The sequence below is a fragment of the Oncorhynchus tshawytscha genome, linkage group LG13, assembly GCF_018296145.1.
Source record: "Oncorhynchus tshawytscha isolate Ot180627B linkage group LG13, Otsh_v2.0, whole genome shotgun sequence".
NCBI classification, from domain to species: Eukaryota; Metazoa; Chordata; class Actinopteri; order Salmoniformes; family Salmonidae; genus Oncorhynchus; species Oncorhynchus tshawytscha.
In genome coordinates, this window is record NC_056441.1 from 41375239 (window position 1) to 41503621 (window position 128383).

Consider the following 128383-nt stretch of genomic DNA (forward strand, 5'->3'; position numbering starts at 1 on the left):
AACACCCTGGTTTTCAAGTGGTTTTAAATGAAATAAATATATTCACCTTTAGTACTGTAGGAGACCAACAAGAGCATCTGGGAATTCTCCGGTGTATGAGTTTCAATTCTGTCAATTCAGAAATCTATGTAACACTAATAATGAATGCTATCCTAAGACTTTAAAAACAAATGACTTTATGAATTGACCGAATTTAAACAGAACTGACATGTGTGTGAAAAGAAAGGTACAATGAGAGAGGTCAAAACAACAACTAGGACAACTCCTCTCCTCTTCCTGTGAGCTGGTCGGCTAAATTCACTCCATCTCCGGAGGGGAAGAGAAAAACAACACATACAAGCTTAACATTACATAAATCTCACCTTTTATGGTGTTATGTTAACTAAATACTGCTTGTATAGTGTAGTTATAGGCATAAATATTGGAACAGTGCGGCAAAGTTGGTAATACTCGCTGTTTACTCGTGGAATTTGTATTTCAGATCAAAAGATGAATATGACAGGCAAATATTTAGACAGCAAACTGTTGTTTTGGGATATTTTCTAACCTAGAAACAACAGCTATACATTTGCCTCATAATAATACTTTGATCTGAAATACCAATTAGCCTACATGAGTAGCCTAGTAGCCTACTTTGCTTCACTGTCGCAACACTTATGACACTACCTGTGATGTAGAGAGAACATTTTTTTTACCATTGAACTCTGCTTGGAAAAGCTGCTGATACATTTTAACCTTGACTACCGCTTTTCTTTGCTGAGGCAGCCTCTTCAGTGTTGGCACCAGGCTCATGGCAAAGAGGGTCTCTTCATCCTCCTTCCTGTGAGCATCAGGTTGGGCTGCATCCCTCTCGACGGCTTGGAGGAGCCTCTGCTGAAATGAGTTGAGTGGATCTGGGGGCTGGTACCTCCGTTGACGCCTGGTGTGACGTTGTTCCTCTTCATTTCTCTCTGTTTCTCTCCTTGTTTGTCTCCACGGCCACATCCTGTTCAACGAGGTCCTCAGTGGTCCCTTCCGTGAGGTTCATAATAATCTCAGGTGGTCATAGATCCAGAGGTGCTTCCTCCATTTCATCATCTTCCATGGCTGCACCGGTAGTGGTCATACTCGTGGATGATGTAGACGTTGTAGAGGGTCTCGCTCCTCCGGTGGAGGCGATGGTCGCACTTGTAGGTGACGTTGAGGGTCTTGATGCACCGGTGGCGACAACACTTGTGGATGACGTAGTAGAGGGTCTGGCTGTAAAATTGCGACTCGTTGCCCTAGGCACAATAAATGGATCCAGAAAAGAAAGACTGTGGCAGAAGTGCCAAGGCTGCTGGCCTGAAGCTGCTGACCCAGACCTCTTCTTCTCTTTCTCTGCCCTTCTCTCTCTCTCTGATACTTGTCCCTGAGTCCTCTCCACTTCTTCCTACAGTCTTCTTCTACATAGACATGAACATGATAAGCCAAACCATTACCTAGCATAACTATAGTTATTAGATAGCTATCATGGACATGTCACCTACTGTACACACACACACGGTTATCTGACCAAATTATCAGGGGTACAGTAGTATCTACCATTTCTATTACTATTTATCTGACATTCACATTCTTTCAAACATGATTATTTGGGAAAGTTATCAGGGGTAGTAACTAGCATCATTTATATGACTATTTCTTCACACGCACACACACCTCATTGGCTAGGTTAGCAAGCCAGGTTGGCCACATCTAGCACAAGCTCAACACTAAACTGACCTGGCAATCTCCAAGCAGCATTTTTTGTGATTATGTCCCTGTAGCTGTCAGCAGTTGTGTCAAAAAGACATGGTTTTGAGGATACTGCGAAAATGATTCTCTCCTCCATGTGTCCAACCGCATGCGACCAGAGCAAAAGGTACCTGCATCAGTATAGCTGCCCAGCTGTGCAAAAGGTACCTGCATCAGTATAGCTGCCCATCTGTGCAAAAGGTACCTGCATCAGTATAGCTGCCCATCTGTGCAAAAGGTACCTGCATCAGTATAGCTGCCCAGCTGTGCAAAAGGTACCTGCATCAACATTGCTGCCCAGCTGTGCAAAAGGTACCTTCATCAGTATAGCTGCCCATCTGTGCAAAAGGTACCTGCATCAGTATAGCTGCCCAGCTGTGCAAAAGGTACCTGCATCAGTATAGCTGCCCATCTGTGCAAAAGGTACCTGCATCAGTATAGCTGCCCATCTGTGCAAAAGGTACCTGCATCAGTACAGCTGCCCAGCTGTGCAAAAGGTACCTGCATCAACATTGCTGCCCAGCTGTGCAAAAGGTACCTTCATCAGTATAGCTGCCCATCTGTGCAAAAGGTACCTTCATCAGTATAGCTGCCCAGCTGTGCAAAAGGTACCTGCATCAGTATAGCTGCCCAGCTGTGCAAAAGGTACCTGCATCAACATTGCTGCCCAGCTGTGCAAAAGGTACCTTCATCAGTATAGCTGCCCAGCTGTGCAAAAGGTACCTGCATCAGTATAGCTGCCCAGCTGTGCAAAAGGTACCTGCATCAGTATAGCTGCCCAGCTGTGCAAAGGGTACCATCATCAGTATAGCTGCCCAGCTGTGCAAAGGGTACCATCATCAGTATAGCTGCCCAGCTGTGCAAAATGTTACGCAGCAGAGATGCAATGACGCAGGCAGTGTGTTCAAAAGCGTAAGGTTTGCGACAGGTGTAAATAAAACATTATAAAAATGTTTTTATTTCGCTGGATTTGAACTTGCAACCTTTGGAATCAGAGGCAGATACTTACTCACTGTTGCCCCTCGTCACCAGTTTCCACGTCATCTCCCGACGTCCTCAGACATGGATGAACGTCGAATACTAACTTGTATCAAGGGTGACCTGGCTGAATTTTTGAATTTCTCATCAATCCAAGGGGATTTAACAGTTTTTGCATTCATTTTCATAATGAGTGTATGCTTATTAGTAACTGGAATAAGACATTTCATAAATGTGTCAAGGGCAGCATCTGGTTGCTCCTCATTACACAAGACAGACCAGCAAATATTCTTTACATCATCAACATAGAAATCACTACAAAACAACTTGTATGACCTCTTATACACTATATTACGCCCAGCCTTTGGATTTTGGGTTTTCCTAGATTATGGCTACTGTATTGTGATCACTACATCCAATGGATTTGGATACTGCTTTAAAGCACATTTCTGCAGCATTGGTAAAGCTGTGATCAATACATGTTGATGATTTCATTCCTGTGCTGTTTGTAACTACCTTGGTAGGTTGACTGATAACCTGAACCAGGTTGCTGGCACTGGTTACAGTTTGAAGGTATTTCCTGAGTGGACAGCTTGATGAAAGCCAGTCAATATTTAAGTAACCCAGAAAATATACCTCTGTTGAAGTCACACATTGTACATTATCAAGCATTTAACACATTTTATCCAGATACTGACTGTTAGCACTTGGTGGTCTATAGCAAGAAAATGTCACTTTAGATGAGGCAGGATAACCTGTTGCCATATTACTTCAAGAATGTCTGCTAAATTACTCAAATGCAATGTACAGTGCCTTCAGAAAGTATTCACACCCATTGACTTTTCCCACATTTTGTTGTGTTGCATCCTGAAGTTAAAGTGGATTAAATTGACATTTTTTGTCACTGGCCTACACACAATACATCGTAATGTCAAATCAAATCAAATCAAATTTATTTATATAGCCCTTCGTACATCAGCTGATATCTCAAAGTGCTGTACAGAAACCCAGCCTAAAACCCCAAACAGCAAGCAATGCAGGTGTAGAAGCACGGTGGCTAGGAAAAACTCCCTAGAAAGGCCAAAACCTAGGAAGAAACCTAGAGAGGAACCAGGCTATGTGGGGTGGCCAGTCCTCTTCTGGCTGTGCCGGGTGGAGATTATAACAGAACATGGCCAAGATGTTCAAATGTTCATAAATGACCAGCATGGTCGAATAATAATAAGGCAGAACAGTTGAAACTGGAGCAGCAGCACAGTCAGGTGGAAGTTGAAACTGGAGCAGCAGCATGGCCAGATGGACTGGGGACAGCAAGGAGTCATCATGTCAGGTAGTCCTGGGGCATGGTCCTAGGGCTCAGGTCAGTTGAAACTGGAACAGCAGCATGGCCAGGTGGACTGGGGACAGCAAGGAGTCATCATGTTGTTAGCTTGTTAGCACAGGCCTGCTAACCGTCTGAATCGCCGCGTCCCAAACACTCACCGGACCCATATTTACTTTCTATCTCTTCTTGATTTTTAATCTGTTTATACCTTTCCGGAAACCTGCCTCACCCAATGTGATACGGAATCGCTATTATTTTTAATTTTTAGAACACACTCAAGAACCTCCAGAAGCTAACCAGCTAACTAGCTACAAGCTATTTAGTCATTGTTAACTTTTTTTTCAACCTGGATAACACTCGCCAGTCCAGCTTCCCTGCCCCATCCACCGCTGCCCCCTGGACACTGATCTCTTGGCTACATAGCTGATGCACTCTGGACTGTCCATTACCCCTGTCTGCGCATTATGCCCTGAATATATTCTACCATGCCCAGAAACCTGCTCCTCTTATTCTCTGTCCCCAACGCTCTAGGCGACCAGTTTTGATAGCCTTTAGCCGCACCCTCATACTACTCCTTCTCTGTTCCGCGGGTGATGTGGAGGTAAACCCAGGCCCTGCATGTCCCCAGGCACCCTCTTTTGTTGACTTCTGTGATCGAAAAAGCCTTGGTTTCATGCATGTCAACATCAGAAGCCTCCTCCCTAAGTTTGTTTTACTCACTGCTCTAGCACACTCTGCTAACCCTGATGTCCTTGCTGTGTCTGAATCCTGGCTCAGGAAGGCCACCAAAAATTCAGAGATTTCCATACCCAACTATAACATCTTCCGTCAAGATAGAACTGCTAAAGGGGGAGGAGTTGCAGTCTACTGCAGAGAGAGCCTGCAAAGTAATGTCATACTTTCCAGGTCCATACCCAAACAGTTCGAACTACTAATTTTGAAAATTACTCTCTCCAGAAATAAGTCTCTCACTGTTGCCGCCTGCTACCGACCCCCCCTCAGCCCCCAGCTGTGCCCTGGACACCATTTGTGAATTGATCGCCCCCCATCTAGCCTCAGAGGTTGTTCTGTTAGGTGACCTAAACTGGGATATGCTTAACACCCCGCCAGTCCTACAATCTAAGCTAGATGCCCTCAATCTCACACAAATCATCAAGGAACCCACCAGGTACAACCCTAACTCTGTAAACAAGGGCACCCTCATAGACGTCATCCTGACCAACTGGCCCTCCAAATACACCTCCGCTGTCTTCAACCAGGATCTCAGCGATCACTGCCGCATTGCCTGTATCCGCTACGGAGCCGCAGTCAAACGACCACCCCTCATCACTGTCAAACGCTCCCTAAAACACTTCTGTGAGCAGGCCTTTCTAATCGACCTGGCCCGGGTATCCTGGAAGGACATTGACCTCATCCCGTCAGTTGAGGATGCCTGGTCATTCTTTAAAAGTAACTTCCTCACCATTTTAGATAAGCATGCTCCGTTCAAAAAATGCAGAACTAAGAACAGATACAGTCCTTGGTTCACCCCAGACCTGACTGCCCTCGACCAGCACAAAAACATCCTGTGGTGGACTGCAATAGCATCGAATAGTCCCCGGGATATGCAACTGTTCAGGGAAGTCCGGAACCAATACACGCAGTCAGTCAGGAAAGCTAAGGCCAGCTTCTTCAGGCAGAAGTTTGCATCCTGTAGCTCCAACTCCAAAAAGTTCTGGGACACTGTGAAGTCCATGGAGAACAAGAGCACCTCCTCCCAGCTGCCCACTGCACTGAGGCTAGGTAACACGGTCACCACCGATAAATCCATGATTATCGAAAACTTCAATAAGCATTTCTCAACGGCTGGCCATGCCTTCCGCCTGGCTACTCCAACCTCGGCCAACAGCTCTGCCCCCGGCAGCTCCTCGCCCAAGCCTCTCCAGGTTCTCCTTTACCCAAATCCAGATAGCAGATGTTCTGAAAGAGCTGCAAAACCTGGACCCGTACAAATCAGCTGGGCTTGACAATCTGGACCCCCTATTTCTGAAACTTTCCGCCGCCATTGTCGCAACCCCTATTACCAGCCTGTTCAACCTCTCTTTCATAACGTCTGAGATCCCCAAGGATTGAAAGCTGCCGCAGTCATCCCCCTCTTCAAAGGGGGAGACACCCTGGACCCAAACTGTTACAGACCTATATCCATCCTGCCCTGCCTATCTAAGGTCTTCGAAAGCCAAGTCAACAAACAGGTCACTGACCATCTCGAATCCCACCGTACCTTCTCCGCTGTGCAATCTGGTTTCCGAGCCGGTCACGGGTGCACCTCAGCAACACTCAAGGTACTAAACGATATCATAACCGCCATCGATAAAAGACAGTACTGTGCAGCCGTCTTCATTGACCTTGCCAAGGCTTTCGACTCTGTCAATCACCATATTCTTATCGGCAGACTCAGTAGCCTCGGTTTTCGGATGACTGCCTTGCCTGGTTCACCAATTACTTTGCAGACAGAGTTCAGTGTGTCAAATCGGAGGGCATGCTGTCCGGTCCTCTGGCAGTCTCTATGGGGGTGCCACAGGGTTCAATTCTCGGGCCGACTCTTTTCTCTGTATATATCAATGATGTTGCTCTTGCTGCGGGCGATTCCCTGATCCACCTCTACGCAGACGACACCATTCTATATACTTTCGGCCCGTCATTGGACACTGTGCTATCTAACCTCCAAACAAGCTTCAATGCCATACAACACTCCTTCCGTGGCCTCCAACTGCTCTTAAACGCTAGTAAAACCAAATGCATGCTTTTCAACCGATCGCTGCCTGCACCCGCATGCCCGACTAGCATCACCACCCTGGATGGTTCCGACCTTGAATATGTGGACATCTATAAGTACCTAGGTGTCTGGCTAGACTGCAAACTCTCCTTCCAGACTCATATCAAACATCTCCAATCGAAAATCAAATCAAGAGTCGGCTTTCTATTCCGCAACAAAGCCTCCTTCACTCACGCCGCCAAGCTTACCCTAGTAAAACTGACTATCCTTCCGATCCTCGACTTCGGCGATGTCATCTACAAAATGGCTTCCAACACTCTACTCAGCAAACTGGATGCAGTCTATCACAGTGCCATCCGTTTTGTCACTAAAGCACCTTATACCACCCACCACTGCGACCTGTATGCTCTAGTCGGCTGGCCCTCATTACATATTCGTCGCCAGACCCACTGGCTCCAGGTCATCTACAAGTCCATGCTAGGTAAAGCTCCGCCTTATCTCAGTTCACTGGTCACGATGGCAACACCCATCCGTAGCACGCGCTCCAGCAGGTGTATCTCACTGATCATCCCTAAAGCCAACACCTCATTTGGCCGCCTTTCGTTCCAGTACTCTGCTGCCTGTGACTGGAATGAATTGCAAAAATCGCTGAAGTTGGAGACTTTTATCTCCCTCACCAACTTCAAACATCAGCTATCTGAGCAGCTAACCGATCGCTGCTGCTGTACATAGTCTATTGGTAAATAGCCCACCCATTTTCACCTACCTCATCCCCATACTGTTTTTATTTATTTACTTGCTCTTTTGCACACCAATATCTCTACCTGTACATGACCATCTGATCATTTATCACTCCAGTGTTAATCTGCAAAATTGTAATTATTCGCCTACCTCCTCATGCCTTTTGCACACATTGTATATAGACTCCCCCCTTTGTTTTCTACTGTGTTATTGACTTGTTAATTGTTTATTCCATGTGTAACTCTGTGTTGTCTGCTCACACTGCTATGCTTTATCTTGGCCAGGTCGCAGTTGCAAATGAGAACTTGTTCTCAACTGGCCTACCTGGTTAAATAAAGGTGAAATAAAAAAAAATGTCAGGTAGTCCTGGGGCATGGTCCTAGGGCTCAGGTCCTCCGAGAGAGAGAAAGAAAGAGAGAAGGAGAGAATTAGAGAACGCACACTTAGATTCACACAGGACACCGAATAGGACAGGAGAAGTACTCCAGATATAAACTGACCCCAGCCCCCCGACACATAAACTACTGCAGCATAAATACTGGAGGCTGAGACAGGAGGGGTCAGGAGACACTGTGGCCCCATCCGAGGACACCCCCGGACAGGGCCAAACAGGAAGGATATAACCCCACCCACTTTGCCAAAGCACAGCCCCCACACCACTAGGGGAAAGTGGAGTGGTGAATTTTTTTTACAAATTCAGTAAAAATAAAAAGCTGAAATATCTTGAGTCAGTAAGTAGTCAAGCCCTTTGTTATGGCAAGCCTAAATAAGTTCAGGAGTAGTCACATAATACATTGCATGGACTCACTCTATGTGCAATAATAGTGTTTAACTTGATTGTTGAGTGACTACCTCAGTCGAGGTGAATCTGTAACACAGATTAAACCACAAAGACCATGGATGTTTTCCAATGCCTCGCAAAGAAGGGCACCTATTGGTAGATGTGTAAAAAATAAGTAAAAAGCAGCCATTGAATATCCCTTTGAGGATGGTGAAGTTATTAATTACACTTTGGATGGTGTATACAATACACCCAGTCACTACAAAGATACAGGTGTCTTTCCTAACTCAGTTGCCGGAGAGGAAGAAACCACTCAGGGATTTCAACATGAGGCCAATGGTGAGTATTAAACAATTACAGAGTTTAATGGCTGTGATAGGAGAAAACTGAGGATGGATCAACAACATTGTAGTTACTCCACAATACTAACCTAATTGACAATGAAAAGAAGGAAGGTCTTGGCTGATTGTCTGAGGTCTTGGCTGATTTATTTTGATTTTCCCATGATGTCAAGCAAAGAGGCACAGAGTTTGAAGGTAGGCCTTGAAATACATCCACAGGTACACCTCCAATTGACTCAAATGATGTCAATTAGCCTATCAGAAGCTTCTAAAGCCATGACATAATTTTCTGGAATTTTCCAAGCTGGTTAAAGGCACAGTCAACGTAGTGTATGTAAAGTTCTGACCCACTGGAATTGTGATACAGTGAATTATAAGTGAAATAATCTGTCTGTGAACAATTGTTGGAATAATTGCTTGTGTCATGTGTAACACTACTCTTCTTGTGTTGTGTACAATCAGTCATCGACACGGAACTCCAACATGTAGCACCAGTCATGTAGCTTTATTCTGATAGGAACGGCACAAAATTGCACGTCATGCAATGCACATCTCACCATCCAACTCTGCACTCACGCACGCTGGTTTGGTGCTTGTTCACTGGGACGATTCTAACTGGAACATCCCCCCTCGTAAGCAAGCTACGCAAACCAGCCAATAAGATGCCATGTTGAGTAGGTGAAGGCAAGACAAACTCAAACCAAAACCCCATTGGCTTAACAATAAAGTGGCAAGGGGAATCACCAATATAACCCTGTTACACTCCCCCCTACTGAATTCCACTTGCCAAGAAAAATAACAAAATACAAAACGGCACTGTGCAAACATACCAGATACAGAGACACTCAACATATGTACAGAATAATCCAGAGAAAAAAAAATATATACTACCTAATAGAGAAAACTAAAAGGTAAAGCTGTGTACATCAAGGATGCAGACCCTGCTTTAAATCAGTCACTAAATATTCCAGTCATTAGACTATTCTCCTTGAGAATTAGAGTGAAAAGCGGTTGATCAATCCCCTTAGCCCTCATAGGTAAACATGCCTGTCACATGTTAAGTACACTCAGTGACTATAAAACATCCAAGTAATAAAATAAACCACCATAAGAGACTTTATCATATGTCACATTACCATCCTGCAACCTCTAATCATGGTCACAATGATGTAAAAGCAAAACAAATAAAAGATGTCAATACCATTGACCCTCTATTCACATATTTAACCTTCAAGAGCTAACTTTCTGCTGATTCATAATCTCAATCAGTCTTGACACTGGTTTAAATAGCCTTCCTGCCCTTGACCTAATATGACCCTGACTACCTTCAACTGCATAAGGGGTAACAGTGTTGTGTACTGTTGCAATAGTGTGTCCTTCAACACAGTCAGTACGTAACTGATCAGGTAAGGAATGGTCCGCGTTTGGTAGGTCAGTACGGATATCGTAAGCAGACTGGTCAATTAGCTCACTCACTACACTGTTACAGTCTCGGTCAGATTCTTGAAGACTCTCTGATCGAGGCAGACCTTCCAGCTGCAGTATATCATCCACGGAATCCAAAGGTGGAATATCCTGAGCATCCAAGGATCGCACATCACCCTCCAGGCTTGTGTCACCTGTTCCTTCAGAAGACAACTCTGACACCCACACTTTTGTTCTGTACTCAGCACCATCATCCACTGCAGTGTCCATGGCAGTTGAGACCACAAGGCTGTCATTCATGTCCTCAGACTCTGTTAATCCAGACATGTCTGTTCCCTCCTCAACAGCAGCATGGGGAAGAGGAACAAAGTTGACTGGCATTATCAGGTTGCGATGTACCGTCTTCTCCCGTCCAGTGGAGCTGTTCTGAATCTTAAAAGTGTGACTGTCAGCATTCAATCCAGTGACAAGGTAGACAGTATCCTCCCAATGGTCAGCGAGCTTCCGTTTCCCCGCTCCCCCTTGTTAGCCAGCAATACTCGATCCCCAATCTCCACTAGTGCTCCTCTGACTCTTCTGTCATAAAGGTCAGCATGCCTCTTCAACTGCTTCGCTGCAGATGCCTGTGCTGCATTCATGGCTTCTTTCAGATCTCTCCTCAAAGACTGAACAAACTGGTCATAGTTGACAACTTCTGGGTTCTCTATGACAGAGCCAAAGACTATGTCAACAGGCAGTCTTGGCGTCCTCCCAAACATTAGCAGGAAAGGGGCAAAGCCTGTGGTCTCGTGGATTGTACAATTGTATGCAAACGTAAGGGAATTCAGCACCTGAGGCCATCTGTGCTTTGCTCTCTTTGCAGGGCCCGGATCATGTTACCCAAAGTCCTATTCATCCTTTCGCAGGACCCGTTCCCCATCGGATGGTACGGCGCGGTGTGAGACTTCTGAACGCCTGCAACACTCAACAGTTCGGCTATTAAAGCGCTCTCAAAGTTGGCTCCCTGGTCTGAGTGTATACGGCGAGGCATCCCGTAGACACAGAAATAGTTGTTCCACAACTGATGAGCTACTGACTTAGCAGACTGGTTCGGACACAAGAAGGCATGAGCCAATTTGGTAAAGTGGTCAGTAACAACGAGCACATCCAAGGATTTGTTTGAAGAATCTTCTGCAGACCAGAAGTCTATGCACACTAGTTCAAGAGGCTCAGTTGTTATTATGCTCTCAAGAGGAGCTCTTGCTTCCGGATCAGGAGTCTTGCTCACCACGCATCTCCTGCAGCACTTCACATAAGCTTTTACCTCCCTCTCCAGGCCATGCCAGAAGAACCTCTGTATTGTCAGGTAGACTGTTCTCTGTTGGCCCTGGTGGCCAGCTTCATCATGGACACCCTTCAACACCATTGCTTTCATGGAGGCTGGAACCACATACAGATACATTTTCCTCTTTGTAACCACATTCTTCGAAACACGATACAGTACACCCATCTTCATGGTCAACTTGTCCCAACTTCTGAGAAGACACAAAACCTCAACACTCTCATGGGCACGCTCTCTCCGGGATGGTCTTCTCCCCCTCTCCACAAAGAAGATGACTTTGCTGATCACGTTGTCATCACGCTGCTTACTCCTCAGTAGGTCGTGTGGCAGAACATCGACATCGGTCTGCTCTGATGGCATAACAGCCTGTGGGAGCTGTGGCAACAGCAGTGCATGTGAGCCCACTTCACCCACCCAGCACCTGTGTGAATGAAGAACAGCTGCAACATCATGTCTTGATAAAGCACCAGATGGGGGGTCAACAGTAGCCTGACAGCTAATGACCACTTCGTTGGAGTCAGATGCTTTGTCAAAGAGGTGGCTGGACCAGCGAAACACATCTTGCACTCTGTCTGTGCGCACAGCGTCGGCTTCAGCTAGTAAGGTCTCGTACGGGACCCTTGTCAGGCGATGGAGTGCACTGGGTCGTACGAAGGTCTCTCTGCTCAAAGCATCTGCAACAACATTTATTTTTCCAGGGATGTACTTAAAATGTCAAACTCGTACGGTGCTAGCTTGGCGACCCATCTCTGTTCACAAGCATCAAGCTTTGCTTTGGTCAGAATGTATGTCAAGGGATTATTATCCGTCCATACCGTGAACTGCTGTCCCCGTAGCCAGTGGTGGAACTTGTCACAGATAGCCCATTTCATGGCAAAGAACTCGAGCCTGTGCGCAGGATACCTCGACTGTGCATAACTGAGGGACTTGCTCACGAAGGCTATAGGTCTCGCTATAGCTCCCGGTTCCTGCACCTGAGATAGCACAGCACCTAAGCCATTGCTGGATGCATCCACCGAGAGTAGAAAGGGTTTTTCGAAGTTGGGGTCGGCCAACAAAACCTGGTCCAGTAAGGCTTGCTTTAGCTGGAATAAGGCCTGTCTGCATTCTGTTGTCCAGTCGGCAGCCCTCAACTTCCTGACAGGTGAGCTTCGCTTCTTTTTCCAGCGTGGAGCCTTGTGTCCAGTAGTCAATCCAAAGAGAGGCTTTGCAATGGTCGAGCAACCTTCAATGAACTGTTGATAATACACCACCATCCCAAGGAATGACCTCAATTTCTTCTGAGATGGAATGTCAGTGCCATCTTTCATCAGATCAGCTTCTGTTACTCCTGTAATGGCCCTCACCTTCTCAGGGTCTGTAGCTACACCATCCGCACTAATGATATGCCCCAGAAACTTCACAGACCTCTGCAGAAAGTTACACTTTTTTGGCGCCAACTTCAGGTTGTGAGCCTTGAGACGCTCAAAAACCATTTCCAGGCGCTGTATAGCCAGATCTTCAGTGGGCGCATAGACCAAGACATCGTCAAGGTAACACAGCAGGCTAAGAAAGTTCTGATCCCCAAAGATGTTTAGCATCATCCTCATAAAGGTTGCCGGACTATTACACAACCCCTGTGGCATTCGATTGTATTTGTACAATCCAAATGGCGACGTAAAAGCTGTGAATCTCCGGTCATCCTCATGCACTTCCACATTGTAGTAGCCAGAGGTAAGGTCCATTGTCGAGAAAAAGGCATTTCCACCTAACGCAGCCAGCGCGTCAGCCTGGTGAGGGAGTGGGTGGGCGTCTTTGATGGTGCGAGCATTGAGCAAACGAAAATCAGTACAGAGTCTCAGGTCTCCAGACTTCTTCCATACAAGGACAAGGGGAGAGGCGAACTCACTACTAGACTTCCTTATGATATCACGTTCTTCCATCTCATTCAATGCTTGTTTGAGCTTCTCATAATTATTTGGTGAAAGGCGTCGGTAGGGCATCCGAAAGGGTTTCTCATCACTCAGTTGAATGCGGTGAAGACATCCAGAAGCTTTTCCACAATCCAACTTGTGCCTGGAAAAAATAGACTGGTACTCAGCTATGAGCTGGATGAGTTTCTTCTTACCAGCAGGAGACGCTTGACAGGAGGAGACATCAATATCAGTCAAACCTAAGTCACGTAAGACCTCAGGATCGCTTGAACTGTCAGGTCCGTCAGTATCGTGAAGTTGGCTGGAACCCTCAGTCAGTGTCAAGTCATCTTGGCAGTCAGTGAGTATATCAGCCGTTCTCTGCACTTGCTGCTGGAAAGCTGCTGATGAATCATCATTCACACATGAACAGTCAAAATCCTCTAGAGCCATGTAAGGAAAGACATCGGCTAGAGTGGCGTTTCGTCTCAATGTCACTGTCTTCTGAGAAGGGTTTATCACTCTAACAGGGAGCCACTCATCCCCCGCAATAGAGCTACTGTCCTCCCTACCAGTATTGACCTTGGTGTTGACCTTGAACTGCTGGGCTCAATGACAACAGCACTGCCAGCTGATAGATTCTGAGTGTTTCGTAGTCTGCCCCAGACTAAGTGCTCCTGCATAGGCTCTAGTCACAGCCCCTTTTAGTCTCACAGTTCCAACTTTGTCAGGTACTTCACTGCCTCTCCATCTCTCCACATTAGCCATCATATCGATTAGCTTGCTCTCCTCACCCCCGTCACACACAGGAGTATAAACCCTCTTCCAGAGATCTCCATCTGTCTTCAGGTGGCGAATCAAGTGCTTTAGGAGATAGATGACCTCATCTTGGGCAGCACTCTGGCCTTCAACCACCAGTGTAGGCACAGCAACTCTACATCCGTACACCTCCATCTCCAGCTCACATACTCCCAAAGGCCTCGTCTTCAACCAAACACAACCAACCAAGACTACCTCTGTAGGACTCAATGATGAACTTTTCAACACTCCTGCATGCAACAGTTCAGGTAAGACCCTAGAGCTCAAGGTACAAGCCATGGATCCACTGTCAAGCATAGCTCTCACTTCTACTTCTCCTCCTATTAACACCTTGGCATAGAATAAATCATCATACGGGGAAAGTCTCTGTGTTCTGCATTATGATACTCTTCTCAGTCTCCATTTCATCACAAACACTTATATACAGACTCCAAATCAACAGCTCTCACTGATGGGGACTCTACAAAAGGCCCAACACTCTCCCCTTCTACATGCAGGCCTACTAGTTTTCCGGGAGCTGAGCAATGATTACTGTAGGGACTCCACCAGCTGTGCTCAGAGCTGCAGCCTTGGGGCACTGAGAGCGTGTGTGGCCAGCTACATGACAAAGAAAGCAGAGGTGATTGGCCCTGCAGTGAAAGTAAGTATCATGTCCAGCATCCCGCACACGTTACATGGCCATTAGACTTCACTTTGCTCCGATTCCCTTTTTGGAACTTATGGTCAGACTCTTGTGGCCTCTGCTCCAGCACACGCTCCAGCATTGCAAGGATACGTTCCATCGGCACAGCTGAGCCCTGAATAGTCTGGGCTGGGTAAGGCAACGTATTGGGTACTTCCATGTGGGTTCTCACAGCAGGCATGGTGATCGGCATGACAGCACAAACTTCCTGCTTCATTGTTGCGATGGCTGGGGTCAACTTAGGTAAGTGAGAGTACCTCTGCTCCCTCCTGTATTCTTCCAGCCTCTCATGAACATCTGCAGCAGTCCACTGCTGTAATGGCTTGCACTTAAAGATAAGCGACAGTTCAGCATTAGGGCAATGTCTGATGAACATGACTGTGAGCTCACGAGATGGGTCTTCAACACTTTTTCCTGTCTCTTTAGACAATCTTCAGCAACCTCCATAGCCCTGTTCAGTCTGAGCCAATATTGAAATGGTTGTTCATCAGTCAGAGGTAATGTGGCATAAAAGTCAGCAAGGGGCATGCTTGAAAAAATAGTGTCACTAAAATGTTGTTTCAGTATGTCAAAGATGGGACACTGGCCTTTAGATAAATCAATGGAGGGATTGCTGCATATGCCAACTTCGCGGGCCCTTCCCATAAGCCTGCCCATAACCTCAACTGCTTGGTCCATCACAGACACGCCCCTCTTACGCATGTAAACCATTACCATATCCTCCCACTCATGCACTGTGCACTTTTCAGAGCCATCCCCCCGAAAGTACACCGGTTCCCTGATATCAGACTCCAATACCAGGTTCAGGCCTGACACATCCATACCCCTCGAGCTGCATACACTCCCCATAACATTGTCCCCAACATGTCCAACAGTTGCCTTTGACTCCAAACAGGAGGCAATGTTCTCCCCAATGGAATGACCAATCTGCTGTACTATGTCTGCTATGAAATCCATGGAGACCTCCCCACTCCCTGTATTTGGCAAACCTCTTTCATACACATCCTTGGGCGTGTCCATGGGTAAACGATCATCAAAACCCTCCAGTTTGGGCATAGGTGTAGAAGTAACTGGAATTTTGGCTGAACCCCTACCAACAGATGGTGACAGATTAAATGACAGGAAACCCCTACCTCTCCCAACACCTTCCATTTTAACAATGGGAAATCAACACCCTAATAAAAATGTAAATAGCAAAACATGTGTGTGTGTGTGTGTGTGTGTATGTATATGTATATGTATATGTATATGTATATATATGTATATATATATATATATTTTTTTTTTTAAACCTCACATCAAAATCTAACCTATATCTAGTACACTGGTAAAACTCACCCTACTTATATCAGATATACATTAGAATTGCAAATAAACAAGTAACACAAAAGTTATCGTTTATCTGTGAAGAGCCTCAGCCAGAGAAATCATCCATTTCGATAATAAAACATTCTAGTGGCGCCCTCTTCCAGAGTAATGGCGTAATGGCGTAATGCGATATCTCCATAAACTGCACCAGCAACATCTTATCTGATTCTTCAACAGCAACCAGGGCGAAGTTCTGAGATGGAAATCCAGCAAAGGATGATCCGTTCCAGAAGAACGGTCACGGCACCACTGTAACAGTACTCTTCTTGCGTTGTGTACAATCAGTCATCGACATGGAACTCCAACATGTAGCACCAGTCATGTAGCTTTATTCTGATAGGAACGGCACAAAATTGCACGTCATGCAATGCACATCTCACCATCCAACTCTGCACTCACGCACGCTGGTTTGGTGCTTGTTCACTGGGACGATTCTAACTGGAACATCCCCCCTCGTAAGCAAGCTACGCAAACCAGCCAATAAGATGCCATGTTGAGTAGGTGAAGGCAAGACAAACTCAAACCAAAACCCCATTGGCTTAACAATAAAGTGGTAAGGGGAATCACCAATATAACCCTGTTACACATGCACAAAGTAGATGTCCTAACCGACTTGTCAAAACTATAGTTTGTTAACAAGAAATTTGTGGAGTGGTTGAAAAACGAGTTTTAATGACTCCAACCTAAGTGCATGTAAACTTCTGACTTCAACTGTACATATCTCCCTACCTTGTAAGCTTACCCAGTATTGAAGGTTTGGTTTGACATTCTCCGAATGTCATTAAACCTTTTGGTGTTTTGTAACAGATGACTCTTTCCATTCATCAATTGGCCGCTGCACAGTTTGGATTGATTGATTGATTTTATTTGTCAGTTAAAACAAATACATATATATACAAAAAAAAGTGACCGGAATTGCATAATAAAGTCAGGGACTATTTTTACGTAAATACATACAGTATACAATTACATAGATACAGACACATTACAGAGTTGAGTGTGAGGGGGCAGTTAAAGTACAATTCTTACAATCTTGTTTGGCTGGTAGCTTATTCTTTAGATGTTTGGAGCTGCTGGTGAACCATGATGTGCAGGCATAATCACAGTGACACTGGACTAGTGCACTAGTTAGGTTTCCATCCAGTTGGTGACAGATTTTCATGCAAATATTCTAAAATCCTCATAATCTTCATATGCATAATCTTCATATGCATTCAGATCCGACCTGGTGTAGCCAGCGCCATCAATAAACGAGGGATATTGGCCAAATGAGCCACATTTACCTTAAAAACAGACTATAACAAATTACAAGAACACTATTCCTTGTGTAGCCAAACTTTATAGCCTATTTTTTCTGTTGGTCTTTAGGCTACTTTCCGAAAACAATAATTGTCCAACTCATGGTTCAGCTGTTAGAGATTTGAGCACTAAATGTATGAGGGCATTGCACGCACAGATAGGCCTATAGGCGAAGGTGTCCACTATATGATATTAACATTTTAATAAATATATATATAGTGTCACGATTGTTGTACGAAACGGACCAAGGCGCAACGTGTGTTTAGTTTAGTTTATTTATTTTATTTTTACAGGGACAGTGCACATTAATCAACGTTTCAGTAAAGTGCCGGTTTTAGCCAGCTGGCTAATTTTCAACTGCAGTCCCTGGGCAGGTTATTAAAAACAATTACAATATAGACAATCATTGAGCAGTGAGCACACGCAGAGCAACATAGAACAAGCAAGACATCAAATCAAATTTGATTTGTCACATACACGTGGTTAGCAGATGTTAATGCGAGCGTAGCGAAATGCTTGTGCTTCTAGTTCCGACAATGCAGTAATAACCAACGAGTAATCTAGCTAACAATTCCAAAACTACTACCTTATACACACAAGTGTAAAGGGATAAAGAATATGTACATAAAGATATATGAATGAGTGATGGTACAGAGCGGCATAGGCAAGATGCAGTAGATGGTATAGTACAGTATATACATATAGCACAGTATATACATATGAGATGAGTATGTAAACAAAGTGGCATAGTTTAAAGTGGCCAGTGATACATGTATTACATAAAGATGCAGTAGATGAGAGTACAGTATATACATATGAGATAAATAATGTAGGGTATGTAAACATTATATTAAGTAGCATTGTTTAAAGTGGCTAGTGATATATTTTACATCAATTCCCATCAATTCCCATTATTAAAGTGGCTGGAGTTGAGTCAGTGTGTTGGCAGCAGCCACTCAATGTTAGTGGTGGCTGTTTAACAGTCTGATGGCCTTGAGATAGAAGCTGTTTTTCAGTCTCTCGGTCCCAGCTTTGATGCACCTGTACTGACCTCACCTTATGGATGATAGCGGGGTGAACAGGCAGTGGCTCGGGTGGTTGTTGTCCTCTGATCTTTATGGCCTTCCTGTGACATCGGGTGGTGTAGGTGTCCTGGAGGGCAGGTAGTTTGCCCCCCGGTGATGCGTTGTGCAGACCTCACTACCCTCTGGAGAGCCTTAAGGTTGTGGGTGGAGCAGTTGCCGTACCAGGCGGTGATACAGTCCGACAGGATACTCTCGATTGTGCATCTGTAGAAGTTTGTGAGTGCTTTTGGTGACAAGCCAAATTTCTTCAGCCTCCTGAGGTTGAAGAGGCGCTGCTGCGCCTTCTTCACGATGCTGTCTGTGTGGGTGGACCAATTCAGTTTGTCTGTGATGTGTACGCCGAGGAACTTAAAACTTTCTACCCTCTCCACTACTGTTCCATCGATGTGGATAGGGGGGTGTTCCCTCTGCTGTTTCCTGAAGTCCACAATCATCTCCTTAGTTTTGTTGACGTTGAGTGTGAGGTTATAGCATACAGATAGAGCAACATAGGACAAGCAAGACGTAGCATACAGACAGAACAAAAAGCAGCAAGACAAAATTCATAAAAGCAACAGTGAAAACAACACACCTCTCAAGCTACAGACAACATGGAAAGCGGCAATACACAGCTAGGGATTATGATCACAAATCTGATTGACCTTTAGCCATGTCTTCATGTTTTTGATGAAAGTGTGATATGTGGTGCAGTTATGTGTGTCTGGTGGCAGTGTATTCCAGACATGGGAAGCTCTCACAGAGAAAACAGATTTACTAAAGTTGCTTTTCCTTATACAGTCACCTCTCTTGGCAGACCTTGTGGATCTGCTGCCATATGTTTGGGTTTTCTGTTTAACGAAAATACTCAGTGGAGGGGGAGCGAGGCCATTTAGGATCTTGAATACAAGACATGCGTCGGTGTATTGCACAAGATTTTCCCAACTCAGGAGCTCATGCTTTCTGAGGATGTAACAGTGATGATGGCTATTGGGCTTCCTGTCAAGCACTTTGTGAGCCTGTTTGTAGACAGACTGAATAGGTTTTAATGTTATACAGCAAGCTTGGGCCCAACTAGTCAAGCAGTATGGTAAGTGGGGAAGTATCATAGATTTGAAGTACAGTTTTGCTACCTCTGTAGTCAAACAATTTTGTATAAATCGGAAATTAGCTAGGTTGAATTTGGTTATCTGAATTACCTTTTTCACATGCTTTTTAAAAGAGAGGTTGGAATCAAGTATGATGCCAAGGTACTTAAAATCAGATACCACCTGGAGCTTCTCCCCTGACACATAGACATCTGGCTCAGTAGCATCTGTTGCCCTCTTTGTGAAGAACATGCTAAACGTTTTTTTCACATTGAGATGCAATGTATGTGGTGCCCAGTCCAGGCACGGCGTCCAACCCAGCTCTATGGCGGGAGCCCTCCTCTGCGCCGATGCCCAGTCTCGGCACGGCGTTCAGCCCGTGCCATGGCCGGATCCGGGGTCTGGGCAGGGAGTTCCACATATTTAATTACAGTGAAACTTCTTCAACAAAACAATAAACCAGAAATAAAACGTGACTATGTAGTGCAACAAGCACAAAACCAAACATCATCCCACAAACACAAGTGGGAGAAATAGCTACCTAAATCTGAGCCCCAATTAGAGGCAACGATTACCAGCTGCCTCTAATTGGGAACCATACAAAACACCAACATAGAAATATTGAACTAGAACACCCCCTAGTCACGCCCTGACCTACTACACCATAGAGAACCAAGGGCTCTCTATGGTCAGGGCGTGACATATAGCCAATATAAAGGAAGAGAAGCTTAGGCCTAACCCCAGCGAGATAGAGATAGATAGAGATAGAAATATGCCGGTGGCATGTTACGACACCGAAATTTCTTTATGTTAGATGGCTACTGCAGCTACTGGCAACTGCAGCATACTGTAGACATACAGAAGGAGGGTACTTTGTTAATTTTCAATCCAAATTTGCTTAAAGATAAGCATTATATTGTTAGATTATAGGAGTAACTCTGATAGGCCTGGGCGCACTGCCTTTATATCATAGACCTGCAGTAGCTAAAGCTTAATAATAGCAACACCATACTAAACGTTCACAAATGTTTCTAAACTGTTTTGGGATAATATCAAAAGTAAGTCAAGCCATTGTTTATAGGGAAATACAAGCAGAAAAGCAAATGTAAACCAGAGAAAAAACACACTACCCTCCCCTGTGCCCCTCCCCAAAAACAACAAAACCTCCCCAGAGCAAAACAAACCTCCTCTTTTTGGACCACCCCTCCCCCCAGTAAATTTCGATCTGTCCCTAAGAGTGGTAAACTTGCCTGGTATTGGATGCAGGTATATGTTGTCCACATGCACAATGGGGAAGATGGTTTGGGAGGCAAAGAAAAATCCAAGGGCCAAAGTTGCATAACCCTAGTTCTATGAGAATATGAGTGGGTCACAAGTATCCAATCACGCAGCGTCTCTTGGAGACAGCCAGGTTGAGTGGTGAATGAGTTGAGCCCCTCTCCTCAATAAAGGGAGTCCCTAGCCTAAGTGAAATTTTGTTGGGCCCTGCTCTTGACAGCAAATTGAAACTAAATTATTTTAGTTTTAAAGCAAGTTTTCTGCAATTCAACACATTTTGACAGAGAGAACATTTTGTAATTTTATAACTAATTTCATGCAATTATACCAGTTTTGCCATGGGGAGGAGAGAAAAATTTGCAGTTTTACATTTAATTTCCTTCAATTCAACACATTTTGACAAAGGGTGGAGGGAAATGTTTGCAGTTTTTAATATGATATCTTAATGAGAGTGACTAACAAAATCAATGGGGGCCCTAGATAGCCGGATAGACTAATTTACCAATCTTAAACAATGTAGCAGATATGAGCTCATTGAGTGACTGACTGACATAACAAGAGAAGAATTGCTGATGAACAAGCAAATTTCAAAATTGCACCTTGTGTATGTATGCACCCCGCTAACTAGCTAGCCATTTCACATCGGTTACATGTATTCTACTATTCTAACTCTCAACACCCCGACTGAGTTTCAAAAGTATTATTATAATAATTTTGTATTTATAATTTTTGGGGGGAAATTGATCCGCGGCTTACAAAAAGGGGGCAGTTGCCCTTCCCTGATCCAAGTAAATGAGCGAATTGCGTACTGGACAAATGGTGGAGATACCCTTCTTCCTTAGAAGTGAAGGGCGGCGGGTGGAAAACCATAAGGTGAAACAAACGTAATTGCCGATGACCTAACACGGAACCCAAACCGGCTGCGCACGTGCATACATGTATTTTGCCCCCCCACACCAAACGCGATCACGACACGCAGGTTGAAATATCAAAATAAACTCTGAACCAATTATATTAATTTTGGGACAGATCGAAAAGCATTAAACATTTATGGGAATTTGGCTAGGTAGCTTGCACTTGCTAGCTAATTTGTCCTATTTGGCTAGCTTGCTGTTTCTAGCTAATTTGTCCTGGGATATAAACATTGAGTTGTTATTTTACCTGAAATGCACAAGGTCCTGTACTCCTCCAATTAATCCACACATAAAATGGTCAACCGAATCGTTTCTAGTTATCTCTCCTCCTCCCAGGATTTTTCTTCTCTTGACTTTATATTGCGATTGGCAACTTTCATAAATTAGGTGCATTACCACCACTGACCTATTTCGTCTTTCAGTCACCCACGTGGGTATAACCAATGAGGAGATGGCACGTTGGTACCTGCTTCTATAAACCAATGAGGAGATGAGAGAGGCAGGACTTGCAGCGCGATCTGCATCAGAAATAGAACTGACTTCTATTTTAGCCCTTGGCAACGCAGATGCTAGTGGGTGCGCGCAAGCAGTGTGGGTGCAATAATTGAATAATATAGATTTTTACATTTGTGATACGTGAAGCGAGCGGTGTAGTCAGCCTGTTAGGCATAAAGGTGAGGGTTAGGTAACCACGCAGCCCAACCTCACATTCAATTCGGCGCACAAAAACGCACTAAATTTGCTGAAATGCATTATGTACTGTGGCAAACCTCTTCAAGGTTAGGAGCGTTTGTCACAAATTAAGTGGTAAACTGTCACCAAATCACCCAAGAATGAGAGTTATTTCGAACAGGACAGTACCTGGGTGTTTGTTTCTCCGTCCTGGTCCACCCAGGCCGTAGGCGAGGTCAAGGATAGCAGAGTTCGGTACACGAATCGGGTTCTCGGTAGGTCCAGGTCCAAACGCCCACAGGTAAGTCCAAAACAATCCAGCTCATACACGGTAAATCCAGCCAATCTCTATTGTCTTTTTCTCTATTGTTCATAGATCCTTCCAGCCCTCTCTCTTCCTGGTTTTTCTTGACCCTTTATCTGTGGGTCGGCTCCACCTTCTGAGGGTTCCCCTTGCTTCTGGGACGTGTAGTTTTGGCGGTCGGCCATTTTGTGATCTGTAGTTCTGACAGGGGTGGCCATTTTAGTGATCGGGCAGAGCCCGTTTATTAGTTCTGCTCTCACATATCTGCCATTTATCACTCAACCCCCTTCTTCGCAACACATCTCTCCCCCTAGATCCGACCCCCTAGGTCGGGCTACCGCAGCAAAATATGTGTGCATGCGGGATAACCCATCCACGTTTCCCATTTCCTTCCCTGCTCTGTGTTTCAAGTCAAAATGAAACGGTTGGAGACTCAAAAACCACCGCATCACCCAAGCGTTATTCTCTTTAGCCCTATGCATCCAGGTGAGTGGGGCATGGTCACTGATGAGGGTGAAGTGGCGCCCCAGCAGGTAGTATTTCAGGCTTCCTAGAGCCCACTTTACTGCCAGCGCCTCTTTCTCAACGACTGAGTAGTTGGTTTCCCGTGGTTCCAGCTTCCTGCTTAAAAACAGGATGGGGTGTTCCACCACTTCTACCTCATGGGATAGCACTGCTCCCGAGCCAACCTCTGAGGCATCCGTCTGAACCACAAACTCTCTCTCAAAGTCTGGTACCACCAAGCACTGGATTACAGCAGAGAGCCTCCTGTAATGTCCTAAATGCTTTGGTGGCCCTTTCATCCCATTTGACCATGTTTGGCCCTCTGGCTCTAGTCATGTCGGTAAGTGGGGCGGCCACTGTGGCATAACTTGGGATGAACTTCCGGTAGTAACCGGTCAGCCCTAGGAAGGCTCGAACCTGCTTCTTATTTACTGGTTTCGGCCATTCTCTAATTGCCTTCACCTTGTTACATTGGGGTTTGATTAACCCTCTTCCCACAGTGTATCCCAGATACTCTGTTTCCTCTAACCCCACATAACACTTGGCAGGGTTTGCCGTGAGCCCTGCCTTTCTAAGGACGTCTAACACTGCCTGTACCCGGGGTAAGTGGGATTCCCAATCTGGGCTGTAGATCCCCACATCATCTAAACAAGCTGCGGCATATGCTTTGTACGGTTTTAGGACTTTGTCCATGAGCCGTTGAAAGGTGGCTGGGGCCCCGTGTAAGCCGAATGGCATGACGGTGTATTGAAACAAACCATCAGGTGTTGCAAAGGCTGTCTTTTCTTTGGCCATGGGAGTCAGAGGAATTTGCCAGTACCCTTTTGTCAGATCAAGGGTCGTAATGTACCGAGCATTACCAATTTTCTCCAGTAGTTCATCTACTCGGGGCATGGGGTAGGCATCAAACTTGGAGATTTCCTTTACTTTCCGAAAGTCGTTACAGAACCGCAAAGACCCATCGGGCTTGGAGACCATCACAATTGGGCTAGACCACTCACTATGTGACTCTTCGATCACTCCAGCTGTCAACATTTTCTCCGTCTCTGCTCTAATCGCGGCCTGTCGAGCGTCGGGTACCCGATATGGCCTCATGCTCACTTTTCTCCCTGGTAGGGAAACGATATCATGAGCCGTAACCTCAGTTCGGCCAGGTACCTCTGAAAACACATCTCTGTTTTTCTGGATCAGGGTCTTTACTTCCTGTACTTGTGCTGGGGACAGAGTGGGTGAAATATTTACTTCGGCTGTCCCGAAATTAGTCAAGGACCCTGCCAGGTCTGCTGGTTCTAGATCGTCGTCCTCTGAATTCAAATCGACCCCAGCCCCACTAGTACCGGCCTGTTCGTTATCAGCGAGGTTTGCCACTTCATCCTCCTCCTCCTCCCCTACTAGCACCTGTGATGTTGTCCCCTGGGAGACCTCTTTTCTTGGCTTTGGTTGAAGGTCCCATGCTTCTTCCTGCTTGGTCAGGGTTGTTGGCTTCTCAAATATGCCATTCTTGTGGCCTAACTTTGCAAAGTTAGGAAAGTCTCTACCCAATATTACATCATATGGCATCTTTGGGACTACGCCGACCTCATAATCCAGCAGACCGTCCTCTGTTTGTATGCTCACTAAGGCCGTGGGGTACAGACGGGTATCCCCATGAATGCATGTAACACTGACATCCTGTCTTGTATCCAGTTTATGATTCGGCACTAGGCTTGCAACGACCAGGGTTAGCATACTGCCGGAATCCAGCAGTGCTTCAACCTCTTTCCCTTCAACCTTCACCCTGCACATATGTTTGTTTCTTGATCTTTCAAGTACAGTGGTTACAACAGGACATGCATACCGTATATCCTCTTCATTTTCACCGAGGTTACATTGCATTGGCTCTTCTTTAATAGGGCAGTAGGCTGCAATATGTCCCGGTTGATTACAATTGTAACAGATAATAGGGGTTCGGGGGGGAGACCCCCTCGACACCCAGTCCCGGTTTCCGTTTTTTCCCTTAGTGTCTCGGCCTGATTCTGATTCTTTCCTTATGGCCCCACGCTGCTCTCTTCCCCCTCCATATGTTGGGACAGCCTTACCCTGTCCGCTGGTTCGCCCAGGCCTGGGGAACGGGAATCTTTCCTCCTGTGCCTGCTCAGCTGTTCCTGCCGTACAATACCGTTCAACCAGGCCCACGAGATGGTCGGTGGAAAGTACCTCGTTCTGGCCAACCCATCGTCTCACTTCTTGGGGTAGACCTCGCTGAAACTGGTTGAGTACGATGGTCTCGACAATCTCGGCGGATGACCGGGTCTCTGGTCGCAACCATTTCCGTGCCAGGTGAATCAAGTCGAACATCTGTGTTCGTGGGGGTTGTCCCGGTCGGTAGGACCACTGGTGGAAGCGGTGTGCCCTCACGGTATCGGTCACTCCCAGTCTAGTCAGGATCTCTCCCTTTAGTTTATCGTAATCCTGTGCATCTTTCAACTCCAGGTCGAAATACGCTTTTTGAGCGTCCCCTGCCAGGTATGGTGCCAGAAGCCCTGCCCATTCTTCTTTCGGCCACTTCTCCCTCTCTGCCGTCCTTTCGAAGGTGTTAAGATATGCTTCCACATCATCCTGTGCTGTCATTTTTTGAAGAAAATGATTGTCCCGCCTCTGGGTATTTGCAGCTGGTAATTGAGCCCCAATTTGGTCCGCTAGCCCCTTTAGGCCTTCTCTTAACTCCCGGGTGTTTCTCTCTTGCTCTTCTCTGAGCAGCTGGTTGGTGCGGTGCTGGACCTGTAACGTGTCCTGATACATTCGCATTGCATCTTGATGAGCTATTTGTTGAGCTCTAGTTGCCTCTTGTTGGGCGGCCGCCGCTTGTAACAGGGCCTGTATGGCTCCCTCCATACTCATTTTCCTGAGAAACTGTCCTAACCAAACAAAGCCACAAAAAAAACCTGACTCCCCTTTGGAGTGCTAACTGAACATTTTTCTTTTTCTTCTACCTAACCAGTGGTATGGTTAGTCTCTGCCCGCATCCTCCACCACGTGTGGCAAACCTCTTCAAGGTTAGGAGCGTTTGTCACAAATTAAGTGGTAAACTGTCACCAAATCACCCAAGAATGAGAGTTATTTCGAACAGGACAGTACCTGGGTGTTTGTTTCTCCGTCCTGGTCCACCCAGGCCGTAGGCGAGGTCAAGGATAGCAGGGTTCGGTACACGAATCGGGTTCTCGGTAGGTCCAGGTCCAAACGCCAACAGGTAAGTCCAAAACAATCCAGCTCATACACAGTAAATCCAGCCAATCTCTATTGTCTCTTTCTCTATTGTTCATAGATCCTTCCAGCCCCTCTCTTCCTCTTCCTGGTTTTTCTTGACCCTTTATCTGTGGGTCGGCTCCACCTTCTGAGGGTTCCCCTTGCTTCTGGGACTTGTAGTTTTGGCGGTCAGACATTTTGTGATCTGTAGTTCTGACAGGGGTGGCCATTTTAGTGATCGGGCAGAGCCCGTTTATTAGTTCTGCTCTCACATATCTGCCATTTATCACTCGACCCCCTTCTTTGCCACAGTACATATATGCACTAATTGAACGTGAGATTGTGTTGAACCATGTTATCTTGACAAACTGTAGGCACGAGTTGTGGGCTGACAGGACGTGCAGATCACTCAGTCGCTTTGCGGATGTAAGGGCAATCAGCAAAGCCATCTTGAAGGAGAGATATTCAACTCCTTCCAGCGGCTCAAAAGGTTGCTGATAATTCACCTCACGCACAATATGTCCCAGATCGGAGCTAGAGGCATGGAGACTGGGTGTAAGCGAAGCTCTCCCTTCATGGTAACGACATAACAGAGAATGTTTCGCTACTGTGATATTGTCGAAGATTACCTATGTGACAAGCAGAGATAGCAGCTGAAAAGACCTTAACAGTGAACGGTTTCTGGTCACACCACTTCTCACAAACGCGCATTCAGATTTACCATCTCTCAGGCCAGGCCCAGGGGGCCATGGATCCTGTGTTAAGGTGGGAAATCTCCCCGTTCACCTGGGTCAAAAGATCCCTGCATAACGGTGGTTGCCAGGGCTCGTTGTAAAGCGGGAGAAAAATCTCCTGTAAAGCAGCAGAAGAATCTCCGCTAACCAAAACTTCTGGTCATCGAGGGGCTACCAAGGTGGGGGTTAACATTTGTTCCCTTACTCTGTTTAGAGTGGTGGGAATCAAGCATAGAGGAAAACGGTAGGTGTAGAGGAAAACAGTTGTCGGTTTGGCTATTTGTTTCAAGTCTATTAGTCTATAAATAAATCTCTTTGCCAACATTTGTCATCTCTCCCATGTCTTATTCGACTAGTAGTTGTTCTGAAATGTTTATATCTTGACTACATTTGACTCCCTCCTCTGTTTAATATAACACACATACATTAACTATTAATTTCGGGTGCCTATCCTGATGTGAAGTTTGTTCTATAGAATGTATATGACTCTGATGTGTGCCACAGAAAGTATTTGACTCTAGCCACAAAATTAAGGAAATTAGAAGAGGGGGGTTCGGCAAAGCCAGTTTCTTGCCTGCCAAAATTCTCCCCTGGAGAATTGGGGGGAGATTTTCTGCACAATACTGGCAAACGATGAACTGTAAACTCGAAAGAGTCATGATTATACAAGCCTCTCTTTCACGTTGTTCACCATTATTGTAGCTGTCATTTGTGACTGAGACTTAGAAAATTGTGATTTAAACACTGTACATTTGTTAAGTGCTAGCATACAAATTAAGATTATTTCTTGATACATGTTGTCGTGGAAATTCAACACAGGGACACTCGAAGTCAATCTTAAATGAATCATTGTTTATTAACAGCAAGCTGGAGAGGTCACAGTCAAACTTAGATGCATAAAGTACCAGTCTGAAGTGAGCTCCACTGGGGCAGTCCCGTTAGTTCTCTTATATACTGATTACAAGACAAGTTATGAGGTCTAGTTTCCCTTACAATAAAACACAGGTCAAATTTGCAGTTTCATGTGAAAAATCACATTTTCACATATGAAATAGCTGTTTTCACATGTTGAACTTAAATTTCACACGTAAAACCATATTTTCACATGTATTACATTTAGAGTTCACATGTTAACACCACCTTTAATACCACCTTTAACATGTTTTCACCTCACATGTAAACTGTAATGTGCAGCTCCACATGTTAAAAACATTTGCCCCAGTCTGAGGACCTGAGCGCACTGGAGTAGGTTTTCATCAAGGATCTCTCTGTAATTTGCTCCGTTCATCTTTCCCTGCATTTCAGATAGGCCTACATTTTTGTAAATGATGTATGTTGGACCAGTACCGTACTGTGTGTAGCCTACTTAAAGAAGAAGGCAAACTTTCACTCAGTTATTATTCATTTACATTACACAATGTGTGATAGGGTACTGTTAAAATGATGACAATACAATCAAAACGACACAGCCTACTTTTTTGCCCCCTCCCTGCTCTCTTGCTATAGTGTGTGTGTTGCTCTCGGAATGGTCCTTTACTCTTATTCGCGGCAGATTCAAATGAGCTAAAGCCTTGTAAAAAAATATAATTTAAAAAATCAGCTATGACTATGCACTTTAGTTTGCTTTTCTGAAACTGTCCCACACAGAAAATATTGTGCACCTGGAAAAGTGGCGGCTTGGTTACGCTCATTGCGTAGTGTCACAAAATCAACAGAAATGTAGCCTATAGTCCTAATTATTGAAGTTTAAGCTATGAAACCAATAAGAATCTTTGATAAGCAAGTGGTGCTGATCCTGTACACTTGATCTGTGCGTGTTGGTAGGCGCACTTTGTGCAGGCTATGATCACTCGGCTACACAGCTGATGCCCCCTGGACTGTTTCAATAACATAGTACCTCATTTTGTTTACCTGTCGGCCCCAGCCTCGAACTCAGGTCCTGTATGTACCTAACTGACCCTCTCTGCCCATTCATCGCCATTTACCCGTTGTTGTCTTAGCTCTCTTGATCAACACCCGTGATTGCTTTATGCCTCTCTCTAATGTCAACATGCCTTATCTACTGCTGTCTTGGCTAGTTGTTATTGTTTTATGTCACTGTAGAGCCCTCAGTCCCGCTCAAAATGCATTAGATAGCTCTTTCGTCCCAACCTACACACATGTGGAGACCTCGCCTAGGTTAACTGATGCCTCCAGAGATGGAACCACTCTCATCGTCACCCAACGCATAGATTTAACTCCAATGTACTCACATTCGACCATACCCTCTACCATACCCTCTACGATAATCGAGAATTTCAATAAGCATCTTTCCACGGCTGGCCATGCTTTCCACCTGGCTACCCCTACCCCGGTCAACAGCTCTGTACAGCAACTTGCCCAAGCCTCCTCCATTTCTCCTTCATCCAAATCCACATAGCTAATGGTCTGAAAGAGCTGCAAAATCTGGACCACTACAAATCAGCCGGGCTAGACAATCTGGACCCTCTCTTTCTAAAATTATCCTCCACAATTGTTGCAACCCCTATTACTAGCCTGTTCAACCTCTCTTTCGTATCGTCTGAGATCCCCCAAAGATTGGAAAGCTGCCGTGGTCATTCCCCTCTTCAAAGGGGGAGACACTATAGACCCAAACTGTTACAGACCTATATCTATCCTACTCTGCCTTTCCAATGCCTTTGAAAGCCAAGTTAACAAACAGATCACCGACCATTTCGAATCCCACCGTACCTTCTCCGCTATGCAATCTGATTTCCGAGCTGGTCACGGGTGCACCTCAGCCATGCTCAAGGTCTTAAACGATATCATGACCGCCATTGTTATAAGACAATACTGTGCAGCCGTCTTCATCGACCTGGCCAAGGCTTTCGACTCTGTCAATCACCGCATTCTTATCAGCAGACTCAACAGCCTTGGTATCTCAAATGACTGCTTCGCCTGGTTCACCAACTACTTCTCAGACAGAGTTCAGTGTGTCAAATTGGAGGGCCTGTTGTCCGGACCTCTGGCAGTCTCTATGGGGGTGCCACAGGGTTCAATTCTTGGGCCGCCTCTTTTATCTGTATACATCAATGATGTCGCTCTTGCTGGTGATTCTCTGATCTACTTCTACGCAGATGACACCATTCTGTGTACTTCTGGCCCTTCTCTGGACACTGTGTTAACAAACCTCCAGACGAGCTTCAATGCCATACAACTCTCCTTCCATGCAAATGCAAGTAAAACTAAATGCATGCTCTTCAACCGATCGCTGCCCGCAGCTGCCCGCCTATCTAGCATCACTACTCTGGACGGTTCTGACTCTGAGAATATGTGGACAACTACAAATACCTAGGTGTCTGGTTAGACTGTAAACTCTCCTTCCAGACTCACATTAAGCATCTTCAATCCTAAATTAAATCTAGAATGAGCTTCCTATTTTGCAACAAAGCCTCCTTCACTCATGCTGCCAAACATACCCTCGTAAAACTGACTATCCTACCAATCCTTGACTTCGGCGGTGTCATTTACAAAATAGCCCCTGACACTCTACTCAGAAAATTGGATGCAGTCTATCACAGTGCCATCCGTTTTGACACCAAAGCCCCATATACTTCCCACCACTGCGACCTGTATGCTCTCGTTGGCTGGCCCTCGCTACATATTCGTCGCCAAACCCACTGGCCCCAGGTCATCTATTAGTCTTTGCTAGGTAAAGCCCCACCTTATCTCAGCTCACTGGTCACCATAGTAGCACCCACCCGTAGCACGCGCTCCAGCATGTATATTTCGCTGGTCACCCCCAAAGCCATCTTGTCCTTTGGCCGCCTTTCCTTCCAGCTCTCTGCTGCCAATGACTGGAGCAAATTGCAAAAATCACTGAAGCTGGAGACTCATATCTCCCTCACTAACTTTAAGCACCAGCTGTCAGAGCAGCTTACAGATCATTGCACCTGTACATAGCCATCTGTAAATAGCCCACCCAACTACCTCATCCCCATATTGTTTTTTTGTTTGTTTTTTTGCTCCTTTGCACGCCAGTATCTCTACTTGCACATTCATCTTCTGCACATCTACCACTCCAGTGTTTAATTGCAAAATTGTAATTATTTTGCCACTATGGCCTATTTATTGCCTTACCTCCCTAATCTTACTTCATTTGCACAAACATTGTATATAGACTTTTCTATTGTGTTATTGACTGTACATTTGTTTATTCCATGTGTAACTCTGTGTTGGTTGTGTCGCACTGCTTAGCTTTATCACGTCGTGTAAATGAGAACTTGTTCTCAACTGGTCAACCTGGTTAAGTATAGGTGAAATAAAAAAAATAGACCAATGGCAGCTATGGCTACAGGCTGCATTTTGGATACACATGTTGTAGTGTTGTGAATATATTTCTGTTATTATATAAAGCCATGGTTGTTGATGTGTACAGCTACATTTCAGATACATTTTTGTAAAGTTTTTATAATGAATAGTGTGTGGAAATTTAGCAAATTGACACACAGTAGTAGGACCAATCTACCTTACGTTATTAAAGCTTTAAAGCAAGACTAGTTGTGCCCCCCCATGGATTTGAAATGCCCCCTCATGCATGTCATCCTGGAGCCGGGTCTGTTGGGCCTGACGTTTTTTTCTTGTTAACGTTACGACTATGGAAATGTTTGTATCACACCCCGGATTAATGGCTGAAATGGGATCAATTGAGTGCATTGTCTTTCCGTTGCATCTATAAGAACGCTAAAACTTTGTCTCGGAGTAAACGCATCGTCTTGACACTTACAGTGTCTTCGGAAAGTATTTAGACCCCTTGACCTTTTAGTTACGTTACAGTTACAGCCTTATTCTAAAATGGATTAAAATAGTTTTTTCGCCTCATCAATCTACACACAATACCCCATAATGACGAAGCAAAAACAGGTTCTTATAAATGTTTGCTAATTTTTACAAATAAAAAACGTAAATATTGCATTTACATAAGTATTCAGACCCTCTGCTCAGTACCTATTTGAAGCACCTTTGGCAGCGATTACAGCATTGAGTCCTCTTGGGTATGATGCTAGAAGCTTGGCACACCTGCATTTGGGGAGTTTCTCCCATTCTTCTTTGCAGATCCTCTCAAGCTCTATCAGGTTGGACGGGGAATGTCGCCGCACAGCTATTTTCGATCGGGTTCAAGTCCAGGCTTTGTCTGGGACACTCAAGGACATTCAGAGCATTGTCACGAAGCCAGGTGAACCTTCGCCCCAGTCTGAGGTCCTGAGCACTCTGGAGCAGGTTTTCTTCAAGGATCTCTCTGTACTTTGCTCCGTTCATATTTGCCTCTGTCCTGACTAGTATCCCAGTCCCTGCCGCTAAAAACATCCCCACAGCATGATGCTGCCACCACAATGCTTCACCATAGGGATGGTGCCAGGTTTCCTTCAGACGTGACGCTTGGAATTCAGGCCAAAAAGTTCAATCTTGGTCTCATCAGACCAGAGAATCTTGTTTCTGAGAGTCTTTAGGTGCCTTTTGGCATACTCCAAGCGGGCTGTCATGTGCCTTGTACTGAGGAGTGGCCACTCTACCGTCTGGCCACTCTACCATAAAGGCCTGATTGGTGGAGTGCTGCAGAGGTAGTTGTCCTGCTGGAAGGTTCTCCCATCTCCACAGAGGAACTCTAGAGCTCTGTCAGAGTGACCATCAGGATCACCTCCCTGACCAAGGCCCTTCTCCCCAGAATGGTCAGTTTGGCCGGGCGGTCAGCTCTAGGAAGAGTCTTGGTGGTTCCAAACTTCTTTAATTTAAGAATGATGGAGGCCACTGTGTACTTGGGGACCTTCAATGCTGCCGATACGTTTTGGTAACCTTCCCCAGATATGTGCATCAACACAATCCTGTCTCAGAGCTCTGCGGACAATTCCTTTGACCTCATGGCTTGGTTTTTGCTCTGACATGCACAGTCAACTGTGGGACCTTATATAGACAGGTGTGTGCCTTTCCAAATCATGTCCAATCAATTGAATTTACCACAGGTGGACTCCAATCAAGTTGTAGAAATATCTCAAGGATGATCAATGGAAACAGGATGCACCTGAGCTCAATTTCGAGTCTCATAACAAAGGGTCTGAATACTTATGTAAATAAGGTATTTCTGTTTTTAATTTTACTAAATATGCAACAATTTCTAAAAACCTGTTTTCGCTTTGTCATTATGGGGAATTGTGTATAGATTGCTGATTTAAAAAAATATTTTATCCATTTTAGAAAAAGGCTGTAATGTAACAAACTGTGGAAAGGGTAAAGGGGTCTGAATACTTTCCGAAGGCACTGTACGTCACAAGAAAGAGAAGAAAGACATAATTTTGATGGGTGTGCATTTTTTGTAGAATTGAAAAAAAGTAATAATTGAATGCAGTTGAAATGTTTACAAATGATGCTCTGAAATGAAAGCAACTTCCGAAATTGAACATTTGGATTATAGGAATACTATGTCTGATCTCGCAAACAATGTAAAGTATGTATAGATAGGTGTTATTTAGAGCCAAGTCTATTGATTTTTAATCTGAAACTATCCTGCTATTGACACACCTGTTGAATTATGCGACAGAACGTGACAACAACAGTAATTAATGAGGCAGACTAGACAGCGCTGGTGAGTGCAGGTAGGCATAGATTAGTGGAGATGGTGGGAGGAGCTATAGGAGGACGGGCTCATTGTAATGGCTGGAATGGAATTATTGGAACGGTGTCAAACATGGTTTCCTTATTTGTTTGATAGCGTTCCATTTATTCCATTCCAGCCATTACAATGAACATGTTTTTGGTGGTTGCAGCCCTGTTCCACCCCTTTATGTATTAATATGTATTAATATATGCAAAATAACCCTGTGTATTTATGCAAATGAGGCACATCTAACTTTATTTTAACACAAAATAAAATACATGATACCGTTAGAAAATGTATGTATGAGTGCATTCTAAGAAATAAAAAAAGTTAAATTTAAAACAAAAATAAAACAATAAACCCAAATCCCTGAACTCCATTATTTTGTCTGTGCCAGATAAATGTTTTATGTGCTATAATTCAGTCAATATCTGATTTAAAAATATATATATACAGTTTGGAGTATCTTCATCCATTGTCCAGCTGTTGGATTCATTAGAATTGTTTTTAAAACCTTTTAGCAATTTTTGATTACCGTTACTAGTGATTGTACATAATAGTGTCATGATGACAGCAATCTTATTTGTTTCTCTCCTTTTGTTCTCCTTCTCACCATCTTTCTCTCCATCCATCTCACAGCAGAGTCTCTGCATCGTAACACATGTTCTGTGAGGATCGCCAGTCTTTGTCTGTTTGGTACAAATACAACATGTAGCACCTCAGAGCCCAACTGCTAGAGCGGACAAGCAGGTACTGACCCTGTGGTTTCATCCGAGTAGAAAGCTACAATAAAAATAAGAAAAGTCATTCTTAGCTTATTTAAGTGTAATTTTTTGATAATTACTGTGTCATTTCTCAGTTAACCTAGCAATTTGTGTACTGTTAAATAAAGTGCTAGCCAAACAAAAAATACCTGTATTTACAATAGCTCCTGCTTTATTCCTTCTTCATTTATTGTTCAAAATCAGTAGCATCCTGAACATCACGTGCAAGGGCTGCATGGCCACAGCTTCCTGTAACACCACATTCACTGCTAGCATCTAGGAGCCGGCTACACCATCTCACAAACCTGCTGCAGCACCAACCCGAGCAACTTGGCAGGCTGCCGGAGCCATCCAACTAACTCTCACCGTGGCCCCTGGTGCCACCCTGGTGGCCATCTGGCCTTCGCCTCGACAAACTATTCACAATAAGGACACCTCCTCCATAGGTTTCCATTGAATGATGTTATTGTCGGTTGTAGTTCTTAGATACACAACGTATTGAAAATGGTTTATTCTGGAAAAGACTACAATGTTTATTCAGGCTAGTTTCGCTCTAAACTTTAGTTCCAAGTACCAATTCAAACTGGTTTTACTTCTAGGGCCTAGAATACTCAACATCCTACTGCAGCATCGGTATGAACAGTTAATCAATGTGTGTACTTTACTGCATTCACATTTGGAACACGTCAGAGTCACTATTGACCATTATCATACGTAGTGAGTTTCCCCATTGAGCATGTTGCTCTTTTATAGAGATAACCTTTCTATGTATTCTATGTGCAATACATAATCATACTGAATACACTTTCGAAAATATTTGCTACTACGAGACACTACATGGTGTATTTTTGCGTGTGTGTGAAAGGCTGGAACAAATAATTAGAATCAAGACGCCAACTTAACTTTTTGACTGAGCATTTCAATGTGATGTAAATGATAAGATACTGTCTGCATTCCAGACCTCTTTTCAGACAAATGTCCTCTCAGCACCCTCATGGAAGACAATAAAACCTGCTATACTTCATTCTAGTCTCCATCTGCATCACACCTTTAGCAGGAAACTGGATGTTTCCCCATTCATTTGATTAGTGTTCTTTCCCGTCTCTATAAAGTGAATAGATTCCGCGATTAGGCCTCCTATTGACAACAACAAACACTACCCTCCTGCAAGAAGATGAAGAGAAATATTTTGATTGTGCTGACTGTCCTGGTGGTCTTCATAGCAGTGGGTAAGTCATATCAGCTTCTTCTGTTCCTATGACAATATTCAAAGACAGATACACTAATAGGTTGTGATTTGATTAGTTCAGGTTTTTTGCAAATTCTGTACGAGGTGCTTTTATTTTCTAAGGCTATAAAATTGTAATATGATATGATGGTAGACATCCATGGGATGCATGTCACATATTCTGTACACAACAAAGGAGTTTGAAGAACCTGAGAGTGCTTTCTATTGTTTTAGTCTGATTACCAGTAATAATGATGCGTATTTTCCATGGGTACCGAGGCCATTCTTAAACTGTATGACAAGTTTAGTCTCCTGTGGTAGCAGTACCTTCAATAATAAGAGGATATTGACTCTATTGTAATGACTGAACCACATTTTACTGGCAAACTTGTAGATAAGAGAAGCCACTAAACACACTTCTAGTTTCAGGGCTGCATTGTGTGTACAACATCAATTTACACAGTATACAATCAACCATTCATTTTCATATATATACAGTGCCTTGTGAAAGTATTCGGCCCCCTTGAACTTTGCGACCTTTTGCCACAATTCAGGCTTCAAACATAAAGATATAAAACTGTATTTTTTTGTGAAGAATAAACAACAAGTGGGACACAATCATGAAGTGGAACGACATTTATTGGATATTTCAAACTTTTTTAACAAATCAAAAACTGAAAAATTGGGCGTGCTCCTATCTACCTACTGTATCATTGTTTGTGTCGTATTGTATTGTGTTGAACTGCACATGATTCATCCACTTCTCTGGCCTCTCCACCATGTTCCACAGCTCAGTGCTTGACCTGTAAGCAGTGCAGTGTGGGGATCTTTGGGACATGTTTCTTTCCCAAAAACATGGTGTGTGACAACTCCACTCTCAACTGCTTCACCGGAGAAGCAAGTAAGGAAACCTGTACACAAAGACTTGTGAATATGCAATGAATTAGCATTCACTGAGTGTACAAAACATTAGGGACACCTTCATAATATTGAGTTGCACCCACTTTTGCACTCAGGACAGCCTCAATTCTTCCGGGCATGGACTCTATAAGGTGTCGAAAGCTTTCCAAAGGGATGCTGGCCCATGTTGACTCTAATGCTTCCCACAATTGTGTCAAGTTGGCTGGATGTCCTTTGGGTGGTAGATCATTCTTGATACACACAGCAAACTGTTGAGCATGAAAAATACAGCAGCATTGCATTTCTTGACACACTCAAACTAGCGTGCCTGGCACCTACTATCATACCCTGTTAAAAGGCACTGAAATCTTTTGTCTTGCCCTCTAAATGGCACACATACGCAATCCATGTCTCAATTGTATCAGTGCAATTGAGTCCTCCCCTTCATCTATACTGATTGAAGTGGATTTAACAAATGACCTGAATAAGGGATCATAGCCTTCATCTGGATTCACCAGGTCAGTCTGTGTCATGGAAAGAGCATGTTTTCCTAATGTTTTGTTCTAAATCTCATTCCATCTAGAATTCAATTCCACTGGGTTTCTGACACTCCACACCCGTGGTTGTCTGGACTCAGACCTGTGTGGCAAGACCATCACTGCAACCATCTTTAGTGCTGGTGTCACGAGCAGCTCCTCATGCTGCCAGACAGACCTGTGTAACGGGGCCAGCTCCGTCCAGGTCTCTGTGACTGTGGCACTCAGCGCCGCCCTGATGGCCTGGGGTGTTTAGACTGGACAAACAATGACTTCTGTTCACAGTATTGTTTAAACCTGTTACACTTCTGTTCACACTGTTTAAACAGGTTTCAGACTACTTTGTCTCCATCCTCTATTAACTAGGTTTGGCACAGTGAGCTCAGAATTTTTCTTAAACTCCTCATCTACTTTAATAACATTTATCAACTGAATAATACTTGCAACTATGATACGCAACAACTTAAAGTGCCTTTACACTACTCTACAGAACACATATACCAATACTGTAATATTATTCTGAATAATAAAGGAATTAAGTTGTGTCACAAAACGGGGGAAAAAAGGTGCTGTTTTTCATTGTTGACACAATAATGTCCTCTACACTTTTATATTCAGACATTTTAATTGAGAATGTACTGTTTGGACAAAATTCTGAAACAATAATGGATGTTTGCATGATAATAAGTTGAACAAATACTGCTTTAGTTAGGAGGCTGCCAATCTGTCAAACATAAGAAACTGTAACTGAGTAAATGGTCAAATAAATTCAAGACAAACTTATACATCTAGGGTTAGGGTTAGGCTATGGCTCAGGTAAGGGTTGAGCCAGTGTGTGGACATCAAGCTAGTGTCAGTGTGCATCATTTGGGTGTCTATTCACATTAGCCTACGTTAGCCTGGTGGGTTTGATTTCAGATTCAGTGTGGTTCTACCACACCAAACACCTACATATGCATATTTCAATATAAGCACGTCAATATATATAAGCACCTCTCATTGATCCCAAAGGCAATATTTAAACACAGCATCTGTTTCCCCTGATGCATGTAATTTTATGTACACATCATGTAATAACAATGGTATTATTTATAGTAGCTTGTGTTTTATACCCTTCTGGCGCAGAGCATATAAACATGAATAAACCCACCTAATTGTCATGATATCACAATATTCCAGGAAATGGAATTAGTCAAATATTAAAATATATAGATAATTGTCTACCTACATAATGACACATTTCAGAAAAATAATACACCAGAACGAACACCTGATTAAGTGTCACACAACACCTTCAAAGGTCTGTTACATAAGCTTATCACTGACGCTTGAGTGCCTGACCCGATGAGCAGACAACCGACGTTTAAATATCTTCATGTACAGTAGGCTGCATTAACAAGATGAAACCACTTAATATCGCGGTCTGCCGGTCTTTGGGCTAGTACAGGTGCAATTCCTTCCACGTTGTGTAGGCTTCTTTTTTTATTTCATAACCCAAATTGCATAGATGACCTACTATAGACTAACGGAATAGTTGGGAACATGTAATTCCACCTTCCCTTCTTCGCCCCTCTCTTTTCCACGTCTCTCTCACGTACACACACAATCGGTGGAGTTGAGTCGGCTAGGTTAACATCACTCGTTGCTAGTTGAGTGTTGGCTTCCACCATCAGGAAATGGAGGAATGAGTGTGTAGCGAGCGACACAGAGGGAGGGGAAACTGACAAGACGTTTACTGCAAGTCCCACACAGAACGTGAGCGAGGTAAGGAAATCATATATTTGTTACAATTTAGACTACATTCTCACTCAACCAAATATCTTGGAAGGTTGCTATTAAGTCATAACGGTTTACAGTAGGACCTTATGTTCTGATGTTTGTTTTGTATTCGTTTATATAAACTATAGAATATGTCTTGTCATAGCAGATGGTGCGGTCAAGCTCTTGGTCGACATCGGGTTTTTGTGTATTATTGAAATGAACCTAATAGGCCTATCAAAAAATGTGTGTAATACTGCACATTGACAGTTGTTTCCCCTCCCAAAACTAAACTGCTCTGTGTCACCTTTAGGTCTCCCAGTTCCAGCGGCAACACTTGAAACAAAAAGATGAGTGACGAAAATAGACTTCAAGTTGAACTTTTTGTGAAGGTAAGCGACATCATCCAATCCATTCTGCTCTGACATGCATAATCATATCTTGGACAAGTTACTTTGTAAACAATGCGCCATTACATTACGCTATCAACATGTCACTATGTGGTAGCCTGCAGTGTCATCTATTTTACTGAAACATCATAATGGCCCAAGCATTTCTAAAAACAAGATTACCTATCGGTGAGTAAAGTCAACTATTGTCACTGGTCCTTCGAGGAATTTGTTCAAAGACTGAATGCCTAGAGAAGGCCTAATGGCTTTCATAGTTGGCAATAGCCTATATTTAATAAGATGGAATTACATTAGGCTATTTATTAACAGAAGCTATGCCTATTGCTGCACTCCATTTGGCACTTCAGTTGAATGGCCAGAAAATGTACTCATCTTATTAAATGTACGTTAAGATCATACATATGCCATATAGGCTCCTTAATCTATATTTAGTCAACTGGCCAGAGCAGCACAGGGGTGTGGTCATTCGGAGGAAATGATCCAATATAAAAAATAGTTCTTCCTGCTCTCATGGTCCTTCATGGCCTATAATGATTTCTCTGTGTGAATATGTAGATGTGTAACTTTTTGTTGTTGTTCATGTATAAAAGATGTTCTTGTGGTAGCAGCTTAAAATACTGACTTGTCCATTTCCCCACCATTCTAATTTCAAGAGACCCACAGTCCCTACTCTTTCACACATTGCATTGTATATTTGAGTAAAACCGTTTAATTCCTTCTATGAAAACATTTGAACTACACACATTATTGTCAATTCCATTCTCACTCACCTTACATGTTACATCTAAGCTATGTACATTTCAAAATGATTTTGCTTATGTAGGCAACTTTATAGTGTTGCCCATATTTATGTTTAGAATTCATCTAAAACCATGTGTTCCCTGTTTGACTTCCCCTATCGATCTTCTGTATTATATGATGAAGAATGACCATAATATAAGGACTTCTACCCCATTCTAGGCAGGCAGTGATGGCCAGAGCATTGGCAACTGTCCATTCTCCCAGCGCCTCTTCATGGTGCTGTGGCTCAAAGGAGTCACTTTCAACGTCACCACCGTGGACATGAAGAGGTCTAATACCTATCAATCTGTATTTATATTACATATACATTTATATTACATTTGCACATGTCTAAGCTACTATCTGTCTTTATACACCGTCTTGTTCCCATGTACCCATTATACACTGAACAAAAGTATAAACGCAACATGTAACATGTTGGTCCCATGTTTCATGAGCTGAAATAAAAAATCGGGGAATGGTCCATACGCACAAAAAGCTCATTTTCTTTAAAATTTGATGCACAAATTTGTTTAAATCCCTATTAATGAGCATTTCTCCTTTGCCGATATAATCCATCCACCTGACTGGTGTGGCATATCAAGAAGCTGATTGAACAACATGATCATTACACAGGTGCACCTTGTGACGGGGGGCTGAGGAGTATTTCTGACTGCAATAAAACCCTTTTGTGGGGAAAAACTCATTCTGATTGGATGGGCCTGGCTCCCCAGGGGGTGGCTGCACCGCTGCCCAGTCATGTGAAATCCATAGATTAGGGCCTAATGAATTTATTTCATTTGACTGATTTCCTTATATGAACTGTAACTCAGTAAAATCTTTGTCATTGTTGCATGTTGTGTTTTATATTTTTGTTCAGCATAGTAAGACTTAAATCTTTTTTTTTTGTCACAAACGTATTCATTTTTCACATTCACATACGCTCATATGTCTCTACCTTCTACCTCTTTCTCACTCCCTGTAATTCTGTCATTGTTGCAAATCAAATTTGATTTGTCACAAACGCCGAATACAACAGGTGTAGTAGACCTTACAGTGAAATGCTTACTTACAAGACCTTAACCGACAATGCAGTTTTAAGAAAAATACAAGAAAATAAGAAACAAAAGTAACAAATAATTAAAGAGCATTCCTGTTTGTTCCTCTGTCATTTTCTGTCTCTTGATAGGAAACCAGAGATCCTTAAGGACCTGGCCCCTGGTGCTCAGCCCCCTTTCCTGCTCTACGGGACGGAGGTGAAAACCGACACCAACAAGATAGAAGAGTTCCTGGAGGAGAACCTGTCCCCTCCAAAGTAATCACTCCTTCCATAATTTTATCCTTCTATCCATCCTCTGATCATACCATCAGTCAGTTATGTTGCTAATTTGTATCAAGCAAAGTTTCATACCCTTCCAGGTCTATGTTACATCTGCCATTGTTGTGTTGAAGAATCATTTGTATCTGTTGTTTGCCTCTGTAGAGTATGTTGATCGTTTATGTACATGCATGAAGGCTTTTGATACTTTCTAATTTTAACATTCGTATTTATGTTCCTCTCGGAAGACAATATGTTTTCCTCATGATACCTCACTGACTGACATGTTTTATGCCTCCCCAACCCCCTCCCACAGATACCCCCGCCTGGCTTCCAGGAACCCTGAGTCTAACACAGCCGGCCTAGACGTGTTCTCCAAGTTCTCAGCCTACATCAAGAATTCAAACCCCCAGCTCAATGACAGTGAGTGACAATGACAAATCAGGATGAACTGAGCCCGACCCTTCATGTACAACAACATTGTTGCATGCTAGCAAGCACTAGGGCCGGGACGATACCAGTACCACGATTGTGGCAAGGAAACAAAACAGATGTAACTTCTTTAGGAACCCTAATATTGTAAACAAACATCATTATGTTGTCACCGAGAGTCACATTGATTTGTTTCCCAAGCTATAGCATACAATATTTTATATACTGTACATCAGGTTTTTAAATGACCAAAGAGTTTGGCCTGCTTTGTGTTTTCATTTTTTCCATGGAAAAAATATTGCCATACTGGTATCATCACAAGCACCTGCAAGAAGCTCCCACAATCTGTCTCTGTTTTCCAAAACAGCAGGGAATGTCTGTGGTAATGGCATTATGCTCTGAGCTTGGCGTCTCTGAGATTGGCGTCTCTTCACAAAGCAGTCGCATGTTGTCTTGTATTTTTAGCAGCTCTTTCACGCTCTACTCAGATAAGCAATTGTCATGTGCAAAGATTCAAAAGGACATTTTAAATGACTCTAGTTCAACAATTTACAACTGTGCCTCAAATCCTTTAAACTATGTATTTTGTTTTGGTTCAAATAATGTTGTAATGATATTAGCATACAGGGCATTTGGACAGTATTCAGACCCCTTGACTTTTTCCACATTTTGTTACGTTACTGCCTTATTCTAAAAGGTATTCAATTGTTTTTTCCCCCTCATCAATCTACACACAATACCCCATAATGACAAAGCAAAAACAGGTTTTTAGGAACGTGAAAAACGTAAGTATTCCATTCACATAAGTATTCAGACTCTTTACTCAGGACTTTGTTGAAGCACCTTTGGCAGCGATATCAGCCTCAAGTCTTCTTGGGTATGACGCTACAAGCTTGGCACACCTGTATTTGGGGAGTTTCTCCCATTCTCTGCATATCCTCTCAAAACTGTGAGGTTGAATGGTAAGCGTTGCTGAACAGCTATTTTCAGGTCTCTCCAGACATGTTCGATTGGGTTCAAGTCCGGGCTCTGGCTGGGTCACTCAAGGACATGCAGAGACTTGTCCCGAAGCCACTCCTCGATTGTCTTGGCTGTAATGCTTAGGGTCATTGTCCTGTTGTAAGGTGAACCTTCGCCCCAGTCTGAGGTCCTGAGCGCTCTGGAGCAGGTTTTCATCAATGCTGCAGAAATTATTTGGTACCCTTCCCCAGATCTGTGCCTCGACATAATCTTGTCTCGGAGCTCTATGGACAATTCCTTCGACTTCATGACTTGGTTTTTGTTCTGACATGCACTGTCAACTGTGGGACCTCATAAAGACAGGTGTGTGCCTTTCCAAATCATGTCCAAAAAATTGAATTTCCCACAGGTGGACGCCAATCAAGTTGTAGAACCATCTCAAGGATGATCATTGAAAACAGGATGCACCTGAGCTCAATTTTGAGTCTCATAGGGTCTGAATACTTACGTAAATAAGGTATTTCTGTTTTTTATTTTTAATACATTTGCAAATATTTATATAAACCTGTTTTTGCTTGGTCATTATGGGGTATTGTTTTTAGATTGATGAGGAATATTTTTAATTTATAAACTGGGTTGTTCACCCATGAATGCTGATTGGCTGACAGCCGTGGTATATCAGGCCGTATACCACGGGTATGTCTGAATACTTTCCGGATGCACCATATATATAGAATAGTAATTATATTTCTATGAGTCATATTGTTTCATGGTGCAGCACATTCAATTCCTTCTTTCAGAGGCTTGTTTCAGTCTAATCACAGGGAGCTCAATGAAGGCTTTGCTTGCTTGATACTACTGAGGAGCTTTACCTTTGTTCGTACTACAGTTTATGTACGCGTTTCAGTCTTAATCCATGTGTTGTACTTTGTGTGTTCTCTGCATGGTCAGACCTAGAGAAAGGCTTGCTCAAGGCCCTGAATAAGCTAGACGAATACCTTGGCTCCCCACTTCCTGACGAGATTGACGAGAATAGCGCTGATGATGTCACTTCCTCCTCCCGTCCCTTCCTGGATGGGCAGGTCCTCACTCTGGCCGACTGCAACTTGCTTCCCAAGCTGAACATTGTCAAGGTAATCCTTTGTTTAAGCCCTGCTTGTGGCCTAGCGTGAGGTCTATAATCAAATCAGTATTAATTGAGGTTGGTGGACCACTTGTTTGCTAAATGTTCCCACATGTACAGTAATAACTTCAGTGAAAACTGCAAAGTAAGATCACAAGGACATATTCACATATTAGCATTAGTGTTCAGGCAGATCCAATGGGCTCTTTTGATCATTATTGTTTGGACTACAAACGCACAATTATATTTATTGGCTATAACGGTTACCTTTCTTGTCTTAGCGTTTTTGTATGTTACTTTTTGTTTGGTTATTCAGTGGCCACGTGTATTCAGAATCACTTTTATTCACCAAATACATTTGCATGTACAAGAATTGACTCAGTGAAATGGTGCTGCCACAATAAACAGAATATACAGACAGACAATAAGCAGAATATACAGACTAAATATATTGACGCAGAATTTACACACTGAAGCTAAAAGCCAGAAAGTACAGATTACACTATGAACACTATAAGCACCATTAGAACTATGCATGTAGAGATGTATGAATAAAAACTATTTTTACAGGATGATGTGCAATGGGGGAAATAACTCTCCCTTTCTTCTTCTCTTTTTCCCTGTCTCTCTGTCCAACCCGAAGGTGGTGTGTCTGAAGTATCGCACTTTCTCCATCCCCAAGTCTCTCTCCAACCTGTGGCGGTACCTGGATGCTGCGTACGCCCACGAGGAATTCTCCTCTACCTGCCCCAACGACACAGAGATACACATCGCCTACTCAGCCGTGGCTAAAGCACTTAAGTAGGAGGACAAGGGGATCCCATCAGTCACACACACCAGCAAATACACACATACACACACACCTGATCAGATATCCTAGACACACCCACCTACCTACGTGTGGCACTGTACATGTGGCAGCATACACCCACACCAATGCACTCACACATACAGGCACTCCCTCAGACACACGCACACCATTCCAACAGTCTTTCTTGAGAACAGGAAATCAATATCACTGTAAGATCAAGTTGAACATTTTTCATTGGCCACTTAAGAGTTTGTGAAACTCTGAGGCGTATAGTTTATGGTTCCCTTTTTGTCACGTGGCACATCCACTATTAATACTGTGTATTCAGGGGCAGTTACACACAGTTAAAGTTGTATACACGGGCAGTAGGTTACATATGGTTGCATCCTACTGAAGGTATAGTGGTCTGTTCAGTCTCTATGATTAATTCTGCACTGCATACATTGCCACATTACCCTCTATTAGTTTCCATCTCTCAGCCAAGCCATAAAAAAACGGTTCCTGTTGTGATTACACACAGACACGCATACCTAGACCAGTTTAACTGCTACCTGCAGCTGAAAGAGAGAGGTTAGTTATAGGCGTGTCTACAATTATACATTATTACCAACATATTATTACAGTGTTGATATATTGTTCAGGGCAAACAGCCGTTAACAGGGTGGATGACATGGTCAGTTTGAACCAGTCATTTTATACATGCTAAATGGTCAGAAGTTAGGCTCAGGGAACGGGAAAGCAGGTCTTGGGCCAATTGTAGTACATTGGGGCACACTATACAGAGGTGTTTCTCAGCACACATTTATCCACACAGAAAACGATTTCAACAGATCTCGGCTTCTCCGTTCTCCGGCTTGTAGCGTTGTGAAGGGTTTATCAAGCTTATGTCCCCATTGTAAGGCTCTTTTGCTAGTGAATCAAATCAAATTGTATTTGTCACATGCGCTGAATACACCAGGTCTGTAGACCTTACAGTGAAATGCTTACTTATACGCCCTTCACCAACAATGCAGTTTTAAGAAAATACCTTTAAAAAAAAGTCAAGAGAATAAAGTAACAAATAATTAAAGAGCGGCAGTAAAACAACAATTGCGAGGCTATATACAGGGGGTAATTCAAAGTGAATTATATTTTTGATACAATAAAAAAAAAAAACTGTGAGAGGCTCATACTGCAGAGCAGTTGAGTTACTCCAGACAAAGTAATATGGCTATTGTCGCTGCTTTATGTTAACTTTAGGTTTTTGAGGAAGTACTTGACTCTGTATGGCCTTGAGGCACCAAGCCAGTTCAGTCATGATTCACTGTAAATCTGAGGGAAAACTACAGGATGTAATGCAGACGTGCACACACCTCCTCGCATGACTAAACCATAAACATCACATTCATACAAATTTGAGATGTTCTTTGCATAGATAATTGAAACTGAAATCTCCAAGGGGAGAATGCTACGGGATTGTGACTTTGTACTCTTTGATATGGTTAATGACAATGGAAGATTCAATTAAACTTGAAAAAAGAAAAGAGTTTGAACCTTTAGTGAGCCAAAGGAAGGGTCCTGTGCTTTGTAGTGCACACTTTGAAATCTTCCATTTTACAGTGACTTGAAATTCAGTCCCCTGGGAAAGAACTGGAAATATTTGTTTGGGTTCTATACAATCCATATCAGCGTATCAAGTTCAGCGTTACAGCGTGATGGACATTTAAAGGCAATGTTCCGGCTTTAAAGGAGATTGTATTCACGCTATGCCGCTCAATCGGAAATGAGCTTTCTATAGTGCAATCTTCAGCGATACAGATTGAATAGAGCGCTCAGACTGACTCATAGATGGTGCAGTCTCATGGTACTGACTTAAGTGGATCAGCTTAGAACAGCCTTGTTTTAAGCTGATCCAATTTGAGTGTACAAAACCTTTGTGTACAAAACATTAGGAACACATGCTCTTTCCATGACATAGACTGACCAGGTGAATCCAGGTGAAAGCCATGATCTCTTATTGATGTCACCTGTTAAATCCACTTCAGATCAGTGTAGATGAAGGGGAGGAGACGGGTTAAAGAAGGATTGGAGACAATTGAGACATGAAGTGCTGTGACATGCACAAAATAATATGATTATTGTGGATAGTCAGGTTAATATAGTAGTTTGCTTAAAACGTTTACATGCTTTGCAAGAATACCAATTTCCCTAATGATCCTGTTTACATGGACACATCTGAAGTCAGGCTACCTGATGGGACTTTTGATAAATGCAGAAAATAGCCAATCAAAATAAACGATCTACCACAGTAACCATGTTATTTTTGAGAAGACTATTATATTCTGAGTTCGGACACATAAAGTTTGTGTGTGAAAGCTATTTATAAGATGCATACTTTCCGTTTTTAACAACTCACTTCACTCGCGTTTAAGATGGAGGCTTGCGCTACCGGTGCTGGCACATGCTCAGATCAAATACACCGCTAATAATTTGAAAGATTGCTCAGAAAACCAGTTGTTTTAATCGCCGTATGCTTACTTTGATTTTGACCTTACACCGATTAGGATAACCAGAGTAAGGGGTTTACATGACTAATGCCATACGTGGCCTTCTGCCATAATCAGTTTAATATCGAATGGTTAGAGGGTGAATGGGCAAGACAAAAGATGTAAGTGCCTTTGAACGGGTATGGTAGTAGGTGCCTGGCGGACCTGTTTGAAGTGTGTCACGGTAAGTTTCCCGTCCACTCAGCCTACTAGCTCCCCACCCACTCAGCCTACTAGTTCCCCGTCCACTCAGTCTACTAGCTCCCCGTCCACTCAGCCTACTAGTTCCCCGTCCACTCAGCCTACTAGTTCCCCGCCCACTCAGCCTACTAGTTCCCCGCCCACTCAGCCTACTAGCTCCCCGCCCACTCAGCCTACTAGCTCCCCGCCCACTCAGCCTACTAGTTCCCCGCCCACTCAACCTACTAGTTCCCCGCCCACTCAGCCTACTAGCTCCCCGCCCACTCAGCCTACTAGTTCCCCGCCCACTCAGCCTACTAGCTCCCCGTCCACTCAGTGTATCTTTTCAGACTTACTGGTAGTTTGACATGAGAGCAAAAGTAATTTTTGTCCGATTTTGAGCATTTTTATCTGGAAAAAATATTTTGGGTGATGTTCTAGTCATTCAAAAGGCTTATTTTACATGGGAATCAAAATGGCTGCTCAGACCTTTAAGCCAAAGTTTCTTTGGAATTTACGGTGTCATTTACTGTTTACGCGTAAAATCACCGAGAGTGCATTGCCATTTGCAGCAATTTACTGTAAATAACTGTATTTTACTGTTAGCTTTATTGTATAATACTGTCAAAACAACAATCAAGTTTTACAGTGTACTTTAGAGGGAAAATGTACAGTACTTACTATGACTGAGATATGTGGTTGTCCCACCTATCTATCTTATTAAGATGAATGCACTAACTGTAAGTCGCTCTGGAGTCTGCTAAATGACAACAACAAAAATGGTTCAATACATGTAAGAACTGCAAAGCTGCTGGGTTTTCATGCTCACCACTTTCCCGTGTGTATCAAGAATGGTCCACCATCCAAAGGACAACCAGCCATCTTGAAACAATTGTGAGAAGCATTAGAGTCAACATGGGCCAGCATCCCTGTGGAAAGCTTTCGACACCTTGTAGAGTCCATGCGCCGACAAATTGAGGCTATTCTGAGGGCAAAAGGGGGTGCAACTCAATATTAAGGTGTTCCTAATGTTTTGTACATTCCGTGTATTTTGTATGTCTTCCAGGGTAAGGTTTTATAAGACTATCACCTAAGTGCCATTCACGTTATTGAATAGTACAGCCATGAGGATGTCATTTGCAACATATTTAGCATCGGAGGTGGCGTTGTTATGTCAGCTATTTTATACTTTCGTTTCTTCAACATGTGGGATGACCCACAGGGCACATTTGGGTAATATTTGGTTAAGACAATGATCAATTCGATTTCAACCTTTATTTACGCACTTAAAAAGAAGTTTGTTGAATTCCCAGTGTGTTATCACTATGCTTTCAACCATCTAAAAGCAACCAATTTCCAACAGAAAGACAATGTCTGATTTTTGGTTTAGTTGTCATCTGAATGTATCACTGTACTTTTAACCATTTAAAAGCACAACAAAATGAAAATGGGAATACAATGTCAGATATTTGGTGTGTATACAACAACTTAATGTGTTATCACTGTGCTTCATCTAATAGCACAACCAAATGACCTGGATTGCAGTTGAGATTACAGTATAAGCACATAGTGCAAGTGATCAATGCTGTTCGAGATTCTGCACTGAATATTATAGCAATTGTGAAGATCTCCACAAACCTGTGACCTTTGCATATATTCCTGATTACATAAGAAGACATTTATAGTTACAGTAACTTCCAAATGTGGCCATGGATTTGTTACTCATTTTGAGGTTGAAGAAATACTGTTACAGTTTGCAATATGGCCTTAAATGTAGGCGATTTACTGTATTACAAAAGTAATAAAGAATTGTGCTTGCTTGACAACACAACCAAATATCAAAATTTAAAGAATAGGACTGAATCAAACATTATTTGAAGTGCATTTAAAGTTTGATTTGATTTAGTCCTATTCTTTTCTTTGGTTTTTGGTTGAGATGGAGACGTGAATCTAACATATCAATGATTAATTTGTAGTTAAACTGGAATTAAAGCCAGACTAGGTCAGTGGCATTGATGGTACTATCAAAGCAGAAGATACATCTTCAAATGCTGATATTTGGTTGACAACCAAAAACAATTCAATATCCAATTTGTCTACAAATTAATAATTGATACAGTGCCTTCAGAAAGTATTCACAAGTATTTATGTTACAAAGTGGGATTCAAATGGATTTAATTGTATTTTTTTGTCAACAAACTACACAAAAACTCTGTTGTAAAAGTGGAAGAATTATTATTTTCAAAATTCTTCAAGCTCTGTCAAATTGATGGTTGATCATAGATAGACAACCATTGAGTGTATTGATACACCATCTAAAGTGTAATTAATAACTTCACCATTCTCAAAGGGATATTCAATGTCAATTTTTTTTTTTTTTACCCATCTACCAATAGTTGCCCTTTGCGAGGCGTTGGAAAACGTCCTGGTCTTTGTGGTTGAATCTGTGTTTGAAAATCACTCCTTCACTGAGGGTCTTTATAGATAATTGTATGTGTGTGGTACAGAGATGAGGTAGTCATTCAAAAATCATTTTAAACACTATTATTGCACACAGAGTGAGTTCATGCAACGTGCCACTTATTAAGCTAATTTTTAATCCTGAATTTATTTAGGCATGCCAATAACAAAGGGGTTGAATGCTTAACCTATTGACTCAAGACATTTCAGCTTTTCATTTTTTTACATTTACATTACACATTATTACATTTGTTTTTAATCAAAAACATACAGTACCAGTCAAAAGTTTGGACACACCTACTCATTCCAGGGGTTCTTTATTTTTTACTATTTTCTACATTGTATAATAATAATGAAGACATCAAAACTATCAAATAACACATGGAATCATGTAGTAACCAAAGTGTTAAACAAAATCGAAATATATTTTATATTTCGGATTCTTCAAAGTAGCCACCCTTTGCCTTGATGACAGTTTTGCACACTCTTGGCATTTGTTTTTAATCCCATCCTTCAGCTACAATCAACCCCTAATATTCATATATATTCATATCCATATTCAATATCTCTCTCTTCATCACTCAATACCTAGGTTTACCTCCACTGTATTCACATACTACCATACCTTTGTCTGTACATTATACCTTGATGCTATTTTAGCGCCCCCAGAAACCTCCTTTTACTCTATGTTCCAGACGTTCTAGACGACCAATTCTCATAGCTTTTAGCCGTACCCTTATTCTACTCCTCCTATGTTCCTCTGGCGATGTAGAGGTGAATCCAGGCCCTGCAGTGCCTAGCTCCACTCCTATTCCCCAGGCGCTCTCTTTTGACGACTTCTGTAACCGTAATAGCCTTGGTTTCATGCATGTTAACATTAGAAGCCTCCTCCCTAAGTCTGTTCTATTCACTGCTTTAGCACACTCTGCCAACCCGGATGTTCTAGCTGTGTCTGAATCCTGGCTTAGGAAGACCACCAAAAATTCAGAAATTTTAATTCCAAACTACAACATTTTCAGACAAGATAGAACTGCCAAAGGGGGCGGTGTTGCAATCTACTGCAAAGATAGCCTGCAGAGTTCTGTCCTACTATCCAGGTCCGTACCCAAACAATTTGAACTTCTACTTTTAAAAATCCACCTCTCTAAAAACAAGTCTCTCACCGTTGCCGCCTGCTATAGACCACCCTCTGCCCCCAGCTGTGCTCTGGACACCATATGTGAACTGATTGCCCCCCATCTATCTTCAGAGTTCGTGCTGCTAGGCGACCTAAACTGGAACATGCTTAACACCCCAGCCATCCTACAATCTAAACGTGATGCCCTCAATCTCACACAAATTATCAATGAACCTAACAGGTACCTCCCCAAAGCCTTAAACACAGGCACCCTCATAGATATCATCCTAACCAACTTCCCCTCTAAATACACCTCTGCTGTCTTCAACCAAGATCTCAGCGATCATTGCCTGCATCTGTAATGGGTCAGCGGTCAAACGACCTCCACTCATCACTGTAAAACGCTCCCTGAAACACTTCTGCGAGCAGGCCTTTCTAATCGACCTGGCCGGGGTATCCTGGAAGGATATTGATCTCATCCCGTCAGTAGAGGATGCCTGGATATTTTTTTTAAATGCCTTCCTAACCATCTTAAATAAACATGCCCCATTCAAGAAATTTAGAACCAGGAACAGATATAGCCCTTGGTTCTCCCCAGACCTGACTGCCCTTAACCAACACAAAAACATCCTATGGCGTTCTGCATTAGCATCGAACAGCCCCCGTTATATGCAGCTGTTCAGGGAAGCTAGAAACCATTATACACAGGCAGTTAGAAAAGCCAAGGCTAGCTTTTTCAAGCAGAAATTTGCTTCCTGCAACACTAACTCAAAAAAGTTCTGGGACACTGTAAAGTCCATGGAGAATAAGAACACCTCCTCCCAGCTGCCCACTGCACTGAAGATAGGAAACACTGTCACCACTGATAAATCCACCATAATTGATAATTTCAATAAGCATTTTTCTACGGCTGGCCATGCTTTCCACCTGGCTACTCCTACCCCGGTCAACAGCACTGCACCCCCAACAGCAACTCGCCCAAGCCTTCCCCATTTCTCCTTCTCCCAAATCCATTCAGCTGATGTTCTGAAAGAGCTGCAAAATCTGGACCCCTACAAATCAGCCGGGCTAGACAATCTGGACCCTTTCTAAAATTATCTGCCGAAATTGTTGCCACCCCTATTACTAGCCTGTTCAACCTCTCTTTCGTGTCGTCTGAGATTCCCAAAGATTGGAAAGCAGCTGCGGTCATCCCCCTCTTCAAAGGGGGGGACACTCTTGACCCAAACTGCTACAGACCTATATCTATCCTACCATGCCTTTCTAAGGTCTTCGAAAGCCAAGTCAACAAACAGATTACCGACCATTTCGAATCTCACCATACCTTCTCTGCTATGCAATCTGGTTTCAGAGCTGGTCATGGGTGCACCTCAGCCACGCTCAAGGTCCTAAACGATATCTTAACCGCCATCGATAAGAAACATTACTGTGCAGCCGTATTCATTGATCTGGCCAAGGCTTTCGACTCTGTCAATCACCACATCCTCATCGGCAGACTCGACAGCCTTGGTTTCTCAAATGATTGCCTCGCCTGGTTCACCAACTACTTCTCTGATAGAGTTCAGTGTGTCAAATCGGAGGGTCTGCTGTCCGGACCTCTGGCAGTCTCTATGGGGGTGCCACAGGATTCAATTCTTGGACCGACTCTCTTCTCTGTATACATCAATGAGGTCGCCCTTGCTGCTGGTGAGTCTCTGATCCACCTCTACGCAGACGACACCATTCTGTATACTTCCGGCCCTTCTTTGGACACTGTGTTAACAACCCTCCAGGCAAGCTTCAATGCCATACAACTCTCCTTCCGTGGGCTCCAATTGCTCTTAAATACAAGTAAAACTAAATGCATGCTCTTCAACCGATCGCTACTTGCACCTAACCGCCTGTCCAACATCACTACTCTGGACGGCTCTGACTTAGAATACGTGGACAACTACAAATACTTAGGTGTCTGGTTAGACTGTAAACTCTCCTTCCAGACCCATATCAAACATCTCCAATCCAAAGTTAAATCTAGAATTGGCTTCCTATTTCGCAACAAAGCATCCTTCACTCATGCTGCCAAACATACCCTTGTAAAACTGACCATCCTACCAATCCTCGACTTTGGCGATGTCATTTACAAAATAGCCTCCAATACCCTACTCAACAAATTGGATGCAGTCTATCACAGTGCAATCCGTTTTGTCACCAAAGCCCCATATACTACCCACCATTGCGACCTGTACGCTCTCGTTGGCTGGCCCTCGCTTCATACTCGTCGCCAAACCCACTGGCTCCATGTCATCTACAAGACCCTGCTAGGTAAAGTCCCCCCTTATCTCAGCTCGCTGGTCACCATAGCATCTCCCACCTGTAGCACACGCTCCAGCAGGTATATCTCTCTAGTCACCCCCAAAACCAATTCTTTCTTTGGCCGCCTCTCCTTCCAGTTCTCTGCTGCCAATGGCTGGAACGAACTACAAAAATCTCTGAAACTGGAAACACTTATCTCCCTCACTAGCTTTAAGCACCAACTGTCAGAGCAGCTCACAGATTACTGCACCTGTACATAGCCCACCTATAATTTAGCCCAAACAACTACCTCTTTCCCAACTGTATTACATTTTTATTTATTTATTTATTTAGCTCCTTTGCACCCCATTATTTTTATTTCTACTTTGTACATTCTTCCACTGCAAAACTACCATTCCAGTGTTTTACTTGCTATATTGTATTTACTTTGCCACCATGGCCTTTTTTGCCTTTACCTCCCTTCTCACCTCATTTGCTCACATTGTATATAGACTTGTTTATACTGTATTATTGACTGTATGTTTGTTTTACTCCATGTGTAACTCTGTGTCGTTGTATCTGTCGAACTGCTTTGCTTTATCTTGGCCAGGTCGCAATTGTAAATGAGAACTTGTTCTCAACTTGCCTACCTGGTTAAATAAAGGTTAAATAAATAAATAAATAAATATGTGTAAAAATACTGAATTGTAATTGGATGCATTTTACCGCCATATCATACTGTGCTATGATTGGTTAAGACCACCCAAACGGTTAGGTCATGGTCAGTTTGATCCTGGTTGGCAATACGTGAACATGCCAGTTATAGCTAGCTAATAAAGAGCTACGTTAAGAAATATCCTGTAGTACTGCATTTTATTATTTTGTACAAAGTGTGCAAAAAAAGACATGTTGTCAGAGTAAAAGGTCTTACAAGATGGATTTTTCTGGAGTTCCTTCACCTCGAATGGACTGGGAGTCAACAAACTTACCCGATGCATGGCGTAAGTACAAACAGCATGTGGAGCTAATGTTCACGGGTCCTCTGAATGACAGACGAGAAGAGGAAAAATGCAGCAACCTGCTCCTCTGGATCGGTGAAACAGGGAGAGATATTTACAACACATGGACACTTACCGAGGCTGAATCAAAGTACTGAATATATACTTTGATCGTTTTGAAGCATATGTTGCGCCCAAGACCAATACGATTTTCGCTAGGTACAAATTCCATGAAAAAGTACAGGGAGATAGCGAGTCATTTGAACAGTTTGTGACAGAGCTGCGTCTGCTTGTGAAAGACTGTGATTATGCAAACAAGGATGAGATGGTGTTAAGGGTTGCGTCAATCTAATCTGGTATCGGGATAAAGTGTAATTCAGAGTCATCAATTTTCTTACAAGTATTTATTTAACTCAAGCAATAAATGGTGAATGCGGATTTCGTATATGCGGGCTCTCTGTCACACCTTGCAGGGCAAACAGAGAACTGGCCAACACCCTAAAGGTATCTTCTTTAGCATGCTGATAGAAATTTGGTCAAACAGAGTTTCCCTGCATTAAAGTCCCAGGATACTATGAGCGCCACCTCTGGGTGAGCGTTTTCTTTTTTGTTTATTGTGGAATACAGCTCATTCAATGCTGTCTTAGTGCCAGCCTCTGACTGTGGTGGTATGTAAACAGCTACAAAGAATACAGATGAAAAACCCTTTGAACTCCAATGCTATCAATGTAAACTCTATTGTCAAAAGATCCTGACGGAGCACTCCTTCACTCTCTTCTACCTGGCTCCAGGTAAGGGTAAAGAGCATGCCTAACTGCACAACTATCGGTCCAATTGGTAGGCAGGTTAGGTCACAGCTTCATACCTCCACACTCTAAGCCTTCTCATCTGCCAGTCAAATCCCTCATTGTCTCGTCGGTTGTAACACTCTCTGTCCTATTGCATGTTCTTACTTCCCCTACGTCCCATCTGTGTGTTATGTAGCGAGCCATACAATAATAATATCCTCCTGTAACTGTGAAAAGGGGAAAGTCTGGATGTAATCGGCACCTGGGGACACATATCACAGATCAATGCAACTGTCATTGTTCAGCTCCCTGCCCTCTTGAACAGTTTTACCATACATGCCATTCCCCTGGGTGTATCAATTCCATCAAATGAAAAGGGAATGGTTATGAACTGAGGTTTTGCTGAGACGTAGGCCTAACATTGTTCTTTCGCTGCTGATCTGGCTTTATACTGAATCCATTCTAACCATAGGTTAGAATCCCCATAACCAGTTTCCACCTCAATTACTTCCTTAAGATCTTTCGTCTGCACTTCTACCTGGAATGGCACTATGTTAAACCCTTAATTTCACTACACTCCATCTTCTTCCATACAGGGTATGTGGATTTATGTTGCCCTCTCTCTCGGTGTGAGATATGACCTGTGTCTACAAACTACACAGGGACTTGCACAGATATCTTCCATAATGGCTCATAGTCCTAGACTGCCAAGGAGTCAGGGACCCCATTTGGTCTACATAGAACTCCACTGAGACATCCTTCCCAATCTCACTCTCCCTTCCTTACTATTCAGTTCCAGTGACCTGTTAAGATGCATTGGTAATATCAAATTCCCCTCATCTAGCACATGAGTCAAGTTACCCTCTTTGGCCTTCTCGGGGTTCATGGTGTATCAGGAATATGGCTCCCACGATCAGGCAGCTCAGGACGGCCAGCACACCTGTAAAGCCCCGCCCTTTCCCGGAAAACATATCAGCAGCCAGAGGCCAGACGAACTTCCACTTCTACGAACAAATACAGGGATGAAATGACGGGGTTAAGGAGTTTGTTAGAGAGATGACCCCCGGATCCTGTTGATTCCAGTTCTCCTCTCTAACACTGTGATTGTTCGACAGTGTCAGTGTGTCCTACCCCTTTGCAGTGCAATATGAATGCAGGTAGCTCTTTCAGCTATTCTCACAGCAAAGGCTGTCACCAGGAGTACTTGGTATGGCCCCTCCCAACAGGCTTCCCGTCTATTCTCCTCAGGGACTGGATTGAGTGAATCACCTTCTGTAATTCACCTGTAATGCATAAAATCTTGGACATACAGGTTTGGTTAACAAACAGTTTCTCATTTGTTCTATCTGATTATATATTTAACTTCTATGCCTATTTGTTAGCTAGAATATTTTTTTTTTCAGTTTATTATCCAATAGGCCCCATCCTATCCTAGACCACAACTTACCCATCCCCCTTTTGATACCTGGCTCTGCCCAAGTAACAACCTTGCCTACTCTAAACAATGACTTCGGTAAGATTAGTAAATTATCCTTATGTTCTGACATTATCATGTAGGAGCGCCCCTTTCATTCTCCACATGTCCAATTCTCCCTTGGGCGTCCATTCATATCTATCCTGTACCAATTCTCTGTCACGTGTCTTATCTGCTTTAAGAGGTATCGGTGCTCATTTCGTGACCCCCCTTCTTCTCTCTGCTCTCAAGCCTTCAAGGTCTCAGCAGTGCGGGGAGGACTCCTCTGTCTGCCCTTTCCCCCTATCTGTCTGTAACAACTATGTGTTGTTTCCAAAGTTTAACTAAATGTCTCATTGTTTGGCTTTATCTAAACTCATGGATTTTTAGAAAAACATGTCTATGGTGGCAATTTCTAAAGTCCTTATATAGGTTAATTAAGGTTCTCAATCCTATCAATAATCCTGAATCACCACAGATGTCATATATCCCTGTCAACTTTAATACTATTGAAATAAAAATCTTCTAATGGTCAAATAAAGCCAAAAAGAATGCTAACCATATCATATCTCTTTTCTGTGCTAATGAAATCTCTCCTTCGGGAGTCCACTGTATTTTATCTAACAATAACATGGGTTAACCTTAAAATCAGTCACATCAATAATTTTATATATGTTGTATAGTGTGGGATACCTTATCTACAGTAATTTACCATCCCTAAGAACTGCAACTTGTTTATTTTCATAAATAATTTTAATGCTTATAAGATCACTTTTTCTATCATGTATTTTCCTGTCCTATTGGCTTAAACTATGTCCTGTCCAAACCTCAAAGGACCATATCCTCCCCCATTTATTATTGATGATAAATATGATTTCTGTTCCTGTTGTAATACTAAATCAATAGTAGCCAATTCGAAACCTTCACAGCCAATATTTAAAACAGAATCTTGAACCTCTTCCTCACTAGAGTTTATTCCCCCGCTCCCCATAATTTGTCCTGCCTCAATTCAACTTTCTCCTCTGTGGTTCAAACTATAATTATGTCCAAGAGCTATAAACTCCATTATAATTAATTTACCTTAAACCTAGTATCCCAAATGACCACAAATTCATCATCCAAATGGCCCTCCCCTGAGGCTGATCAGACCACAAGATAAAGCCATGATAAAGGTCAAAGGTTATACCACCCTTTTATAGTCATGTTCCATACCATAGACATATTAAAGAACCCTTTATCTAAAAAAAACTTTTAAAAATTGCTTGTGTAATTAAAACTCAGAAAATAAAACTCATAATATTCCATATGTGAGTGTACCCCTTTAATATTTATTGTCTCTGGGAAACATGGAAATCCCCTTAAACCCAAACGTTTATAACATGGAAATCCCCTTAAACCCAAACGTTTACTCAAAGCTATAATGCACACATTTGAATTATAATCATAATGACTTTTAGTCTATCGGTGCCAAGGCTGAGATACGAACCCGATTCTCCCTCGTTGTAGGAAAAAACTTTACCGCTGAACCACCAACGCTATTGGAATGACGGAGCCTCCCCGCCAACAACCCTATTTTTATAATTGTCTGTAGTCGCAAATTCCGTCACCGAGACAATTCCCAGAAAATAGTCCAATTCAAAGGTCCAAGCTTTTCCCCAGCGAGGATTCTCCTTACTCTCTCTCTCTCTATCTACTCCGAACTGGTTTTACATGTTTTTCATTTCAGTGTCTCCAGTATTCAACCAGGCTCCCCGTCGACTGGGAGCCCGTTGACTCCCAGCCCTTCTTTTCTTCCATTCTTTCCCATCCTTTCCTCCATTTATCTCTAGCGTAGATTTCAGTGTTTTCAACACCTTCTCTACCTCTTGATTTACCATTATATTATCTGACGCTATATCAGGGTTTTGGCCAATTCAGTTTAAAAATTCCACCCCAATTTATTCAATAATGTATTATATAAATTAGTGACCAATCAGTTACAACTTCTATAAAAATATTCAATGATATAACGCAGAACTTCTGGCCTGCAGGACTTCTGGTCCATTAATTCCTTATGGGACACTCAAACCTGGTATCAGTGCGCCAACTTAATACCCAATGCACCACAATCGCTTGATAAACTTATCTTATTTCCAATATAACACAGAACTTCTGGCCTGTAATAGTATGAAACAGAACTTCTGGCCTGAATCACTATCCACTCAAACCGCCATTAGTACGCCCACTAATGACTAATGTATTACATTCACACAATTAATTCAATAATCAACCTTCATTCACTCAGTAAGCATGTTATCTTACTCTCATACAAACTAGTAGGTACGCCAACCCACCTAATACATTACATTCACGCTACATTGCCCTTTATCCACACTCACACCAGTGGATTAAATCCACCCTCTTACAAACCAGTAGGTACGCCAACCTACCTAGTGCATTTTGTTCACTGTGATATCATTAGAACATTTGGCCAAAATCAAACCCGCATTTATCACAGTACTGCCATAATCAACATTTAACAAATATTAAATGGGAATCCTTAATAAACATTAGTCTTTTACATCTAATAACTTTTATCAATTAGTTAATTTGGTTACTTACATCAAACAGGTATCTCACAAAATAGATTTGGATAATGCCAATGTGCAGATCTTTAGTTATACACAATAGGTGTCTGCTTACCTTTTTTTTTAGTTGACCGGTCAGTTTGTGAGACACACCGTATGACGACAGCAATGCCCAATTGGCCGGACACTTTCCAGCGAAATCCTTCAACCAGATCACGTCGGGGTCACTATGTTAAGGGTCTGGTATCGGGATAAAGTGTAATTCAGAGTCATCAATTTTTTTTGAAGTATTTAACTCAAGCAATAAATGGTAAATGCGCATTTCGTATATACGGGCTCACTGTCACACCTCGCAGGGCAAACAGAGAACTGGCCAACACCCTAAATGTATCTTCTTTAATACTCTGCTTCCGAGTGTCAGAGTAGAGGTCAAGTGTGGTTTAAACTTACTCAACCTATCGTTGAGTGTTGGTGCATGAGCTGGTCCCAGCCCCTAGGCGCTCCAGTTGATAGGTGTAGCTATTTCTGGGCAGACTGTTCTAACAAAAGACAGTCTGTTTTCGCAACACTATGCTCTGTATGTGTCCCCCATGATAACTGCCTACACCCAAGGTTAGCCATTTTCCGCCAATGTTACTTCTAACACACACACACACACCGACACCCTCATGATAGGCCAAGCATAATTTCAACCCTCACAATGGTCAGGGACCATATTGTATTTGAAATACACTCACTGCGAGTGAGAGAGAAACTTTTGAATGTTGGGTCTGAGGTAACGCTGGACAAAGTTATCGACATAGACAGATTTCAGGAGCTAGCACAGGCTCAGATGAAAACCATTTCGCGGCAGCATGAGCGCATCACGTGAACAAGCAGTGCAGTCAGGCAAACATCAAAGCACACCTCCGGTGCACAGAGAGCGTGTTTTACGGAGAGAGACATAACGCCAAAACAGAGCGACACAGACTCAAAACATGTGGATATTGGGGATACAAAGTGCATGGTGAACAAGGAAATTGCCCAGCTAACAACAGTGTACTAAATGTGGAAAATGGAATCACTTTGCAAAAGTGTGCAGAGCTTACCATGGAAAAACGGTACACACAGTGAGTGAAGATGAAATGTCAATCAAAGAGTCAAACGCTGATGAACTGTTTTATTGATTCAGTGACACAGAAAAGTCAAATATCAGAGACAGAGCAAGCCTTTGCTGACATTGAGATAGGAACACAAGGCACAAAGCTAAAGTTCAAACTAGACACTGGTGCACAAGTAAACATTATTCCTCTGAATAAGTACCACAGCTTGACATCTGAGTGCGAGCTACAGCCCCCAGACTGACTGGTTATGGTGGTGAACAGCTCCCAGTAAAAGGCACATGCACTTTCAAATTCAAGGAAAGTGACATGTTGGACTTTTATGTTGTTGACACTAGAGCACCTGCAGTGCTAGGTCTTAAAGCATGTTTAGACATGGACCTCATCAAGCTAGTTTTATCAGTGACAGCACCAGTAGAGACAGACAATGTACTGGAGGAGTTTGCTGATGTTTTTACAGGAATAGGATTATTCCCAGGAGAATGTACCATTCACCTTGAACCAGACGCAACCCCTGTGGTCTACCCACCGAGAAAGATTCCCCTTGCTCTCCGTGCCAGTCTGAAGAAAGAGTTGGAGAGCATGGAGCAATCTGACATATTCACCAAGGTTACAAAACCGACTGACTGGGTAAATGTGTTAGTGGTGGTGGAGAAACCTCTCACAGGCAAGCTCTGAGTATGTCTCGACCCAAGAGACATGAACAAGGCTATCAAACGCCCCCATTATCCTTTACCGACGCTAGATGGCATCACATACAAGCTAGCGGGAGCACACTACTTCAGTGTCATGGACGCTAGATCAAGCTACTGGGCTATCAAGCTCACAGAAGAGTCATCTAAGCTCAACATTCAACACACCATTTGGACACTACAGGTTCTGTCGCCTACCTTTTGGGATTATCTCAGCCCAAGACGAGTTTCAGCGAAAGATTGACAAAGTGTACAAAGGTATCGACGGAGTTGTGGCAATTGTGGACGACATCCTTGTCTATGGTCGAACCAAAGAGGAGCACGACCGATGGAATCAAGCCAGATCCACAGAAGATCTCAGCCATTAAAGAAATGGAGCCAGCAAAGAACCGTGCAGAGCTGGAAACAGTGCTTGGCATGGTCAACTACTTAGCCAAGTTCGCACCCAGCCTCTCCAATGCTAAAGGACCCCTGCGTCAACTGCTAAAGCAGTCCAGTGAGTTCCTCTGGGACAAGCAACACGACATTGCTTTCCAGAATGTGAAAGACTTGATCACGAGAGAACCAGGACCCATCCTTGCCTACTACGACCCCGTCGAAGTATGGACTAAGTGCAGTGCTACTGCAAGAAGGAAAGCCCAACGGCTACGCTTCCATATCTCTCACAGGAAAGTCATACAGGATGGATGGCCTGAGGAGAGGAGAAAATTACCCTCAAAGTAATGGCCTTGCTGAAAAATCTGTGCAGATTGCTAAATCACTCATGTACAAAGCAAAAGCAGACAAGAGAGACCCCTACCTCAGTCTCCTTGAATACCGCAACACTCCAGTTGACAACTTCATATCACCAGCCCAGCTGTTGATGAGCTGCGTACTTCGCTCAATCCTTCCCAGCACCAACCAGCAGCTGCAACCTGAGGTCGTCAGCTACAAGGAAATGCATGAAAAACTTGCACAGAGACAACAACAAAAGCGATACTACGACAAGTCAGCTAGACCACTGCCACCACTGATCGACGGAGAGTCAGTTAGAATCCAGGAGGATGGCCTCTGGAAGCCAGCAGTCGTCATCCAGCCAGCTGACACTAAACGTTCATATCACATCCGCACCACAGAAGGAGCGGTGTACCGCCGCAATCGTCATCACCTACTGAACACAAAAGAACAACACACTGATGAGATGAACTGTTCCCCTGAAAGAGAACTTGATGGACTAAACACACACAGCACAACATACACCATACTTACCTGCAACACCACAAGAACTGTTGACTGACACAGAAGCATGCTCAGCATCATATCGCACAAGGTCAAGAAGAGAGGTCAAGCCAAGAGCTGTCCTAGACCTGTGAAATGTCAAAGGGTGTAGGTGGATCGCTGCCCTAAAAGAGTTCCAGACTGTAAACTTGTTATTGAAAGTTCACTTGAAATGCTTCGGTATTGTATTTGTTTGAAATGTTAAGATGTTATTTCTACAGTGAAAGCTTAGTTGCTGAGAATCCCTTGTTTGAAAAGTAACAGTATGTTGGATTATTGTTTCAGAGTCTGTTGATTCAGTTGGTGTAGTATGCAATATAAATGGTTACTTACCGTGAGTTCAAACTACAGAGCATGTATTCAAAAGAAACCCTTAGAATATGTAAACATGTTTCTTTTGTTTTAAAAGAAGGGGGATGTAAATATTCAAATGTGTAAACATACTGAATTGTAATTGGATGCATTTTACCGCCATGTCATACTGTGCTATGATTGGTTAAGACCACCCAAACAGTTAGGTCACAGGCAGTTTGATCCTGGTTGGCGATATGTGAACATGCCAGTTATAGCTAGCTAATAAAGAGCTACGTTAAGAAATATCCTGTAGTACTGCATTTTATTATTTTGTACAAAGTGTGCAAAACAAGACACCCTCGAATCTATCTCTGAAGAACATCCAGTCTGATTTCTGATTGCCATATAATTCTAACTGTGCTGTTTCACAAAAGTTCTGAATCTGTAAACATTTTACGGACACAGTATATTTGACATTAGTTATCTTGTTGCTTTTAGTCCCAACACTTCATCTCCACTCAACCCCTCCTATCTATCTCTGAACACCGTCCATTTTCTATTTCTATGTGCCATATCTTTTTCAACTGTGCTGTGATGTTTCACAAAAGTTCTGAACCTTTCTATTCTCATAGTTTCTACAGATTGTAAATGAAAGATACATTATTTGCTAAAAATATCGTTATATTATTGATCAATTGACGATGACATTTCAAATCACCCAGCAGTGCTATTTTCAGAGTTAGCTCCAGGTAAATGTTGCAATGAATCCAAAATATTAATTATTAACTTAAAAATTACATTTGAAATCAACCAAACTTAAAACCCTAGGCTTATCTTACAAAAATTTTCCCTGTATTTTACAAATGTTCCATCCCTAGAATAAATTACTTTTCTCCAGGGTAACCCGGTATTTCCCTCCAAAACCATGTTATTCTAAAGCATATCAGGCATATACAGTGCATTCCAAAAGTATTCAGACCCCTTGACTTTTTCCACATTTTGTTACGTTACATCCTTATTCTAAAATGGATTAATTCGTTTTTTCCTCCTCATCAATCTACACACAATAAATTCAAATTCAAAACAGGTTTATAGACATTTTTGCAAATGTACTAAAGATAAAAAACTGAAATATCGTATTTACATACGTTTTCAGACCCTTCACTCAGTACTTTGTTGAAGTACCTTTGGCAATGATTACAGCCTGGAGTCTTCTTGGGTATGACGCTACAGGCTTGGCACACCAGTATTTGGGGAGTTTCTCCCATTCTTCTCTTCAGATCCTCTCAAGCTCTGTCATGTTGGATGGGGTGCATCGCTGCTCAGCTATTTTCAGATATCTCCAGAGATGTTCGATCGTGTCTAAGTCCGGGCTGTGACTGGGCCACTCAAGGACATTCAGAGACTTGTCGCGAAGCCACTCCTGCGTTGTCTTAGTTGTGTCGCAATGGTTGTTGTCCTGTTGTAAGGTGAACCTTCGCCCCAGTCTGAGGTATGAGAGGTCTGGAGCAGGTTTTCATCAAAGATCTATCTGTACTTTGCTCTGTTCATCTTTCCCTCGATCCTGACTAGTCTCCCAGTCCCTGTCACTGAAAAACATCCCGACAGCATGGTCCAGCCACCACTATGCTTCACCGTAGGGATGGTATTGGCTAAGTGATGAATGGTGCAGGGTTTCCTCCAGACGTGACGCTTGGCATTAAACCAAGAGTTCAGTCTTGTTTCTCATGGTCTGAGAGTCCTTTATGGGCCTTTTGGCAAACTCCAAGTGTGCTGTCGTGCCTTTTACTGAGGAGTGGCTTCCGTCTGGCCACTCTACCATAAAGGCCTGATTTGTGGAGTGCTGCAGAGATGGTTGTCCTTCTGGAAGGTTCTCCCAACTCCACAGAGGAACTCTAAAGCTCTGTCAGAGTGACCATCGGATTGTTGATCACCTCCCTGACCAAGGCCCTTCTCCCCCGATTGCTCAGTTTGGCCGAGTGGCCAGCTCTAGGAAAAGTCTTGGTGGTTCCAAACTTCTTCCATTTAAGAATGATGGAGGCCACTGTTCTTTGGGATCCTTCAATACTGACTAGTATTGAGGGATCTGGGGTGGCAGGGTAGCCTAGTGGTTAGAGCTTTGGACTAGTAACTGGAAGGTTGCAAGTTCAAACCCCTGAGCTGACAAGGTACAAATCTGTTGTTCTGCCCCTGAACAGGCAGTTAACCCACTGTTCCTAGGCTGTCATTGAAAATTAGAATTTTTCTTAACTGACTTGCCTGGTAAAATAAAAAACTGCAGAATTGTTTTGGTACCCTTCCCCAGATCTGTGCCTCGACACAATCATGTCTTTGAGCTTTACGGACAATTCCTTCGACCTTATAGCTTTGTTTTTGCTCTGACATGCACTGTCAAATGTGGGACCTTATAGACAGGTGTGTGCCTTTACAAATAATGTCCTATCAATTGAATTTACCACAGGTGGACTCCAATCAAGTTATAGAAATATCTCAAGGATGATCATTGGAAACAGGATGCACCTTAGCTCAATTTCGCGTCTAATAAGCAAAGGGTCTGGATACTTATGTAAATAAGGAAATTCTGTTTTTTTAATTTATATATTTGCAAACATTTTTAAAAACCTGTTTTCGCTTTCTCATTATGGGGTATTGTGTAGATTGAAAAAATATGTAATCCATTTTAGAATAAGGCTGTAACGTAACAAAATGTGGAAAAAGTGAAAGGGTCTGAATACTTTCCGAATGCACTATACATCATTCTTGAATAGGATTAGGCCTACACGATGAGATGATACATGTATTGTCAACTGCACTCCTAGAAACCAGATTACAGTTTAACAGTTACATTTAAGGTCATGCAGTTCATTGAAATAATTTACCAGTTTCTCTTAGTTATTTATTCCTGGAAAAGGGATTGGGTTTGGGCAGGAAATATTGGTAAATCTTGGTAACCCGATTCCCTCTATTCAACCCTAGCCTATATTGTCTATTTTTAGTTGAACGCTGGGTTGAATTGAAAGAATAGCTGTTAATGACTTCTCAAATACTATATAGGCCTAGTATCATTGGTGATATTTGACTTAGAAAAGTTAGTTACATTTAATTTGTTCTGATAAACTACCCTTTGGAATGACTTCAATTGTATTTATTTATTTGACCTTTATTTAACTAGGCAAGTCAGTTAAGATCAAATTCTTATTTTCAATGACGGCCTAGGAACAATGGGTTAACCGTCTTGCAGTGAATCTATTTAGTTATGAGATCTCTCAATAATCTCTCTTAAATAGCACATTGGTAGTAGTCAGTGACAAATATCAGATTCCAAGTCACAATACACTGACAAATTACATTGAAACAACGTTGATTCAACCAGTGTGTGCCCAATGGGGAGTCTGTAGTTTAAAATCATTAATAAAATCCAGTATTATTTTTACATGACTGAATCCTTTATGTTATTGGTGTTATTTGGTTTCCATGGACCAACTTGTACCAGACAATTGTCTATAGTCCTGCTGTCATGGCCAATGTTCCCTGTAGCCCTGAGTCCGCTACGCAGCAGCTCCCCAGGGACTGACGCATTTAAATTTCAGCCCACAGAGAGAAGCATGAGATTGAACTTCACTCAACTTTCTAAAGCATTGGTCACCAACCGGTCGATCGCAATCGATTGGTCGATCTCACTGGCATTTCTAGTTGATCGCCAAACATTTCTGTAAAAAAAACAACGATAAAGCCTTGTGTTCCTATTTTATTGTATTCGTCTCGGGCTGTTGATGGTAGGTGCACCCGATTCAGCTGCTCTGCGCGCCGGAATGCGAACTGTTGCCATTTTTAAGCGTTTCGTGTGTTTGAAGCTACAAACTCTGCTTTCCCGGCGGCCCCAGAGAGCAAATCAAGTGCACACTGTTTACCGCTCGCCAATCGGATGGCTCAGATTACAGTGTCCGCAGTTAACAGTAGCAGGCATACAATAAAGCTATAGCAAATTTGATACTGTGAGATTTCAAACCATTTAAAACCATGACTAGAGAGAGACAGACTGTCTTTTGGGGTATTGAATATCAATTAATATTTCACGTTCTCTGTTTATAGGAGTAACAACATGAATTTGTGCATGAGGCAGAAAGAATGCGTTACGACTCGAGTTTCGCCGTCAAGTGGAGGGAGACTTTTTTTTTTTTGAAGAAAGGGTGAGCGGAGTGATATTGAGAGGCGGACCATGTCTGTTGCTCTCTCCCTGCGTTGACTGACCCATCAGTTGCAGGCACCGTCAGCCCAGTAAAATAAAGATAAAAAGCCAATTATTTAAAAGTATGCTCACTCAGTTATGCCTCACAAGCAATACAACAACGGATCTATTACTGGAGTAATCAAATAGCCTACCTCGATTTTTTAAATCTAATTTTTTAAAAATGGCCGAACAACAATGGGCAATGCCAATATGCAGTGATGATGTATTGATCCTATAGCTTACTGCACACACCTCATTGCTACGGTACTGTTTTTAATTGGTTAATGTTACATAGGCTTACGTTTTTTAAGTCATACAAAAAACAAATCAGAGTGGTAGATCTCGGCTTGCATTTTGACTCAAAGTGATCTTGACTCAGAAAAGGTTGGTGACCACTGTTCGAGAGCTATTCCTGTTAACACTATCAACGTTTCCCTTTACTGTGACAATTATGATCGAATAAATACAATATTAGCCACTTTCAATGCAACATACTCAAACAAAACGAACTACAGTATCCAAGAGATTTTATTGTAGGCAGAATGCATCGAAATAGGAGTATATTGCATTGACACAAACTTCTCAGCCCCTACACTACACAGACCGGCGGGGCATAAACAATCAGAGCTGGTGTAGACCTATATGCAAATAGACCATTGCCATTCACTTTGAACTAGAATGTGTTTACAGAATGAGCGGTCGTGAGATTTGCTTGTTTTGAGATCAAAGCGAGAGCTGCATGTAGCAACGTGTGCACATTTTGTTCATATCCTTTGCTAGTTAGTGAGACATTTGCCCAGTTATAGATCATCTGTAGTCAGCAATAGGAGATTGATTACTTCCTGCAAGAGCGCAAAACGTGTACATTTCTAGAAGTCTTTGAAAAGCAAGTCATTTAGAGCTTTTTTGTCTTAAAGGGGCAGTGTTGTATTTTGAGACAGGCTTGAATAAACTACGTAGCAAATAGGCAGATGGTAGCATAATGCGTCTGATTCTCTGTAATAATGGTATGAGAATAATAATGCATTTTATTCTGTAAAGTGGTTTCTTGCATCAAACGACACAGCAGCATTTTCAGCAGTGGATGAACAGGTTGCATGTTTTTTTTTTTTTTTTCAAAAGTCTCACGGAATGTATACATTTGTTGCTACTGTAGGATTAATGATAAAACAGCTATTTTCATGTTAAACTGTTATGGGATGCATTGTTTTTGGTGGTAGGCCACTCTGGTAGGCCTACATTCTGATTGAATAGCCACAGTAGCCCACATGACCAATGTTAAAACTGTACCTTAAAGCCGGTACAGCCTCGGTGTTCACAGTAAACACGCACTGGAAGTTGCAAAGAATTTTCACCATGTTCAAGTTTGCTCAGTGCCGGAAAATATTTGAGGGAACATTGCTCATGACTATTTTTCAAAAGGGACCAAGTCTTCATTTCAATGCAGCTTGTTGGATTCTAGTATTTTCCTTTACTGAAGCTTGTAACAACTATTACCTTTTATTGTAAGATTAGGTTAGATTTAGATTAGATTAGATTAAACTTTATTGTCATTGAACAATTACACTACAACGAATTGCAGTTATCATCAAGTGAAACATTTAAGTACAACGTATGTCATTAAGTGGGATGTATAAATGTGCAATGAAGGCAAATTGAAAGTGCAAGGAGGCATGCAACTGAAATGTAGCGAGAGCAGCAATGAGGTTACCGAGGTAGATATGTTCATGTACAACTGAAATATGTCCTTAATCAGATGTCAGCAATGTCAGAGTCCAGTAGTGAAGAGTGCAAAGAGAGTAGTGCAACAAGGTCCCTGAGAGGCAGTACTAAGATGTGGACGGGTGGATATGGCTAGTGCCGTGCCACAGAGTTTATCAGGGTTACAGTAGCTGGAAAGAAACTGTTCTTGAGCCTGCTAGTGCAGCAGCGTAGAGACCTGCACCGCCTGCCTGATGGTAGGAGGGCAAACAGTTTGTGGCATGGATGTGAAGGATCCCTGATGATGTTGCGCGCCCTACACAGACACCGCTTGCGCTGGAGGTCTACGACGGCAGGGAGCTGGGCACCAGTGATGTGCTGGGCGGTTTTCACCACCCGTTGCAGGGCCTTCCGGTCAGCCACAGAGCATCCGCCAAACCACACTGTGGCGCAGTTAGTCAGAATGCTCTCGACCGTGCAGCGGTAAAAGTTCACCAGGATCTTGGGAGACAGGTGGGACTTCTTCAGCCTCCTCAAAAAGTACAGGCGCTGCTGTGCCTTTTTGACCAGGGTGTTGAGGGTCCAGGAGAGGTCCTCGGAGATGTAGACACCCAGGAATTTGAAGCTGGGCACACGCTCCACCTCAGTGCCATCAATGAGAACTGGGGCGTGGCTGCAGCTTTTAGACTTCCTGTAATTCACAATGAGCTCCTTGGTTTTCTTTGCATTGAGGGCCAGGTTGTTGTCAGCGTACCATGCAGCCAGGTCCTTGACCCTCCTGTAGGCTGACTCGTCATTGTCACTGATCAGGCCTACCACCGTGGTATCTTGAGGATGGTGTTGGAACCATGTGCAGGAACGCAGTCCTATTCTTCTTTAATGTTGTCTTTCCTCCTACTCAAACGCATCGTCATTTGAAAACATATTTTAAATGTTTTTTAAATTTTCTTCCTACTTTTAATGTATTCTTTCTTCGACATATTTCCTCCCTTATCTTCACCTTCCATTTCAATCAAAGGCAGTTGCATTTAACCTAGATCACGTTGTGGACATTGAATCAATGACATTTCATTAGATCTCTACAGAGGATGTCAATCAACTTAGTATGAGACTGACATTTCTTTTGAACTTCTTTTGTATGTTTCAATCACCCTGAAAAGACACAGTCATTTCTTAATTCACATAAAGAGATCGACATTAAAAACACAATTGTTTTGTTTTGTTTGTCTGTTTATTAATTGCTGCCAGTTATTTTCCAACAAGGTAATGTTAAATATAGCACAGTTGAAAAGTCTAAACATTAGAAAGCTAACCCTGATTTAAACAAAGGTTCTTAACAAAGTACCATTTTCATCAACATTATGTTTTGTCTCTAGTTACGTTGTCATTAAAATAGTATGATATGTGTGTGTGTGTGTGTGTGTGTGTGTGTGTGTGTGTGTGTGTGTGTGTGTGTGTGTGTGTGTGTGTGTGTGTGTGTCTATTGTCTGTAAGCAGCTCATGTAAACGAGGCACTGTCAGTTTGTCACACTGTGTATGTCTATACTAAGATTGTTTTGGTTAGTGGGATTCACGCCATGACATATATAGGTTGTGCATGTTATTGTACGATTGTGCATTTTCATATAACATGCAATAAATCAGTATATCAGCCCTGTATGAGAGAAAGAATAGGCAGGATGCACAGTGCACCTCCCCTCCAGATGGGGGCAGCATGGGCCATAGCCCCGTTGCACAGGTCAGTGTCACAGCAGTTGTTGTGGTAGGTGAAGTTCAGGCCTGCAGTATGTTTCTCCCCAGACAGACCACATTGGGAGGGAATGGCACAGCTCTTCTCATACAGGACCAGACGCAGGGAGCCTACAGATGGGAGAGAAGGGTAATACCAATAGTACTCAAAACACAGAATGAGTTTAGCACTACTAATAGTCAGTTAACCCAGACTTGGAGTTGGATCCATACAGTACAGTATACTTTATTTCACTTCAGTACGTGTAGGCCTATTTGTCAGTGCACTGACTGAAATAGAGGCAAGAGGAGATGTCAGTGTAAATGCTAGACTGACAGGCATTGTGACGTATTACTGTCGCCCTAAGAGGCTAAAACAATTGGCCCACCAGGAGTCAGCGGATAGGCCACACCAGCTCTGCATTTAGAAAGGTGTTAAACACAATACATTCAACCACTGCAAATTACTGACCTCCATTGAGTTATGTTACAAAAACTCTTTAACAAGAAAGACATTGTCTGTGTTTTCAGAGCATTCCCTTTCCTCTTATCCTCCTCATATCCTCAGAGGCACACAGAATCCTGTATCCCACCCACTGAGCGCACAGGCTATTTTTTTTTAGATCATTTCTTGGCATCACAGGAATTAGGGAGCTAACGAGAGATAGTGGTGACAGTTGACATTTTTAGCTAGTCTTTTGAATACCTAGTAGAAAGGCAAGTCTAGGCAGGCATAGTGGACCATAAAATATCTCCCACACTTAACTCTTCAACTTCAGTTGACACAACACAATTGCAGTGCCACTCAAGTTTGTTATTCAATCCAACGCACAATCACGGAACATAGGCTTCATTGTATTTGTCATTAGCACAATATGTCATGCCACCTCCACCAGAAACCCAATACTGCCCCCAATGCCCACACACGCACGCACACGCATGCATGAATGTATATACACACACAAACACCCACAGTCTGCACTCACCTCGCGTCCCCACTGCAGTGCTAGCTAGGCAGCGCTGTCCAGCAGGACACTCCTGGGGGAACTTGAGGCAGTCCATGGGAGAGATGGCAGGAAACACACATGTGTAACAACACAGAGGTGCTAAGAAGGAAGGGGACCAACATACATTAAGATTATGTATCAATTATAAGATATACATCATACTAATGGGGGTATAACACTAACATTGTACTTAAGGTGGAGGGAAAAAAGACAACTCAGCACTAGAGGTATTGCTTTTCTCCTGAACTTTTTGGCTGACTGGCTAATGTATCATTATTATCTCCTGCTATCGCGATATGGGTCGAATCTAAAAAGACAATTGTCCTTGTTAAACAAAAATACTTTGTCATATTGAATTGAGTATTCCTAGGCATGATCCTCCTTTTCTTACATACCTGCCAGAGGAAGACAGCACAGGAAAAGAAGAAACAGTTGTGGATGAGACATCGCAGAAGTCCTAGAAGTTGATCCTTTGGCACTTTGGAAGATATTACAAACTCTTCTGTTGTTTTGGTCAACGCCCCTGCCTAATATCTTCAGCCTCGCTCTACTCCCAAATTGAATTTCCCTTTCCTTCCTTCCAAGTCTGTATCAAATCCATCCAACTCTCAGTCTTTCTCTCCCAGTCAACTACATGTATTTTCCTACTGTGATATTTCCCTCTCTGATAAACGCAATAAGTGACCAGATGTCAGTTGTATTGTCCTCAAATGGTCAGTTGTAAATTCCCTCAATCTACCTCCCCATGTCTGGTCCTCTTTATTTCTGACCAACCAGACACATTGGGAGTCAAGGTCTCCACCCAAAACTCTCCTAATTGAATTTGGATGGTAACCGTGTGGTGTGCTAACACACGCTCCCAGTATAATTAGTCAACATCTGTCTAAAAGGGGGATTTACAGAGGTCCTTCCTTTAAGAAAACAACTAAATGTGGTGGTGATTTATATTGTACTGAATCAAAAATAGCAAGGGAAGTTATACATCATGTCCATAATGAAGTCTACACCCACAGATGTGGATACAGAAGGCACAGTAAAAAGAGTGGAGGGGATGCACTGTATGTGAAACCTACAATATAACATTATGCATTTTACACAAGAGTATTTCTTGCTGAGAAGCTTTTGCATTCAATTTATGCATGAGATAATAAAGAGACAGACAGACAGACAGGGAATGACTAAGAAAGAAAAAGAGTAACTAAGAGACAGACTGAGAGAGGAAGTAACTGCGTTGTCCAGAACTCCCTAATGAGTGCCGTGAGGTGAGCAGGGAGGATAGTCAAGTGACAGGAGTCTTGTGATAGGGGTGGGCTAAGGCCGGATAAATTGTTTACCAGTCATTAAACACACCATGTACAGCCAGCCTTCCTGAAACCCACTCCACTGTGGATAAATATTAGATAGGCTAGGGTCATGTTCATTAAGCACAAAATGTGAGAAAACAGTGTGAAACAGGGAGGCACTACATGAACTTGTCCAATAAGAACTGCTTGTTTTTTAGTTTTTCTTTGGAAAATGCTTTGCTATCGGAAGGGAGGTTACAGGGTTGAACTAGTTGGCTCATGCTAGTGCTGATGCGTAGAATACTGATCCTCCTCCACTGTATTTCAACGGGATGTTTTGTGAGGCCTGGAGATGGGCTGACAGATGGTGTTCTTCCTTAATCCTGTCTATGTCCTCTGTGTGTGTGTGTATGTCTCTATTGCTCTCGGTCTTTGTGTGTGTGTCTGTGTGTGTCTCTATTGCTCTCTGTCTTTGTGTGTGTGTCTCTCTCTCTCTTGTCATCAAATTATCATTTTCTTCTGACTCCCAATCAAGTCTGCAGTTGACTGTTTTGACCGTTTTGATTTCAGTAACATATGCCAGTCGCTAGACGAACATTGCACTGTCCTGTCTGCAGGTCACAGTCCATCTGTCACCAGCGGGTCTGTTTGAGTATTTACCATTTAACCAGAGATGATTATCTCAAATTTGAGACAGTCATGTTTATCAATCTGAGGCCGAACCTCGGGAAGTGTGATAAACCACTAGCATTGATAATAAATTAGAAACCTGTCCTTAATTCTCCAAGACAAATATACATGTTGACAGACTATGTTGTGTAACTCCATCATATCTTTCTCTTGGACCCACTGCGCAGTTAAGTATATGACCAATATTGCAGAAAAAAAACAGGATTATTTTTCGCAGACAAAGACTAGACTCCAACAAGACACAGACACAAAGACATAAAGTTGAATAGTCAATCGTATTGCTTCTATAAAAAAGCTCCGAAAGCGTGCGAAGTAATAATGTGACTATATACAATTTAACATTGCGAATTGATAGAACTGTTGACGTTAATCTGTAGAATGGGCGGCTACAAAATTGGCGGGGGTGTGGCACACTTGGAAACAATGAATCAGGGAGAAAATATGAATCCGGTGCAATAATCTCTCCGAAAACCACTTGAAATCAATCTGTGTTCTGCATTGAACGAGTTTACGTTACAGCAACATTTCAACTGGTTTGAGGCACATTTTACGAAAAGATTAGCTGTCAAACTTACTTTCTTAAAGTGTCAGAAGTCCGAATCAGTTGCGAGTTGCACTCTGGTTGCTGAATTCTATTCGATCTGCACTTTCATACAAGGTAAGAAGCAAATCTATCGTGATTAATATCCTACTTTTCTCCTTGAGCGGAGGGAATTGGGACGGATGGGGGAGGGGAAGTGGGGGATGAAGAGGTGAACAGGGCGCCGGGTAAAACGGGTAAAGGGAAATATAGAAGAGAATTTAATAACGGGATAGGTTTGGAAATTGAAAGAAAAAACAGAGAAAATAGGCATACGATTAAAGACATGGCGGAATAACTGAATTTGATTAACCTCTGTAAAAGTAATAATAAAGTAGACATCTTAACATTGCACTGGGCGTGATGAGCTCTTGCAGCCAAATATGTTAGATGCTTTTCGAAGAACTTGTTTGGCTACTCTGCAGATGGCTGGCACGGGATGATAAAATGGCAAAACAAAATTAAATACATTTGAGAAATAGTCCTAAATCTAGTTGTATTCATTTGATTTGAGGTTTAGGTAGGTTACATTCCTAAAAATCAATATTGAGAGACATCACTTTGTTTGTTATTGTCTGATAATTTCTCATTCTGCCGTGAATGGCTATTTTCTATTAATTATCCAGAATACCATAAATGTAGGTAGCATCTGAACATATAGGCGCAATCCTGCAACACTTGTTGCGTCAAAATGTTAAGAGGTGTCAACCTGAAATTGCTCAACATTCTGGTTTAGTAAACTCGTGTGCCTAGCAGGGAGAGAGAGCAGTCGTTTTAAGCAAATATAATATTGACGTTGGGATTCACAACAGGATGAAAATAATGCAGTGAGTGTCTCTAAACTGTAGCCAACGAGCTGATTGATTTGCCATTGCTCAAATAATCTGCCCTTGAACAATGCAGCTCTTGTCAGCATTCTCCAGTCCACTCTGTTATCTGTATTAATTCTGGTTCAACCTGACATAAGACTTGAGTCTCTATGAAATAATAAGTTAGAGAAGTAACATTACAAATGATTGAATAATTATTATTTAGTAAGACTAAATCAAGTATTCAATGGCAAATGGTGGACACTGAACACTTGAGATTATGCTGTTTTTTTTCCATGCCAACTGTCCAATGCCAGCAGCACCACAAAACAGACCATTGTCTTTCTGAGGAAAATATCTTCCATTCCAGACCGAATGGGTAGCCTACTATATGTCCTACAGTTGAAGAGTGAAATGCGTGCAGTAGAGCAGACACAAGTGATCACAGGAACTTTCATCTAATGAGTCACTGAGCATGTACTAACGTGCTTTATCCTTCTCATCAAAAGCCCTAAATAATGTCTCCCTCCTTTCTTTCAGACAGCAATCAGACTGAAACTCATATTTACCTCCCTGGAACTCTGCAGTTGGTATTGGAGTGGCTAATCACTGAAGTGGAAGAACAGGGATGAAGACTTTCTCCTGTGTGTTTTCCTGACTGGATGACAGACTCCCCATAGAGCTGCTGATTCACTCTATCACATCCCTTTAGTGTCCAGCTGGTCTTGCCATCACACCTCACAGCTTCTCAAACAGTTGGAAACACACTCTGACAACAATTGTCACCCACTCATCTAGTGGCAAACACACTTCTGTTCTGCCTTGTAGTGGCAGAACACCAATACTAGCCCAAAGCCAGGGTACTCCCACGCCTTCACACACACACACACACCCTCTCTTTCTCACACACACATCATGGCGAGCGTGTTGCCGTACGGCTGCTTCACCCACGCAGTGGTGCGGGGCATCCCAGAGACCTTTGGGAAGGTTGATAATGAGGAAAACGACAAGGTCGAAAATGGGGAAACCACGACGGACTTGGCCAAGGCACAGCGTCAGTTTGGGGTTCTGACAGGGGCGCTGAGACAGAAGGTGGGGCTGCAGCTCATAGAGATCCCTGCAGACCCGGAGCTACCAGAGAGTTGGAGGATCGAGGATGTAGCTGTGATACAGGGAGACACGGCACTCATCACCAGGCCATTCAAACAGCAGAGACGCAGAGAGGTAAACACTGACCACAACAACTGAGAAAAATACTTCTCTTTATCGCTGACTTTTTTTTTTACCTAAATGAACGAGATTTGTGTGTGTTGTGAATCATTCCATTAAACGTGTTGTAGTTCTGTCTCAACTATTGATTTATATTGTTGTTATTTATGTTTTAATGATCGATTAATGTTGCAGTAGTCAGTTTGACCTCTCCTCTCTTTCTCTCCCTCCCTGTCCCTTTCTCCTCTCTTCCTCAGGCTGAAGCGGTGAGGAGGGTGATGTCGGAGCTGAACCTGACAGTGGTGGAGTTGGGGGCAGAGGAGGGAGGCTCCGTAGGGGCCACGCTGGAGGGCAGCGACGTGCTCTTCACTGGCAGGGAGTTCTTTGTGGGCATCTCCTCCCACACCAACCACAGAGGAGCTGAGGTTCTGGCCGACACTTTCAGAGTGAGTATAGCTTGATTCCTCGATTCCTTTCTCAAACCACATGCGAGGACAAGATCCAAAGACCCTCCAACCTTCTCCTCCAATGTGTTCTGAGGAGGCAAGCAAAGAGGACATAAAGAATCTAGAAAATACTAATTGGGACAGAGCCCATGTGTTGCAGCAGACATGAGCAGGTGACCATTGTTCTATTGTATTATGAGATTCATGTCTCAAAGACAAATGATGGAAGAGCAAGCTATGTCCCATTGGTCAGGGATGGTGGTGATCATACCAGGAAGCCCCTTGTGATTTGACATGGTCCACAGTAGCGCCATTAGTATTGATGGCTTCCGCTTGCTAAGTGCATTTATGGCAGTTGTGTGTGTATATCTGTCCACGTGTGAGTCAACTTTTGTGAGGGTAGAAAGAGATGGATGGGAAAGTATGAATGTACAAAGAAAATGCATACTTCTTAATTCTCTACCATGCTCCCGTAAACTAGACAAAATTAGATTTTCACAGTCGGGTCTGTTTTATTTTAATGCACTTATAACAGCAGTCAATGCCATAATCTGTTGGATTTTGATATTCAATATCACTCCGGGTGGGGCATGCAAACTACACCATTGTGTTTGGGGTGTTTGTCTGCCGTCTGTCTGCTTTCCTGGTGTTGCTTTGCATGTAATATTTACAGAGTATTATCTAATCTATCTGATGAATTACTTGATTTGATGTCCAAGTACATGATCATGTTAAAAAGTAATTCAACGATAAATATTTTTCTTTGGGTCCCTGTGTGCACAATAAGAATAATATTTTAGAATCTACAACATTTTATAGGCCACTTAATGTTCTTACCATCTCTGTCCTCGTTGTAGGACTTCACTGTGTCCACGGTGCCAGTGTGTGAGGGAACTCGTCTAAAGAACATCTGCTCTATGGGAGGTCCTGATACTATCATCATCAGCAACAGTGATGGGGCCAAGAAGACCCTCCGGGTGAGTGTGTGTCCGAGAGAAAGAGGGTGAACTAATATACAGTAGCTCTATCCATGTACTGTTGAAGTTGGAAGTTTACATACACTTAGGTTGAAGTCATTAACTCGTTTTTCAACCACTCCACTCATTTCTTGTTAACAAACTATAGTTTTTTGCAAGTCGGTTAGGACATCTACTTTGCATGATGACACAAGTCATTTTTCAATTGTTTACAGACAGATTATTTCACTTATAATTCACTGTATCACAATTCCAGTGGGTCAGAAGTTTACATACACTAACAGGCTGACTACACCGCTCGCGTTGCAAAAATGCATTTAGAAATCTATATTATTAAATTATTGCGCCAACGAGCGTCTGCGTTGCCAAGGTTAAAATAGAAGTCAGTTCTATTTGTGACGCTGATCGCGCTGCAAGTCCTGCCTCTCCCATCTCCTCATTGGTTTATAGAAGCAGGTACCCATGTGCCATCTACTCAATGTATATACCCACGTGGGTGACTGAAAGATGAAATAGGTCAGTGGCGGTAATGCACCTAATTTAGAAAGTTTCCAATCACAATATAAAGTCAAGAGAAGAAAGGGCCAAGAAGGAGGAGAGATGACTAGAAACGATTTGGTTGACCGTTTTATGTGTGGATTAATTGGTGGAATACAGGACCTTGTGCATTTCAGGTAAAATAACAACTCAATGTTTATGTCCCAGGACAAATTAGCTAGCAACAGCAAGCTAGCTAAATAGGACAAATTAGTTAGCAAGTGCAAGCTAGCTAGCTAAATTGGCATAAATATTTAATGCTTTTCAACCTGTCCCCAAATTAATGTAATTGGTTCAGAGTTTGTTTTGATATTTTAACCATGATCGCTTTTGGTGTGGGGGGACAAAATAAATGTATGCACGATGGTGCACGCGCGCAGCCGGTTTGGGTTCCATGTAAGTTGACTGTGCCTTTAAACAGCTTGGAAAATTTCAGAAAATTACATCATGGCTTTAGAAGCTTCTGATAGGCTAATTGACATCATCTGAGTCAATTGGAGGTGTACCTGTGGATGTATTTCAAGGTCTACCTTCGAACTCTGTGCCTCTTTGCTTGACATCATGGGAAAATCAAAAGAAATCAGCAAAAGACCTTAGGAAAAAAAACTGTAGACCTCCAAGTCTGGTTCATCATTGAGAGCAATTTCCAAACGCCTGAAGGTACCACGTTCGTCTCTACAAACAATAGTATGAAACCGTGGGACCATGCAGCTGTCATACCGCTCAGGAAGGAGACGCGTTCTGTCTCCTAGAGATGAATGTACTTTGGTGCGAAAAGTGTGAATCAATCCCTGAACAACCGCAAAGGACCCTGTGAAGATGCTGGAGGAAACGGGTACAAAATAGTTAAATCTTATGGCCTTATTAAAAGCAAAGCCTATGCAGGATAGCTTATGCATGTAATACATGTTTCTGCATTGTCAGCGGTTTGAAGGAACACATTCTAAACAAAGTGGTTGTGCATTTCTCTTTACACGAGTAAAACGAGTCCTATATCGACATAACCTGAAAGGCCACTCCGCAAGGAAGAAGCCAGTCCTCCAAAACCGCCATTAAAAAAGCCAGACTACGGTTTGCAACTTTTTGGAGGAATGTCCGATGTTTGGCCATAATGACCATCGTCATGTTTGGAGGAAAAAGGGGGAGGCTTGCCAGCCAAAGAACCCCATCCCAACCATGAAGCACAGGGGTGGCAGCATCTTGTTGTGGGGGTGATTTGCTGCAGGAGGGACTGGTGCACTTCACAAAATAGATGGCATCATGATGAGGAGGAAAAGTATGTGGATATATTGAAGCAGCATCTCAAGACATCAGCCTGGAAGTTAAAGCTTGGTTGCAAATGGGTCTTCCAAATGAATAATGACCCCAAGCATACTTGCAAAGTTGTGGCAAACTGGCTTAAGGACAACAAAGTCAAGATATTGGAGTGGCCATCACAAAGCCCTGACCTCAATCTTATAGAAAAGTTGTGGGCAGAGCTGAAAAAGCATGTGTGAGCAAGGAGGCCGACAAACCTGACTCAGTTACACCAGCTCTGTCAAGAGGAATGGGCCAAAATTCACCCAACTTATTGTGGGAAGCTTGTGGAAGACTACCCAAAATGTTTGACCCAAGTTAAACAATTTAAAGGCAATGCTACTAAATACTAATTGAGTGTATGTAAACCTCTGACCTACTGGGAATGTGATGATAGAAATAAAAGCTGAAATAAATCATCCTCTACTATTATTCTGACATTTAACATTCTTAAAATAAAGTGGTGATCCTAACTGACCTGAGACAGGGAATGTTTACTAGGATTAAATGTCAGGAATTGTGAAAAACGGATTATAAATGTAGTTGGCTAAGGTGTATGTAAACTTCTAACTTCAACTGTACATTCTGCTTGCCACAACAAACTGCCATTCAGACATGCAAAGTGATCGACTGAAAATTCTCCAGCCCAGTATTTGTCTCTGCTCAGATGAAAATGTAAATGATAAAGCAAGCTTTGTTGGGCTGTTTTTAAAATGTCATTGTGTTGTTTAGAGCCCTATTTGCTCACATTACCCAAGTGTATGTGATCCATTTGGTCCCCATCCAGAGATGATTGGATCTTGCCCAGTTCAGCTTCTCCCTGTGTGGGCTACTCAAATGTGAACAGACCCTGGCCGCTGCTGTCATGCTAATTTTGTTAGCACTGCCTCCGTGTTTGTGTAGATGATGGAGCAGCTGACTGATCACCACTACGAAGTGCTCACGGTCCCGGAGGGCGCAGCAGCTAACTGTGTCTATGTCAGGGGCCCCTCCAAAGTGGACTACCTGCTTCACCCGCCCACTGAGGAGTGTCTTGACAGTGTCCCTGTGAGTGAACAGCTGTCTTTAGGCTACTTTACTAAGCTATACTTTTTTATATCCACCGTATTGGGTCTTTGGCATATAAGGGAGAGACAATTTTATTTTCAATGCAAAATCCCTCTCGACTCAATCCCAAATGTGCCATGATATAGGCATTAATTTTCCACCCTGCTGCAATACACCATGAAATAATCTCATGAAGTGCACGTTAGATCAAGGAACGCAAGATGAACAGTAGGCTAAACACAAAAGCTTGTCAGCCAGCTGTCAAGGACATCGGCTGAAGCCTCTCCCCATAAACGTGGCTGTAATAAAACAGTATTCTCTCCACCCCCACCCCACAGGCCTTCCAGAAGCTGACAGACTACACCCTCCTCCCTACAGCGTGCAGCGAGGCCTCCAAGCTCGGAGGCCATCTGTCTTCATTCTGCCTACTTATCAATAGGAAGCCATACTTCTGAGTACCCTGCCCTTCTCCCATAGTAAACACATAGACCTTCATTGGCTATAGGAAAATACAAATGTGAACATAAAGAAAATGGCCAGGGGCTAAAGGGAAAAGTCTAAACTGTATCCTTGGGACATCGCAACTCTGACGTCTCCGCATTGAAGTTGACATTTTAAAACTGTTACGGTTAAGGTTAGAGGTATGGTTAAGGTTAGGTAAATTGTATGGTTTAGGGTTAAGTTTAGGGTAGGTAGGGATGTCTCAAGTATCCCGGATAGCACTAACTGGGGCTAAAGAGGGTTCCCCTTCTGTGGAAAGAGTGCAGTGTGGCTTGAGGATCTTTAATAGGCTCTAGATTTTAAATGTAGGCGTACTGTATACTGGCCCGGCTCTACAGAGATGCTCTCTGGAGACAAAAGCATAGCCAAATCAGTTTTATGTCCCTATATTATATAACAAGACTGCTGCCATTATCCAAAATGTCTGATCCATCCTCCGAACCACACTCTCTGCGCTCAGAGTAAGTAGGCTGTTGTTACGTTGCGGCCATAGAAATATAATCCATAGAAGGGACTTGCCACCGCTAACCATGTCAATTTGACTGGTAAACACATGGGTACACTCACAGTGGCTGCCAGTCCTGACTTAAATGGGCACATCCGTTGTATGGATTCTGTCTATGGTTGTATAGGCCTTTTGCAAATTTCAGGGCAGGTGGGGCAGAGCACTTTTTTTTTGTTAACTGATAACATGCAAAACAGGCATCAAAATGTATTGAGTTAATAAAGCTGCATACAAACATGGTCTCTTTTTTTGCTTTCTTGAGTAAGGCGGGCTGAAACACCTGCATTTTGGACATATCTCAGTACTTTCTGTGGTGTAGGGACAGGCTGTGGAAAATAGTGTAGGGGTTGGTAATCTTCTAGTTGCGCTGTGATTGGTTCAGTGTTCTGTCACTCATGGGGACACCATGGGCACCACAAAATCTACAGGGAGAGCTAGAAAGTTCAAGCCCTCTTGGGTGCTGCCATAGATTTACATTAGAAGTGCCCATTAGTAGGCTCAAGGTCATTGGCCACAGATAAAATTACGTCAAATCACGTTATATCTACCATAGTTTTGATTGGACTGATCATGTCGACATCATACTTTCAAAATCTTGGCTAGCAAGTTAGACAAGCAGTCATCATGAAACATGTCGACAATCTACTGGCTAATCCTTGAAAAGGATGAAGAGAAATTATAGATAAAACGTATCGGTGCTCATTGGCCATTGGACATAAACATTACACGAGTTGGAAATCGAAAATTCAACATTGAGTGGTTTGGAAGGAATCTGTAGCTAAACGCAAAGCAATCGCTATTTTGCTTCCCCTGCCTGCTATTCGGTTGAGAGGGTGTGTGGTCTGGGTTTAAGGGTCTCCTTACCAAGCTTGAAAGGAGACATCCGGAGGGCAGAAATTATTACATATTAAAACAGACCAAACATTTGTTGGAAAAATGACTTGTGTCATGCACAAAGTAGATGTTCTAACCGACTTGCCAAAACTATAGTTTGTTAACAAGACATTTGTGGTCTCTGTCATTGTCAGAGTAGCCACTCAACTCAGGAAATTCTGTGGTATCAAAAAAGGATTCTACTAATGTCTCCAGTCATGTAGGTGAAATGACAGAATTGCATCAAATTAATTAATGAAAGGCACAATTTTGGGGGGGATCCTGTGTGCAAATCCTATAAATGCCTCTGCTATTATGCAAATGAAATGTGATACATGCAATGCTTTATCACGAAGGGGATTTTAAATACATGTTTGTTTGATTAGAACACACGTGAAATCTGTTAAAATTGAGATTTAGTGGGTCTGCGTTTTGGAAAGCAGACTTGAAAGCTAACGTGACCCCTGCATATCATTAACAAATTGCCCCCTCGCCGACTTAAAATGCCCCCCACTTGTCATTTTATATTCTTTGTCATACTCTCCAGGACATAAATCACCAATCTGAAGACTAAATTGTATACATTTACCAATGTGCTGGTTGAGATCTGATGGCCAAATTAATCAGCCAGGGAGAGTACGAGTTCAAAAGTCTCTTTCAACTATTTCCATCGTTATGCTTACATTGTTTGTAATTCCTGTGGATTAACCGAGGCCCAAATTGGAAAATCCTATGGGCTGAAACACTGACAGTTGTCCATAATTCAGAGTTGTAGACTATTGCGGAACACTTCCCGACCATGATATACACGACATGACCAAAAGAATGTGGACAGCAGCTCGTCGAACATCTCATTCCAAAATAAGGGGCATTAATATGGAGTTGGTCCCCCTTTGCTGCTATAACAGCCTCCACTCTTCTGGGAAGTCTTTCCACTAGATGGTGGAACATTGCTTTTGGGGACTTGCTTCCATTCATCAACAAGAGCATCAGTGATGTCAGGCACTAATGTTGGGCTATTAGGCCTGGCACGCATTCGGCGTTCCAATTCATCCCAAAGGTGTTCGATGGGGTCGAGGTCAAGTTTTTACACACCGATCTCATGAAACCATTTCTGTATAGACCTTGCTTTGTTCACAGGGGCATTGTCATGCTGAAACGGGAAAGAGGATTCCCCAAACTGTTGCCACAAAGATAGAAGCACAGAATCGTCTAGGATGTCATTGTATGTTGTAGCGTTATGATTTCCCTGCACTGAAACTAGGGGTCTATCCCGAACCATATAAACAGCCCCAGGCCATTATTCCTCCTCCACCAAGCTTTACAGTTGGCACTATGCATTGGAGCAGGTACAGTTCTCCTGGCATCCGCCAAACCCAGATTCGTCTGTCAGACTGCCTGATGGTGAAGCATGATTCATCACTCCAGAGAACGCGTTTCCACTGCTCCAGAGTCCAATGGCGGCGAGCTTTACACCACTCCAGCATATGCTTGATATTGTGCATGGTGATCTTAGGCTTGTGTGTGGCTGCTCTGCCATGGAAACCCATTTCATGATGGTCCTGACGAGCAGTTAGTGTGCTGACCTTGCTTCCAGAGGCAGTTTGGAACTCATTACTATTTGTATTTATTAGGGATCCCAAGGCCAAGGCAGCAGCTACTCTTCCTGGGGTGCAAACACGTCAAGGCACGTACATTACATATAAAACCAAATACACTGCTCAAAAAAATAAAGGGAACACTAAAATAACACATCCTAGATCTAAATGAATGAAATATTCTTATTAAATACTTTTTTCTTTACACAGTTGAATGTGCTGACAACAAAATCACACAAACATTATCAATGGAAATCACATTTATCAACCCATGTAGGTCTGGATTTGGAGTGGAAAAGTGGAAAACCACACTACAGGCTGATCCAACTTTGATGTAATGTCCTTAAAACAAGTCAAAATGAGGCTCAGTAGTGTGTGTGGCCTCCACGTGCCTGTATGACCTCCCTACAACTGGGCATGCTCCTGATGAGGTGGCGGATGGTCTCCTGAGGGATCTCCTCCCAGACCTGGACTAAAGTATCCGCCAACTCCTAGACAGTCTGTGGTGCAACGTGGCATTGGTGGATGGAGCGAGACATGATGTCCCAGATGTGCTCAATTGAGGTCTGGGGAACGGGCGGGCCAGTCCATAGCATCAATGCCTTCCTCTTGAAGTATCTACTGACACACTCCAGCCACATGAGGTCTAGCATTGTCTTGCATTAGGAGGAACCCAGGGCCAACCGCACAAGCATATGGTCTCACAAGGGGTCTGAGGATCTCATCTCGGTACCTAATGGCAGTCAGGCTACCTCTGGCGAACACATGGAGGGCTGTGTAGCCCCCCAAAGTAATGCCACCCCACACCATGACTGACTCACCGCCAAACCGGTCATGCTGGAGGATGTTGCAGGCAGCAGAACGTTCTCCATGGCATCTCCAGACTCTGTCACGTCTGTCACAGGTGCTCAGTGTGAACCTGCTTTCATCTGTGAAGAGCACAGGGCGCCAGTGGCGAATTTGCCAATCTTGGTGTTCTCTGGCAAATGAAAAACGTCCTGCACGGTGTTGGGCTGTAAGCCCAACACCCACCTGTGGACGTCGGGCCCTCATACCACCCTCATGGAGTCTGTTTCTGACCATTTGACCAGACATATGCACATTTGTGGACTGCTCGAGGTCATTTTGCAGGGCTCTGGCAGTGCTCCTCCTGCTCCTTCTTGCACAAAGGCGGAGGTAGCGGTCCTGCTGCTGGGTTGTTGCCCTCCTACGGCCTCCTCCACATCTCCTGATGTACTGGCCTGTCTCCTGGTAGCGCCTCCATGCTCTGGACACTACGCTGACAGACACAGCAAACCTTCTTGCCACAGCTCGCATTGAGGTGTCATCCTGGATGAGCTGCACTACCTGAGCCACTTGTGTGGGTTGTAGACTCCGTCTCATGCTACCACTAGAGTGAAAGCACCGCCAGCATTCAAAAGTGACCAAAACATCAGCCAGGAAGTATAGGAACTGAGAAGTGGTCTGTGGTCACCACCTGCAGAACCACTCCTTTATTGGGGGTGTCTTGCTAATTGCCTATAATTTCCACCTGTTGTCTATTCCATTTGCACAACAGCATGTGAAATTTATTGTCAACAGTGTTGCTTCCTAAGTGGACAGTTTGATTTCACAGAAGTGTGATTGACTTGGAGTTACATTGTGTTGTTTAAGTGTTCCCTTTATTTTTTTGAGCAGTGTATAAAACAGTACATCATATAACATTACACCACTACATATCTACAATACAAAATGTATAATACTTGATATATTTGAGCCAGTAATGGGGGCTTTACTATTCTTGGATAGCGGAATGAATTTTGCTTCCCTCCAGGCCTGAAGGCACACACTTTCTAGTATTTTTTTTAAATTGAAGATATGGCAAATAGGAGTGGCAATATCGTCCGCTATTATCCTCAGTAATGTTCCATCCAGGTTGTCAAACCCCAGTGAATTGTCATTGTTGATAGACAACAATAATATTTTCACCTCTTCCACACTCACTTCATGGAATTCAAAAATACCGCGCTTGTCTTTCATAATTTGGTCAGATATACTTGGATGTGCAGTGTCAGTGTTTGTTGCTGGCATGTCATGCCTAAGTTTGCTAATCTTGCCAATGAAAAATCATTAAAGTGGTTGGCAATATCAGTGGGTTTTGTGATGAATGGGTCATCTGATTTAATGAATGATGGAGCAGAGTTAGCCTTTTCTCATTTATTTTTGTTTCATAGTACATTTTTATTTAGTCTAGTAACATGATTTCTCAATTTGCGGTACGTTTGCCAATCGGTTGTACTACCAGACTTCTTTGCCATACCTTTTGCAGCATCCCTCTGAAACATAACATTTTTCTATTCCTCACCAATCCAAGGGTATTTAACAGTTTTTACATGGGTGCATGCTTATTAGTAACTGGAATAAGCAATTTCATGTGTCAAGTGCAGCGTTTGGTTGCTCCTCGTTACACACCACAGACCAGCAAATATTCTTTACATCAACAGAAGAATCACTACAAAACTTATTGTATGACCTCTTATACACTATATTAGGCCCAGCCTTTGGAACTTAGGTTTTCCTAGATATGGCTACTATATTGTGATCACTACATCCTATGGATTTGGCTACTGCTTTAAAGCACATTTCTGCAGCATTAGTAAAGATCTGATCAATAGATGTTGATGATTTAATTCCTGCACTGTTTGTAAGTACCCTCTTAGGTTGACTGATAACCTGAACCAGGTTGCAGGCACTGGTTACAGTTTGATGTTTTTTCTTGAGTGGGCAGCTTGATGAAAGCCAGTCAATATTTAAATCACCCAGAAATTATACCTCTCTGTTGCAAGAAAAAGTATGTGAACCCTTCAGAATTACCTGGATTTCACAACAATAGACAAACATAGTGTGCTTAAACTAATAACACAAATTGTTGTATTTGTGTTGTCTATATTGAATACATCCTTTAAACATTCACATTGTAGGTTTGAAAAAGTATGCGAACCCCTAGGCTAATGACTTCTCCAAAGGCTAATTGGAGTCAGCTAACCTGGATTCATATCAATGAGATGAGATTAGAGATGTTGGTTAGAGCTGCCTTGCCCTATAAAAAAACACTCACAAAATCTGAGATTGCTATTCACAAGAAGCATTGCCTGATGTGAACCATGCCTCAAACAAGAGATCTCAGAAGACCTAAGATTAAGAATTGTAGACTTGCATAAAGCTGGAAAGGGTTACAAAAGTATCTCTAAAAGCCTTGATGTTCATCAGTCCACGGTAAGACAGATTGTCTATAAATGGAGAAGGTTCAGCACTCTTGCTACACTCCCTAGGAGTGGCCGTCCTGCAAAGATGACTGCAAGAGCACAGGGCAGAATGCTGAATGCGGTTAAGACGAATCCTAGTGTCAGCTAAAGACTTACAGAAATCTCTTGAACATGCTAACATATCTGTTGACGAGTCTACAATACGTATAACACTAAACAAGAATGGTGCTCATGGGAGGACACCACGGAAGAAGCCACTGCTGTCCAAAAAAACCATTGCTGCACGTCTGAGGTTTGCAAAAATGCACCTGGATGTTCCACAGCGCTACTGGCAAAATATTCTGTGGACAGATGAAACTACAGTTTAGTTGATTGGAAGGAACACAACACTATGTGTGGAGAAAAAAAGGCACAGCACACCAACATCAAAACCTCATCCCAACTATAAAGTATGGTGGAGGGAGCATCATGGTTTGGGGCTGCTTTGCTGCCTCAGGGCCCAGGCCTTGATTTCCCAAGTTTATCAAGATATTTTGCAGGAGAATGTTAGTCTATCTGTCCGCCAATTGAAGCTCAACAGAAGTTGGGTGATGCAACAGGACAACGACCCAAAACACAGAAGTAAATCAACAATAGAATAGCTTCAACAGAAGAAAATAAGCCTTCTGGAGTGGCCCAGTCATTTCACATTCTTAAAAGTGGTGATCCTAACTGACCTAAGACAGGGAGTCCTGACCTCAACCCGATTGAGATGCTGTGGCATGACCTCAAGACAGCAGTTTGCACCAGACATCCCAAGAATATTGCTGAACTGAAACAGTTTTGTAAAGAGGAATGGTAAAAGAAAATCCTCCTGATAGTTGTGCAGGTCTGATCCGAAGCTACAGAAAACGTTTGGTTGAGGTTATTGCTGCCAAAGGAGGGTCAACCAGTTATTAAATCCAAGGGTTCACATACTTTTCCACCCTGTGAATGTTTACACGGTGTGTTCAATAAAGACATGAAAGTGTATAATTGTTTGTGTGTTATAGTTTAAGCAGACTGCGTTTGTCTATTGTTGTGACCTAGATGATCAGATCAAATTTTATGACCAATATATGCAGAAATCCAGGTATTTCCAAAGGGTTCACATACTTTTTCTTGCCACTTTACCTCTGTTGATATCACATACATTATCAAGCATTTCACACATATTATCCAGATACTGACTGTTAGCACTTGGTCTATAGCAGCTTCCCATAAGAATAGGCTTGAGATGAGGCAGATGCCATATTATTTCAACAGTATTTAATATGAGATCCTCTCTAAGCTTTACAGGAATGTGGTTCTGAATATTAGGCCGCAACACCGCCCCCATTGGCATGTCTTTTCGGTAGATGTTATAACCATGTATTGCTGCCACTATCAAAGGTGTAATCTAAGTGAGTTATTTAAAGAGATCGTCAGAATGAGTGTCATCTGTTACAAGTTAATAACTTTATGAACCTTGTTTCATAGTATGTTACTCTGGGCTATTTTTTAAACACTTTTATGGGTTGGTAGATTGTTTGTTATGCTTTACTGGGAAGCTTATCAGAATTAGACTTGTTCATGTTATTTATATTTGAGCTGATAGTGCACGGTGTGCTGCTCATAGTGGACTTCCTACTAGGGAAAGGAAATCGGGCACCGCCTCAGTGCTAGCCGTGACTCTGGTTCATAGGCACATGATTACTGCATACAATAGCTGTAGGATCAGAGGTATTCAGGGCAGCTAGGGGGACATAAATGAAGTTACTTACATTGTGTCTGCCAACACCCCTGGGATAATGTACATTTGATGCAGCATTATGACAACTGTGTAGAACAGTCAGAAGCAGCCTTGATTTATGCCCTGTACTTGTGTTCCTGTGGTAGAACAGTCAGAAGCAGCCTTGTTATGTCCTGTACTCGTGCTCCTGGGTAGAACAGTCTGAAGCAGCCTTGTTATGTCCTGTACTTATGTTCCTGGGTAGAACAGTCTGAAGCAGCCTTGTTATGTCCTGTACTCGTGTTCCTGGGTAGAACAGTCTGAAGCAGCCTTGTTATGTCCTGTACTCATGCTCCTGGGCAGAACAGTCAGAACCAGCCTTGTTATGTCCTGTTCTCCTGGGTAACAGTCAGAACCAGCCTTGTTATGTCCTGTACTCATGCTCCTGTGGTAGAACAGTCAGAAGCAGCCTTGTTATGTCCTGTACTCGTGCTCCTGTGTAGAACAGTCAGAAGCAGCCTTGTTATGCCCTGTACTCGTGCTCCTGTGGTAGAACAGTCTGAAGCAGCCTTGTTATGTCCTGTTCTCCTGGGTAACACAGTCAGAACCAACCTTGTTATGCCCTGTACTCGTGCTCCTGTGGTAGAACAGTCAGAAGCAGCCTTGTTATGTCCTGTTCTCCTGGGTAACACAGTCAGAACCAACCTTGTTATGTCCTGTACTCGTGCTCCTGTGGTAGAACAGTCTCAGTGGGCAGAACAGTCAGAACCAACCTTGTTATGTCCTGTACTCGTGCTCCTGGGTAGAACAGTCAGAAGCAGCCTTGTTATGTCCTGTTCTCCTGGGTAACACAGTCAGAACCAACCTTGTTATGTCCTGTACTCGTACTCGTGGGCAGAACAGTCAGAACCAACCTTGTTATGTCCTGTACTCGTGCTCCTGGGTAGAACAGTCTGAAGCAGCCTTGTTATGTCCTGTACTCGTGTTCCTGGGTAGAACAGTCTGAAGCAGCCTTGTTATGCCCTGTACGCGTGCTCCTGGGTAGAACAGTCAGAAGCAGCCTTGTTATGTCCTGTTCTCCTGGGTAACACAGTCAGAACCAGCCTTGCTATGTCCTGTACTCGGGCTCCTGTGGTAGAACAGTCTGAAGCAGCCTTGTTATGTCCTGTTCTCGTTCTCCTGGGTAACACAGTCAGAAGCAGCCTTGTTATGTCCTGTACTTGTGCTCCTGTGGTAGAACAGTCAGAATCAGCCTTGTTATGTCCTGTACTCGTGCACCTGTGTAGAACAGTCAGAAGCAGCCTTGTTATGTCCTGTTGTCCTGGGTAACACAGTCAGAACCAACCTTGTTATGTCCTGTACTCGTACTCGTGGGCAGAACAGTCAGAACCAACCTTGTTATGTCCTGTACTCGTGCGGTAGAACAGCCAGAAGCAGCCTTGTTATGTCCTGTACTCGTGCTCCTGGGTAGAACAGTCTGAAGCAGCCTTGTTATGTCCTGTACTCGTGGGTAGAACAGTTAGAATCAGCCTTGTTATGTCCTGTGCTCGTGGGCAGAACAGTCAGAATCAGCCTTGTTAGGTCCTGTACTCAGAACCAGCCTTGTGCTCCAGTGGTAGAACAGTCAGAAGCAGCCTTGCTATGTCCTGTACCAGCCTTGTTAGGTCCTGTACTCGTGCTCCTGTGGTAGAACAGTCAGAAGCAGCCTTGCTATGTCCTGTACCCGTGCTCCTGTGGTAGAACAGTCAGAAGCAGCCTTGTTATGTCCTGTACTCGTGCTCCTGTGGTAGAACAATCTGAAGCAGCCTTGTTATCATCTTGCGACTCTCAAACCCGGATCCGGGAGCGTAATCAGCGCCTCAAACTAATTAGTATAACGCAGCGGACATAAATCTTCCTATTCATGAAAATCACAAATGAAATATATTGAGACACAGCTTAGCCTTTTGTTAATCACACTGTCATCTCAGATTTTCAAAATATGCTTTACAGCCAACGCTAGACAAGCATTTGTGTAAGTTTTGGCATAATGCTATGCTAGGCTCTGCTAGCAGCAGGCAACATTTTCACGAAAATAAGAAAAGCAAATTAAATTAAATCATTTACCTTTGAAGAACTTCGGATGTTTTCACTCAGGAGACGCCAAGTTAGATAGCAAAAAATATTATTTTTGTAGGTGAAATAGCTCCCTTGTTTGTTCTTCACATTTGGCTGAGAAATCGACCGGAAAATGCGGTCACTACAACTCCGAACTTTTTTCCAAATTAGCTCCATAATATCGACAGAAACGTGGCAAACGTTGTTTAGAATCAATCCTCAAGGTGTTTTTCACATATCTATTCGATAATATATCCGTCGGGACAATTGGTTTCTCATTAGAAGCGATTGGAATAATGGCTACCTCAGTACTTTACGCAAGATTTTCTGCGGGAGCCATCATGTGACCACTTGCTCAATGTGGTCCCTTACAGCTATTCTTCAACATAAATGCGTAAAAAGATGTCACAATGCTGTAGACACCTTGGGGAATACGTAGAAAGCGTAAACTCAATCGTAGCCCATTCACAGCCATATAAGGAGTCATTGGCATGAAGCGCTTTCAAAAAATGCAGCACTTCCTGATTGGATTCTTATCTGGGTTTCACCTGTAACATCAGTTCTGTTGCACTCACAGACAATATCTTTGCAGTTTTGGAAACGTCAGTGTTTTATATCCAAAGCTGTCAATTATATGCATTGTCGAGCATGTTGTCGTGACAAAATATCCTGTTTAAAACGGGAACGTTTATCCAAAAATGAAAATACTGCCCGCTAGTCACAAAAGGTTATGTCCTGTACTCGTGTTCCAGTCTAGAACAGTCTGAAGCAGCCTTATGTCATGTACTCGTGCTCCTGGGTAACACAGTCAGAAAAGCAGCCTTGTTATATCCTGTACAGAAGTCAGAAGCAGCCTTGTTATATCCTGTGGTAGAACTGTCTGAAGCAGCCTTGTTATGTCCTGTTCTCGTGCTCCTGTGGTAGAACAGGGGTTTAGCCCTGGGAACCAAGATGTTTCTTACAATAGAGCTGCTGATAACAGCTGAGGTCCAGACGGTCTTTCGCCTCGAGGGGTTTCGCACACCCCGAGGACCGAAGGGCTCCGAGCCAGCTGTAGTATCCATCGCAAATGATGAATGGGCAGATCTAAGGCTCTCGAGTGTTGCAACAGAGGAGAGATTTTTTTTAACACTCTGCAGTCCCGTTCTATGAGCTTGTGTGGCCTACCACTTCACAGCTGAGCCATTGTTGCTCCAAGACATTTCTACTTCACAGTAACCACACCAGTTGACCAGGGAAGCTCTAGCAAGGCAGAAACATGAACTGACTTGTTGGAAAGGTGGCATCCCATGACAGCGCCACATAAGCGCTTCAGTAAGGCCATTCTACTGCCAATGTTTGTCTATGAAGATTGCATGGCCGTGTGCGCAATTTTATACACCGCCAGCTACCGGTATGGCTGAACCAGCCGAATCCACTAATTTGAAGGGGTGTCCACATACTTTTGTACTGTGGGGCAAAAAAGCATTTAGTCAGCCACCAATTGTGCAAGTTCTTCCACTTAAAAATATGAGGCCTGTAATGTATCATAGGTACACTTCAACTATGACAGACAAAATGAGAAAAATCCAGAAAATCACATTGGATTTTTAATGAATTTATTTGCAAATTATGGTGATAAGTATTTGGTCACCTACAAACAAGCAAGATTTCTGGCTCTCACAGACCTGTAACTTCTTTAGGAGGCTCCTCTGTCCACTCGTTACCTGTATTAATGGCACCTGTTTGAACTTGTTATCAGTATAAAAAGACACCTGCCCACAACCTCAAACAGTCACACTCAACTCTACTATGGCCAAGACCAAAGAGCTGTCAAAGGACACCAGAAACAAAATAGTTCTGCACCAGGCTAGGAAGACTGAATCTGCAATAGGTAAGCAGCTTGGTTTGAAGAAATCAACTGTGGGAGCAATTATTAGGAAATGGAAGTCATACAAGACCACTGATAATCTCCCTCGATCTGGGGCCCCACGCAAGATCTCACCCCGTGGGGTCAAAATGATCACAAGAACAGTGAGCAAAAATCCCAGAACCACACGGGGGGGACCTAGTGAATGACCTGCAGAGAGCTGGGACCAAAGTAACAAAGCCTACCATCAGTAACACACTACGCCGCCAGGGACTCAAATCCTGCAGTGCCAAACGTGTCCCCCTGCTTAAGCCAGTACATGTCCAGGCCCGTCTAGTTTGCTAGAGAGCATTTGGATGATCCAGAAGATTTGGAGAATGTCATATGTTCAGATGAAACCAAAATATAACTTTTTGGTAAAAACGCAACTCGTCGTGTTTGGAGGACAAAGAATGCTGAGTTGCATCCAAAGAACACCATTCCTACTGTGAAGCAAGGGGGTAGAAACATCATGCTTTTTGGGGCTGTTTTTCTGCAAAGGGACCAGGACGACTGATCCGTGTAAAGGAAAGAATGGGGCCATGTATCGTGAGATTGAGTGAAAACCTACCATCAGCAAGGGCATTGAAGATGAAACGTGGTTGGGTCTTTCAGCATGACAATGATGCCAAACACACCACCCGGGCAACGAAGGAGTGGCTTCGTAAGAAGCATTTCAAGGTCCTGCAGTGGCCTAGCCAGTCTCCAGATCTCAACCCCATAGAAAATCTTTGGAGGGAGTTGAAAGTCTGTTGCCCAGCAGTAGCCCCAAAACACTGCTCTAGAGGAGATCTGCATGGAGGAATGGGCCAAAATACCAGCAAGTGTGTGAAAACCTTGTGAAGACTTACAGAAAACGTTTGACCTTATATACCCTTTGTTGGCAATGACAACTATTGAGATAAACTTTTGTTATTGACCAAATACTTATTTTCCACCATAATTTGCAAATAAATTCATTAAAAATCCTACAATGTGATTTTCCTCAATTTGGCTGTCATAGTTGAAGTGTACCTATGACGAAAATTACAGGCCTCATCTTTTTAAGTGGGAGAACTTGCACAATTGGTGGCTGACTAAATACTTTTTTGCCCCACTGTATATTTAGTGCAGTAACTCAAATAAACTGGCATTGTTTGTCACAGTACTTAGGTGCTGTTGCGAAGTCCTCATTAGCGATAAAGCACTGACATTTACCTTTTACTTCAGTAGTCCAATCAATAGTATGCACCTAAGATGCTGCATTAATTTATATTCAAGTAATTTAGTAGATTATCAAATAAATGAATTTAAAACCTTCGACTCATTCCTCAACTGTCCTGTATTCAGGCCTTTATAAGTGTTACTAAACATCATACCACATTCAACTTTTTAAAAACAATGGAAGTCCTCAAATGTATTTCCTCATTTTATTTTTTTTAGAAAGGAACAATTTTAACGGTTGGACTTGGCGACCCTCTCCAACTCGTCCTTCTTCTTGATGGCGTAGGAGTTAGAAGAACCCTGACAAAACACAATCAACACTGGTCAACCCCGAAGAAATGTACATGAACACTGGTGAACAAACCCTCCCAACATCACAGCAGATGTGAAAAATCTGATTAACTTGTTCAAAACCAAATCTGTATGGTACTGAAACACAATTGAGACTACACCTTCAACAAAAAGTCTCACCTTAGCTGCATTGATCAGCTCATCGGCAAGGCACTCTGCGATAGTCTTGATGTTCCTGAAAGCAGCTTCTCTTGCTCCAGTGCAAAGTAGCCAGATCGCCTGAGACAGGAGACAAGACAGTGAGCAGCCGTGAGCAGCCATAAACAGAATATAAATAAACTATGTTGTGAATCTTTACAACAAAACAAGTCAAAATGGAGGTTCTGTATCTGAGCTGGTGATTGACTGGGCCACAAGAGACTACAGCCAATGAATAGGCAAAGATGTTACTCTACGAGCACTCTAGCACACCAGGACAATGAGTTTGTAATGGCGTGACTCTAGCCTCGTGTGCACAAAAGAGAAATGTACAAAAAAGTTTTATATTCCTGTAACTTCACTTGTGATGTAGCCTAGATTTGGCAGTGAACCAAGTGTTGGAGAGGAATGTGGCAGCAGTCTCTCTTACCTGGTTGACTCTACGCAGAGGGGACACGTCCACAGCTTGCCTCCTAACGGTACCAGCACGACCAATACGGGTGGAGTCCTCACGAGGTCCGCTGTTTATGATGGCATTGACCAGCACCTGCAGGGGGTTCTGAGAGGACAAGGCAGAGGAGAGACAAAGTCAACCACCACAACCGTACTGGAATCCATATTGGAATCCAGGGGTACAAATCTCACAGGCAAAGACACTCCACGCCGAGCGTACTGTTGGATTCAACATTTTGAACATTGAGATATTAAAGACATGATAGATCAGGCGCATAGTATATTAAGGAGTGAAAGAGACTGGGTCTCTGTAGAAAGACAAAGCTGTGGAATGTGTTGGTGACAAGAGGAGAGCAACATATTGATAAGAGGGGAGACAGATGGACATCTGGATTAGATGGAGGGGTTGAGGTCAGGTGGTGAGGACATATTCTCTTGAGTAATAAACATTTGGTATCCAGTTACCCTCTATTATCTTGCTGTAGAGCCTGGAATATGTAAGGATCGGAGAGAAGGAGAGTCTTAAGTGAGATATAAATATCTGGATGGGACAAATGTTGGGTTGTCTGATTACAGCTGTACAGGACCTTTGGGCAGAATTAAACTTGGTTAAAGCTTCACTAGAGTCCGTGGGTTATTTACTCTGAAAAATAAGAACCTAACAGGACATATGGGACATAGAGGTGACCAGTAAAATTGGGGTGATAACAGTAACGTAGGCATGGACGTAAGAAAGCAGAACAATTTCCACGTGGCTTTGTTCCAGGCCTTTCGGCACAGAGTTGCCCATTTGTTTAGGCAGCCCTGCTTCCTAGAGCTGGGTCTATCTGAGCCTCCACTGGATTATACTCAGTCACTGAAACAGACCAGCATAGTGGCGGGAGGCTGACAGGCATGGAGTTCAAGGCTAAGTCCGCATTTCAAATGGGACCCTATTCCCCATTTAGCGCACTACTTTTGACCAAGGACCATAGCAGTGCACTTTGAAGGGGGGTGGGGTGACATTTGGGACAAAAAAAAAGTTGAATAAGGTACGTACCTCCCCGGTCAGCAAGTGGATGATCTCGAAGGCGTGCTTCACAATGCGACAGGTCATCAGCTTCTTGCCGTTGTTGCGGCCATGCATCATCATAGAGTTGGTGAGGCGTTCCACAATGGGGCACTGGGCCTTGCGGAAACGCTTGGCAGCATAACGGCCTCCAGAGTGTGGTAGGTACTTAGCGTACTTCTCCTTCACAGCAATGTAATCCTGAGTTGAAGGAAAAATCATCATCAATACTAGTTCCCTTCCCAATAACTTACATTTCAATGTCCAGGTTAACAGGGAATACATCGATGTTCATGTTTCTGAGCTGGTGATTGACTGGGCCACATGAGACTACAGCCAATGAATATGCAAAGTAGTTTACTCTGCGAGCACTCTAGCACACCAAGACAATGAGGGTTGTAAAGACGTGACTCTAGCCTCGCTTACACACAAAAAAACAATTATGTTTTATAGTGCCTAGTCACAAATCAAACATTGAAATGCCCTACCTGCAGGGAGATGTCATTGATCTGAACATCGTCTGTGCTCCATTTCCCGAAGAGCTTGATTTCTGGCGTTTCAGCCACTGCAGGGGCAGTCTCCCACGACTCTGAAGTCACTGATGAAAAACAGAAGATTTAGTCAGGTAACATTGATGGATTTAATTACGAGAGTCAAGGTACCACAATGTCTGACCCCAGTTCCATGGCAAAGGCCTTGTAATAATGGTATCCCACACTAATCAATGATATTACAAAATTGTAATTACTTCGACACTATGCCCCATTTATTGCCTCCCTCCCTTATCCTACCTTATTTGTACACACTGTATATAGACATTATTATTCACTGTATGTTTGTTTATTCCATGTGTAACTCTGTTGTTTGTGTCGAACTGCTTTGCTTTATCTTGACCAGGTCGCAGTTGTAAATGAGAACTTGTTCTCAACTTGTCTACCTGGTTAAATAAAGGTGAAATCAAAAACAGTAAAAATTACCACATCACGATATTGATACTACCACATTACGGCTCAACTAGTTAGCATAATGCTAGGTGACATGAGAAAATGATTCATGATAAAGCCATCAACATCAGGAAGGAATGGCTGCCACTGTTAGTAACACACGAAGAGCTAGCTAACCTGCTAGCCAACGTTATCCATTATACAGTCAACGTTAGTGATAGCAACGTGGGCTGGGCTACACACGGACAGCACAAATATATTGGTGTAAGTAGTTAAATTATATTAAATAGTCGGGATAAAACCTTAAAGGCAATGTGAATGAGAGCAGACACACGACAGTAGGCCCTAAGGGCTAAAGTCAGCCAGAGTCTACTAGCGAACGAGTTATATGGCTAATGTCATTATGAGCTAAACATGAGCTAAACATGTGTTTAACACCAAAGTGAACAGCTTGCATAGCAACAATGTTCCGAGTGGTCCCGGGAGGACGCTAAATAGGAAGCTAACTAGCAGTGTCGCACGTGTAAGCATGAAGTTAATCTGCCCCGCCTGAAGGCCGATAAAAACACTCGGGTGATTTAAAAACGACTTCGGACTATAAACGGATTTACTTCAGACTCAAAGTCAAACAAGCAATGTTACACGTACGATAGTTGGACATTGTGCGTGTTCATGCAATTTTGGCCTTGAAAATTGTAACATTTTTCCACTCACTTGTGTCTGCCGTTCTTCACCACACTTCTCAAAGCCGGAAAAGGGCCTGTTCAGGGCGCATCAAACAGATATACCGGGAGGCGGAAATGAGGTAACTGGATTGCACTGCTTTTATGGAGTTGTAGTTCAATGGCAGAAATCCCATCTCCGATATGTACAGTGCATTCGGAAAGCATTCTGACCCATTTACTTTTTCCATATTTTGTTACGTTACACCATATTAAAACATTTATTAAATTACCTTTTTTCCCTCATCAATCTACACACAATACCACATAATGACTAATCGAAAACAGGTTTTAATACATTTCTGCTCATTTATTAAAAATAAAGAAACCGAAATAGCTTATTTGCATAAGTATTCAGACCCTTTGCTATGAGACTCGAAATGGAGCTCAGGTGCATCCTGTTTCCATTGATCATCCTTGAGATGTTTCTTCAACTTGATTGGAGTCCACCTGTGGTAAATTCAATTGATTGGACATGATTTGGAAAGGCACACACCTGTCTGTAAAAGGCACATGACAGCCCGCTTGGAGTTTTACAAAAGGCACCTAAAGGTCCTTCAGACCATGAGAAACTAGATCCTCTGGTCTGATGAAACCAAGATTGAACCCTTTGGCCTGAATACCAAGCGTCACGTCTGCAGAAAACCTGGCATCATCCCTACAGGGAAGCATAGTGGTGGAAGCGTCATGGTGTGGGGATGTTTTTCAGCGGCAGGGACTGGGAGACTAGTCAGGATCGAGGGAAAGCTGAACGGAGCAAAGTACAGAGAGATCCTTGGTGAAAACCTGCTCCAGAGCGCTCATGACCTCAGACTGGGGCGAAGGTTCACCTTCCAGCAGAACAACAACCGTAAGCACACAGCCAAGACAATGCAGAGGTGGCTTCGGGACAAGTCTGAATGTTCTTGAGTGGCCCAGCCAGAGCCCGGACCTGAAAATAGCTGTGCAGCAACGGTCACCATCCAACCTGACAGAGCTTGAAAGGATCTGAAGATAAGAATGGGAGAAACTCCCCAAATACTGGTGTGCCAAGCTTGTAGTGTCATAACCAATTAGACTCGAGGCTATAATTGCTGCCAAAGGTGCTTCAACAAATTACTAAGTAAAGGGTCTGAATACTTATGTAAATGTCATATTTCAGTTTTTGTGTTTTATACATTTGCAAAAATGTTGTTAAACCTGTTTTTGCTAGGTCATTATGGGGTAATTATGTCTAGATTGATGTGGGGGAAAAAGTTTTAAAAACAATTTAATCTATTTTGGAGTAAGGCTGTCATGTCTCGAGGTCAGGACAGGCAGGGGTTCAGTAACCAGGTCCGAGTCCAAACAGTACAGGGTGTTAGACAGTCTCGAGGTCAGGACAGGCAGGGGTTCAGTAACCAGGTCCGAGTCCAAACAGTACAAGGCGATAGGCAGGCTCGAGTTCAGGGCAGTTAGAGTGGACAGGCAGGTGGGTTCGTAGTCAGGACATGGGGACTAGGAAAACAGAGACTGGGAAAATAGGAGCTAGGCGATGACTGCTGGTTGACTTGGAAAACAAGAAACTGGCACAGAGAGACAGAAACACAGGTATAAATACACTGGCGATGATGAGCAACACCTGGAGGGGGTGGAGACAGGCACAATATTTGGGTGTGTGGGTTGATGATAAGCTGAGCTTCACTGTGCATGTAGAGAACTTGGTAAGGAAGCTCAAGCTGAAAATAGGATTTTATTACCGGCATAAGGTTTGTTTTTCTTTTGAGGCCAGGAAGGAGCTGGTACGATGTACATTACTGTCGGTTTTAGATTTTAGTGATGTTATATATATGCAGGCCTCAACCACTACCCTAAGAGCACTTGATTCAGTGTATCATGCAGCCCTCAGGTTCATTACAAATCAGAAACGTCTAACACATCATTGTGATCTCTACAGCGCTGTTGGCTGGTCGTCATTGACCTTGCGTAAAGTTAAACACTGGTATACACTGATTTATAAGGCCATATTGGGTAAAATGCCATTTTATCTCTGTTCTTTTTTAGTCAGGTCAGTAAATAAATATCAATTACGGTCCCATTCTGATTTGCTTCTAATAGTACCAAAAATTAGAACAGGTCATGGTAGAAACAGTTTAAGTTTACTTAGCTCCGTCGTCCTGGAATTCTCTCCTGAACATTTTCAAATGTGATGATCTAGTTTAGTTGGTGGAGTTTAAACACTTATGTATACATCATAGAAGAGTGTAATTGTTTTTAGGCCAGCTGTTTTTAGTCAAGATGTTTGTATTTTTAATGTAATATGTAATTGTTGTACTGTATGTGTGTTTATAGTTTTGTTTAATGTTGTGTTAGTGTATGTATGTTGTTTTTTCTGAAACGTTGTTCACCCTGCTGCTGGGACCAGGCCTCTCTTGGAAAAGAGATATTATCTCAATGAGAAAAAACCTGAATAAATAAAAACAAGGACATGTGAAACAGATAAGGGCGTGACAACAAAAAACAACTTAAGTAGTACTTTAAAGTATTTTTACTTAAGTACTTTACACCACTGCCAACCGGTAGTTTTAAAGCCTCTCAATTGCCAATACATAGCATTAGCAATCCAGGGTTTGTATACGTCATTGGTTTTGACTGACAGACGATCTTGAGTGCCTTGCACAACAACATTTGGAAATGTTTTGTTTGTCTGAGTGAGGAGAATGCTGTAAATTAAAGTGGAACTGACACTGTTTAAGCAACATTAAATCTTATTCAAATCTGTTCATATACACCCTCAGGAAGAATAAAAAACATTGTTGTTTAAGTTTTTTGACTTGGTAATTTTCATGTTTTCATTAAATTCATAGAATGTTTGGGAATAACATATACAGTACTAAGGCATTTGTGAAAATTCTATAGCAATATAGAGTGGGAAAACGGCTGTGCATTTGGACAATTAATAGACACTGCAGTAAATAAAACCCAATAAAACATCTGTCTTGTCCAGGACCAGTGCGCCATAGCCAATCAGAGCTTCTGTAGGCATCTGTACAAATAAGCCATTTGCCACACGGGCCGAGTCATGGGTAACTGCTTATGTGGAGCGTCGAATTTCAAGGGAATAAGCTAATTGGGCAGATTAGCTGTCACTCAAGACCGTTTTGCGTAGCTGCTTGGTATGCTGTTTCAAACTTTCCGTGTCTTCGTCATGGTCTTGTTTAGCAGAGATGACGGTAAGGAGGAATTTCAGTTAGGCAAAACATTTTTCCATTCACTTTTAAGCTGTCTTTGGTGTATGTATACTAGCTTTTCATACCTGTGTAATAATAATATTGATGAGCTATATAAATGTTTATACATAGTATTGTGTAACAATAATATATATGATTTATATAAAGGTTTAGTCATAAACATTAGTGTCATAGTTGAATGATTAATATTGCATAGTCAGAGAGAGAGAGAGAGAGAGAGAGAGAGAGAGAGAGAGAGAGAGAGAGAGAGAGAGAGAGAGAGAGAGAGAGAGAGAGAGAGAAAGAGAGAGACCTCCCGAGTGGCGCAGCGGTCAAGCAGGCCGTTATTGTAGGTAAGAATTTGTTCTTAATTAAATAAAATGTGTGGGGGCTTGGGTGCAGGGGTATTTACAAGCAGCTACAGGGTCTGCAAGCTTGGGACTAAATCACTCTCTCCTCCTCTCTAGGTGTCTAACAGATAACTCCTTAATGCGTTAAATATTATGAAAGTAAGGTGACCCTAGGTTCACAACCTGCTTAATGACTTTGGAACCCACAATTTTTCTGCTTATGAAGCAATAAAAGATTGACAGGCTAAAAACCACCTAAAAAATGTAATTGTACTCTTTAACAATGTGGCCCTTTACTAATGACTTAATAACATTTTACTGCAGTCGGCTAAATCAGTGTCACACAGAGTGTTTCTTGGTAATCTATAACAAATCTACTGCAAAACAAAAGTATACACCTCACACACATGGTTATGGGCTTAAAAAAAGACTCCAGTATCATGTCAGATATAGAGTTGAAATGTATTCAATTTTTAGTTTGCATCCCAATATGACACTTTATACACATCAGAGAAGACTGAAATGGAACAAAATGCCTATTGTGTTTATTGAGCTGTACACTGAGATTCTCAGTTGGTCAATATTCCCCTTCTGTGATTCCACAACATCTTGTCAACATGTGCCCCAGAAATGGATCAGATATCTTATACCAATCTATCTTTATAGACGTTCATCCATAACAAGGCCAAGGCGTCCCCTATAGTGTCCAGAAATCTCTCGAAACGGTCACGTTTTGAAACATATCAAAAAGCATTTTGATGACCAAATTCACATTCTTTAGCGTAGACAATCATTTGTTCCTGTTTTAATGAGTGTTTGCGATTAGCTCCCTGAGTGGTCAAAAACCTCTTCAAATTGAAGTATGTTTTATAGCAATATTCACAAAATATCTTACAGGTAGGCCCTCTCTCACTCTTTCTCATCATGTCTCAAGCTGACAGGCTCCCAGAGGCAGGGCCATAAAAGGCCCCAGCTCACTCAACTGCCACTCTGGTCTCACACAGCCATCAGCCCAGAACATCCTGAAGAGAGCACACCTCAAAGATAATCTGTGAATAATTTCTTCCTCATTGAAGGTGAGTTGAATATTCAATGTTATGTTTGTACCAGTCAAAAGTTTGGACACACCTACTCATTCAAGGGTTGTTCTTTATTTGTACCATTTTCTACAGCAGTGGGATGCAGGATGGTATATACTGCTGTCTAATGAGAAATATAATATAATAAATAAATGTTTGCATTACCAAATATATGAAAACTGGCTCCAAAATTGTATTTAGGTATAACACTTTAATATGGCCAGGAAAGTAACTCTTCTTGAACTGCACTGTTGGTTAAGGGCTTGTATAAGTAAGCATTTCACGGTAAAGTCTACACTTGTTGAATTTGGTTCATGTGAGAAATAAAGTTGGATTTGATTTGAAGGTCATTGAGAATAACAATAGATCACAGCTATTGTGGGTAGTTTAAGGATAAAGATAGTGAAGGTTCAGGAATGTAAAAGATTTGTTCACAGTGGGGAGTTATTCAAAGAGGGGGATTAGAACCCTAAAATAATAGTGGTAAGAAAGATCATAAAGCTACGTTGAGATTCAGGTTTAGGGGGGGTAATAACTTTTTGGAAACCACTATGTAGATTATAAACATGCTAGAGGTGTCACTACAGACCCTGGCTCGATTCCAGGCTGTATCACAACCGGCCTTGATTGCTAGTCACATAGGGCGGCGCACAATTGGCCCAGCGTCGTCTGGGTTTTGCCGTCATTGTAAATAAGAATTTGTTCTTCACTGACTTGCCTAGTTAAATAAAGGTTATATAAAAATAAATGAGAAATAAGGAAGAGAAATTATAGATAAAACATATTGGTGATCATCGGCCATTGGACATAAACATTACACAAGTTGGAAATTGCAAATTCAACAATGAGTGGTTTGGAAGGAATCAGTGACAGTGGCTAACTCTACAAGCTTTGCAAAGCAATCACTCGCCTGCTATTCAGTGGAGTGGCTGTGTGGTCCCAAATCTGTGATTAAGGGGCTCGTTTCCAAGTTTAAAATGATAAACATTCAACATTGGCCATGCTGTCAATGAAGCATGATTTGTGCCACGCTCAAAGCAACTGTTAACTCAGAACTGTGAAAACTTGACTTCAGTGAGTTCAAGACAACTGGGAAGTCGGGAATAAACGAGCTCCGACTGGAAATTGGAAATCCGGGCCTCTTTCTAGAGCGAGGATCTCTGAGACAAGCCACCCGGACAGCTGATGAATCTGTGGGTTTGCACAACCAAAGAATTTCTGCAAACTGTCAGAAACCGTCTCAGGGAAGCTCATCTGCGCGCTCGTATTCCTCACCAGGGTCTTGACCTGACTGCAATTCAGCGACATAACCGACTTCAGTGGGCAAATGTTCAACGTCGAACTGTACCAGGCAGATGACAGACAGCGTGTATGGCGTTGTGTGGGCGAGCGGTTTGCTGCTGTCAACGTTGTGAACGGAGTGCCCCATGGTGGGGTTATGATATGGGCAGGCATAAGCAACGGACAACGAACACAATTGCATGTTATCAATGGCAATTTGAACACATAATGACATAATGTGAAGAGACATAATGTGACATAATGTCATAATGTGAAGAGATCCCGAGACCCATTGTCGTGCCATTCTTCCGCCGCCATCACCTCATGTTTGATCATGAAAAAGCACAGCCCCATGTTGCAAGGATCTGTACACAATTCCTGGAAGCGGAAAATGTCCTAGTTCTTCCATGGCCTTCAGCGGATTTGTATATTTTTACCCCTTTTTCTCCGGTATCCAATTGGTAGTTAAAGTCTTGTCTCATCGCTGCAACTCCCGTACGGACTTGGGAGAGGTGAAGGTCGAGAGACACGCGTCCTCCGAAACACGACCCAACCAAGTCGCACTGTTTCTTGACACAATGCCGGCGTAACCTGGAAGCCAGCCGCACCAATGTGTTGGAGGACACACCGTACACCTGCCGCATGTGTCAGCGGGCCACCACAGGAGTCGCTAGAGCGCAAAGGGACAAGGACATCCCTGCCGGCCAAACCCTCCCCTAACCCGGACGACGCTGTGAAGGCCTGGACTCGAACCAGGATCTCTAGTGACACAGCTAGCAACTGCGATGCAGTGACTTGCGCCACTCGGGGAGCCTTAAGTGTATTTAGATAAAACTTTTTTTGTTTGGCTAAACCGTTTGCAATCCCTTTAGAGTTGCTTGCTGGCTAGCTACAGTGGTTAACTGGCTAGTTAGCTACAGTAGGTAGCTACTGCCATCAGTCGTTATATTTGACCTATTATACCATTTGTAGAATACATAGTGGCATTTGAATATAGCTTGGGAAAAGGGAAACCGAACACAATGTGGACACGGTATACACATTTATAGCCGAAGGGATGGTCACCTTCAGAGCATTAAAACCCTTGTAATTTTTTCTTATGTTGCACCTACCCCACATTTTCCATTTTCCAGGAATAGCCTTATGTTACTAAATGTATCTAGATTATTTTCAGATTTTGTTATCAACAAATACAGATGAAAGTACAGTAAATGTAAAATGCACATAAATTCAAGCGTAACATTTCGATTCAGTCTTGTGAACTGTTGTGTCCTCACCTTTGGTCTAATCATTTCCCCATTACCTTCAAACTGTTCCCTTTCAATTGCTACTATGGTTATGCATTTAACATTTATTCTGTAAGAAACATTTCAATCAACCCCTATAGGCCAGTTCCCACAAGTGTTAAACATTAACAGATAAATGCAATGTAAAGAACTCAGAGAACACAGAAAAGTATCCCTTTTAGTAATCTATTGATTTATACAACGTCAATTTTAAAACTTCCCTTAGAAGCAGAACATAAACCAGGAAGTGTGTGACAATATTAAAATACATACACTTAATACTGCAATGTCAACGATAAAAATATAACAATCTGAGTCTCATTTTAAGTTCACATCAAATGACATTTAAGCAGATAACATTTTCAATCTTTGTGCAATGCTTTGCCATCTTAATTCACATTGTAACTTAGTGAAATTACTATCGTCTCACAGGCAATCCCCTGTGTCATACAATAAAAACACCTATAACAAAACAGTCAAGTTAAAAATAAATCATTCCTTTGACAAAAACAGACATAGGTTTGATCAAAAGCCTGAGATACCTAATTGCAATGAGAGGTATGTCACGTACATTATGCTCAAGTGGACAGGTAAATTACCTCATGGCACTGGCACTCTACTCCCCTTCCATCCATTCCTAAACCCTCCTTCCATTCTCATATTCTTATTTTTTTTGTCTCCAGTAGCTCTTCCCTTTTTTCTATCCTCTCACCCCTTTTAGCACAATCACTAGAGGCAGTGTGCCATAGCACTTCAGTTTGTAAACACACAATGGAACGCAGACACATGGGTAACACAAAACTAATGGCATGATTTCTACTGCAGCGGTCTGCCGGGTGGCTTAGCAATGACCAACAGTTTACTTTACAGGTTAGAAAGACATTTGTTACCAGCTAAAAACCAATGGTAAAAGTCACTTAAGCAATGAGATGAACTGAGCATTGGGTCTGCAAATGTACCGGATGTCACTCAGTCAGGCACTGTTGTGTGATACCTCAAAGTACGTGTGGGTAAAACACACACACAGACACACGAGGGTAATGTTTTGATTCATTCTCACTGAAATGTAAGAACATAAGATGTAGTTCACAATGAAAGTTTCACACAGTGGAAATATGAGTACCACACTGCAGAAGTAAAACTTTGTGCATGAGTAGGAGTGTGTGTTTCACTCTAACGATTGTATGAAATGGGACTGTTCTTGCCATGCTGTTCGGTGGAGTAGTCAGCTCTAGACAAGCCACTTTTCAATGCAGGTGTTGAACACGGTGTAATTGGAGTGCCAATTGATGTGCTCTACTCCAGCCATGGAGCACAGGAACAGATCCCCGCGAGCATTTAGGGTCTTCAGACCAAACACATCTCTCAAATATAACTGGGAAAGAAGGAGAAGGAGGCAAGGAATCATTATAAGACAACATCAATGTACATAGCATCTTGTGTCATGTTTACACACAACCATGGTCTAAAATAATACTTACATCCTGGTCCTTTATCTCAACGACAGTCTCGTTGTCATCATAAAATCCAAACTGACTAAAAAAGTAAAAAAAGGGATGGAACCATTGAGTTAATGACCTTGAATGAATAACACACATATATCTATACATACATACACAGTTGAAGTCGGAAGTTTACATACACCTTAGCCAAATAAATTTTAACTCAGTTTTTCACAATTCCTGACATTTAATCCTTGTAAAAATTCCTCGTCTTAGGTCAGTTAGGATCACCACTTTATTTTAAAAATGTGAAATGTCAGAATAACAGTAGAGAGAATGATTTATTCAGCTTTTATTTCTTTCATCACATTCCCAGTGGGTCAGAAGATTACATACATTCAATTAGTATTTGGTAGCATTGCCTTTAAATTGTTTAACTTGGGTCAAACGTTTCAGGTAGCCTTCCACAATAAGTTGGGTGAATTTTGGCCCATTCCTCCTGACAGAGCTGGTGTAACTGAGTCAGGTTTGTAGGCCTCCCTGCTCGCACATGCTTTTTCAGTTCTGCCCACAAATGTTCTATGGGATTGAGGTCAAGGGCTTTGTGATGGCCACTCCAATACCTTGACTTGGTTGTCCTTACGCCATTTTGCCACAACTTTGGAAGCATGCTTGGGGTCATTGTCAATTTGGAAGACCCATTTGCGACCAAGCTTTAAATTCCTGACTGATTTCTTGAGATGTTGCTTCAATATATCCACACACTTTTGCTCCTCACGAGGACTGCAGATGCAGCTAGGGCAATAAATTGCAATGTCCGTACTGTGAGACGCCTAAGACAGCGTTACAGGGAGACAGGACGGACATTTGATCGTGGGCACAAACCCACCGTCGCTGAACCAGACAGGGCTGGCAAAAAGTGCTCTTCACTGACGAGTCGCGGTTTTGTTGTAATTGCAGGCAATCTCAACGCTGTGCGTTACAGGGAAGACATCCTCCTCCCTCATGTGGTACACTTCCTGGAGGCTCATCCTGACATGACCCTCCAGCATGACAATGCCACCAGCCATACTGCTCATTCTGTGTGTGATTTCCTGCAAGACAGGAATGTCAGTGTTCTGCCATGGCCAGCAAAGAGCCCGGATCTCAATCCCATTGAACACGCCTGGGACCTGTCCAGGAACTTGCAGGTGCCTTGGAGGAAGAGTGAGGTAGCATTGCACAGCAAGAACTGGCAAATCTGGTACAATCCATGAGGAGGAGATGCACTGCAGTACATAATGCAGCTGGTGGCCACACCAGATAGTGACTGTTACTTTTAACCCCCCTTTGTTCAGGGACACATTATTCAATTTATGTTAGTCACAAGTCTGTGGAACTTGTTCAGTTTATGTCACAGTTGTGGAATCTTATGTTCATACAAATATTTACACATGTTACGTTTGCTGAAAATAAACACAGATGACAGTGAGAGGACGTTTCCTTTTTTGTTGTGTGTGTATATATATATATATATATATATATATATACACACACACACACACACAAAAGTATGTAGACATTCCTTCAAATGAGTGGATTCGGCTATTTCAGCCACACCCGTTGCTGACAGTTGTATAAAATCGAGCACACATCCATGAAATCTCTATAGACAAAGAACTTGACTGGCCTCCTCAAACATCTTTGGGATGAATTGGAACACCGACTGCGAGCTGGGCCTAATCGCCCAACCTCACTAATGCTCGTGGCTGAATGGAAGCTAGTCACTGCAGCAATGTTCCAACATCTAGTGGAAAGACTTCCCAGAAGAGTGGAGGCTGTTATAGCAGATAAGTGGGGAGGGGAACAACTCTATATTAATGTCCATTATTTTGGAATGAGATGTTTGACAAGCAGGTGTCCACGTACTTTTGGTCATGTAGTGTCTCTCTAGGAACCAAAGGCCTCATACATTAAAGTGGAGAGAGAAGATTCTTCTTAGAGGTGTCCATTTAGAACAAAACACAAAGCAGATAGAATGGAAACAATGCTTTAACAGAATATAGATTAGTAAGAATATAACACTCTTTAGGAAAGAGGAACTAGTCACCTAGACTGCCAGGGTGTGATGACTCCATCGTCTGGCCCCCCGATTAAGACCAGCTTCTTGATACGTAGGAAGTTCTTCTTCCACACTGTGTGAAAGAGAATTAATATCATATCCTAACTACACTGCCTTCAGAAATTATTCATAGCCCTTGAATTATTCCACATTGTTGTTACAGGCTGAATTCAAAATTGATTAAAACATTTTATTTTTTACCCTAATCTATCTACACGCAATACCCCATAATGATAAAGTGATAAGATGTGTGAGACCTTTGCAAATGTATTGAAAATGAAATACGGAAATATCTCATTTACATAAAGTATTTTACCCCGAGCCAATACATGTTAGAATCACTGTTGGCAGCGATTACAGCTGTGAGTCTTTATGTGTACAAGCTTAGCACACCTAGATTGTGCAACATTTGCCCATTATTATTTTCTAAATTTTTCAAGCTCTGTCAAAGTGGTTGTTGATCATTGGTAGACAACCATTTTCATGTCTTGCATAGATTTAAGTATAAACTGTGATTCTGGTGGAAAGCAGACAATCGGGTTTTCATCTAGGATTCTGCCTGTGCTTAGCTCCATTCCGGGGGGGGTTTTCAAACCTGAAATGCTCCCTAGTCCTTAACGATTACAAGAATACCCATAACATGATGCAGCCAGTTGCGTTTGATTTCAATGTCTGCTTTTTATTTTAGCATTTTTACCAATTGGTGCCTTTCTTTGTGAGATATTGGAAAACCTCCCTGGTCTTTGTGGTTGAATCTGTGTTTGAAATTCACTGCTCGACTGAGGGACCTAGACAATTGTATGTGTAGGGTACAGAGATGAGGTAATCATTCACACAGAGTGAGTCCATGCAACTTATGTAACTTTTTAAACAAATGTTATACTGGTGAATTTATTTTGGCTTGCCATAACAAATGGGTTGAATACTTAATGAAGATATTTCACCTTTCAATTTTTAATTTGTAAAGAAATTAAAAATATAATTCCACTTTGACATTGTGTGGTATTGTGTGTAAGCCAGTGACGACAAAAAATTCAGGCTGTAACACAACAATGTGGAAAAAGTCAAGGTGTGTGAATACTTTCTGAAGGCACTGTATATAAAATTGTAATTACATAACAGCAATGCTGTACAATGAGCAAAGGTTTCCTATAAAATCCAGAGTAATACAACCCCTGACATTGACTCAGCAGCAATAGAGTAGTCAGACTAACCCTTCTCTGAAATAGTGGATTAATATAGAACCCACAGCAATGTGGACAGAGTTGCTGACCTGTTGAATTGGGATTTGTCCTCTCGCTGTTCAATAAAGCCAGATAATCACTGCTGTTCACGTACATGTCCATGTGATGGGGGTCTGCAAGAGAAAACAAACACTTTAGTCGAACAAAAACTTCAACCACATATCATCAATACATCCACGTTGACTCCTTGAGAAACCCGTGGCATAGGTCATCAGATATAGAAAATCCCTCTACCTTCAGCGTTGAGGGAGTCCCCAACCCTTGTATTGCCCAATCCTCTGCTCAGCCTACTAACCTTTCCAGAAGTTGCAGATAGATATCCTTTGGCCCACTGAGGTGTAGCAGAAATGGAACAGGTTGAACTTCATGAACTGGGGGAAGAGGTACTTCAGGTAGTTTGTGTCTGAACAGAAACAAGAGAAAAGACCAGTCTCTGTTTAGTTCAGACCTCAGCAGACACTGGGAGCCAGGATGACAATGTACCATGTTTCAAACAATGCTGTTGAGCACAAAGATCAAGTTGATGGCTTCTAGTGAACGCTTACCCCCATACTGCCCAGCCTGAGGCGAGGACAGAGAGATGAAGGAGTGGACATTGTGATCAGGAAGAGTAGATAGGATCCCTCTGCAAATAAGTCCACCTGGAACAGAATGAGAGGTGGTAAATACAGGTAAATGCCAAAATAAAGGCAACACCAACATAAAGTGTAATAATAGGGCATTGGGCCACCACGAGCCAGAACTCATTCAATGCTCCGCCATGGGGCGTCCGGCATTGCCATCAGCAATTGAGGGAATGCTGCCTTTGAAATCAATGAAAGCTGCTATACTGCCCGCATTGCATCACGTCCAATGGCAGCGTCCAAGCTCAAGAAACGCAGAGGTTAAATTCTCTATAGCCAAAGAGTGTGTTCGTTCTATCTGGAAATAATGAAAAATAAAGTTGATTTTGGTTGCATATGGCCTCGTCTATACACCACTGGTTATTTTACTAAGATCTATTAAGTCAAGAAGCTACTAGCAGAAACTCTAGCTAGCTAGCTACATTGACTATGTTCACAATATTACTGGGGTAATTAGAGGCCAACTACCAGCAACAATTGAATGAGTCCTTGCGAAAAACTGGACCAAAGCTATTGTACTGACGCACAATATATGAATGTGGTACAGTAGGGGAAAATATAATAAAAGAAGCTCTCCCCCTCTGCTCTCAAAACAACAACTCTGTGTAGCAGGTAGAACGTCCCATTGACGCGACACTGTTGGCAAAGCAACATGGCGTGTATAGTGGAGCTGAAGTGTAAGATGTTCATGGCATAGGGTTTACATCATTGTCATGCTCGTCAAACTGCTCAGTGACCACTTGTGCCCTGTGGGTGGGGGCTTAGCCATGCTAGCCAAAATAATGGCCCATCCAGCATTTTTATACATGATCCAAAGCTTAACTAACTCAGGAACCACACTTGTGTGGAGTTTGCTTTCAATATACTTTGTATCCCTCATTTACTCAAGTGTTTCCAGTAGTCAGTTACCTGTACATGCATTCCCATTTCATTGTAGAAACATGAGGTGAAATTATAGCCCACACTAAATGTATAAAAATTCAAAATGGAACCAAACAAATGCAAATTATACACCCAAACCTTGAGAGTAGCAGATGAAGTGGACCCCATTTGCAGCGTTTTGCATTATGGGATAGATGGCAGCCTTGAAGCCCTCCACTTGTTTCCATAGCGGCTGTAGGCTGGAGCTGCGGTCAAACAGGTCGAAGACTGACACATTGGTTCCTGGGTGAGACTTTCAGAAGAAGATGAGGATGGGACAGATTAAAGCACTATAACAAAGATAGCCTCATCAATTAACGTTCTATAAAGCTAGGAGTGTGGGAGCATCAGACAAATAAGTGAAAATATTATGTTAATAATGACAAAATAATGCCTCAACTGACAGAATTGATTATACAAAAACAAAGCCAAGACTTATTGGTTTTTCAGCAGAGGCCAAACAGGCATACTTATATTGGTTGAAATGCCTCAGCTTGTTGTGTTATCACCTAAGTCTATCCTTTGGAAATGTATTACTACATTACTAATTAATAGGAGTCTATTGAGGTGATGTTTTGAATATTGATTGTCAGGCAGTTTGGAAGTAGTGGACCTCACAGTGTATCAAAAAGCCCCTGTGATAACTTCTCACATTCTCACACCTGCAATCCAGTGTGTATTGCCATCAAGTTGCATATTAACTTCTGTCCACTACAATAGTTTCCACTCTGACATTTAAGTTCTTTATAATCATTATAAAATGTGGTTAGGGGGTGGGGAACCACTTAACCAATGTGGGAGCCCGGAAGAGATCATCTTCAAGGAGAGGGGAAACACGTGAGATGCATAAAAGAGCATGCATATCTCCTGTTTAGTCTCCTCCCCACCTTATAACAGTCAGCTAAAACAATTCCCCCCTGGAGCCATGTAAGTATTTTCAGGTTGAATGAATTGTTGATCTTAAAAAAAGGAGAATGATCCCAAGGATCATAATCCTGAAGATTGTTTTCTTGTGCGCACACCAAGGCCAGGGGGGGTGATTAGGCAACATTATGCCAGGAACATTTTGCTCTGGAATCTGGCAACAATCAACAGCCTGTTTCCCTAGTATTCATGAAGAACTCAGCTGATAAGACTGGTGACAAACAGCTGATTTCATATTATAAACGGTGGTTCAAGCCCTGAATGCTGATTGGCTTACAGCCGTGGTATATTTAAGCAATAAGACCAGAGGGGAAAAGCGGAGTGCCTTGATACAGCCGTGGTATATTGACCATATCACAAACCTCCGAGTTGTCTTATTGTTATTATAAACTGTCTGTCAGCATTCAGGGCTCGAACCACCCAGTTTATAGCAGATGGGTATGACAATTTTTTTAAATTGTACTGTTCTAATTATATTGTTAACCAGTTTAATAGCAATACGGCCTCACGGGGGTTTGTGGTATAAGGGCTGTATCCAAGCACTTCAAGTTGCGTCGTGGTTAAGAACAGCCCTTAGCCGTGGTATATTGGCCATATAGCACATCCCGGACCTTATTGCTTAAATATAGCCTTCATAAAATAACAAGGTAACACTTGTACCAGCCCTAAACGAAAATGGAAACATTGTAGCGACCAAAGTTCTCATAAAACGCCGTAGTGTCCTGCTATTCTCAAGCAGACCACAGTAATGTTTGGTATGAGTAAACTGAGGCGCGCACCCAGCTTCCACAAGCACAATGGAAGCACCATGTACAAACATGGAAACTACCCAAAGATTGACAGTTTAAGATACTGGTATGGGCCTTACACACACATTCTACATAACTCTAGCTGCCAGATCTGTTCTGTAGTTACATAGCCTATCAGGCGTTCATTATTATCCATGAGCAATCTTTCTTTAGCTAGATTTGTGGACCGTGGTGATATCTTTTCAAACACTCACCTGATTGATGAATCGAAGCAATTCCACAAATGCCCCAGAGCTGTCGAACAACCCATGAACTATGACCACTGGTTTGTACCCGATGACTGCAGCAACAAGGCAGGCACCAAACAGTGACCACAACAGCCTTGTCGCACCACTCTTCCTTGGACTAGAGACTGCATAAGAGGGCCCGTTCATCGTTATTTAAAAAAACAACATAAAATATCGAATACTAAAATATCTTACACTGTTGTACACAATGTCCTACGAATCCGGTTACAATATTGTTGTTTGCTTTGGCGGTATTCCCTTTTCTTTAGACAAATGTTACAAATACATACAATTGTTCTCGCGTGTGCTACTACTCTGTACTCTTATTCCCCTTCATAGATCCTGTTTTAAATTAAACGAACACCCATGCTGAATGTCTGCATATGACTGGCGCTGCTTAATCACAACACGGCTTGACATTTGCTTCGTTTGTTTGTTCCGGTTCGTGATCAAAAACGCGAGACCACATGAAGTAATTTCCGGTTTCCATAGCTCCTCAAAGTAACCGCATGGCTCAACAAGTCAGCAATATATAACTAGACTGAAAAAAAATACAGAATGCACCTTTTCCCAAATGAACACACTTGGGACAACATATCCATTGTAAGCAGGGTTGTGTTCAGTCAGGACATACTCAAATGATAATTCAAGATCTGCTGAATGTTCCGGATGTCCCCAAGGCCTGGTCATTATACCAAAAAACAAGTACTGAATTATGTTTCACTCGGTTACTATTTTGCTTACCCACAAAATCACATTTTTAACACAGTATTTCCATGTAAAATGGGCTTTACTAACAAAACAGGACAAGCTGGATCTTAGAAGTAGAATTGAAACAGTCAAAATGAACATCCTGCCGAGGTTACTGTATTTGTTCCAATCACTGCCCATAGAAATCCCACCTAAACAGTGTAGGGATAAACGGATATCAAGGTTTATCTGGAACAGTAAGAGACCAAGAACTAGATATACAACATTACAATTACCAAACAACTGTGGGGGTATGTCCTTACCAAACCTCAAATATTATTATGTGTCAGCCCAATGAGACCTCTGGTGTGTTGGTGCAATTCCCAATCCAAATGGAAAGACATTGAGACTGCTTTGACAGAGATACTCATACAGTCAGTTTTGGGAAATAAGGACATAGTACTAGAAATATGCAATAGACAAAATCAGTGGGTTAATTCCTCTCTTAAGACATGGGTTAGGGTAGTTAAGCAAAATCATTTAGACAGAGAGATCAAACTGCTGAGTTGGCCCACATACGACCCCAGCTTCATCCCTGCGAAACAGTGGACGCAGAAAGGCATCACATCATGCAGTGCAATTATAAGGAATTGGGACCTAGAGAACTTCCAGGACCTAAGTAAAAAACAGGGCTTGGATAAACAAGATTTTTACAGACACTATTTCTTAAGGGAGATAAAAGGGATTGACCCAACTATTCACTAATGCATACAACTTAGGGAGTAACAAAAAAACTATTTCAAATCTCTACTTGGGTATTCAATCCGCAAAGAAACATTCTACAAACTATATTAAACAGAAATGGGAGGAGGAATTTAACATTGAAATAACTGATGAAACATGGTTGAACATACAGTGTTTAGTCAGCCAAGTTCTCCCACTTAAAAAGATGAGAGAGGCCTGTAATTTTAATCATAGGTACACTTCAACTATGACAGACAAAATGAGAAAAAAAATCCAGAAAATCACAAAACAAATCACACTGTCCATGTTTGCAGGCACCTAGTGTAGGGGGTTTTAATGTAGTTTAGAAGTTGGGGAGAAGAAGGAAGACAGGGTATAAAGTTACTTTCACATAATTTAAAAAAAAAGTTTTACTGATGTAGTTTAGCAGTTACTGATCAAACTATTCCTTTACTTTAAATTGGTATGCACAATAGTTTCCTAAATGTGTGTCTTGCAAATTATCTGAAAATAATAGACCACAAATGAGGTGTTGATTACCATTTTTTAAAAATTGGAAATACTTATACACACTATATATATATATATAAAACATCCAACAATTTCAAAGATTTTACTGAGTTACAGTTCCTATAAGGAAATCAGTAAACTGAAATACATTAATTAGGCCCTAATCTATGCATTTCACATGACTGGGAATAGACATGCATCTGTTGGTCACAGATAACTTTAAAAAAAGGTAGGGGTGTGGATCAGAAAACCAGTCAGTATCTGGTGTGACCACCATTTGCCTTATGCAGCGCGACACATCTCCTTTGCATATAGTTGACCAGGCTGTTAATTGTGGCCTGTAAACGTTGTCCCACTCCTATTCAATAGCTGTGCAAAGTTTCTGGATACTGGCGGGAACTGGTACACGTCGATCCAGAGCATCCCAAACATACTCAATGGGTGACATGTATAGTGAGTATGCAGGCCAGCTGGAACATTTTCAGCTTCCAAAAATTGTGTACAGATCCTTGCGACATGGGGTTGGGCTTATCATGCTGAAACAGGAGGTGATGGCGGCTGACAACAATGGGCCTCAGGATCTCGTCACGGTATCTCTGTGTATTCAAATTGCCATTGATAAAATGCAATTGTGTTAGTTGTCCGTAGCTTATGTATGCCCATACCATAACCCCACCATGGGGCACTCTGTTCACAACGTTGACATCAGCAAACCGCTCTCCCACACGGTAACATACATGTTGTCTGCCATCTGCCCGGTACAGTTGAAACTGGGATTAATCAGGGAAGAGCACACTTCTCCAGCGTGCCAGTGGTCATCGAAGGTGAGCATTTGCCGACTGAAGTCAGTTACGACGCCAAACTACAGTCATGTCAAGACCCTGGTGAGGATGACAAGCACGCAGATGAGCTTCCCTGAGATGGTTTCTGACAGTTTACGCAGAAATTCTTGGGTTGTGCAAACCCACAGTTTCATCAGGTGGCTGGTCTCAGACGATCCCACAAGTGAAGGAGCCAGATGTGGAACTCCTGGGCTGGCGTGGTTACACGTGGTCTGCGGAACACCATCCCAACCGTGAAGCATGGGGGTCACAGCATCATGTTGTGGTGGTGCTTTGCTGCAGGAGGGCCTGGTGCACATCATGAGGAAGGAAAATTATGTGGATATATTGAAGCAACATCTCAAGACATCCGTCAGGAATTTAAAGCTTGGTTGCAAATGGGTCTTCCAAATGGACAATGACCCCAAGCATATACTTCCAAAGTTGTGGCAAAATGGCTTAAGGACAACAAAGTCAAGGCATTGGAGTGGCCATCACAAAGTCCTGCCCTCTTCCTATAGACAATTTGCCAAAATTCACCCAACTTATTGTGGGAAGCTTGTGGAAGGCTTCCCGAAACATTTGACCCAGGTTAAACAATTTAAAGGCAATGCTACCAAATACTAATGGAGTGTATGTAATCTTCTGACCCACTGGGAATGTGATGAAAGAAATAAAAGCTGAAATAAATCATTCTCTCTACTATTATTCTGACATTTCACATTCTTAAAATAAAGTGATGATCCTAACTGACCTGAGACAGGGAATTTTTACTAGGATTAAATGTCAGGAATTGTGAAAAACTGAGTTAAAATTTATTTGGCTAAGGTGTATGTAAACTTCCGACTTCAACTGTATGGGTGTTATAGCTGGATGAGTCAATAGACGTGGCGGGCCTGGCACAGCTTCTCACACATGTCCATTACGTTTATGGGGGGTCAATTAAGGAAGATATCCTCTTCTGCAAACCACTGGAAACCAGGACAACATGAGATGATTGTTTTAGTACTGGACAGCTTTGTGACATCTGACTGATCTTGTTGTCATTGCAGGCAATCTCAACGCTGTGTGTTACAGGGACAACATCCTCCTCCTTATGTGGTACCCTTCCTGCAGGCTCATCCTGACATGACCCTCCAGCATGGCAATGCCACCAGCCAAACTGCTCGTTCTGTGTGTGATTTCCTGCAAGACAGGAATGTCAGTGTTCTGCCGTGGCCAGCGAAGAGCCTGGATCTCAATCCCATTGAGCACGTCTGGGACCTGTTGGATCGGACGGTGAGGGCTTTGGACATTCCCTCCAGGAACTTGCAGGTGCCTTGGTGGAAGAGTGGGGTACCATTTCACAGCAAGAACTGGCAAATCTGGTACAATCCATGAGGAGGAGATGCACTGCAGTACTTAATGCAGCTGGTGGCCAACTGTTACTTTGATTTTGACCCCCCCCCCTTTGTTCAGGGACACATTGTTCCATTTCGGTTAGTCACATGTCTGTGGAACATGTTTATGTCTCAATTGTTGAATCTTGTTATGTTCATACAAATATTTACACATGTTAAGTTTGCTGAAAATAAACGCAGATGACAGTGAGAGGACTTTTCTTTTTTTGCTGAGTTTACTTTCCCTAAACGGACGACACAAACAACTGGATCCGTTAACCCTTTCATGCCTTGCCTCCAGTCCACTTACCGATATTTGAACATGAGAGACGCAATCGAAATTGATCATGCAGTTCTGTGAAAATTGAATTTATTCAGAAGCCACTGACAGATTTCTGGATAGGGCTGCACTCAGAGTCTCTTGCCTTGCCGTGTTAAGACACTAATGCTCTTTGCAACGATGTACCTGTGTGAGAGTGGATTCTCGGCCCTCACTAGCATAAACTCTGACAGATATTTATTTTTAATTTTTTAAATCCCCCCCCTTTTCTCCGCAATTTTGTGGTATCCAATTTGTAGTTACAGTCTTGTCTCATCGCTGCAACTCGGACTCGGGAGAGGCGAAGGTCGAGAGCCGTGTGTCCTCTGAAGCACAACCCAACCAAGCTGCACTGCTTCTTAAATGGAAGAAGTTTGGAAACACCAAAACTCTTCCTAGAGCTGGCTGCCTGGCAAAACTGAGCAATCGGGGGAAAAGGGCCTTGGTCAGGGAGGTGACCAAGAACCCGATGGTCACTCTGACAGAGCTCCAGAGTTCCGCTGTGGAGATGGGAAGGACAATCATCTCTGCAGCACTCCACCAATCAGGCCTTTATGGTAGAGTGGCCAGACGGAAGCCACTCCTCAGTAAAAGGCACATGACAGCCCGCTTGGAGTTTGCCAAAAGGCAAAGGACTCTCAGACCATGAGAAACAATATTCTCTGGTCTGATGAAACCAAGAGTGAACTCTTTGGCCTGAATGCTAAATGTCACATCTGGAAGAAACTAGGCACCACTCATCACCTGGCCAATACCATCCCTACGGTGAAGCATGGTGATGGCAGCTGTGGGGATGTTTTTCAGCGGCATTGACTGGTAGACTAATCAGGATTGAGGGAAAGGTGAACAGAGCAAAGTACAGAGAGATTTAAACCTTCTCAGACTGGGGTGAAGGTTCACCTTCCAACAGGAAAATGACCCTAAGCACACAGCCAAGACAACACAGGAATGGCTTCGGGACAAGTCTCTGCATGTCCTTGAGTGGCTCAGCCAGAGCCCGATCAAACATCTCTGGAGAGACCTGAAAATAGCTGTGCAGTGATGCTCTCCATTCAACCTGACAGAGCTTGAGAGGATGTGCAGAGAAGAATGGGAGAAACTCCCCAAAAACAGGTTCTCCAAGCTTGTAGTGTCTTACCCAAGAAGACTCGAGGCTGTAATCTCTGCCAAAGGTGCTTCAACAAAGTACTGAATAAAGGGTCTGAATACGTACGTAAATATGATATTTCAGTTTTGATGAATAAATTTGCTAAAATTTCTAAAAACGAGTTTTTGCTTTTTCATTATTGTAGTGCATAGATTGATGAGAAAAAAACCTGATTTAATCCATTTTAGAATAAGGCTGTATCATAAATGTGGAAAAAGGGGTCTGAATACTTTCCGAATGCCCTGCAATTCATCGAAATTTGGAAACACTGGACAGTTATTTTTGTTAGGTTCTAATTCTCAGAGTAAAAAACTCAACGGACATTATGAAAGCTTAACCAAGTTTAATTCTTCCCAGAGGATCAGTACAGCTGCATTTAGACACAGACATTTCACACAAGCACTGATATTTAACACTTTCTCTATGTTGAGTCTCCTCCTACACATCTGAACAAATATGATCTTTTCTTTCTCCCTTAACATGACCTGACCTGATCTCAACCCCCCTTCATCACTAATCCATGGCTCTCCCCTTATCAATGCCTGCCACATGTGATAGCTTTCCCTACACTCAGCACATTCAAAGCTTAATTGCCCCCACCATATACTTTCCTCATACAGATAACCATTAACTCTAAAACCTAAGCACTCCCTCATTGACTTGAATAAGTACATTTCATATTCTCAGAACCCAACACTTTAATGTCTGTATTTGATCATGGCAACACTACAGAATTTGTTTTTGATTCCATTTAAGTTGTCCAGCAGACCAAAGCTGAATCCCCAGGAGTCTCAACTCCATCCTTGCCAGCAGCTCAATGTGGCATTACAGGGAATATTCGGGGTAACAGACACTACAAAAGCCTTGGAAGGCTTACAAGCTGTTACAGTGTTCTATTTGGAACAAATTGATTGTGTGCCCTATGTATCAAGCTCTTAGTTTTCTTTCTTAATCATTTTAAGAATTGAATGCCTGTGTGACTGTGCTGGTTATAAGGCTATTGCTTCATCCAAATGGGTGGTACGAAAGGTATATCTCCCAAGATTTGATACAGTTAATTAATTTGTCATTTACTGTAACAATTGCTATGATTATTATGATCTAATTAGTGTGAGGCAACAATTTTGTGCTGATTTAATTAAATATGGTGACTGAGTAATTGCTGTTTCTAGGTTTGAATACATAATGTGCCCTTTTAAAGCGCTTGCCAGCAGCAGGGACAAAAAAAGGCAAATTTTCTTAGTGCTCTTTCTTTCCTTAGCGCCCTTTCTTTCCTTAGTGCCCTTTCTTTCCTTAGTGCCCTTTCTTTCGTTAGTGCTCTTTCTTTTGTTAATGCTCTTTCTTTTCTTAGTGATCATTCTTTCCTTAGTGCTCTTTCTTTCCTTAGTGCTCTTTCTTTCCTTAGTGCTCATTCTTTCATTAGTGCTCTTTCTTTCCTTAGTGCTCTTTCTTTCGTTAGTGCTCTTTCTTTTGTTAATGCTCTTTCTTTCCTTAGTGCTCATTCTTTCCTTAGTGCCCTTTCTTTCCTTAGTGCTCTTTCTTTCCTTAGTGCTCTTTCTTTCCTTAGTGCTCTTTCTTTCCTTAGTGCTCATTCTTTCATTAGTGCTCTTTCTTTCCTTAGTGCTCTTTCTTTCCTTAGTGCTCTTTCTTTCCTTAGTGCTCTTTCTTTCCCTAGTGCTCTTTCTTTCCTTAGTGATCTTTCTTTCCTTAGTGCTCTTTCTTTCCCTAGTGCTCTTTCTTTCCTTGGTGATCTTTCTTTTCTTAGTGATCATTCTTTTCTTAGTGATCATTCTTTCCTTAGTGCTCATTCTTTCCTTAGTGCTCTTTCTTTCCTTAGTGCTCTTTCTTTCCTTAGTGCTCTTTCTTTCCTTAGTTCTCTTTCTTTCCTTAGTGATCTTTCTTTCCTTAGCGCTCTTTCTTTTCTTAGTGCTCTTTCTTTTCTTAGTGCTCTTTCTTTTCTTAGTGCTCTTTCTTTACTCGCCCCTCCCATATGGGATGAATGAATGATACTATCTAACTTCAAAAGATCATGTGAACAAACAATTGTGTATACAAAATATTTCAGTTTTTCCTGGAATGGAAACAGCAAGAGCATGGAGAAACTAATGAGCACGCACACACACACACACACACACAAACACTGGCAACTTCAAGCTTTATTGAGTCTCAGGTTTATGTGTTTACCTCCCTTGTAATGCAGATGATCTCATCTCAGTCTCTCCTCTTCCCTCATGATTTTCCTCCAGCTGAGTAATTGCTGAAACTGTAGAGTATGACTCTCGCATTAGTTTTAGTGTACACATTTGTTTCCATCTAGGCTGAGCCTGATCTTTGTCAAGTTTATTGGAATGATCGGCTGAGCCATGTAGTTGTATTTTGTTGTGTAGTTAGTCTGTGGAAGGTCATATAGAAAATTACAAACCAACGCAATCAACATGCAGAGCACTTTATCTACAGAACTTGATCTTGAACTATGAATTGATGAAATTACAAATTTAAAAAACTACACAGTTCTTGTTAGCGACTAGGTTTGCAAAGTTTTCAGATTTTCACATTTTGATACAGTCCTTCTCTCATTCTAGGATTTACTGTATTACCGGTTTAGTACACAAGGAGGTGCCAAAACGAGGACTGTTGAGCATCTTACCAGAATGCTAACAAAATTAGCACAAGGAATAGCACATTTCCATGGAGGCTGCTAGCTAAATATGCTAAAGTGTGCAAAGACAGGCAATCCAGCCCATTAAGTTATACAGGTAGGAGCTACCAAATTAGATTTTTGTTGAGTTTGGACATTTACAAGCGAATGTGAACAAGAGACATTGTTCAAATGAACAAAGTTTTGATGCACACTTGACTGCTCTGAAGCAGGACGTGTACACGCTGTGTCTGTCTGGAGTGTGTCTGTCTAGGGCACCTTATTAATTCAGCCTGCTCTGCTTGGAGAAGATGGGGGATGAGCAGAGGGGCCAAGAATGGAGGAGAAAAACGCAAGGAAATCAAGATAGCAATGGCAGCTGTACAGATAACTCATCCAAAGGGCTTTGACTTCTCAAACAGGGCAGAAAGCTTACACAATATGATGCCCCATCACCTTATTAATTCAGCAACTTACGTAGATAACTAGGAAGTTAATCTTAGGGGTCGTGTTAACGCAGAAGTCTTCATTATCCATGCAGAGAAAAAATATAACATGTAAAATCTCTTGCTGTGTTTTGTAAATGCAGATCTAAAATGCTTCTTATTGTAATTTTTGCTCGGCCTCAGACTAATTTTGCCCTGGTCAAAAGTAGTGCACTATATAGGAAGTAGTGTCAGGGTGAAATTTTGAGACATAGCCAATGTATCTTATCCGATGTGGCATCTAGTTATCATCAACTGTCATAGCATGTGAAGGGAAAGTGTTCAAAATGTATTTTTGCTTAATGAGTTGGCAGTGAGGTCATTCCTGCAATTTAAAAACTCCTTTCTGATTCATAACCTTAGTTAATAGCTTATTCAATAATGATTCTCATTACCCAGAGTTTGTTGCATAGCAATGACAGGCTGAGTAAAGGAAGTCAAAAGAGATGTTTTTACTGAGACATGGGAGAAGTGTGAAAATAGCACCTAATTTTATTTTTCTTCTTAATTTAATCTCTTGCTGTTCTGTGAACATAGGAGGCCTTCCCCTTGTCGTCCCTGACCCTCAATCCTATGTAGAAAAAAAACAGTATACAACAGTACAGTAATTTCACAGGAAAAGGTAACAGAAGTGCTGATAGTGCATAGAATACAGTACTGTAAGCAGTTATTGAAACCGTGCAGATGTTTTTGATATGATGATATTTTTACAATACCTATTTTCCAGTCTAAATATTCTCATCACACTTGCCACTGTATATCGGCTTAGATTTGGCTCTACTCAGCGTCAGGCCGTGGTTGACAACATGGTCAACCAGTGTTGCGCAGATCTCATTTGTCAGATTCGGTCCTCTTTGAGCACCTTCTTGCCTTCCTCTTCCTCCCCGTTCTCCTCCTCCTCATCCTCCTCCTCGTCCACATCCTCCTCGTCCTCCTCCTCCTCGTTCTCATCCTCCTCGTCCACATCCTCCTCCTCGTTCTCCTCGTCCTCATCCTCCTCCTCGTTCTCCTCATTCTCCTCGTCCTCCTCCTCATCCTCCTCCTCGTCCTCCTCGTCTTACTCTTTCTCTGACTCTTTCCATTGTGCTTGAAGACCGATGAACTCACCTGCTGCTTTTTATAGTGCTTATACACCTGATTGGTGTGTCCACAATTAAGCAAACGAGTGTTTGCACACCTGATGACTGTGTTGAACCAATTGGTTGGATGGTGTGGTAATTTGACAGTCAGTGCTTTGGTATTGCAAGGACGTGACTTCATGATTGATTTTTGTGTGTAATGTATGTTAAGTGTGTTTAGCGTTTTGCAAATCACTGTGTGTAGAGTTTTGCAACAAGTGTGAGTTTGACAATGTGCTTATAGTTGTGCAAATATGGGCTGATGTTTTGCTTCTTGAGTGTAAGATTTTGCTAATAGTGTACTACTTTCAATTTTAGTGTGTAAGCAATCCAAAAAAACTGTAATTCTACACCTTCCTCACTGCTAAATGGCAATAAGATTCCACTTGGAGATAAATGCTTGCTTGCACATGCTCAGCTCGGCTCTGAGTCAAACCTCGATGGCTCTGCATTTTTAGAGTTTATACACATGGATTACCGGTACTCCATGTGTATAAACTCTAAAAATGCAGAGCCATCGAGGTTTGACTCAGAGCCGAGCTGAGCATGTGCAAGCAAGAATTTATCTCCAAGTGGAACCTCCATGACAGATTAAGGTAAATTAGATAAAACATTTAAAATAATAATAGTGGGAATTAAATGCGATGGCATCAGGTTGACATGTATCCAAGACCATATAACACACCATACATGTTTTAATTTCAATAATAAACAATACCATCTACTGCTGATCCATGCGCAATTAATTATTTAAGTACTTTGGTACTGAAGAACTGGTAGCCTAATGATTACATGTGCTCCAATCTGAGTGAATGCTTGCCGTCTCCAGTGTGACATACAGTGCCTTGCGAAAGTATTCGGCCCCCTTGAACTTTGCGACCTTTTGCCACATTTCAGGCTTCAAACAAAAAGATATAAAACTGTATTTTTTTGTGAAGAATCAACAAGTGGGACACAATCATGAAGTGGAACGACATTTATTGGATATTTCAAACTTTTTTAACAAATCAAAAACTGAAAAATTGGGCGTGCAAAGTTATTCAGCCCCTTTACTTTCAGTGCAGCAAACTCTCTCCAGAAGTTCAGTGAGGATCTCTGAATGATCCAATGTTGACCTAAATGACTAATGATGATAAATACAATCCACCTGTGTGTAATCAAGTCTCCGTATAAATGCACCTGCACTGTGATAGTCTCAGAGGTCCGTTAAAAGCGCAGAGAGCATCATGAAGAACAAGGAACACACCAGGCAGGTCCGAGATACTGTTGTGAAGAAGTTTAAAGCCGGATTTGGATACAAAAAGATTTCCCAAGCTTTAAACATCCCAAGGAGCACTGTGCAAGCGATAATATTGAAATGGAAGGAGTATCAGACCACTGCAAATCTACCAAGACCTGGCCGTCCCTCTAAACATTCAGCTCATACAAGGAGAAGACTGATCAGAGATGCAGCCAAGAGGCCCATGATCACTCTGGATGAACTGCAGAGATCTACAGCTGAGGTGGGAGACTCTGTCCATAGGACAACAATCAGTCGTATATTGCACAAATCTGGCCTTTATGGAAGAGTGGCAAGAAGAAAGCCATTTCTTAAAGATATCCATAAAAAGTGCCGTTTACAGTTTGCCTCAAGCCACCTGGGAGACACACCAAACATGTGGAAGAAGGTGCTCTGGTCAGATGAAACCAAAATTGAACTTTTTGGCAACAATGCCAAACGTTATGTTTGGCGTAAAAGCAACACAGCTCATCACTCTGAACACACCATCCCCACTGTCAAACATGGTGGTGGCAGCATCATGGTTTGGGCCTGCTTTTCTTCAGCAGGGACAGGGAAGATGGTTAACATTGATGGGAAGATGGATGGAGCCAAATACAGGACCATTCTGGAAGAAAACCTGATGGAGTCTGCAAAAGACCTGAGACTGGGACAGAGATTTGTCTTCCAACAAGACAATGATCCAAAACATAAAGCAAAATCTACAATGGAATGGTTCAAAAATAAACATATCCAGGTGTTAGAATGGCCAAGTCAAAGTCCAGACCTGAATCCAATCGAGAATCTGTGGAAAGAACTGAAAACTGCTGTTCACAAATGCTCTCCATCCAACCTCACTGAGCTCGAGCTGTTTTGCAAGGAGGAATGGGGAAAAAATTCAGTCTCTCGATGTGCAAAACTGATAGAGACATACCCCAAGCGACTTACAGCTGTAATCGCAGCAAAAGGTGGCGCTACAAAGTATTAACTTAAGGGGGCTGAATAATTTTGCACGCCCAATTTTTCAGTTTTTGATTTGTTAAAAAGTTTGAAATATCCAATAAATGTTGTTCCACGTCATGATTGTGTCCCACTTGTTGTTGATTCTTCACAAAAAAATACAGTTTTATATCTTTATGTTTGAAGCCTGAAATGTGGCAAAAGGTCGCAAAGTTCTTGGGGGCCGAATACTTTTGCAAGGCACTGTAAGTGTTACACAGCTGGATAAGGGCTTGGATGCACCTGCAGTATCCTCTCTGTGTGCATTGAAAGCTACTTTAACTGTAAAACACACTGAATTCAGAAAAGCTCTGTTGACTCTACAAGCACTGCATGGAGAAATCACCTATTTTCATCTCTTTCAAAGAATCCTCACTGTGGTGAACTGTGTCTTCTCCTTAGAAATGGCTGACCCCGTTTCTATGGTTATGGTGCACTCTCTGTGCTTCAATCAGGACAGCGATGGCACAAAGGGACATGACTATGTGGGCCACGTTAACTCAAGAACAGCTGACAATTAATCACTGCTGCCTACAGTAAATATGAGGGAGAGCAACATGATACAAACAGATAAGTCGTGACTGGAAAACAGTGGGCTGTTAATTATAGCTTTCGGAAACTTTAATTGAAGTCAATCAACTTTAACTTGTTGTAACTCCCATCCCATGAAAGGGATCGTTGTCATCATCTGACACTAATTAGCATAACGCAACGGACATAAATATTACTAGAAAATATTCCTATTCATGAAAATCACAAGTGAAATATACTGAAACACAGCTTAGCCTTTTGTTAATCACCCTGTCATCTCAGATTTTCAAAATATGCTTTACAGCCAAAGCAAGACAAGCATTTGTGTAAGTTTATCGATAGCCTAGCATAGCATTATGTCCAGCTAGCAGCAGGTAACTTGGTCACGAAAATCAGAAAAGCAATCAAATTAAATCATTTACCTTTGATGAGCTTCGGATGTTTTCACTCACGAGACTCCCAGTTAGATAGCAAATGTTCCTTTTTTCCCAAAATATTATTTTTGTAGGCGAAATAGCTCCGTTTGTTCTTCACGTTTGGCTGAGAAATCGACCGGAAATTGCGGTCACAACAACACCGAAAATATCGACAGAAACATGGCAAACGTTGTTTATAATCAAACCTCAAGGTGTTTTTCAAATATCTATTCGATAATATATCCACCGGGACAATTGGTTTTTCAGTAGGAGCGAGAGGAAAAATGGCTACTTCTGTATTTTACGCAAGAATCACTCTGTGAGCCATCAGGTGACCACTTGCGCAATGTAGCCGCTTACGCTTATTCTTCAACATAAAGGCGTGAAACTACATCACAATGCTGTAGACACCTTGGGGAATACATAGAAAAGGAATCTGGTTGATAGCCCATTCACTGCTCAATAGGGACGCATCGGAACGCAGAGCATTCAAAACATGAGTCACTTCCGGATTGGATTTTTCTCAGGCTTTCGCCTGCAATATCAGTTCTGTTATACTCACAGACAATATTTTTACAGTTTTGGAAACTTTAGAGTGTTTTCTATCCTAAGCTGTCAATTATATGCATATTATAGCATCTTGTCCTGACAAAATATCCCGTTTACTTTGGGAACGTTATTTTTCAAAAAATTAAAATACTGCCCCCTAGTCACAACAGGTTTTTAACAGAGGGAATTCTATACTGAACAAAAATATAAACCCAACATGTAAAGTGTTGGTCCCATGTTTCATGAGCTGAAATAGAAGATACCAGAAATGTTCCATATATGCACCAAAAGCTTATTTCAGCTGATGAAATTGATGAGTATTTCTGTCTGTAATAAAGCCCTTTTGTGGGGAAAAAAACCTAATTCTGATTGGCTGGGCCTGGCTCTCATGTGGGTGGGTCTTTGCACTCCCAGTTCCACACATGGCTGTGCCCCTGCTCAGTCAATCCAAAGATTAGGACCTAATGAATTTATTTATATTGACTGATTTCCTTTAAATGAACTCCGTAAAATCGTTGAAATTGTTGCGTTTATATTTTTGTTCTGTATATTTTAACTGCAATGTCTGAAATATTATTTTCTGTTTCTTTTGCATTGCTTATTATTCCTTTCAAAAAATCTAGTAGGTAATCTGCTGGGCTTTGGCCTTGTTTGGCTGGGCTACCTGACCCTCTTCTGGGGGACCCATCCCCTTGCGGCTTCCTGCTCCGGCCCTGACCCAATTCACTTGACAACAAACAGATGTGCACGGGCTTGGGGGTTTCTGCCATTTGTGGGCAAGAATGCTTGATTTTGCTGCGGTAACTCTGACATTTTGCATGGCAATATGCAATGATTTTCTCCAGTCTTTCGTAAAAATGCGCTGACGAGGGAAAATGTTTATTAAAGTTGGTATATGATTGAATGCGGTATTATGTGGTAAAGGTCCATATTATGCGGTAAAGGTGCAGTGATTGTATTAAATTGCGACCCCACTATTTGTACTGTTGTGAGGGGTCAGTTTTATGTTATAATATTGCGATGATTTCACTGTTTTAAGTGTAAATAGTGTGGTGAATTTAAAGCCCATGATTATGATTATAGAGACAAAGTAGAGTCGCAATTCAACGGCTCAGACACAAGAGGTATGTGGCAGGGTCTACAGTCAATCACGGATTATAAAAAGAAAACCAGCCCCGTCGCGGACCAGGATGTCTTGCTCCCAGACAGACGAAATAACTTTTTTACCCGCTTTGAGGACAATACAGTGCCACTGACACGGCCGCAACCAAAACCTGCGGACTCTCCTTCACTGCAGCCGATGTGAGTAAAACATTTAAACGTGTTAACCCTCGCAAGGCTGCAGGTCCAGACGGCATCCCCAGCCGCGTCCTCAGAGCATGCGCAGACCAGCTGGCTGGTGTGTTTAAGGACATATTCAATCAATCCTTATCCCAGTCTGCTGGCCCCACTTGCTTCAAGAGGGCCACCATTGTCCCTGTTCCCAAGAAAGCTAAGGTAACTGAGCTAAACGACTACCGCCCGTAGCACTCACTTCCGTCATCATGAAGTGCTTTGAGGGACTAGTCAAGGACCATATCACCACCACCCTACCTGACACCCTAGACCCACTCCAATTTGCTTACCGCCCAAATAGGTCCACAAACGACACAATCGCAACCACACTGCACACTGCCCTAACCCATCTGGACAAGAGGAATACCTATGTGAGAATGCTGTTCATCGACTACAGCTCAGCATTTAACACCATAGTACCCTCCAAACTCGTCATCAACCTCGAGACCCTAGGCCTCGACCCCGCCCTGTGCAACTGGGTACTGGACTTCCTGACGAGCCGCCCCCAGGTGGTGAGGG

At 42.5% G+C, this 128383-nt stretch overlaps 6 protein-coding genes and 3 non-coding genes across 13 annotated transcripts; 3 read left to right on the forward strand and 6 right to left on the reverse strand.

Annotated features, from left to right (window-relative positions):
- The first annotated feature begins 35699 nt into the window (after positions 1-35699).
- Positions 35700-37873, forward strand: LOC112264970 (ly-6/neurotoxin-like protein 1). The gene is made up of 3 exons (XM_024441907.2): positions 35700-35885; positions 36675-36785; positions 37368-37873. The coding sequence occupies exons 1-3, from the start codon at positions 35831-35833 to the stop codon at positions 37574-37576; spliced, it is 375 nt and encodes a 124-aa protein (XP_024297675.1). The 5' UTR covers positions 35700-35830; the 3' UTR covers positions 37577-37873.
- Positions 37874-38629: 756 nt separating this feature from the next.
- LOC112264969 (chloride intracellular channel protein 1) lies at positions 38630-47199 on the forward strand. The gene is made up of 7 exons (XM_024441906.2): positions 38630-39084; positions 39392-39470; positions 40449-40558; positions 41458-41583; positions 41903-42009; positions 43930-44111; positions 44745-47199. Exons 2-7 carry the CDS (start codon positions 39429-39431, stop codon positions 44904-44906), a joined length of 729 nt encoding a protein of 242 aa, XP_024297674.1. The 5' UTR covers positions 38630-39084; positions 39392-39428; the 3' UTR covers positions 44907-47199.
- Positions 47200-69973: 22774 nt separating this feature from the next.
- On the reverse strand, positions 69974-73028 carry LOC112264972 (prostate stem cell antigen). Its single transcript, XM_024441911.2, has 3 exons — positions 71677-73028; positions 71261-71380; positions 69974-70406 (listed from the first exon to the last, which is right to left on the reverse strand). The coding sequence occupies exons 1-3, from the start codon at positions 71726-71728 to the stop codon at positions 70195-70197; spliced, it is 384 nt and encodes a 127-aa protein (XP_024297679.1). The 5' UTR covers positions 71729-73028; the 3' UTR covers positions 69974-70194.
- Positions 73029-73641: 613 nt separating this feature from the next.
- Positions 73642-81199, forward strand: LOC112264971 (N(G),N(G)-dimethylarginine dimethylaminohydrolase 2). 2 transcript variants are annotated; one of them, XM_024441909.2, is made up of 6 exons: positions 73642-73912; positions 75184-75867; positions 76110-76298; positions 77156-77275; positions 80012-80155; positions 80494-81199. In XM_024441909.2, exons 2-6 carry the CDS (start codon positions 75559-75561, stop codon positions 80608-80610), a joined length of 879 nt encoding a protein of 292 aa, XP_024297677.1. In that variant the 5' UTR covers positions 73642-73912; positions 75184-75558; the 3' UTR covers positions 80611-81199. The 2 variants fall into 2 exon arrangements, with proteins under 2 accessions (XP_024297677.1, XP_024297678.1); XM_024441910.2 differs by having other exon boundaries at positions 75188-75867.
- A 12787-nt stretch (positions 81200-93986) lies between these two features.
- LOC112264973 (40S ribosomal protein S5) lies at positions 93987-97570 on the reverse strand. Its single transcript, XM_024441913.2, has 6 exons — positions 97443-97570; positions 96273-96382; positions 95776-95985; positions 94714-94842; positions 94266-94364; positions 93987-94094 (listed from the first exon to the last, which is right to left on the reverse strand). Coding segments are annotated over exons 1-6 (618 nt in total). The 5' UTR covers positions 97444-97570; the 3' UTR covers positions 93987-94025.
- Positions 94467-94596, reverse strand: LOC112266254. The gene has a single exon (XR_002955905.1). It is a non-coding gene; the product is annotated as a small nucleolar RNA SNORA3/SNORA45 family (small nucleolar RNA).
- On the reverse strand, positions 95492-95618 carry LOC112266250. Its single transcript, XR_002955902.1, has one exon. It is a non-coding gene; the product is annotated as a small nucleolar RNA SNORA65 (small nucleolar RNA).
- On the reverse strand, positions 96076-96207 carry LOC112266255. The gene has a single exon (XR_002955906.1). It is a non-coding gene; the product is annotated as a small nucleolar RNA SNORA3/SNORA45 family (small nucleolar RNA).
- Positions 97571-104806: 7236 nt separating the features above from the next.
- Positions 104807-113408, reverse strand: LOC112264974 (lysosomal thioesterase PPT2-A). 4 transcript variants are annotated; one of them, XM_024441914.2, is made up of 9 exons: positions 112893-113408; positions 111065-111218; positions 109967-110062; positions 109717-109824; positions 109451-109534; positions 108166-108250; positions 107985-108020; positions 106116-106170; positions 104807-106009 (listed from the first exon to the last, which is right to left on the reverse strand). In XM_024441914.2, exons 1-9 carry the CDS (start codon positions 113070-113072, stop codon positions 105866-105868), a joined length of 942 nt encoding a protein of 313 aa, XP_024297682.1. In that variant the 5' UTR covers positions 113073-113408; the 3' UTR covers positions 104807-105865. The 4 variants fall into 4 exon arrangements, with proteins under 4 accessions (XP_024297682.1, XP_024297683.1, XP_024297684.1 ...); XM_024441915.2 differs by lacking the exon at positions 107985-108020 and having other exon boundaries at positions 112893-113403; XM_024441916.2 differs by lacking the exon at positions 104807-106009 and having other exon boundaries at positions 106125-106170; positions 107985-108052; positions 112893-113406.
- Between the last annotated feature and the right edge of the window lie 14975 nt (positions 113409-128383).

Bases quoted from the DNA above. Each gene is read 5' to 3' on its own strand.
- LOC112264974 (XM_024441914.2), bottom strand. From the start codon at position 113,072: ATGAACGGGCCCTCTTATGCAGTCTCTAGTCCAAGGAAGAGTGGTGCG. The intron at 110,063-111,064 runs GTTTGGGTGTAT...ATTCTGTTCCAG, and splicing joins CTTCATCTGCTACTCTCAAG to GTGGACTTATTTGCAGAGGG. The intron at 109,825-109,966 runs GTAAGCGTTCAC...GTTTCTGTTCAG, and splicing joins TCAGGCTGGGCAGTATGGGG to ACACAAACTACCTGAAGTAC.
- LOC112264970 (XM_024441907.2), top strand. From the start codon at position 35,831: ATGAAGAGAAATATTTTGATTGTGCTGACTGTCCTGGTGGTCTTCATA. The intron at 35,886-36,674 runs GTAAGTCATATC...CATGTTCCACAG, and splicing joins GGTGGTCTTCATAGCAGTGG to CTCAGTGCTTGACCTGTAAG. The intron at 36,786-37,367 runs GTAAGGAAACCT...CATTCCATCTAG, and splicing joins CTGCTTCACCGGAGAAGCAA to AATTCAATTCCACTGGGTTT.
- LOC112264971 (XM_024441909.2), top strand. From the start codon at position 75,559: ATGGCGAGCGTGTTGCCGTACGGCTGCTTCACCCACGCAGTGGTGCGG. The intron at 77,276-80,011 runs GTGAGTGTGTGT...GTGTTTGTGTAG, and splicing joins GGGCCAAGAAGACCCTCCGG to ATGATGGAGCAGCTGACTGA. The intron at 80,156-80,493 runs GTGAGTGAACAG...CCCACCCCACAG, and splicing joins AGTGTCTTGACAGTGTCCCT to GCCTTCCAGAAGCTGACAGA.
- LOC112264973 (XM_024441913.2), bottom strand. The intron at 94,365-94,713 runs GTAAGAGAGACT...CTCCTGTCTCAG, and splicing joins CTCTGCGTAGAGTCAACCAG to GCGATCTGGCTACTTTGCAC. The intron at 94,095-94,265 runs GTGAGACTTTTT...GTGTTTTGTCAG, and splicing joins AGCTGATCAATGCAGCTAAG to GGTTCTTCTAACTCCTACGC.
- LOC112264969 (XM_024441906.2), top strand. From the start codon at position 39,429: ATGAGTGACGAAAATAGACTTCAAGTTGAACTTTTTGTGAAG. The intron at 40,559-41,457 runs GTCTAATACCTA...GTCTCTTGATAG, and splicing joins ACCACCGTGGACATGAAGAG to GAAACCAGAGATCCTTAAGG. The intron at 41,584-41,902 runs GTAATCACTCCT...CCCCTCCCACAG, and splicing joins GAGAACCTGTCCCCTCCAAA to ATACCCCCGCCTGGCTTCCA.
- LOC112264972 (XM_024441911.2), bottom strand. From the start codon at position 71,728: ATGTCTCATCCACAACTGTTTCTTCTTTTCCTGTGCTGTCTTCCTCTG. The intron at 71,381-71,676 runs GTATGTAAGAAA...CTTCCTTCTTAG, and splicing joins GTGCTGTCTTCCTCTGGCAG to CACCTCTGTGTTGTTACACA. The intron at 70,407-71,260 runs GTGAGTGCAGAC...TCCCATCTGTAG, and splicing joins CACTGCAGTGGGGACGCGAG to GCTCCCTGCGTCTGGTCCTG.